A 121,896-nucleotide genomic window follows, 5' to 3' on the forward strand; every position below is an offset into this window, starting at 1 on the left:
ATTAATTTAGGCACCTTTAAGATGTCAAAAACATCTACGTTTATATACAGCATTGTAAAAAAATGTTTTTCTACTTGTGCAACATGTGAGTCTTTCATAAGTAATAGGTTCACGACTGTTTACTTACGGGGAACCAAGAACCACATTTTAGCAGTTGACTCTTTCAGGGTAGCGAAGCAGAGCGGTCCAAGGTCTACTCCAGGAGGGTGATGTAGGCTAGTCATCTTCATAAGCTACCATTTAACAACAACACTCAAAAAATTATTGTCCAGTCAGTGCTTTTTTTTTTAAGTAAAAAAATTACATTTATTACAAACACACTCTACAAAATACTACACGTTTTAGTTTCATTACAAATATATACCTCAGGTAGATTAAAATACCTTTGGTTGCTCCTTCAAATATATTTGACCGCAAGTGGGACATGAACCCCATAGCCACAATAACCTCCTCACCAATACCAAATATTTTATGGTTCTCGAGTCTCAGCTAAATGGGCTGGGGTAGCATGAGCAGGCTAATCCTGTGTATCCCTGCTGGCTTCCCATAATGTCCTGCTCCTGCCTGTGCATCAAGCGTCAGGCAGAGGTAGGACTTAGGGTTTCTCCGGTGGGGCGATCTAGAGAGGGATGTCCTCCTCTCTTCCTCTGGATCTGGGCTGGGGTCCTGCTGCTCTGCCTTCTTGCTTGTTTTAGGAGTTTGGGTTCTCAGGACATTGTGTTGTGTCAGGCCCTAGGGGATGGGGTCCCATGGGCTAAGGTGTGGCTAGGGGAGGGGGCCCTAAGCACTCCCCTTCTCCAGGATAAGGTAATAAATAAAGATGTGCTGACCCCCAGGGGTTAGGCCATCTCTGGGAGAATTGGTATGGCAGAGCGCCTCATGCATGGTGGCTTAATGTTTCTGGAGTTCAAAGGTTAAATCTTTAAGGTTGCACATTCTCAGCCCTGTAGAGACGATTTCCAGTGTTGTTTCCTCCTGGTAGCGAGCTCCAGTACTATCATTTACAATAAGCCTCCTAGCCTCTCAAGGGCACCCTTTGAGGGGAGCTAGTTTTCCTGGTTTCCTGTGTCATTCTTCTCCTCTCCTGGAAAGAGATATGTCTCTCCTCTTGGTGATGGTATCTTACAGAGACCCTCTTCTACCAGCCAGCAGATCATCCTTCTGCCCACAATCCAAATACCTAGAGCTTCCTGGTTATTTTTCTGGACACTTGGAGTGGCAGTGGAGTACATATCTTCCTCCAACTGGTCCTCAGGGAGCGTAAGGAGCCAGCACCACTGGCTCTGGAGAGACCTATCAGGTTCTGGGGGTCAACTGCAGGCAGAGTCATTAGCAGGGCATCAGGTGGCTTCTCTTTCCAGATGTACATTGTTCTGCTGTCACCGTCTTTCAGGTTCAGATTCTTGCTCTCTTTCTCTCCCTTGTGTAGGAGTTTGAAAGCGTAAGTGGAAAGTCCTATACAACAGGCACACCCAGCCAATACGAGGATGCAACATCAACCTCCACCCCTGGGACAATCCAAAATGGCAGGACCTTTCTTCCCCTGGAAGGAGCAGCACCACCTATGTTGTCACGCTACACCATTTTTCAGGGCACCTTTTTCCCACTAGACCTGGTGTTTGGCTGGCTAGGGGGAAAGAGAAGGGGGCAGGCCCTGGTGTTGCTAAATCTGGTTGCACAGGAGAGACCTTTTGAAGGTAATAAACATACTGGCTACACTGGGACAGCACCTCCCTATACCCAAGGCCCTATGTCCCTGTACTGGGAGTAACCCACACCTCAATCCAAGGGGGCCATCCAGCTGCCAGGTGACAGTTGAATGCTTAAAAAAAGGCTGCTAGAGGCTTTAGCAGACAAACTTTAACTTTTTCAAAGTGCGTTTTGCCTTATAGTTAGAGAAAAGTAGATTTTTCGATTAAAGCAGATTTTAAATAACTATTAAAAAGAGTGAACTATTTTCTAGCTGCTACCAATTCATACTTGTCACCTATGAAATGTTGCAATGTAGCCCAAGGTTCGAAAACTGGGTGATCAAAAATAAAGAAATTCTATTGGACTAAATGGACAGAACCATCTGCAGCTAGCAGTCCATGAAAAGTAATCAACATTGAGCTAAATTTTCATTATTTCACTTTGAAAGTGACTGCCCCTCTTTGATTCCAAAGACGTTGTATTATACCTGACCCTTTGCAAAGGTTTATCCCAAAACCTTTTGCCTCCTATATTTCTGACTCTCTTTTTGTTGGCTGTAGGATTCTGGGCACCTTCACACTGCAGATCAGTGTTAAAGTACATAAGCTCTATGTGTAAATTATAATTGGTTATCTGTGATTGGCATGTTTGATTTACTGGTTTATTTCCAGTAAAGTACACAGTGTGCTAGGGCCTGTAAATCAAATGCTACTAGTGCGCTTGCAGCACTGATTGTGCCACCCACATGAGTAGCCCTGTAAATGTATCTCAGACCTGCCACTGTTGTGTCTGCGCACTCAGTTTTAAACTGCCATGTCTACCTGGCAAGTGCGCCCACTTGCCAGGCCCTACCTTCCCCTTTCTTACATGTAAGGCACCCCTAAGGTAGTCCCAAGGTACTCTGATGGGCAGGGTGAAGTGCATGTGAAAGGTAGGACATGTTCGGGTGTGTTTTACATGTCCTGACAGAAAAATACTGCATATTTCATTTTTCACTGTTGAAAGGGTGTATGTCTTATAGGCTATTATTTGGGCTGCACTGTAACATTTTATATGTGTAACTTTCAATTGGGACAAAGTGAAAAATGAAGTTTAGGCTCTTTGAACTCAGAATTTATTGACACACCCTTTGGTAAATGTGGTTTTCAAATTGTGTGTTTGAAAATGCTACTTTTAGAAAGTGGGCATTTTCTTGCTTTACCATTCTGTGTGCCTCTGACTGTTTGAGTATTAAGCGTCTGGTTTTGGAGTGATAGGAGCTGGGAATGTGCATTCACTCTGGACAGTCACAAGGGCGGTTGAGGTGTGCCCTGCCTTACCTGGGTGACTCATCACTGTGCTGAATGGACCTGGTCTACATTTAGTGTGGTTGGAGATGTTTTGCTAGCACCTGAATAGGCTGTGTCTCCTTTGCACAATGCTGTCTCTACCCCCTGTGGGCATGCTGGACCAAGGAGGTCAGAACGGGTTTAGAGTGAGATCAGAGACTCTGAAGCAAAGAGAACAATGAGAAATTGGGGCATAAGTATGAGACCTTAAACCCCAGGACTTTAGATTTCTTCAGGAAACAAGATAACCCTGCCAAGAAGAAGAGCTGAAGAGCTGTGTGAGGAGCGCTGCCTTTTCCAAGTGAGTGGTGGGTAGCTGTTGCTGCTTCAGTTTTTGGTGGAAGAAAAGGGCTGACTCTTTTTGCCCTGCTGTGGTATCCTGCTTGTAAAGAATCTCAAAGGGCTTGTGTGTGCTGACCTCCTGTTTTGCAAGACTCAGGGATATCAAAGTCTTCTTCACTTGTGCTATTAATTTACTGGTAAGTTCCTGGTGAATATTGGAAATTCCCGGTGCTTTTACCTTACTGGAAGTTCCTGGTGCTCATTGGGACTTCCTTGTGCTTCACATACTCCTTGGTAACTTACTAGTGCTGTTCCCGTGTTCTATGCTTGACTAAGAGCTCCGTGTCATTTTTACCATTGGGAAGTCTCTCTTGCGTTCCCTTGATTGCATCGCAGGAGGCTCGAGTTCTGGGCTAAGCCCCACCCACTTTCCAAGACCCCCAGAAATCGTAGAGAAGTCAAGCACGGCCACTCATCAGCAAATCGAGCATCACAGGAGTGCCCAGCGATGCCCAGCAACCAATGCAAGCCGTCGATGTAGGAGCAGCGGACAGAAGGAGCCGCGGTTCACCGAGGTCCCGCCCCACCAAGTTGCCACAAATCAGCAGCGAGAGATGGCTGTCCAGGAAAAGCGGGGAGGATCTCAGAAGAGGAGAGAGCTGTCCCACATTGGATTGATGTGCGACTGCCCAGACAGAGGGGGAAACCCTCTGCCTCTCGTCACAGTGCAGCTGGAGAGGCTGCACTACAAGTGTCCCGTGGGACCTGCCCAGGGACTGAGTGAATGCCCTCCTCTCCTGTTTTATAGTCACTCACCGCGGTGCCACCTGAGTGTGAGCAGCCACCATTTTCATCTGGTGAATGAGGGCATTTCAGAACGGTTACCACATGGCTGGTGGTAGCATGCAGGCGTTTCTACAGCCTAGGCTCCAAAACAAAGTAGCTTGGTTTATCATCAAGACCTGCATTTCGAGGTTGGCCCATTTTCTGAAGGGTCCATGACATGTCTAAGTTAAAAGTATCAATACGTTGCCTATTTCCTAATGGTCCATGATATGTCTAAGTTACAAGTATCAAAGCAATGCCTGTTTCCTAATATTCCATGACATATCTAAGTAATAAGTATCAATGCAATGCCTATTTCCTAATGGTCCATGACATGTATGGGTTATGAGTATCAAGGCTATATCTATTTGCTAAAGCCTATTTCCTAATGGTCTATGACATGTATAATACCTAGGCATTTATGCTATTGAACTTTTCATGCTTATGACAATAGTCTAGATGGCAAACTGTTTCTGATTTATGTGATTGTGGTCTAATGTGTTTTACCTATAATACAAAGTGTTATTTTTATATAACTGTGTGGAGTCTCTTTTGTGGTGTGCCTGGTGTGCCACTAGTGTGTGTGTTGCACAAACGCTTTATACATTGCCTCTGGGATAAGAATAACTGCTCTGCCAAGCTACCAAGGGGGTGAGCAGGGGTTATCTTGGGTGGGTAACTCCCTTACCCTGACTAGAGTAGTGGGTTCTGCATGGCTGTGGTGCATACCCTAGCCAACCAGAAATCCCTTTTCCAACACATTAACAAACCAAATTTAGAGATCAACTTCCACAATGAGAGCCTTACTACAGTTTGAACTATCATACCTTCTAGTTGGATAGGCTTCAACCCACCCTATCCATGACAGAGGCATCTCAATTAAATCAATGTGCAAAATTGTGAAAGGATCTCCTGAATGCCCAATATGATTAAAAGTCGCAGGTGTCTTTTTGCCAAGATTTAACAGCTGACTGACAAATAGCATAAACTTTTAGCTTCAGCTGCAAAATGAAGATTAAACCAAAAAAGCTTAAAAAACGTCAACATCCCCTTACGTCCAACACATGTAGGTCCCCACATATATCTTGCCATTTCATTTAAAGTAGAACTTGGCACAACATTTCTTTCATCAGTTGATTTTCACAATTCGTTATTATCTTTGGTAAAACCTGCTGTAACCTACTTTTTATTTTCATCCTCAGGCAGATTGATCTACAGATTGTTCATTTTCACTGTCTGTACTGATGTAGACCGACAACAATTTATGTTTTCCTTTTAAGAATTACAATCTTCATTTAATACTAATGTACCACTCAAATGAGCACAGTATTTGACAACTTCATCCATATATCAGAATGTTGCACAGCTGTGGCCACTAAGGGGTTTTATGACATCTTTGGCACATCCATAAAAAATGGGCCAAGAGTTCCGTACTTTTTTCATGCATTGCAGCTACCAAGAGAGATTGTGTTGTGAAATGTGCTGCACACAAGAGTGGAGATGACATGGTTACACTGTGCAACCGATATATGGATGAATTTACTTTTGTAGTCTCTCAGTCGAGAGCCATCCATAAATAAATAAAAACCAGCTAATCTAAATTCAAGTAATGCACTGTGGAAGTCTGGTCCTTGTTTGGTACACAATTCTGCCACATTAATACAGTCTTGGTCACAATTATTATCCCCATCATCTGTGTCTTCCTCATCCGTCCGACATTGGAAAAAGTGTTGTAGGGTTCATGGTATTGCAACTAAGCCATGAGAATAATTTGCTTTGCTTGTACTTGGTTAGGTGACTACTTGTCAACTGGTGATTTTGAGAATGAGTCAAAAACTCAACTGAATGAGTGGCTATCACAATAATTGTGCAACCCGTCACAATTACTTCACTTTACTTCACTTTGAAGAATGGCAAGATAGGTTGCAGCAGTACTCCTAAGGCAGCCTGTAAGTGTGGTGGCTAATGGATCTAATGTAGTAAGGAAATAAGCTATTGGTCACTTTGCTTCTCCGTTTTGCTGAATAAGTAGTGAAAGTAAGCACCCTTCTCCTTCATGACAAAGACAAACCTTTTTTGCAATTAGGCCTTCCAACGGGGGGGGGTACAGCACAGAGACTATGGGCCTGATTCACAATGGAAAAGGTACACCTCTGTGTAATATTTAAAAAATAATCCTATTGACAAAGGTATTTTATGAGTAGTATCTTATTGACTGCAGAGTCTACACACTTGGGGTGGAGACTCCAAACATAACAAAATAGGAGGCATATTATCAAGAAACAGAGTTAAAATTATCGCCGCTTTAGCGGCAGACAACCGCCGCTAAAGCGGCGATAATGGGCTTGATAATATGCCCTGGAGAATTCCAATAGAAGTCCATGTTTTGGTGACAATATGGGCTTGTATTGGAATTCTTCAGGGCGTATTATCAAGCCCATTATCGCCGCTTTAGCGGCAGTTTTCTGCTTCTAAAGCAGCGATAATTTTAACTCCATGCTTGACAATATGCCCCTAGGTCCTGCAGAATTTTCCCATGGACACAACCCTCCTGCTCTTGCATGCTTGGTTTTTCATTATATGGAGGTGGACTCTAATTTAACAAATCATCTAAAAATCCACTCTTTTAAGTTTGTGCATCTTGATATTGTCCTAATGTTCTGTCCAGGTCTGGGCGTAGTTTGCGTAGTTTTGCTACACGGAACTCCGCAAAGTGACAAAAAAACTCTGCGGAGTTCTGCAAATGGCGGAGTACAGTGCGAACTGCCATTTGCGCTGGTCTTCCTGCCGCTCAGATAGAAATTCTATCCAAGCAGCAGCTCCTGCTCGTGAACTTACCATTTGCGAGCGGGGAAAAAACTCCGCTGTACTACACGAAGCAGTTTTCTGCACTCCACGAGTTCCGCGGAGTGCAGAAAACTTTGCAAACTCTGCGAATGGAGTGGAATTCACCTCCCAGGTCTCGTTCTGTCAGTATTTTCATTGCTGGTTAATTTGAATTGGTTAATCTGCTCTATAGGTGTTGCTTTCTTCAAAAATGTCCTTCACCTCCGTTATTTGATATAACAATGAGTCATGATCCTCCCAAGTGTATTTAATAAGTTGTTTCATAATTCCTTTGGGACAAACTGCAGTGTAGTGTGCTCACCCCTCTAACATCTTTGAACGTGGGTTCTCTTGAAATGGGATTATGTGGAATGTAAGTCCCCTGGGCATATGTACCACATGCAAATATTTTTGTAGGGTTTCTGCCTCCCACAATTTGATTATTTCCTCCTTTTGTGTCCATTCAGTTTTTATATTAGTTGTTGTACTGACATCGATTCAACCTTCTCTTTTCCTTTTCCTCTAATGTGTGTCTGTGTATCAATATATTACCTAGGCACTTCTTCAAAAAGAGCAGCCAATAGAGATCCCTGTCCACCACACTTATCCACTGCCATTATGCTTGGTCTTTCGAATTGAGACTCACTTACTCAAAAGTATAAGGTTGTTCTCCTTCTCTTTAGAACTATTCGTGGCAGATCTTGTAGTAAATTGCATTCTGCCAGATCCGGTGATTCCTCTGCCAGTGGTCCTCCAATATTGACGATATGTCACTGTTAGAAATTGAGTTACTGGTGGAGCGGAGTGAAACCCTATTCAAGCTGCAATCACAATCCTTGTCAGGATGAAATAGCAACCAAACCCCAAATAAATTCATGCTGAGCCCTCTGGTAGCATTGCATAGAGCAGTCAGGCTTAACTCAGAGGCAATATGTAAAGTATTTAGTAACACTTCAAACAGAAATAATGTGAAAATATAAGAAGAATCCCGCATCAGACTAGAAAAATAGGATAATTTTAATGAATGAATCAAAGCCAAAATACCAAAACTTGCACCAAAAAGCACAATGCACCAACTGTGGCTATCTGGCTGACATGACAGAGCGTGGGCCTGCTACCGGGACCCAATTATGCCCGTGAAACAAGAGTAGTTTAAATCCTGATTGCAGAACATTGGAGATCCCGCTTTGAGAATGCACTGCACAGTGAGGCAATTTGAGGTCTGGGTCGGAGATGCATCGTGCAGTGTTGGTTTCAGGGAGCTGTTAGGGGAGGTCCTAGTTTCGTTTCTACTAAAAGATATATCTATATGTATCACAGGACTGCCTGTACGCACCCTTACTGATATGGATGCTGCTCACTCTGTGAAAGATGAAGTGTTTTCAGAGATCTGGGTAATGCAGCTTAATAATATAAGAGAACAGGCAAGTATTTAGAATGTTTACTGCTGATGGGGAACCTTGACACTGTTGACAGATGATGGCTGTTCCTTATTAGCCAACTCTATGGTTTTACTGTTGGCAACCTCAGAAGATAAAAGGTTGTGTGGTTTGGAACCTATAATTAAAGAGTCATACACAGAAGTCAGCAATAGGGGCATTAGTCCATTGAGCCGAAAGCTCAGCTCATGAGCGCTGCGAGTCACCTTTCCTGTGTACTCACACTGGAGGTTCTCCACTCCTGCATGTAGAGTACTTCCTCGCATCTTTCCTTATTCCAGCTACTTATATCTCAAGGACTTTTTATACTTTCTCCTAGGAGAATGATACCAACACTCTAGCCATTGCAAACCTATTGTCAAACTCCTACTCAAGGGACAGCTTTAAGACAAAGATATTTCCGTTTTTTCTCTCAATAATTTCAAGGAACAGTCAGTCGGAATGATAGAAACCTAACAAAAAACCCTAAACAAACATGTATACTTCAATAACATGCCCCAAGGCTTCCTCTCAATACACTCAGCTAGTTCATACTTAGGGGTCCATTAGGATGTAGGGCAGATCGCCACCGCCCGCATGGTGGTGGTGATCCGCCCTAGATCCTTCCTCGCCCGCCACCCATTTCCCCCCGCCATATTAGTATGGCGGGGGTACCGCGGCGGACGGGAAGACCGTCCACTGCTTTTCCGCTTGGTCGACAGGTCGACCGGGTGGAAAAGGGTTTAATATGGTGGCGGTGTCTGCTAGACACCGCCATCCATATCAGGATGCAGGTGGGAGGCAGCCTTTCCGTGGCGGCAACGCCGCCATGGAAAGGCATGTGGATTTTCAAGTTGGGGGCCCGTTGAGGGCCCCCAGGATGTTGTGGGGTGGGGGGGCACATGGGGGGGGGTACCTACGGTACCCTCCTGCATGTGCATGCACAACATGGTGCCTGCCACGTTGTCCATGCATATGCACGACCAGCATTTTTGGCGTTGCGGCGGGTGATGCTGAAAGCACCGCCTGCCGCAATGTTAAAAATGCAGGATGCGCCCGCCAGTGTGGGGGGTGCATCCTAATCAGCCCCACGGGACCGCCGCACTTATGGCCGGCGGTCCTTTTTACGACAGGATGGCGAGTGGACATATCCTATTGATGTCTTATCCTAATGATGCCCTTAATGTTCACATGTTGGAAATTATTTAGAACTAAGAAAGCTAAAATGAAGATTAAAGTACGCTTTTGAGTGACAAGGTGTGATTATGCCAATACATGTATGAAGGGTGCTATCTTGTTCATGTGACCAAGAGAGAAAATTTGTTGCTGAGAATCTACAGGCATGTCTATGCAAATACATTTCGCTATAATTAATTGGAGCTAGTGAAAGAGTGCTCAAAGAGAAATGCCATCGAATTAGTTCCAATGGCATTGCTTTTTCTACATGGGGAGTATCATTCTTTTCCAATACTCGCGCCAGTTTTGTTCTTGTTACCTCACACACCTGATCCTGGAAATGGGTTTACTCTGGCTCTTTCCAGAAATGAATCTTTGAGTGTTCTAGGGTGAGATTAGATTGCAAAATAATTGTGAATGCTCACTAATTCTTCAAGTTGTGGGTGATCCAAAACCTTTGATTTTATTTTCACCCTGAAACTTCCAACCTACAAAGTGGGATTTTATCATGAGAATTATTATTCTTGCTCTTATCAGAAATGAATCATTGACTTTTTGAGGTTTTAGGTGGCCCAGAGAAAACTTTGTGAATGTCCACAAACTCTCTAAAGTTGTGCTGCAAAACATTGAAGTTAATTTTCGACATGAATTGTTCACTTCAAACACATGAAGTAGGATTTAAGTGTGTTGAGTATTGCATCAGTAACAAATGTAATTGAGCATAAGAAAATCAATTTAGAAGTTGAAGGTCAACCTTTGTAAATACCTTACACAGTTAACTTGAGCCATTTGAGTGTATGCAAATGGCTCTGTAAACGGGGCCCAGGAGTCTAAAGCATTCAATGATGCATAAGATTGGAAGTGTGATAGTTATAAGAATAGACAATATAATGCATGGGTTCTTTTCAGTGTTATGGTATTAATTTTAGAGCATAAGCTGATAGGAAAAAATTATACCCAACATTGTGATAAATACACACTTGTTAGTGGGTACTGGAGAAATCCATGTAATAGATACTATGATGAAATTAAGATTGGCAGCTTAGTTCAGCTGCACAGTATTACAAACACAGTATTCAATGCCAACCACAAACATGCATTGACTGAATTGTGTTTAAATAGTATGCTCCACGACTTTTTTTTCACAATCCTAATCACTGTATGATTGTTTACTAACTGGTAGAAATAACTGAAGAGTTAATTGATAATTAATTTTAGAAATGCCTGATCTGTTTATTTTTAAGAATATATTAATTACATTTAATATCAATGGCATAACTGAGCAGATACAGGTGGGTGAAATTGTAATTAATTATATAATACGTTTAGTTGGATAACTCTACATGAAGAAGAAACAATATTGAGATGCAAACATATTGCGTAAATAACATTGATAATCAAAATATTTTGACCCTGTACTTAAACGACAAAAAACACATGTATTGACAACAAAAATATCATTTAAATAATATCTAAAATACAACAGAGAAACAAAGCAAAAATGTAATGACTATATTAAAACTCCTAAAATATAACTATGGCCAAATATTCAAACTTCTCTCCAAACAACATTGGAAATTGAAGTTCAAATAGTTAACGGATAAAATATTTTCAGAATTTAAAAAATGATTAAAAAGGACACAGAACATAAAAGAAAATCATCCTAAAAACCTACCACAGCAGGAAAGTGTCACTCTGGTGGATAGAATTTTCACATAAGAATAGTGCTGCCCTTAAAAATAATACTAAATTCAACTCACAAGGCAAGCTCAACATGCATACTACCCCAACCTAACTGAATACATAATAAAAGAAGTAAAGCAAATACCTAAATATATGCAACAGAAATATAACAAAAATCAAGCAACATATATTTGAAAATTAAGAGTCAAAGAAAGGTAAACTCAAAAGTAAGCATTATGACTGAAAGGCAAAATGAATGTTAAAACTAAAAATAATGTATAGACATAATTTAAAACTAAACTAAAACTTAAAACTAAACTAAAAAAAAAGGACATACATAATAAATTGACACAACTAATATATCTCTTTGTCTCTACACACTTCAACATACACCAACTGTGATCAAAATCAGAAGCAAATAGCCCTTCAAAAGTGAAGTGTACAGATGAATGGAAGTAAAGAAAATTCCTAAACGTAATTAAAAATGTACAGTAATAACAATAAAATGTTTAAACAAATGTAAAAATACATAATACATAAACATATTTAATTTTTATATTCTAAAATCAACAGATGGAATTTTGGAAACAGCAACATAGATCAAATCCTAAAAAATTAAGCCTTTATTTACATTTACAGATTTTTTTTTTAATAAGAAAAACACCACCAGCGGAAACAATCCACTAGCAATGCACCTAACATTACTCAAATGCATTGTGTGGAAGGGTTACCACAAAAATGGCATTGTACAAAATGTTAGGGAACATAATCATCCCCCTTATTATTGAAAAATAGAAGTGAGGAATGTTCTACAGGCCCTGAAAGAGGTCAGTGCAAGCTCACAAGAGACAACAGGAATAATACTAAAACATATTATTACACACATTCCTGAAGAGGCAATAGTTGAATTACTAGATCATCCTTCTGGGCAAAACCTAAAAAGATGATTTGCCAGACACATAGAACATCTGGCAAAACAGCAGTAGCTTCTAAAAAATATGAAGAGATAGACATACCCCAAAATTTACTTTTTACATTTTTAAACTTAAGTTGTGTAATTAGATTTGGTCACTTACACTAATACATATTATCCTAACATTCAAGTACAACAGATTTAAAATAAGCAATTGCAAGGTGGCAAGAGTACTTGACAATGCGCAGGGTAAACACATAAAAGGAAAAAAAAACAACAGTGCAACAGAGTCTAAAATCAGCTTGAGAATACTTTCGCCCATATATAATTAAGACGTGTATGCTCCTTTTAACCTCAAAGTAGCTGCATCGGTTTCATATATCTGGCAAAAAAGTGCCCAACCTTTCACATGACGTGGGAGGAGTCTGACTTAACATTCACTAGCAATACACAGATGAGACACTGTGCTAGAACTTTGGTTACTAGTTGACTGGAGTATGAACCCTGGTCAAGCAGCAACCACAATCTTAGTCAGGGAAAGGCATAGCAAACTCCAAATTAACCTCTGGTCACCCCCTGGTAGATTTGCACAGAGCAGTCAGGCTTAACTTGAAGGCAATGCGTAAAGTATTTATATAACACTTAAAACAGTCAATCCAGTGAAAATACCACACAAAAAGATCCCACACCAGGTTTAGAGAAATAGAATATATTTTACCAAATAAAACAAGACCAAACTGACAAAAATCTAATCAGTAAAACTAGAGCTATATAATTTTATAGTTTTAATTGAAAAAGCACAAATCGCCAAGAAGGGATATTTGGTTAAGCTGCATCGGGACAATGTCACTAGTTAAGGCCGACCAAGATGAAGCACTGGGAGGCTACAGTGACCCATTTAGGCCTGCTGAACAGAGTACCTTAACTTAAATCCTGGTTGCAGAGCGTTGCATGGGTCCAGGCCAAAGAAGTGCCACGCAGCCAAAGTGATGCATCGTTTTTGAGATGTGATGAGGCTCCGATGAGAGGTCCTGTTGTGCCATTGTCGAGGATTGCATCCACAGGGCTTACAATGCGAAGACCATGTATCGGGAATGAGGCATGCAGCTGGTTATGCGTCGGTTCCGAAGAGTTGCAAGGCTGTGATGCAGAGTCCGACATCGTTGACGAGGCTGCCGTTGAAGAGAGCTGTGAGGACCGAGGTCAGAGATGCTCCATTCCTTAAGTGATTTGTCTGTCATGATAACTGTGAGGGTGATGCAGGACTTCTGGGCCAGTTCCAATCCATGCAGAGAGCCGATGCATTGATTCTGCTTGAGGATGCACTGCCCAGCAGAGGAGATGTGTCTATTTGGCTTGGGGTTGCCTGGCTCATCAGAGAAGATGGAGTGGTTCGCTGGTAAGCAACTTAGGCTCACTTCCATGGGTTTGGGACTGGGGTGGCACCACTTGGCAGGGTAGACTCACAGATGGCAGTGTCTAGGTGCAGTCGTAAGGTTTTCAGAAGTCTGGTATGTCTCTGAAGCTTCAGATCAGTCAGCCAGCCCAGTTGCCCTCGGAGTCACTCTGGGATCTGGGTTAAGGAGATGCATGTCTAGTCCTTCTCAAACAAGCAAGAGGGCAGCAGGCAGTGGATACAGCAGGATGGCAGTTCTGCAGCATTCCACCAGAGTGGCAGTCCATCAGCAGCACAGCAGTCCTTTTTCCTGGCAGAGTATGTACAGGTCCAGAAGTGTACTGAAGTGGTGGTGTCTGAGGTCTCCAGTACTTATACGCAGTAGTGTCTTTGAAATGGAGGAGGCTTCAAAAGCAAGCCTTTGGAAAGTGCACAGATGTTCTGCCGTCAACCCTCACTTTAGTGTGACTGCAGTGGGCAGACAGCCCTTTGTGTGGGGATAGGACACAGTCAATTTTGGTGTAAGTGAGGTTGGATCCAGCTCCTGCTTCCCATCCTGCCAGGATTGCCCATCAAGTCACACCTAAGCTCCCATTGTGTGAGGCGGATACAAGCCCCAGCTGCCAACTACACCCATTCATGTGACCAGAGACAGGTTTCAGTCACCAAATGCTTAAAAGGCAAGAAAATGCCAACTTTTTAAAAGTGGCATTTTTAGAATTGTAATTTAAAATATGACTACACCATAAACTAGGATTTCAAGTTAGGATTCCAGAGGCACCAAGGATGAACCAGTTATATCTTACAATTTGAAAATTACGCTTATAAAATGTAATAAGTTAATCACAATGTTATCCTAAGGGAATATAGGCCTTGCAGTAGTAAGAAAAGAATTTAAGAGTATTTCCTATCAGGACATGTGAAACATAAAAAGTGCATATCTTTCTTTAGGACTCTGTATACTTTACCACTGCTAACCAATGCTAAAGTGCTTCTGCTCTCACCTTAAAACATGATAGAATTGGCTTACCAACAATTGGCATATGTGATTTAATTATAAGACCCTAGTAAAGTCGACCTTGCAATTTAAACCTCTTGCCAGGCCCAAACCTTCCTTTTTAATACATATGCCACCCCTAGGGAAGGCCCTGGACAGCCCAGTCCCAAAGCCAACAAAAATAATTCAGCAAAAAGGAGAAAAGGAAGGGAAAAAGCCTAGAGTGCCCCGCAGACGGGGCCATTTACAACACACTGAATTGCAATGGAAATGATTACAGACAATCTGGGGCTAACATCCTTATTAATTGCCAGCATAATATCATTTGTGGATAGCTGAATGTCACATCCTAACAGTTGGGAAAACAACATAACAATATGAGACCATTAGTATGAGACCATTAGCCGTTTAAATGTAGACATCTAGCAAACATGTGAACAAGATCCGCAGTTTGTAGCCCACACTTTGGATAACTTCGCTTATTATTAGTATTCTTGATAGCCCACTTATTAATCTTCTCAGTTTTATAGTACAGCATACAAAGGTTTTCATATTGCTGGTGCTTAAAACTAACTCAGTCCACAGACATTTTATTATATCAAAAGCATTAGAGTTGTCCTCTGAATTGATCTTTAGGCTCCACTTTTCCTCTAAACTAGCTAGGTCTTCCTCTATTGTTTAGAGCAATGTTGTAATTATGATTCTGTAGCAAATAAACACAAATTTGAAGTTACTTGAAAAATGACTGCTATGGGAGATCACATAATCTTTGCAATCTAGCAAACGCAGATAAGCCATGATTACGGTGTAGCTGCCCAACTGTTTTCACTCGCTGGTCATACTGTGATCTAGCTACTGCATCAGGAAATATAGAAGGAACATTTGGATTACCCCAGAGTGGCGTAAAGAATAAACAATAGGTATACAATGTACAGTACATATTTTGCCCCAAAACTTCCAAAGTTACTAAACACACATTTTTACTATATGTCAACCACAAGAATGACAGGAACATTATAATGTGTGCCATAACAACAATATAATATTCTTAATACAATGCAAACCATGGATGATGATGGCACATTAATGTAATTCCTACCACCATTCATTCAAATATACAGAATACATGGTCACTATAAAAACACAACCATCTCACTGGTGTATCAGCTGTTACCTTATAGCCAAAGTGCAACTTACAATGAAATACTAATACCTATGCAACAACAAACTAACAACTATTACCCTAAAAAAATCATGGTAGATTTTGAACACACTATGATTCCCACTATACTGAAAATGTACCCACACAGTGCAATTCAGGGTTACTATTATCATTGGAACCAGAGCATATGGAGGCACCTAAAAGAAATCCACTGAGTTTAGAGTATGCAACTAACCTATAATTCACAATTAAGATTAAGAAACGTATAGCTTTAACATGTGTCCCTGCATCAGAAGACACCAGACATTATAACATTTTAATTGAATACCCTTGTCATCAAAAACATGAAAAAACTGGCCCCCATTATTGGATTACTTTGAAGGCACTTGGGTTTGTTGCCTGCACCAATCAGGGGGCAGACGCCAACCGAAGTATCATATTCCATGGTGGAATGTCCATGATGGTACCATATCTCAAGAAGCATTGGAAGGGTGGCACAATTCCAGTGCTTCATTAGAACTGGTGGTTTCCGGTGCTCTGCTCCGGCACTTAATTGTCAACACTGGAACTTATGACTGTCTGCCACATGGTGGTGCTGTTTTTATAGATTACAGATGAACACAATAACAATTGTTTATCAATTCAATACATTAAAAATGACTGATACCTACAGCTCAAGCCATTTCTTATAGTTTTGGAGGCCTTGGAATAGTCTGAATTGTCACACTCGTAGGGTGTAATGGTTAACAGTTCTGTTGGTTCTGTCATTGGCGGCACTGGCAAGGGCAATAGTTGGTGCAAGCAGCAGTGGCCTTCTGACGAGGGCCCTGACAAATATAATTTTATAACTTGAGCAGTGCGCAGTTCCTTTCAAGAAACACTTGCAAGGATACACTCAACATTATACACATTTTTGGAAATATTCAAAAAAGAGAAAAACTATTAGGAACGAATTCCTCGTCAAAATCAGGGCTACAAAAACCTAGACAAGATAATGAAATACATCAAATCTTAGCTTCAATGTATTGTTAGTAAACAACCAAGACCTACAATATCCAGATTCAATAGCAAGAATACTATATAACAACCTCAACTGATGAAGGAATGAATCCTGAAACACGTGTCTAGAGGCACACAGCACAAGCTGCACCCAGAAGGGTGACAAATTAAAGACTGTTACTGAAGTAAGTGTTATCATACACTGCATTTACCATGATGCATTGGGGTAAATTGAGTGTTGAGGTGTGGGGCCTTGTGCTCCGACCCTTCTTTAACACTAAATAACAACACATTTTAAAATGTTCCAAATAATAAAAGACACATATTTTATAAATAATGATTGATGAATAATAAAACAGTTTTTAAATATTAATCTGATAACATCAAATAAAATGTGCGGTACCCAGTTATTCAGAATGATAAGAATGATAAGAAAAAAGTTATATGTACATATATAAATGTATTCACTGGAAAAAAACAAAGGTTAAAGTAATGTTATACTTAGGTGAATATGCCTGTGACAACATTAACATTTTGAACAAACAAATCACAGAAATTCACCAGTTACAGTTAGCAGAGCTAACTCTAACTTGAGCTTCCTCCATGCACTGCTCATGACCTCACATATTACATCGCTCATGACATGTTCTATGACCTAATTTATTACATCACTGATGACTTAATTCAAGCTTCTTTTGTAGACATTACTCTATAAACAATGAAATCCTTTATTTATCAATCTTCCAATTTAAAAAGCACAATCCAGCCAACGCTTTTCGTTCCAAAACACTTCCAGTGTCGAACCCAGACCGCAGGACATATTTGGGACATACTCATTACAGTAATAGACATGGGGCTTGAAGATGCCCAAGGGAATTTGTAACAGCCGGCAAAACGATGCTGGAGCACTGGCACATTTTAAGTATTATTGGCCTTAATGCAAATCAAAGCCCTGATGAAGTTCCAGAAGTGTTTTGGAACCTAACGCGTTGGCTGGATTGTGCTTTTTAAATTGGAATATTGATAAATTAAGGATTTCATTGCAAAATGTATGAGATTGGCCTTGTCTTCCTGGTGCACCTTCATACGTACTGCAAGCCTGGGATCTGTTGGACAGTGGCACTAAACGGCGGCAAGTGCCAGAGGATTTGTGCACAGGAGAATTTACTTTTAGCTGATTTAAACATGAGTTGCAGCCTAGATAGTCCGTTGACAGGCTTGGTTTTTTGTTCTATTAATCTATAAACAAAATGGCATTAGAGGCCTGAAAGTAAGTACAAAATAGCTCAGAATAATATAGAGCATCAATAATTCCATCACAGATACAACTCCCTTAGATGTAGTAAACATGTGTTATGTGCAACATTGACCCTATATCATACATACACTTCATGGGTAGCCAAGTTCACATTTATAATCAACCACAGATAGATGGGTGTTCAAAATGTATACAACTTTTTAGAGAAAACCAAGTTCCTCAAGATACTTAACGTCTGTTCCAAAATGAATGCCCCACTATGGACAGCTTTTATCTGTATCAAACCCCTAGCAGTCACCGAACCTCTGTTGAGAATATTTTTGAAACTTTGATCGTGATTAGTAAAACGGTATCAAAGTTACCGACCTAACTATAACTACCCAGTGGTGACTGCCACCAGGTCAAATATATATATGTATACTCGTTAATAGTATCCCATACGGAGAAATGTTGCGGCTGCGACGTATACACAGTGAGGACAGTGGCTGCTCAGATTGAATGTAAGGAGAGGTTTTTGGATAGGGGTTATTCATACAAGATTATTGACAATGCTATCATGAAATCCATGAAACATCCACGCATGCAACTATTAGATAGCAAGTATAACCCCAGTGCACAATCGACAACCACTGAAGATGAAGTATCAAATAGAGGTTTCAGGATAATAACAGAATATAATAGGCAACACAAACAAATCCAGTCTATCATTAATCAGAACTGGCCACTCTTAATTAGTGACAAAGTTATTGGACCAACTCTTCCTCTGAAGCCATCTATAACATATAACAGGGGACCCTCTATGCGGGATGAATTGGTCAAGACTAGTCCTGAACTGATACAAGTAACCTCTTGGTTACAATCACATAAAGGGTTTTACAAATGTAAGAGCTGTAAAGCCTGTCAACTAGGGGTTAATACCTTAACTTATACAACACCATTTAGTTCTAGAAAACATACAATGTCTAAACTCCTCAACTGCAAAACGGAATACGCTGTGTACATATTGTCCTGTCCTTGCGGGCTCTGGTACGTTGGTAGTATGAAATTATCTGTTCATAAAAGGATACTCCAACATATGAGGGCTATTACAAACCAGGACAACACTTATCCTGTGGCCGGCCATTTCAAGGACAAATATGGTGCCAATTCACAACATCTACGGTACTATGTAATTGACTTTGTACCAGCCAGCAGAAGAGGGGGTGATTGAGAATCTAAATTAAGGAAACTAGAAACAAAGTATATACTGGAACTAGACTCTAAGCATCCCAGAGGCCTCAATATTACGGAGGATCTCCATACTTGCCTTTATTAGATGCATTCAATTATATATTGAGTTTAGGTGCTAGCATTATTTGCACATGGTGTACATCCCTTCTGTGTTCTCTCTTATTTTTATACAACTATTGATCCAATATCTAATTTTTTAGTATTTATGAATAAGTTATATGTACGCACTTTTTGGCTTGTATACTTATATTTATATGGGTATTTACTGTGACAATTTTTTACATACATATTTATTTACTTATTTATGATATGGTAGAATACGGATTCGGACATGTGCGTATTTATTTATTCATTCATCTGTCTATTTATCTATTTATGTATTTATTGGATCAATGTATATTTATAACATCTTTCGAGCTCCCAACTCATGTTAGATCAGCTACATTAGGCGCATACTGGTATTTAAACTGTGATTACAGTGATTATATACAGGGATTTAGGGCTCTAAATCCTGTTATTTTGTATATAAACTATTTCGTAAAAGCTACCTATTCTCTTTGGGGTTATCGAGCTGCTAATCTGCATTATGCACTTTAAACTGAGAAAATTCTATCAGTACTTCATTTGCACCTTTACTTATTGCACTCACACAAAAGCATGGGCACTTTATTGGCCATAGAGGAGTACTCAACGACTCAGAACATATAATTGCACTGTTACTGTTATCCACATATAACAGAATGACACCAGACACCATACGCACAAATATATGGTGTCTTCCGTTTAACTGTCTGTATATTAATACAGTAGAGTCTGGGAACGTCATTTGTTGTATTGCAAATAACTTGGTTTTTAACATGAAAAGATTTTCTCTTAAATTGTTCTTTAACCTTTAACTTTTAAATAATATTTACATTTTAACTGATATTTACCAGACCCTCAATACATATTGTCATTTCATAAGTAACAGAGCAAATGCAATGATCCTGAGTGTTGGATGAAGAAGCTGCTATGTTCTGAAAAATGACATTACAAATTAAATGTTTCTTTCATGTCTATTGCTTTGTTTGCTCATGTGATTCTTATTCTGAGCACTTATCACTTTAAAAGTATGGCGGTAACGTGTACCTATTGTCATGTGATCAGGGCCTGTGGTGGGCTGAAACGCGTTGTGGCGAGACTTGCACCTTTGAAATAAACATCGGAGAAAGCAAATTTCTGTGGTCCGTTCCGTTTGTTCGAGGATTGGATGAGTAACGGAATCCAGGGATATATATATATATATATATATATATATATATATATATATATATATATATATATATATTCTCCACAGCGACCATCCACTCCAATCCGATAATCAAACCGCACTTTCCCCCGCTTCCAACAAAAAGACATTGTTGCACCAAGTCCAAGTTCTCAATGAATTTTTATTATATTTTAAAGTGCCTCCACAACACCCCACATGGAAGGCCTACGCGTTTCGGCTCACGCCTTCAACCAGGCCATCCCATCTACCCACACTTAGTTTTTAAAAAGAATCAAGGGACTCGTTCGTCCACATCATGCACTTCCCATTGGCAACGTCTAGAATGTGCATTAAATTCTGTTGTCGAGTGGTTTCGGATACATTGAAATTCCACAAAGGGTAATTACAGAACAACAACAATGATCAAAATTTCAAATACTGAATCTATCAGAGAGGGAAAGGAACACTTAATTTACTATGACACTGGAATAATTGATCATGCCATGAATATCCAGAGGAAACATTTAAAACCAATTTGGAGATAAAGGGTTGTTGCACATATTATAAGGAATATTTGTGGAGATGTCCCATCAAATGATAACATAATTACTTTTCTGATCAAGCATTTTACCAATAATGTTCATATGTTGATACAGGCACTGTATAATAGTGCAAAGCCTTGATTGTGAAAATGTACTTGTCATGAATATAAAGTGCTAATGCTTCTTATCATTATCATACTGCACAAATCCCATAAAGTGCACTGACTCATATATATATATATACACACACACACACACAGAATACCAGCGTCTCAAGAGACTGATTTCATGCATACTCAGGACTCAGTTCCCAGGGTTTTTATTTGATAATGGACACAAGCAAAGTGCATAACAGTTCAGTGCTCACACAGCACTACAGTATAAGTGCATACAATGATAGACATGGAAAAGGGACATCGATATTCACACAGGTTAGAACATCAGTAAACATGACGGATATTTTGTAACATTTCCAAACATTCAGGGTTTCAATATTTCATGTCTTAAAATGAATACACACTGTTACCTTGGTCCTTACTCTATCAATGCAGTTCTAACACCGTATATACACTGAGTGATTAACTATATATAGTTAAATACAGTCGGGTCCCCATAGTGAAATAAGAAAATGCAATGACAGTAAAGCCACAACAGTAAACATAACATAAGGACATCTTAGAATGCAGATAATGTTGCAAATGACATTTCAAAATCAAATTGAGATAAAAAAAAATGCTAAAAACTTCTGGAGAATACCCACTGGGTTACAGGTTGTCATGTTGCCTATGCAGGTCATCTGAGTAAGCTGCATAAACAAATTGTGAATACTAATCACTGCAATAGCGTTATGTGGTATGTGGGAAAGACAAAACCAATTTGTGGAGAAATTGTCACCTCTATGGACTAAAACACATGAGTACATGACTGTTGGTCTCCTAGGTATCACAATTCACTACTCAGTGTAAAGCTAGTGAAGAGTTGTAATCGCTCTGTCTGTAGAAATTGATTCCTGAGTGCGTGTGAAATCGTTCTCCTCCCAATAAGCAAGAGCCACCCCCGATAGGAATTTAGTCGTTCAGCTGACTTTTTTGAAGGACGTATTTAAATATATATGCCATCATGACTCTACAAAAAAGATAATAAAGTAACAGAGCTTAATCCACCCTGGAGTACCCATCTTTTTCTATGAATCATCTGAAGTATCTGACATATATATGTAAACCAGAGAAATTCAGCAGTTATAGTTTCCGAAGCTAACTGTAACTAACACCCCAGCGATACAATGTTGAAAGACTCACATATGACACCGCTCATGACATACTCAGTGACATCACTGATGACTTCTCAAATGAGATCACTGATGACATCATCCAGTGAGTGTTAGTGTTTCATAAAATCTTTTGAGACTTAAAGATAATGCTAAGCTACTGCATAACTTAAATTACTATTGTTTCTGTACTAGTAATTAATCATACTATTTCTAATAAATGTCATCTGGTGGTTGTGTGTCTCTCTGTATCAGTGTGTGAGTGGGTGTCTAAGTGGCTGCATGGGTGTGTGAGTGACTGTATGGGCGAGTCAGTGGCTGTATGAGTGGCTTTATGGGTGAGAGAGTGGCTGTTTGAATGACTGCATGGGTGAGTGACTGGGTGTGTGAGTGGCTGTATAGGAAAGGGACTGGTGTGTAAGTAGCTGTATGGGTGAGTGAGTAGCTTTTTGAGTGTATGTATAAGTAGGTGAGTGTATGTGCGACTGGCTGTATTGGAGAGTGGGTGTCAGTGAGTGGCTGTATGGGTGAGTGAGTGGGTGTGTGCATGGTTGTATGGATGTGGGAATGTAAGTGATTGTGTAGGCGTGTGAGTAACTATATGAGTGACTATATAGGCATGTGAGTGGCTGCATCACTGTCTGTATGGGTGAGTGAGTGAGTGAGTGGTTATATGGGTGAGTGAGTGGCTATGGAAGTGACTGTGTGGGTGAATGGCTGTATGGGTGACTGAGTGGGTGTGTGAGTGGCTGTAAAGGTGAGTGACTGGCTGTGTGAGTGGTTGCATGGGTCTGTGAATGGGTATGTGAGTTTCAGTGAGGGTGTGTGAATGGTTGTATGGGTGTGTGAGTGGTATTGTGGATGATCTTATCAGGGATGTTATCAGTGATGCCATTTGAGATGTCACCAGTGATGTCACTGACCATGTCATGAGTGATGTAATATGTGAGGTCATAAGCAGTGCATTGCAGGGACGTACGTTATACTTAGCTCAGGTAACGATTTGTACAAGTGAAATCTGAGCCTAACTATAATGTCCCTGTAACCTTTGGCTTTTTTCAGTGAATGACTAAGGTTTTTTAATTCTATTTCCTAACTCTAACTTCCCTATAACCTTTGTTTTTTCAGTTAATTTCAAAGATTTTTCAAATTGTATTTTCTAACTATAAGGTCCCTGTAACCTTTGGGTTTTTCAGTGAATTTCTAAGGTTTTTAAATGTTATTACCTAACTGTAACATCCTTTTATCCTTTTGTTTTGTGAGTGGGTGCATAAGTGTCTGAGTGAGTCTGTGACTGGGTGCATGAGTATCTGAGTGAATCTGTGAGTGGGTGCATGAATGTCTGATTGGGTCTCTGACTGGGTGCATGAGTGTTTGAGTGGGCCTGTGAGTGAGTATGCAAATGTCTGAGTGGTGCTATGAGTGGGTGCGTGAGTGTCGGAGTAGGTCTCTGACTAAGTGCATGAGTGTCTGAATGGGTCTGTGAGTAGGTGCATGAGTATCTGAGTTGGTCTCTCCGTGGGTGCATGAGTGTCTGAGTGGGTCTGTGAGTAGGTGCATGGGTGTCTGAGTATGTCTATGAGTGGGAGCATAAAAGTCTAAATCGGTGTGTGAGTGTCTGAGTGAGTCTGTGAGTGGATGTGTGTCTGAGTGGGTCTCTGAATGAGTGCATTGGTGTCTGACTGGGTCTGTGAGTGTGTGAGTGAGTGTCTGAGTGGGGCCCTCATTTGGTGCATTAGTGTCTGAGTGGGTCTATGAGCGGGTACATGAGTGTCTGAGTGGGTCTGTGAGTGGGTGCATTAGTATCTGAATGGGTCTGTGAGTGGATGCATGAGTACCTGAGTGGGTCTGTGAGTAGGTGTGTGAGTATCTGAGTGGATCTGTGTTAATGTTTCAGTGGGTCTCTGAGTGGGTGCATGAGTCTGTGAGTAGCTCTGTGAGTGGGAACATAAGTGTTTAAGTGGGTCTGTGAGTGGGTGTGTGAGTCCGTGAGTAGATACATGAGTCTCTGAGTGGGTTTCTGAATGGGTGCATGGGATGTATAGTCTCTCAAAAACACCATGGCCGTCAGTCCAATTCAGTGATTAGGGGGTACATATGAAGGATTTGTCACGGACAGTATGATTTAGCAGCAAGCACTATTTTCATTGTAAATGTACAGACATCCTGTTTGTTGTCTTTGTGTAACATGCAGATTCTTTTTCAAGTAGGGCTAACTTGGCCTTACATTATTTCAAGAACGTCAGAACAGGTACCACTAAGTTGGTCGAGAAAGCTGGCCGTTATTTGAACACAACTACACTTTTAGTATTGTCTGTGCTTTATACAATGGTATACTATGGTCAACATTAAACTGTCATATTTGTTTTTCTGTATGCTAACAAAAAAGAACTCTGAATTCTGCTCCTGCTGTGCAACTGTTTAGCTGCTCCCCAAAGGCTCCGCTTTTCTGCCAGGATCCAAACGTGGCTGTCTTTCTGTGTACCTGTGGACATGTATTTGACCTCTTCAGCCTGGCAGAAGAGCAAACAGCGCTTCAGTACCAATACAGGCTGCCCCACTCGCAGCAAAAAGATGATTCCAACACTCCTATTACTATGCAAGAAATAAATTGGAACCCCGGGAGAAAGGGTTTCCTATCCATGCTGAAAACGATATATGATATGAGAAAATTACAACTTTCAATGCATGACTTCAAAGTGGAGCTTGCAAATATAGCCTATTTGTGTTTTACTTCAGGAATTGTTTTTATCAGGCTGAAACAATGCATGTGCTTTAGCAACAGTCAGATGCAGTCACTGTTGTACCTGTTCACACATGCAGAGAGCTTCTGAGAGGTACAGTGTCATGGGTAACTCAAGGATGTCCTGGTGACACTTGGCATACAGTGTGAGAACTAAGGGGTCTATTACGATGGTGGGCGGATCACCCCCACTGGGCAGGCGGTAGCCACCGTTTGCCCAGTGGGGGCAATCCGCCCACCTCCACGCATTAATAACCCCCTGCCATATTAGGATGGCTGGGGGGTCCGCAGCAGATGGGAAGACCGTCTGCCGCATTTCCACCCGTCGACGAGTCGACCGGGTGGAAAAGGGGTCTAACATGATGACGGTGTCTGCAAGACACCACCATCCATATTAGCATGCAGGCGGATATGTGCCTTTCCATGGCGGCGTTGCCGCCATGGAAAGGCGTGCGGTCTTTGCCTAGGGGGCCCGTAGCGGGCCCCCAGGAAGTTGCAGGGGAGAGGAGTGCACATACCTATGATACCCCCCTGCATTGGCATGGACAAAGTGGCAGGCACCGCACGGTGCCTGGCACCTTGTGCATGCCAATGCACAACGTGCATTCCCAGCATTGTGGCAGGCGGTGCTGTGAGGCCGCCCGCCACAATGCTGGGAATAAGGGATGCCACCGCCACGGTGGCATCCTAATTGCAGGTGCTGGACCATTGCACCCTTTGCGGACGGTCCCGCATTCCGTGATGGTGGCGATCGGACTTTGTCCGCTCGCCATCGTAATAGACCCCTAATTGTTAGGTTCAGCCAACAGTCTTGCCTACCCCCTCACTTCCCAGTGGCCCTCGCACACACAGTGCTAACAGTTGGTAACATCAGGCTACCTCTAATCTCGCCTTCTCTTTTCACGCTTCAGTAACCCTTGGCACATGTGTTATGTCTAAGTGTCAGCTACCTTTTACTAGACTCGGTTGCCTCTCTGGGCTCCGGTGACCATTGGCACACATAGCTTGCTTCCAGTAGTCTTGGCTGCCCCTTTCATGCCCTGGTATACCTCTGCAAATGTTAATGCCTAGGTGCAACTTGCTTGTAGTAGTGTCAGCTGCCCCTCTGGGCTCTGGTGATCCTCGGCACACAACCCTTCTCACTCATCAGTGGTAGCCTCGGGTCATTGATGTCCCAAGTCAGCTCCATCCAGTAAGAACAGATACAGTCCTGGTCATCGAAGGGATGTTCGGGGGCCCGGACATGGTGGGGGCAGGGGGACCTGCACCCCATGGGATGTGAGGAGGGTTCAGACAGGAGCTGTGACCACTGGAGGAAGTGGCAGGGGAGCCTTTGGTGTTAAGAGACTAGGGTGAGGTTGTTGGGGGGTATTGGCTGAAACCCTATGCATGAGGAGCTTTCAGCAGTAACCTGACCCCTTCCTCTGTTGCTGACAATGTGTGTGTGTGTGTGCACCCAGAGCGGAAAACCTGCAATGTCTTTAATGTTTCCTCTTCCTTCCCTCCCCTCCCTCCCCTCCCAACTCATGACATCACTTGTCTGTGCCAAAGGAGGAGCTTTTGGAGTCACCTTGCAGGTCCCGTCCTCCACCATCCCGAAGAGAGGCAGATGAAAGGAGCCTTGGTACTCCTACCAACCCTGGACACCAAACCTCATGGAGAATGTGCTCTATGCCTGTGATCCTTCATGTATGATGTAAATACACAGGTATTTACTCACCGTCTAACATCAAATACAGCCCAGTTCTAAGTCGGCCTGTCAAACTGATACACTGGGAGACAGAGCGATGTGCCTGAGATCACACAACACAGACATGCACAGAAGCCAGGATTGTAACCAATGGCTCTGGAGTCTGGACAGCAGTTAGCTGTCAGACCTGCCTGGAGTGGCAGGGCGATGAGTATAAATACATTTGTGCAGGCTCTGCAGCCTCACCTGGGGATGGGGAAACAGACAACCTTAAAAACGTATGTGTCCTGATGCACTGCATTATCAATGTAAAAGATGCCATCGCTTGCTATTGGGGTTGCATATCTGGCATTTGATGCCAAGGAAGTGCATCCATGAGGATATTTTCAAAATCAGCATCTTTGGGGACATAAGAAATAGTCAACAAGCGTCGACTATTCTCTCCAAAGTTAAAGAAACTAAGCCCAAAAAATACGGGCATTATCTGTTTGATCAGCTTTTGGTGCATGCAAAGGTAAATGCACCATTTGGCGAAGGAGATCTAGTATGACCTCTTCTTGTTCTTTACATGTAGCAAGCCTGGGTGAGAAGAGAGTTCAGCTCTGAAGTCAGGCAGCCACCTTCATGCCACCCTGCAGACTATACTCAACAATCCCACTGGCGAATGCTGCCCTGTGGACCACTGCATCATCTGCAATGATAATGTGGATTTAACTTAGCGTTTCTGCTGGTGTTAGGCGCTGTAATGCCAGATATCACTGTTACATGATTTAATCCTGCTCAGGGGGCCGACCAGGGCTGCAGTGTGCTTGGATTTGATCCTGTGGACAGAAGGTAACAAGAGAGAACAGTGGCGTTGATTCCACACACACATCCATCTTTCCTTACATCCTCAGAGCGGTTCTGACCTCTGTCCACTGCCTCCCCATGTCCCACTAGTGCACGCCTCTTCATACAGAAGAGGGCACCACAAACACACACACTATGGACAAAGCTCAATCTGAGAGTAGGTCTGGAGCTGGGGGGAGGGCTCACTTATTACAAAGGATGACACAAGAAATACAATTGTGATTAAGCAACTATGACGTGTATATAAATAAGACCCCGGGACTTGGTCCACCCGGGCTCAAATCTTCAAACAAGCGCAGAAGACCGTGCTTGTTTTTTTCTAAAATTTTGCCGCAAATTCACTAATTTTTGCGATTTCCATGCCAAATGTTTTTTTTTTTTTAAATGCTTTTTGGCCTTGGCGGGGTCCCTGGTCCCTAGAGGGCCCCAGCACCAGGGCTAGAGGGTCAGGGTATTTCTTTCCTGTCCCCTTCTCTTTATTTTACCTTTTTTTTTTTTTTTAGACTCTGCTGAAGCCGAGTCCCAGAATGGCTGCCAACACTTCCTGTTTGAAGTGCTGGCAGCCAATCAGATCTCTGCACAAGATCATCATTATTAGCAAAGTCTTCGCACATCAAGATATTCAAATTTGTTTATCCTCTAATATCTCAAAAAACCACTAAATGAAGGGCGTGGCCAAGATGGCAGATGAGTAAGACTCTTCTTTGCCTCTCTCCAGCCCTCCGCTGGCCTAAAGCTTAATACAGTACCGACAGCCCTCCAAAAATGACTAGGGGGCATATGTATCAAAGGATTTTGTATTCGCAAACGCTGCGAATCGCAAAAAAACAGCTTTTGCAAATACAAAATCGCAAAAGGAAATGTATGAGGCATTTCAGCCTCGCAATCTTAAGGAATCGCTAAATTAGCGATTTCTTAAGTTTGCGTAAGCATTTAAGAAATCGCAAATTGCGATTTCTTAAATGCAATGTAACACGCACCCAGGTTGTGCGATTTCTCCTTAAGAAATCGCAAATTACCACCAACATCAAGTTGGTGGTAAGTTGCGATTTCTTTGAAATGTGCACTTTTTTGCATATTTCAAAGTGTCATGCGGTGCACATACATGACCTTAGGGCATGTATGTGCGCCATATGTGCACACATGCTGATTTCAGGGGTGCATCAGGGTGTCATCATGACACCCTTGCACCTTTGAAAATATTCTCAATTTGTGATTAGCAAATAGCGATTCGCAAATTGAGAAGGACTTCCCATTCATTGCTATGGGCCTCCTGGCACATAGGAATGAATGGGAAGGTATTCCTTAATTGCGATTTCGCAATTTGCTAATCGCAATTAAGGAATTTTAAGAAATCGCAAAATTTGTGCGATTTTTTAAACACATCCCGTTTTGCAATTCTCAAATAGCGATTCTCAAAAAATCGCTATTTGAGAATCGCAAATGGAGATGATGATACATATGACCCTGGGACCATTAGCCCATGCCCTAAAAACTAAGAGGCACGGACCTGAGCTGGCCGGAGAAGCGAAGCCGGTCTCCCGGGGACTGTGGCCCTTGATCGGAGCAGGGAGCTCAAGGAGCGCAGCTAGCATCCGGGATCTGCTGCAGGGGCCACGCTGGTGGCAAGCCAACAGGAGAGAGACCAGGAGCTGATTGCTGTCATTGGGTAGTGAAGAACAGACCCGCCAACCCAGCACTGAGGTGAGGCTGCGGCGGTCTAGCGGAGCGAGGGCCGGGCGCACCCATGATCCACGTCCTTGTGAGTGGAGAGAGCGACTGGCCCACGCGTTGGCAGGACTCATGACTGGCACGTATTTGGGGGACTCAATTTGTTTTGGTTCACTCACTGGCTGATTTTACAACTACAGCCGCTCGTGTGATTAACGGTCGAGATTCACACGACCTCTTGAACTGTGTTCATTCATTATCTTTGAGTCTTCCAGAAACTGCATTGATTCATTATCTTTGAGTCTTCCTGAAACCACCAGACTACTGGAAGCCTTCACTCACCGAGGACACTCCAAGGGTTTTCACCCCCATGATGGGCTGTCATCCTTCTCCATAGTCCTGAAAAAAGACCCGCTTTGTCATTTTGTTTAATAACGCTGTTGTCAGGGTCGAAACGTCGACGATAGTGTATGGCTCAGCTTTATCAAGTCTTTCGGTCTCAAAAATATAAGCAATTGTGCTATTTACCGGAGACATTGTTATTTTTCTGTTGTTCTGACCACTTTTTCAGCTTATTTCTTTTGATAACTTGTACAGAATCTACTTTCACCCTTGTATATATGACACTCACGGCACCACAGTTACTGAGCACTTCTTTTCACTATATTCTATTTCACTACGATTTTGCACTGAATATTGACAGCCTTATAAATGCATATGAAGATTGCGCTATTTAACAATGAGTAAAATCGTTTTTTGAGAGCGCACACTTGCCTGTGTTTCTGTGTTCCAACCGTATTGAATAGACGTGATAATTTATGATTTTTCTGCCATTTGTGAAAAAATTGTTCTTTCCCAACAGAACCATTGTATCTTTCCATATAGACACCCAGGTTCTGAGGGACACAAGGTTACCCCATTGTTACTATAGAGAATAAATTGAAGGCACAACAACAGGCCAATACAGTAGAAACTTTGATCGCAGAAATGGGGGAAGGGATAGTGGGGTATGAGGCAATAGCGGCCCGGTTTGGGGAATTCTATAAAGTCCTATATACGGCACAGGTGCTTTTCTCCAAGCCCATCTTGGAATACCTACAGGGAGATCAGGTCTCTAGGGTGATGGCAGACAAGGTGGCAGAATTAGATGCTCCTATCAGAATTGAGGAGGTTATATCCGCGATAGTTAGGTTAAAATCTGATAGGTCTCCGGGCCCAGCTGGCATCTCTGCCCTTTTCTATAAAACATACTACAGTCTGCTGGCCCCTCTTCTCACAAAGGTGCTTAATGCAATCACAGGACCATCGTGACTTCCCCTGTCTTTGTTAGAGGCCTCTATCACGGTAATCGCGAAACCGGGCAAGGATGAGAAACTATGTGGGTCTTACAAACCGATTTCGCTCTTAAATGTCAATGCAAAATTGTTCACCTGGATACTAGTGGCGAGGCTGAACCCTCTGATGACAGGGCTAATTTGGCCGGACCAGTCCGGCTTTATACCCAACAGACAATGCCCCGATAACACTAAGCGGCTACTCCATCCTATTGATAAAGCGTCCTGTTTCCAACAAGAGATCACCCATCCATGTGCTTAAAGGCACACGTCAAGTCAGCTGCTGATATGGGACTGATTTCTGTGGACTACAACATGAATGCTCACTACAAAATAGCATGACAACTCCCTTCATTGTTTCATGGTTTGGGAAAGCATAAAACTATGAAAGTAAAGTTCCATATTAATGAGGGCGTCTGTCCTATTTCTCAAAGACATAGGAAAATTGCTTTTCATTTACCAGATGCTGTCAAAAAAGAACTTGAATCATTACTTAAGCATGATATCATTAAGCCTTCTACTGATCCAATGCCCTGGGTTTCTCCCATAGTGGTAGTGCCCAAAAAGGCCAGTGAATGAGCTGTATGCATATGTATTGACATGCACCAGGCACACAAGGCAATTGAACTAGAACGACATCCAGGTCCACACAATGCTGACATGATAACACAATTAAATGGTGCAAAGTTCTTATCCCGCTTTAATTTCAATAAAGTTTATCATCAGTTGGAACTCGGAAGAAATTGCAGGTACATTACAACCTTTTCTACACATGTTGGTTTGTTGTGATACAAAATACTACATATTGGTGTGTCATCTTCGGCAGAACTTTTTTAAGATGCCATTCAACGTATCATACAGCCTGTTATGAATGCATTCAATTATAGCTATGACATTGGTTTTAAGACCTTCACAATAAAGCTCTAGCACAAATATGTCATTTACTTGCTGATGCAGGTTTGATTTTGAATGCAGACGTGTGAGCTCCATAAGACAAAGCTAAACAAAATTGCCCATTACCTTTCTGAATGGAGTATGATGCCCGATCCTGTTAAAGTACAAGTGCTGTCAAATACTAATCCCCCACAAGATGTTTCCATAGTGCATCATTTCTTGGCATGGCCAGTTACTGTTCCAGATACATACAAGACCTTGCCACTGTCAGTGCTCCATTAAAAGATTTTTTTTTTAAAATAATTCTTTTTATTGAAAAAAACGAAGAGACAGTGGCATAGCAATAGAGAGATACAATGCTTTAATCATCTGCAATACACATATAGCAAATTTCAGTATTGCATTGCCAGACAGTTCCATAGTTTGGATTTAAGGAGATAGGTCCTCGTCATCTGCTGGTACCAAAGGTGCCTCACATATGTCTCCTCTGTAAGCATTCCAGGCACCCCAAATTGAGGACCACTTTTTTGGACAGCCCCTTGCAGTGTATGCAGTCTTTTCTCTAAACATACTGTAAGACCCAAAGTAACCCAGGTTTTCTCGGAGGTGTTAAGGTCAGTAGGCTCCCATATGTTAAGTATGCAACGCTTCGCTTCAGGTGCACGGTTTTGTTCAGGACCATCCTAAAGGTCTGATGTATTGCTTGCCAAAACCGCTGAATATGGTCGCATTACCAAAGGATGTGCATAAACGTGCCTATCTGCCCGCACCCTCTACGACATTCATTCCCGCCCTCTCTCCCCATATGCAGCAACTGTGGTCCTGTGATATAAATCCTATGTAGGATCTTGAGTTGGATCAGTCGCAATCGGGCAGAAATACCCACCTCCCAGGGGGATGCCACCGCCTCCCGCCACTCATCATCTATTTCAAGGCCGTCTGCCACCCAGTGTTCCCTAAGTTTCTCAAGGGGGTCAGGGGTATTGTGTAACAATTGCTTATATGTAAGGGAGACAGCTTTTTCCGGCAAGTAGCCATCCAGGAGTCTGTCCTCCAGCGGGGAGGAATCAGGGAGCGAAGTGCCCTTTGGTATATTCGCGTAGAGGGCATGGCGGATCTGTAAGTACCGGAAGAATTCTGTGCCCGCCATTTCATATTGCTGTTGTAATGTCGAAAATGGTACTACCTCTCCCCTGGACCAGAGATCACCTATACGAGATATGCCAATTAGATCCCATCTGTCAAAACCTTTGGAGGCCCTCAATTGGCCTAGTTGCTCCGAGTCCCACAGAGGGGTGGCAAGAGTTAGTCTATCCCTCCAACCCAGACTTTTCTGGATGTCAAGCCAAATCCTTACCGCATGTTTGGTTGGGCCAGTGAGCGACAATTTTTTGCGGGGGGAGTACAGTGCTACATTAAAGTTCCCGCCCGGCAGGAGCCATCTATCCATGGCGTATCCTGGTTCATGGGGGCCACGGTAAGTGGCTTGGTTAATGGCTGCAAGTAGGGCAGCCCAGTAGTATTTTTTAATATCTGGGAGGCTTATGCCACCATCATACCAGTTGAGGACCAATTTTTTATGTGCTATGCGGGGTCTACCGTTCCAGATCAGGTCCCTCTGAAGACCCTCAATTTCCCTAAAATAACTGGCTGGCACTGGATTGGGCGCATTTTACAATGCATATAGGAAATGGGGTAGGGACATCATTATAAATAAAGCTGCCCTTCCAAGAAGTGAGAGAGGCAGCGTCCTCCAGGTGGCAATGTCTCGCCGCAGCCTCTGGAGAGGCGGGTGCAGGTTTCTCGCATAGTATAATTTAGGGGCAGGAGTAACAAATATTCCTAGATAACGAAATCCACCGTCCGTGGTCTGAATGGGGCAATCGTCAAATAAACGGGGGGGGCGCCCTTAAGCACATACATTATTGATTTATCCCAATTAATCGAAAAACCGGAGTGTCGCCCAAATGCTACAAAAATGTCCAGGATACTCCTGAGTGACCTACGGGGGGAAATTAAAAAAAGAAGTATATCATCTGCAAATAGTGAGAAGCAATCCTCCCAATCCATTGACCATGTTAGTCCTCGAATAAGGGATCCTGTCGGATCCAGGCCGCCAGAGGCTCCAGGGATAATGCAAATAATAATGGCGATAGTGAACACCCCTGACGGGTGCCTCGGCTCAATTCGAAGGCCTCAGAGCACTTGTTGTTCACTACTACTTGTGCCTGCGGTGTCGTATACAGCAGTCTGATCCAGGATATAAAGGTAGGCCCAAAGCCCAGCTTCTCTAGCACCGCAATGAGATATGGCCATTCTATGGTATCGAAGGTCATCGAGGCATCTAGGGACAGTATAATGGCGTCTTCCTGGATTGTGTCAACCCTACCCAATACACCATGTACTCGCCGTAGGTTAAGGGCCGTATTCCGCTGAGGCATGAAGCTCGATTGATCAGCATGTACTAAACTAGTTATGACCTTAACTAGCCTGGTTGCAAGTAGCTTGGCGAGGATTTTGGGTTCCACATTGAGAAGGGAGATGGGTCTGTACGCAGAGCACAGATCCCTAGGTTTGCCTTCCTTATGGATAACTACCAGAGAGGCCAGACGCTGGTCCGGTGGGAGGGTGCTTATACTTCTACTTTCTTCATACATTGCCTTCAGGTGCGAGGAGAGTAAGTCTGGGCATAACTTATATAATTCGATGGGGAGCCCGTTGGGACCCATGGCATTCCCTGGTTTAAGACTCCGAATGGCCTGCACTATCTCTTCAGTTGTTATAGTGCTGTCTAGGTATGACTTGTCATCAGGGGAGAGTGTAGGTAGTCTAATATCTTGCAGGAGGGCTCTAGAGTCCTCCTCCCCCAGGGGAGATGTGGATTTGTATATTGTACTAAAGTGTTCTGCAAATGCTTTCCTTAATGCCATGGGGTCACTAATTACGCTACCGCCATCGACCGTCAACTCGGAAACTCGTCTGCTGGCTCTTTCTTTCTTATCAAGCCAGGCGATCAATTTGCCGGCCTTATCTCCTCATTCATAGATCCCACCATCTCTTTCTGCACCCCATTCCTTGGCTTTATCTGTTGCTATGTGTTTGTATTCTTCCCTTTTTAGGTGCAGGAGGTGTAGTGTGTCCGGAGATGGATCCCCATCCGAAAGCCTCTCAAGGTCTAAAATGTCAGATTCAATTTTCTCCAATTCTTTGTGTTTCTCTTTCTTGGTCCCAGCTATGAGAGATATGGCGCTACCCCGAACAACTGATTTAAATGCCTCCCATAGTGTCTGTGGGGATTCAACCGAGCCCTGGTTTTCCCGAAAGTACCACCTAATAGACTTTAAGAGTTCTTTCTTGACCTGCGGATTTCACAGATACCATGGATTGATTGGTGTGATTCCACCTGTCTGTGTTTCTCCCAACCCCATTTGCACCCACAGGGGGGAATGGTCTGAGATGCCCCTAGCTAGAAGTTTGACCTCCCGGATATAAGCCGTTTGTGTAGAGGGGGTAAGTACATAGTCAATACGAGCGAAGCTCTTGTGAGCTCCAGAGAAAAATGTGTGTTGTATACTGGTGGGGTGGAATGCCCTCCACGTGTCTGTTAGTCCCAGGGAATCAAGAAAATCAGGCAGCCAGCGGCTCGATGAATTCAAGTCTCTCGGGGGGTGCCGGTCCATAGAGCCTGAAACTACTGCATTAAAATCCCACCTACCAGGAGGAGACCCTCGGGGAGTCCCAAGAGCAGCAACCCCAGGTCAGTGAATGTTGTGTGTTGGAGGCCGGGGGTGACGTAGACTGAGATTAGATTGAGGGTGTGTCCCTCCCACCTTCCCGTGACAGCCACGTATCTACCTCCTTCATCAGTTCGTGTATGCTGCAGAGTAAAGGGACACTTGGTTTTCAGGAGGATACCCACCCCTCGTGAGCTGGTGGTAAAGCCAGCATGAGCGATCATCTTATAGCCCCATCGGTTGAGGGCTTTACAGGTGATTCCCTTCAGGTGGGTCTCTTGAAGAAGCACCACATCCAGGGAGTGACGCTTGAGGTACTGGAGGACCAATGTACGCTTTAGCCTATCTCCGAGTCCATTAACATTCCAGCTAAGTAGTTTTAACTGTGCGGGCATGTGTGTGAATATTATGCATGTGTATAGAGTGCAAAATATCTAGCTGCCTTATCTCGATTAACAACCAGTTAAACTGTACAAGAAAAAGCCTTCGAACTTTTCCCACTCCCCAACCCCAAATCCCCCCTCCCTGCTACCCTGCATTGTAAGCTCCGAACTGCTCAAATACAATAACTGTGCAGATTGCCTGTCACCCAACCTGCAAACCATAAAAGAAGGTAACTATGGGGAACAATCGCCCCCGCAGCCCGCCCAAACCGCAAAGTTGAAGGTCTAAGTTGTGTCCTCAGCTAGGCCACCCTAGAGTCCAAATGTTCCTCTGTGTAAGCACTTCCCGACCAGGGTGTAGGGGAAGAAGCCAGCCTTCAGCGTCCCATCAGTGTCTCTCTTCTCCAACCTGTGTGAGGGTCAGAAAAGCATCTTACCCAGTCAGTGCGTGCAGCCTCTCCTTAATCAGTCTGTTCTGGAACCTCACTTGGCATTATGGTCTCTCGCATCCTACCAGCACTCCAGCCAGTCTATCGCTTCCTCAGGGTGTTCGAAGAACCAGGCCCTCCCGTTGGATTCCACACGTAGGCGAGTCGGAAAGAGCATTGAGTACTTTATTCCTTTGTCTCGGAGCTGCTTCTTAACTGCAAGGAAGGAACGTCTGAGTTTCTGTACATATTGGGTGAAATCTGGAAAAAAGGAAATCGTGGCATTATTGTACTTGAGTGGCGGGGCTACTCTGGCGCTCTGCAAGATTACATCACGGTCCCTGAAATTCAGCAGACGAGCCAAGATTGGCTGTGGAGGCACCCCCGGTTTTGGTCTTCCACCTGGTACTCTGTGGGCCCTCTCGACCACAAATAAACGTGACAGGCCTTTGGGGCATAGGTGTTTCGTGATGAGGTCTTCAACAAACAGGTCCACCGCCAGTCCCTCTGCCTTTTCAGGTACCCCAATAATTTGCACATTATTTCTTCTGGCGCGCCCTTCAAAATCGTCTAGCTTGTCTTCCGCTTGCTTCTTGAAGGCCTGAAGATCTCGGAGTTCGTTTTGCAGCTGCGATACATCATCCACGAGACAAGACGAAGTGACCTCAAGTTGTTTTACTTTGTCGCCCATCTTAGAGAGGTCTGCCCTGATGAGGGTGATTTCCACCGTTATGGCGTCAGTGCTCTGTTCCATTGAAGCTCGTACTCCCGCAATGGCGTCCATTACGTCCTTCAGGGTGTGCTCAGGAGGTGTACTCCCTGCCTCAGTGCTCGGCTTCTCTTTGGTCGCTGATTCAGGGAGGGGTGGGCGGAATTTACAAAATTCACTTTTGCAAATTATCGCGAAAATGTTAAAAATCTCCGCAAACACGCGGAAATATCGCGAAGATGTGGAAGTTTCTTTCCCGCCCGGCCGCGGTATTTTCTGCGTAGTCGCGGCTCGCCAACTTACCCATGCGGTTGCTCACGGGCGCGGCCATGTTGTTTTCACTTGTCTCGCGGTGCATGATCGCGAGAAGAAAGACGTGATCGCGCGACGAATGACGTTACTGCGGGCGCGAACTGTCGTGAGACAGCGCAAATGGCTACCAACAATCCAACATCTCGTGGAGAACGCGACCGGATCGGGAAAACTTGTCGGCGAACGCGGGGATTCAGGTAAGGAGATCGCGCGCACGCGAGAATCTATTATTTTACAGCGCGAGCAAGCAAAACATTTCCGGTAAAATGCGGATTGCGGAAATTTTTACATTTTCGCGCTCTCCACGGAACGCGAAAATGTCAAATTATCACAATTTCCGTGAGCGGAACGGAATTTTAGCCCAGGCCTAGATTCAGGGGAGTTCGCTTTTTGATAGGTAAAGTGGTCCAGTCTGCTCACCAAGAGCACCTTGGTACCTTTGGCGTTGGACATCGTGCTAGGTTTACGGCGCCACCCACTGTGCTGGGCGTCCCCCTCTGACCACACTGCAATGCCCAGGCCACCAGTGGCGTTCAGCGTAAATCGCCGCAGAGAGGTTTATCTGGTATTCAGAGATCACTCAATATTTAGAGTTGGTTTGGTTATTGCAGGTGAGGCCCCCAAATTGGTAGTTGCTCCAGTGCCAAGCGCCTTATTGGTCAGCTACACTCTGGCACTGTAGGAGTTCTGAGTTTTGTGGGAAGTACTAAATCTCTAACAGCGGCGATCAGGTTTCATCGGTATGTGGAGCACTTCATAGAGGCAAACCGGCAGTACCCATTGTGCTTGGCGCACGCCCCTGCCAGGGCGTCCTCGGCGATAATGGCAGCCGCGCTTGGTGAAATTAGGGAGAGGATCGGCGTAGATCTGTCTTGGGGTTAAGCGAGAGAAGGCAGCAGGGGAGGGGAGGGCGATTCCGTTCCACTCACCGCTTGCCGCCGGATAAAAGGAGTCTCCCGCCGGCCGTTTGAACAGCCGTGTGCGCACCCTGGTCTCCCTCACCAGCACAGCTCCGGCATTCACTACAGTCCCCGGCTTGCAATATCGCTCAGGCCCCTCCTCTGGTGAGCCGTGTCAGAGCCGCGAACGAGTGCTTTAGGCAGCCCTTCGTGTCTGTAAAGTCCAGAGGCTTCTCTTTGCGGGTGTCCCAGTTCCGAGGAATGGTTATTTGAGTCAGGATATGAAAGAATTTGGGTGAAGCTGCGGGAGCCGATCCACTACGCGGCTATCACGTTCAAGCACGTAGCCATGCCCCCTCCATTAAGAGATTTGATGAAAAAAATGTTTCATTTCATTGGTCACATGAATGTGAGAAAAGTTTTAAGAAAATCAAACAAGCCATTAAACATTCTGCTGATACGGCATATTTTAATCAGAAGTGTCATACAGAGGTTGTTGTAGACACCAGCACAGTTGGGTTAGGTTCAATTCTTGCACAGCACAGAGGACACCCAAATGCACGAAGGCATATTGTGGCATATGCAAGTAGGCCTTTGTCCCAAACAGTGCATGCATATTCACAACCTAAAAAAGAAAATTTAGCTGTGGTATGGGCTTGTGAACATTTCCATGTATTCCTGTATGGAAAAACTTTTATGCTGGTAACTGATCCTCAAGCTTTACTGACTATATTTGGCAATCCAAATGTCAAGATGCCTTCTCTCATTGAACAATGGGGACTAGGATTTCAAGACTACAATTTCATCGTCTAGGGAAGGATCAGAACCCTGCTGACTTATTTTCAAGAGCCCCCATACAAGGTCACAGTACTCCATCCAAGTCGACAGAAGCCTATATCAATTTCATTGTAAAACCAAAAACACCAGCTGTGATTTTGTTAGCCCAGATTATCACTGCCACAAGCCATGATAGTGACATGCTAAAGTTGAAAGATATATCTACACATCAGTCATGGAATCAACACCCTCAACCTCTCTCCAGTGATGGTGAATAGCAAAAATACAAAAATGTCTTGGATGAACTGTCCATAACTCAGGAAGGACTTATACTGCAATGGTTAAGAATCCCGATTTTGGATAGTCTGGGACAGAAGATGATTGAGGTGGCCCAAGAAGGACATTGTGGAATCGTTGCCACAAAGTTAGCTCTTCGAGAGACCGAGGTGGCTTCCGTATTTCTATGAGTGGGTTGAAAAGGAATTAAAGGCCTGTCATCTATGCAACTGCCTTTCTACAAAAGTTACTTACCAAACACACCTTAAACATGTCAGAACTCCCGAAGCATGCATGGGGGAGAGTGGCCAATGACTTTTTCGGTCCACTTGACAATGGACATCACCTGCTGGTGATTGTGGATGAATATTCATGATTTCCCTTATTGAAGAGCTCTCATCAACCACTCAAGACCAAGCCATTGAGGGACTAGATGGCATCTTTGCGACATGGGATGTTCCAGCTATATTGAAATCTGACAATGGCCTGCCTTTTAACAGTTGAGAGTTCAAAGATTTCTAAGAGATCCTGAATATAAAGCATCAAAAGGGCACAGCTTTGTGGCCGCAGGCCAATGGACTTGTTGAGCACTTTATGAGTACGCTAAAGAAAGCAGTGCAGCATGCTACTCTTGAGAAGTTCAATTAAAAAACTGTATTAAACTCTACCCTGAGAGCTCATGGTTCATCACCTCACTTGACCACAGATGAAAGTCCTGTGACATTGATGTTCGAGAAAGCAATGGCAACCAAGATACCTCATGGGACCAATCAGAGAGAGAACAACGAAAACGTAACTTGTGAGAAGGATTTCTTTCATAAACAAAAGATGAAAGTGTATGCTGACAAAAGATGACATGCAAAGAAAATTGTTTTTAAGAAACGAGAGTGAGTACTTGCTCGCCAGATGCAGAAAAGAAAATCTGATGCTCCATTTGATGCAAAACCTTTTCAATTGGTGTTTTCAAGGGGACACATAGTGACTGCCCAGTGCCCTGGCAAGTCGATTACCAGAGACCTTTCTCATTTTTGGCATCTAATTCATCATTCATCAGATATACATTTTGAAAGAAGGATTGGGTCTGAAACATCAGTGACTGCTGTTGCCACTCCTTCGTCAACGCAGACCTTAGACATTGATTGTGATCGTTCCCAACTTCTAATGACAAGATCAGGTTGAACAATTCAAGCACCAAAAAGACTGATTGAAGATATTTAATTGTACATGAGTATATACTTAGTAAATTTTTAAACAAAATATTAAGCAGAGGGGGAGATGTAGTATCTTGCGAGTTAGCAATCACAGGGCCTTTTGGCTCCTGATGGACTCTGTAGAGCTGTGATGTAAGTGTTGGAGCGGAATGCAATGAAGGCTGATTTAGAATGCAGAGTAGGCAGTTACACTCACAGAAATAAAGACGTGTAATACTAAGCTCTGTGTGTGGCATAGTCATTGGTGGGTACCCAGGCAGGGGAAGGCACTAATCATATCGATCATTTTAATAAAAAAATAGATACTTGCATTATTACTGGTAGTTGACCTAGTATGATGAAATCCTTTAAAAGACTCAAAAGCAGCTAGGCCCTGAGATTGGGAACTTGGTTGGAAAAGATTTGATGAAATATTAACAAAAGCACTGGGACACTGTTATCAGCAGCTGACGTATTGCATTAAAGTGACCTGTGGCACATGACTTTGACTAAACATCACCCATCAATCATTTACTTAAAACTGTGCTGGTGCAGCTGTGGTTAACGTCAAGGCTGCATTCAACTCTGAATAATGTGTTTGTATAAAAACATGTCAATCTGAGCTGCATTTATTCACTTTAAGGGTTAGCCCTCAAGGTAGCTAGTTCAACAGCTGAGAGTGAAAAGAACCCTCCTTCAGACTTTGAAGAACATGAAGCAGTTTGTCCCTCTTCTATGTCTCACACTGCTCTTCCTGAGCGGTGCCCTCAGCTCTGTGCCCCCCGTCCCCCCCATGCCTCTGATTCCCGAAGACTGCAACGCTACAGTATTTCAAGCAGGTCTGGCCCTGGAAGAGATCAATAAAGACAGAGATGAAGGCTATGTTTTCGGCCTTTACCGTGTAGCCGATGTCCACCGTCAACCCGTGGTAAGAAAATTATTTCATTTGTATTACTAATTCTCACCTTCTGGAAGATGAAAAGCCAAGAAAATACATTTAGGGTCTCTGCACAGTATTTAATTTGTAAAATGATGAGTGCTGGTGTCTAATGCACTGATGCCCATGGTGGCCTGCTGAATACAAAGGGAGCATTGTCCTGAATTTACCTCAGGACTAAGGAGATCAGGCGTCCCAGATTTGCCAGGACAATCCCGTTTTTTCACCATCTGTCCCGGCAGATTTCAGGAATATTAGCTCATGTCCTGGTTTTTAGAGAGGGCCAACTGAAAAGGGCAGGAGGTGCTTTTTTATGTTTTACAAAGCAGGGATAGTTAGCAGTTGTGTCAAGAAAGCAATTTAATTGACAGGCAAGCTACTAGGTTTAAAAAGTGCATTGTATGTATGTTCTTACTGCCTGTTCTGTAATTCTCTGCTTTGAAGCACTGTCATCCTGTGCGCTCTCTTGAAGTAAAATTGTTGTCCTTCTTCTCTTTTTGTGAAATGTCCTGGTTTTGGCTTTAAAATTCTAGTCCCCACACGCAGGACTCTTTAATCCACTACCAGACACTCCCTGCCCTTTTATCTTACTCCTGCAGGCTACTGCTTTCTCCCTTCCTGATGTGTTTTTCCCTCTCTCACTCTCGGGAAATGTCCGAGAGCAGGGCTTTAAGTGAGATGAAAAACCTGGAAGGTCCCTCAAAGGGGCGTGGCAGATCTAATTAAGGTAATGACTTAAAACAGGTAAGCTAAAAATCTGTGCTTAGCATAGTGTGCCAACCGACTGGTATTTTGCTACTTCTGTCACTGTACTGCATCCAGGTATATAATACAAGTAACATTACACCTTCAAGCCAAAACTATTGGCTTTGTCAATGGGTGTTAGTTGCAAAAGACAAATAAACAACAACTATGTCTTTGTTGTATATAATATTGAAAATGCTTTCGTTCTGAAATGTTGAGACTGTGAAAGTATTATAACGAGTCTCTGGAAGTTAATTCAAAGGCAGGGAAGCGAGGTACTGCTGCAGATTTAAGATATTTTTCTCGCTCTGATGCTGAGGGTAAAAATGGAGAGCCCGGTAGAAACCTGTCTCAGCACCTGCTTTTTAGAACTGCCTATGCTGAGCACCGGCAGGACTCGGCCCACTTAAAGCCCTGCTGACGAGAAAACCTAAGTGCCTGTCCCCAAGAATGAGTGCGGTGCCCCCAACCGGCAACCATTGGCTCAAAATAAGTACTGTCTCTGCATCAGACATGCTCACTAACTGAATAAATAATAACTTTGACTAAATAGCTTGAATACCGCTCATTTAAGAGTACTCATTTTAACAACCTCAGAAATATGATTTGGCATTGCCTGGTTTCAAAAGAGTGTTTTACAGCGTTTCACTCACTGAGCCATCTTACTGGCAGTAAGCAAGTTAACGAAGCCACCTTATCAGATAATGGCTTGCATTTTTTTTTTTTCCTCGTAAGTGGGCGAAATGAAAGAGGGTGCCATTTTGTGCCTTGAATTAGTAATATGTGTTTCTATAAACTCATTTTAGAAGTTCTTTCTTCGCAAACCCTTTGATTGGTAGCTGGAAACGTAACTATTTCCAATGCAAAATTCACTTCATTCACCTTTCGATTGTTGGAAGCACTAAATGTTTCATTGTTTTCCAACTTCACTGTTAGACTTGGGGGTCTCTAGTTGGCACAGGTATGCACTTGTGACAAATAGGGACCCTCGCCTCTAGTCAGGGTAAAGGGGTACACTCCTAAAATAACCCCTGCTCACCCCCTAGGTAGCTTGGCACGAGCAGACAGGCTTATCTCAGAGGCAGTGTGTAAAGCATTTGTGAACACATACAGTAATCAAATGACAACACTACAGATGGACACCACACAAGTTTTATATCAAAAATAAGTATTCTTTATATAGATTTATCACAAGACCATTAAATGACAAAAATCCACAATACTGTTACTTTAAGATGGTAGAATTTAGCTTAGTTCTCTTAAGTTCCTAAATGCGACACTTTAAGTCAATGTACCTTTTAGATGCGACACCCAGGGCAGCGAAAGTGTTGCAACGATGTTGATGCGTTGAAGATTTTGGTGCAAAGAAATAAAGACGTGAAGATCTTCCAGATGCGAAGTACTTCAGAAAGAGAACAAAACCGGTTCAGAGAATCTATACTGTGGCCTAATAAATAGGTCCTTGATAAAGAACAAGACAAAACTGGGACAAAGGTACTCAAGAAGAGTTAAAGGTATAAGGATAGACCTTTCATGTTTATTTTACTTTTTTATGTGGTAAAGTTCATTTTTCAATTTATACAAATATATTCATCATACAAAAAACATATATGGATATAATCCAAACAATCACAATACATCAATAAATATACATTAATCCAGTAGCAAAATAGGTACCCCACTAGAACCTAAACTCAACCATACATACATACAATCAAAACCACATTCATAACATCAAAACACATTGTGGGTGAGCACACATGATCCTATGGTGTTCAAATGGATGAATTGCTTGTATCTCATCCAAAGGAAGCCAGATGGAACTTCAGAGAAGAGAAGGTCATCGAATCAAGCGCCAACGCGCGTTTCGGTATTGGGCCCACAAAGGAGCCCCACCTTCATCAGGGCGTAGACCAAGGGTAATAGGGGGCACACACAAGATCTAAAAATGTAAACAAATAAATATAATGAAGTAACAAAAACTGATGCAGACATCTATTAGCAACATTTGATTAATCAATCCAAAATCTAGTGAGTACAAAAAACACATATCCAGTAATGTCATAAATAGCTTGCCAATAAACTGCTTAATATATATGGCCCAATGGGTCCAACAGTAGCATGGAGAAACAAATCACCACTAATAGATGGTGTGACATGGAGAAACAAATCATCACTAATAGACAATGTGACATAGTAAGAAAAGTGTGAATCCAACCACCAAAAGGAGTCGAGAATAAGAATCAAGTTAGGTAGGTGTTGAAAAGAAAAAGGACAATAAAGAATAAGTGAGTTTTAAATAATAACCATAATAATCGGAAAGAAGATGATTGAAAAAAGGGGGGGGTTTGGGGTTACCCAACCAGGAACATGCTGGGATCCTTGACAGACCTAAAAACCTATATCATGAGCCACAAATCAAAGAAAGAGATACATACTAAAACAGACGTTTTTAGGAGGCCATGGATAATTCGCCTCCGAGCTGCGATGGTAACACAAAACAGTGTCCTTTAGGAGCGTCAGGTAAGGCTCACTGTTAACAAAGGTTTTCTATTTTCCTAATGGGGAAAGGCATAGTGGTGGCGCTTAAGTCGAGAGCGCCCAAGATCTGAAAAAAATAAACGAGCAAAGAATAATAAGTACTGAGTCTGAACCGATATTTCTAAATACACACTGATAGAACAAGAAAGCTGTGTGAAGGAGAGTAAGTCAGAAAGGACTTCGTAACCAACCTACTAGCATTCGAAGTGAATCCAACGTATGCGCAAGCCCGGAATGTCCCAGTGGAGATCTTTGGAAGATAAAGGTATGTGGGACTTCAAAGGTTTGAAAATAACAGAGGAACAACTAGTGGTCCATGTCCAGCGTTATATTGACATACATCAATAAAGTATCTGTAACACAAAAGAAAAAATGGGAGGAAAATTTTTTTTGCAATTGCAGCGTGTAAGCGATCTCAAAGGCTGGGCTAAGAAACACTCCGGAATAGTGAATATCCATGTCACACATATGGGTATCGATGGACAGTGAAGCTAATGACGCAATGACCAGATAGTAACGGGACTATAAACGAGCGAGGACCATGGTCAGAACATGGCCCACCTAAATGGTACCAGAGGGGGAGCGAAAGGGAAGAATGGAGACACTTAGTAAGTTAATGCAAAAGAGTAAAAGCCTGGGGAACGCTGCTATGCGGCAATAAGCGGATAAGTAAACAAACAGAATAATCCTAACGAAAACGGACTCCGGGTGCAGGAGCAATCAACAAAACCTCCAAGCGTAGCCTTAGTATAGGGTACTTACTGGTTCACAAAGGGTAGGGATCCCCAAAATAGTCCGTGTCAAAGGTTCGGCGAAGGGACGGCGTCTCTATCTCCTTCACGGTGAATTTGAAATACAGCCCGCCCTCATGAAATACCTCTCGCTCACGGGCTATGCACCAATAGGAGCAGAGATAGAGAGGAACAAGTACAAAATAGAAACAGGACTCTTGGTAAAGTCGATCAGTGTATAGTTAGAAACGGTAGCACCATTTTAGGATCGTCAATGCAGAATAGGTAATGTTGGGCCATGAGAGTAGGAAAGAGTATCCGCAAGGACCACTTAGTGAAAAACGATCAAAAACGATTCAAAACGGACAGCAAAAGAAAAAGTGTCCATATTTGTTCAGGTGACAGAGCATGGTCTCCGCAGTTCAGATAGACATCGCAACGCCACGAAAACACCCCACCAGAGGGGGAATCAGGTTGGGGGTAGGCCAGCCATGGGAAATATGGAATAAGTTATTCCCAACATCGTTGAAACCCAGGATGGACAAGAATAAACTCACAAAGATGAATAAAAATAATAAAGATGAAAAAGAAAAAATAGAATTAAATATAAGTAATAAGGAATAAGGAAATGATACAGCTAAGGTAAAAATTAGGGCAGACAGTACAGGACTGGGAGACACTGAAGCCCAGATCGTCAGGCGGCTAAATGGACGAACCATGTCTAAATATCCCAATGGAGAATAAGTGCCTTTGCTTAGAGTACTATAAGATGGCATTTTCCCATAAGATAATTTCGTTAAGCCCCTGCTGCACTGAATCTAGATAAAAAATCCAAAATGTTTCCCTTTTCTTCCTGATGGAGGTGGGATTTCTTCCAGGGGGGGAGTATATTTTTTCCAAAATAGTCCATTTTAAGTCAGAGTCCTTGTGATTCATGTTTAACCAGTGATTAACTAGAGGGGCAGATGTTTTTTTGATGCGAATATTCGACCTGTGTTCACAGATTCGCAATCTAATTTCCCGACTCGTTTCACCGATGTAATGAAGGTCACAGGGGCAAAAGATGATGTATATCACATTGGAAGATCTACAGTTCGTCATTCCATGAAGCGTGATCGTCCGGTTGTTGGCCAGAATGGTATTGCCAACCATTGCATGTGGACATGCTTGGCAAGTGCCACAACGATGGTTGCCCTCCACTGGTTTCAATCCAACAATGGCTGTTTGGATGGGTGCTGTATTAGCCGTGATTTTGCCTCTAATCAAGCAGTTTTTTAAATTCTTGTTACGCTTGAACGCAAAAAGAGGTTTAGGAATACTGCTTCCATCATTACCGATATTTAACAGGTACCAAAGGGAGTTGATGGTCTGTCTCACCTTATGGTTGATGTTGGAATGCTTGGTGACATATACCAACTTATCAGCCGGGTCAGGTTCCCTTCTTTCAAACATGGCTTCCCTGTTAAAATATCGAGCTCTTTTAAAAGAGTCTTTGATGAGTTTGTGGGGGTAACCTCGTTTCAAAAATTTGGTTTTTAGAATATCAGCTTCAGCAAGGAAGTCTTTCAAATGTGAGCAATTTCTACGAAGCCGTAGAAATTGACTGAATGGAATACTGTCCCTCTGGCTCCTCGGATGATAACTGCCGTATAAGAGGAGAGTGTTCCGGGCAGTCGGCTTAGTGTATAAAGATACACTGATTTTATTATCCTGGTGTTCAACCCACACATCTAGGAATTCAACCTTTAAGTCGCTCGAGTGAACCGTAAACTTAAGGTTGCTGTCGGCAGCGTTTAGCCAGGCTACAAATTCTTCCAGGGATCTGTCGTCTCCACTCCAGACGAAGAATATATCGTCTATGAATCGTGACCAAGCTCGCACATTCTCATAGAATGGAGCCATGTTGTTGTAGATGTTAAACTGCTCAAATTTGCCCATATAGAGGCTTGCTATGCTGGGCGCACAGGACGCCCCCATACTGACGCCCTGTACTTGATGGAAAAATTCACCATTGAATTCAAAATAATTGTCATTTAGGACAATTTCAAGACACTGAATGATAAAAGAAGAGTTGGTAATTCGATTATCATTGTTGAGGATTTCTTGAACAACCGCTAACGCCCCCTCCTGCGGTATGTTGGTGTATAGGGCTTCAAGGTCTAATGTGACCAACAATTCCCTATCAGGGTCAAATGGGATGTCTTCGATCTTGGAGATAAAGTGGCCCGTATCTCTCACATACGATTCCAGTTCACCCACCAAGGGTTTCAAAAAACAATCCACATATTTGGCTAGGGGTTCAAGGGCTGAACCAATCGTGGACACAATGGGTCGTAGTGGCGGGTCCAAAACGTTTTTGTGTGTCTTGGGTACCCCATAGATAATGGGTATTCGGGTGTAGCTGGGTGTTAAATATTCTGCCTCCTTGGTACAGATAAAATTATGATCAATAGCATTATTGACCAAGGACAAGATGCGAGCTTTAAGATGGGTCTCAGGATTACTTCTAATCCTTTTGTAGTGTGTAGTAGACGACAGTAAAACATTCATTTTCTCGATGTAGTTAGTGGTATTGAACAAAACAATACCACCGCCCTTATCACATGGCTTGATAGTAAGCGATTTGTTGTTTTGAAGCGATGTGAGGGCCTTTAGTTCAGCAGGAGGTAAATTGTTGGCTGGTTTGGGCACATATTTGATGATTTTCAAAATTTTGGAGGTGACTGCTTTCTCGAAGATCCCCACTTCAGGACCCACTAAATCAAGTCCAGGAGTGAAATCTGAGGGGGGTTGTAATCCCGACAGATTATTCTCAGTGTCAGGTGATGGTCTATTAGAAAAGAATTTTTTTAATCTAATTTTCCTGAAAAAGGAATGTAGGTCCTTTAAGAACTCAAATTTATTGAAGGGGGTGGTAGGCACAAAAGTGAGGCCCCTAGATAGAAGGCTCAGAGATTCTTGGTCAACCTCAGAAGTAGACAGATTGAACACAGGGATATCTACTGTGTTTTCCAGTACTGGTTGTGCCTGGTTTGTATATACATCTGGGGTTGACCTCGAGCTTGATGGTAATTCCTTGTCCGGGATGCCCGAGTTCTGGGGCGGAAGTTCCCCCGGCGATTGCCTAAAAAATGGTCCGGGGTCATTGGTCTATCGAATTGTTCATTACGGGGTTGATAGCTGGTGTTATAATTCGACTCATAGTCAACAGACCCTTCCCCTTCTGAGTCTGTAGTGTCTGAAAATGTGACCACTTTCTTATTGTTGCCCCATCTCATGTTACTAGAGCCCGGGCCAGTGCCTTCAACCATGGTGTAGAAGTTTGACGTGAGATAGGGGTAAGTGCGCTCCTGCGAGAATAGTCTAATATCTTTCTTTAACTTATCTGTTTTTCTTTTAAGGAGGTAAGTAGAGAAAGAATCAAGCTCTTGGGAAATTTCATCTAGTTTTTTAGTTGCCAGTTCAATAGAGTTGTCTTTCTTCAGTTTTTCCTCAAGGGCTTCTATTTCTTTAGACAGGATGGTTAATACCTCTCTCGCTGTCTCGATGATTAACATCATCCAGTCGCGAGAGCATCTATTAGAAATAAGGGCCCATTTCTCCAAAAATAATCTTATTTCCACAAATAGACCGGGTACATTACGGACACGAAGCCCGAAGGGTATGGTTCCAGCCCTAAGGTACTCAAGCATAAAGTTGGCATGAGCTTCAGTACGTTTAGATTTTTTCTTAAGGTTCAATAGTTTTGTCCATTCACCTTCCAGGCCCTTAGACAGTGAGAACTGGCCATCACTGCCGGCCGCCAGGCGGCCCGCTTCTCCGATGTTTACGAGAAGACTCTGCTCGATGCGTCAGCTACAGCGGCGACATCCCTTTACGCGATGCGACGACAGCGGCTTTGGCGGCGACACTATTCTCCGACGTTGCGAGACGCTTCCGCTCGATGCGATACTGCAGCGGTGACACCCCTTTACGCGATGCGACAACAGCTCCGATGGCGGCACGCTTCTCTTTTCCTTGATGCGGTGCAATGCGACAGCTACAGCAGCCTCATCCAAGATGTGACGGCAGCGGCTGCGACTGCGACACGCTTCTTCCTCGATGCAAGACTCTTCTCTTGATGCGGTGCAATGCGTCAGCTATGAGGGCTGCGATGGCAACACGCTTGTTCGGCGTTGCGAGACACCTCTGTGATGATGCGAGACGCTTCCGCTCGATGCGACAACTGCTGCGGCGACACCCCTTTACGCGTTGCGACGACAACAGCTCTGACGGCGGCACGCTTCTCCTTCTTGAGTCGCGCTTCCAGCTCCTTGCGACACGCAGTCCCTCAGAAGGACCAAAACAGCAGCAGCCACTTCCAAAGTACTCTGGGGAGCTGGGGGTTGAAGTCTGTTGTTCCTGAGACTTCAGCAGGAGGCAAGCTCTTTTCCAAGCCCTTGGAGATCCTTCGCAAGTTGAGCAAAAGTACACACACAGTTCCTTTTTCCTCCCTTTGGCAGTAAGCAACCACTGCAGGCCAATCCCCCAGTTTCAGGGATAGTTTCTCCTCAGCTTCTTCTTGGATCCTCTCCTCAGCAGAGTTTCTTCTTGTTTCCCAAAGTGATCTAAATTCTTGGGATCAGGGTCCCAATACTTATACTACAAAATCCTTTGTCTTCTGACGGCAGAGGGGCCTTTGCCTTGTTCAAACCAGTTCTGGTCAGTCCTGGAGCACTTTGTTTACCTGACTCCTTCTTTCCTTTCAGAGTGCAGGGCAGAAACATCAGACGCCCCACATGAGGTGGAGCCAGCATTGTGGAGGGAAAGCCCAGCCCTGGAGCACTTTTTTGATATGATTCCTTCTCTCCTTTCACAGTGCAGGGCAGAGACATCAGACACACCACAGGGGGTGGAGCCAGCACTGTGGGGGGCAGGCACAGTCCTATTCAGGTCCCAGGTGAAACTCCTCCCTCCCATCTATATGCAGATCTCTCTATTCACCACTGGGCGGACTCACCCTGTCTCCTGGAATCCCCCAGCCCTGTCACTCAAATTCCAGACAAGGAATACACAACCTAGCAGAGGCAGGTTTGAATGGTTAGACAAGAAAATACCTACTTTCTAAAAGTGGTATTTTCAAACACAGAATGTTAAAACCAACTTCACTAAAAGATGTAATTTATCATTCTGAGTTCAGGCATACTAAATTTGAATTTCTACCATGTTCCCTGAGTCAGTTAGGACTATAAGATGTAATAATCAAACTGCCCATTCTGGCCTATGGAGAACAAGTAGCCTTGCAATAGTGAAAAATAAAAATGGCTGTAATTCACTATTAGAACATGCCACACACAACAGGGCATGTCCTACCTTATCCTTACAATGCACCCTGCCCTTCGGCCTACCATAGGGGTGTCTGATGTGAAGAAAAGGGAAGGTTTAGGGACTGGCAAGTGGGTGCACTTGCCCAGTCAGCATGGCAGTACCAGACTGCACACAGGCTCTGCAATGGAAGACCTGAGACACACTTTTACAGCTGCTTCTGTGGGTGGCACAACCAGTGCTGCAAGCCCACCAGCAGCATTCGATTTACAAGCCCTTGGCACACACAGTGCACTGTACTAGGGTCTGACAAGTAAACCAAATAAGCCAATCATGGAGTCACTAATCCACATATCAATTTACAATAGGGAGAGCATATGCACTTTAGCACTGGTCAGCAGTGGTAAAGTGCCCAGAGTCATAAAACAGCCAACAATAGGTCAGAAAAAATATAGGAGTAAGGCAAAAAGTTCAGGGATGACCCTGCAAAAAGGTCCAAGTCAACATTCACCAATCTCGATGTTAATGAATACAATAGGCGTGTAACACACATTTTGGTTATTTATTCTGTTGTGCATTACAAGACATTTCATAATTATTTCAGGAACAATAAAAGAGGTAGAAAACGGGGTACAATTATTCAGGAACAAAAAGCACGTGATAAAATACCACCAAAACTTGTCAGAAGGATAAAAACTAAATAGGAACAAATAATAACTAGCTCCAGTTCCAATGGGTAATATGTCGATTACATGGTGCTTATTACACAGACTGTCTTATACCAAAACAAAAGTAATTAATTACAGGACATAAAGGATATTAATTACCATCAGTAGACATCAGTTCAATGCATAGATGGATGAATGCTATGCTATATTTTATCTGTTTTTGTGAAGTGCCCTGGCTCCTGTGAGGGTATCCTGGCACTGTTCGGTGTGTGAGGCTATCCCCGGGAGCATGAAGAACTGAGTCTTCAACTTCTTGAAGAATTCAAAAAGAGAGGAGGCTCTAATGTGTAGCTCATGGTTGTACCTTTTTTAGGAGGAATGTAAGAGAAAGCTTGACCCCCATTTCTGCTTTTGCTAATAGGAGGGACTCGTGCTAGTAAGAATCTGGCTGACCGGATTAGCATGGAAGGTGGAAGAAAGTGAATGTGGTTGTTTAGGTAGGCTGGGTCTGTGTGGTGTAGTGCTTGGTATGGGTGGGTGAGGAGTTTAAACTGTGCATTCTTGTGTATTGGAAGACAGTGGAGCTCCCTCAAGTGTGGTGTGATGTGAGATAGGCATGGGTGAGTGAGGACGTGTTAGGCTGCTGTGTTCTGGGTGGTCTACAGTCTCTTCATCAGATGGTTGGTGATCCCTACGTAAAAAGAGCTCCCATAGGCCACCCTGCTGGTAATGAGGGCCTAGGTAATGGTCTTTTTGGTGTTGTTCGATAGCCAATTGTAGATCTTTCTTAGCAGAGTGTGGAAGCAGGACGCAGTGATAGATTTGTTCTGGCCGGACATGTCTAGGTTGTTGTGGTTGATGATTCCAAGGTTTCATGCATGTAGGCTGGGGGTGGGGGTGGGGGCCTAGGCTGAAGCATCGTTTCTTAAAAAGGATGGATGGACTGATGGATTCCAAACTAGTTCAGTATTGGTGGAAATGAGGTGACAAATTTTGTAAGGGCGAGGCCCACACTGGCTTTGTAGGCAAACTGGAGTAAATGTAAATGAAAAGGTCTGTAGTGGTGCAAAGGGTCAAGTAGGTAAGTGGAAGATTGAATAAATCGTGTCTTTGAGCAATTAAGCCATCTTGACCCTTTTTCTGGCCATCATTAGTAGAGGCAAAAGCCCACAGAGCCTCTCCCAAGGCCCATATGTAATCCTGGGTTGGAAGCAGTGATAGGATCCTTCCAGGTCTTTCCTGGAAGGTTCCTGATCAGACGAGCAGAGTTACTGACCCCACAAGCCAATTTGAGACAGGAGATTTAGCCTCCATTCCATTTCCTTGCAATATTCATTGATGGGTCCTCACAAGTCAATGGCGTAGTGATCAGTAGTGTAGCAGAAGTAGAGGCACCAGGGACCAGGGTGTGAAGGGACCCTCACCACAAGCAGTGGAAGTGTTTTACTACCAAATGCAAGGATAGGGAACCAATTCTATTTCTTGTGTTAGAGCCCATGGCACGCTTCCCAAGCCTCTGACATCAGTCAGAAAATGTGCTCAGGGAACAACCCTGTAAATGGAGGGTTTGGACTTAGAGAGAAGCTAGAGAGTGTTGCTCATTCTCCTCTGTAACATAAGGCTACAAAGCCATGCACTCCTCACAGCACTGCCAAAAGCTTGGAAGCACAGAAACCTATTGCCTGATGTACGTTATCTACCCCAGACCCGCTGGCCTGCCCAAAGTCAGTATGCAATGGCAAAAAAGAATGAAGTGGCAAAAAGATAGTCCACTGATGGTCCAACAGTATTGATTAGGGCAGACACCATATTTCCAAAGGACTTATTGACTTCCAGAACTTATTTGCTCATTTCATTACTCTCTTGTTTTTACACTCGGATACTTGTAGTCTCCTGTCTTCTTCAATGTGCTTTATGGTTGGGCCCAGATGTAATAAGATTTTTCATTGGAGTTGATTGTAATAAACTGGAGAATTAGCTCAGGGGAATGAGAACTCACCTCAAATACTAATGATCGTACTTGTCCGGCTGAACCACAAAAGTCACTAAATAAACCAGTGCTTAATCCTCTGGTTGCTTGGCAAAAAGCAGTTAGGCTTAACTTAAAGTCAATTTGTAAAGTAATTATGCAGCACACAAACAATAATAAAGTGAAAATCCCAAATTCCAAATTTAGAGTAATAGAGTATATTTTTTAAAATAAAATTACACCAAAAATGGGTAAAATCAAACTATTAGAACCAGCATGGGTGCCCGCAGAAATGTTTCGGGTGGGGTGGGGGGCGGAGGGGAGGGGAATTTTAACATCAGCCATCCTCTGACATTATGTGTGCCAGGTGGGGCACAAGAAACACTGGGGCACAGGGGGAGCCATGGGACGCAGGAAACAGGCCGCATATGTTCCCTTACACCATAGATTTGTTATTCCACAGCCATCTCTTTCTTTTGTGGCCTTTGGTAGATATCACACCTTCTAGCAGTTGGCAAAGTAAAAAGCAGAGCTGCAGGCAGGAGCGGATCCTGGACAAAGGTGAAAAAAGTCAGGCATGCCAAGGGTTGACAAACCTGATGCAAAAGCTTAATAGAAGGATCAAGCTGCCATTGTCTGATTAGCAATTTCTAATCTGTTTTTATGTCCCCACTATTCAGTGCACCACATTATTCATACACACACGATCAAGGTGCTATAACTGAATTATAGGAAAAACATGTAGAATCTGTATTTAGGGGTCGATTTCGATCTCGATCGGAAGGGCTCCAAATTGGATACGGCTTTGCCTAAACCGATCCGGAGCCCTTGTTTCCGACTGACTCGTTCCTAATCCGGAATGACCAAGTACGATGCCTGGAAAACCCTTAGTGCTGATGGAATCGATTCCGAAAGGCATCCGGAGAGCTAGAGCCTTTCCGGAGCTGATTCGTACTAATTTATGGACTTGGTTTCCGATCGAGCAAGTACAGCCTTTCCGATTCAGTTTGCCTGGAACAAAAAGGCTGCTGGAATCGGTCTTTGAGGGCCTTCCAAATCGGGCCTGTGGGGGTAGCCATAGGTTCCCCCTTTCAGACTACACACAGTGTAGCAGGCACCAAGGGGTGCCCGCCACAGTGTGAACGATTTTCCCCAACCACCCCTTTTGTCAATGGGAGCCTGTGTTCTCTTTCGGAACACAGGCTCTATTGAAGCCAATTAGAGCCTGACCGAATCGTATCCAGATGCATACAAATACATCGCACTCGTTTGGCCGGACTCCCCCGATCCGAGCCGTACGGAAAGCATTCCGGAACCAAGTCATTCGGTATGCTTTCCGAACGCGACCGGAATCGACCCCTTAGTGTTAATGTGCACAAATGAATAACATTTAAAATATATGAGAAATGTATTTATTTTGAAGAAAACAAAATGTAATATATTAACTTAAATAAAACAGCAACTGTTCTCATCCAAATTGGAAAATGAAACATATAAACTTAACCTGGATAACTGTTGCAGGTTAGGAATTGCAAACATCTAGACTCTTGCTGAAATTAAACAATCACATTTTTCAATGAGTAGTTTTATACAGTTTTTGTTCACTGGTTAGTGATCTCAAAAAAGGAACTGTAAACATTAGTAGTCTTATGCAAATGTATCAATAACTTTTTCAATCAGCTGTTGTTTGTTTTCATACATTTTTGCTCATCATGCACAAACCTGATAAGCGATCATCTGCCATGGTTGACCTCTACCAGGTTTTCACCCTTCTAATTGTGCTGCGAGACCTTTCCATTGTACAAGTGGTCACTGGTAATGTAAGAGCAATGAGAATTGCTTGCTGGACTGATGGAAATAAATCTGAGTGGTCTAGCAAATCCAGGAATCCATTGTCAAACTGCTCATCCTTTGTTGACCACATCTCAAAGCATGTGACTTCTTCGGCTTCCAGGTTTTCAATGTCGGAAATTTCTCTGATGTTTGCATTAAGGCATTTGTATTGCTGAAGTGTCATTTTTGCCATCTGTTTCGGGTAAAATGAGAACAGGCTCAAATTATTCTTGTTTCATGGCCAAACCGGCTTTCTAATGATGCTATGATAAAGTCCATGTATGGCACATAGATAGACTGGCGCTAGTAATCTTCCACATAAGAGGAATCAAATTTAGAACAAAATACATGCCAGCCACATTGCCTGGGAACACAAAGTTCGATGTTCAATTTTTGCTGCCATTGTTTGAACATTTGAAAAAAATTACTTTCATTGTTCTTCTGATTTTTGTCTGTGGTCATGGAACACAGTCAGGAAGTCTTGCACGTGATGATAACTTGCAGAGCATGGCTTACCGATTCCAATCTTTATGCGTAATCTGAAATTATGGACAAGTAAAAGAGAAAGCCCACTGTTCTTGAGGAACATTTAAATTGATATGCATCCTGATGTGTTTTTCCCAATACTTTTCTAACCAGTAAGAATAATTGCTTAAAAATCTCTTCAAGGTTTGAGCTAAAAATTCTGATGCTCTTGTATTTTGCAGTCCATCCTGTTTCACTCAGCAATAGCACATTGAAATTCAGAGATCTTCTTTTTGGACTCGAACGGAAAAACTTGATGATGGCTTTCACTGTGCCAGCAGAATTCCGTATATCAGGAACAGCATTTAGTTCAGTAACAACCAAATTAATTTGTATGTGCAATACAGTGAGCAAAAGCAGCTTTAGGATATTTTCTCTTTATTATGACTTGAACACCACCTTCATTTCCTGCCATTGTAGAGCATCCATCATATCCTTGGCCATGGAATTTTTCTAAGTTAAATCAAGTTAGAACAGGTATCCATAATCATATTTGCAATTGAGATAGCATCCATTAATTTAAGGTTGCAAATCCAAGGAATTCTTCTCTGGTGACAGCTATGGTTCTACTTGTGTCTACAAAAAATAGTGACAGATGTTCTTTTCTGTATTTTCAGCACTTTCACCAGCAATGATTGAAAATCCATTTGACATATTGACTAAGGATACTTAATCTTCTCTTAATGTTTCTTAGCATAATGTAAGCAATCCATGTTCAACTCGAATTGATGTATAACATGCATTAAGTGGTGCATTTTCCAGATGGTTCCTTAGGATCACATCTCCTGCTTCAATGCGAAATTGGTACAGACTTTGCACTTTTCCGGTTGTACTTTTTTCCCACGTAAAACAATGTAATGTGTGCCACAAAATAAGATTGTGGACAAAATTGGAAATAACTTTTTAAAGATTTTTTTCAACATGCCTTTTCACGGTGCTATCTATTTAGCAAACAATTATTGTGTCGGGTTTCTTTCTGATCGCCAAAAAGTGAATTGTACCCACTTGTGTGTTTTTATATGAAGATAAAACAAGGTTGCGTTCTCTTACATAGAAGTCTTTATATTTGGTGAAAGGCATAGTTATGAATGCCTCTTGCGTCCCATGATGAACTGGTTGTGGAAAAACTGTGCAATACTTGCAAATTGCACCTTTCAGTTGTGGAAAGTAGCTAAGCCATGGTGAATATTGATTAATCCACACATGACGGAAACAGCGTGGTCCACCTGAATCCTTCTTGAAGTCATGCTTTTCTGATGCGGTATACGTATTTGTTGGTAGATTGTATTTAAAATCATCTGTTAGTTTATTTGATTAATTAAGATACAATCTAATATCATTTACAGGAGCATCAACATCATGGCTACATTCTATTGGAGCTGATACTGGACCTGCAGAACTGCTTGTGCTTGGTTCTTCTGCCTCCTATTCATCATGTCTAGATTCTTTACATGCTTCCTTAATATCAGATTCTAAATCATCCAATTGTTTTGAGAAAACATTTGTGGATGTCCATATCTAAAAAGAAATGAGGATCATTCCATACTCTGCTTATCACCAGGCTGTCTGTGTTGAATAAACTGTGAGTTGTAGATGAGTTTTAGGAAGTTGAAAAATCCCTTTAAATTTCTCTGGCAAGGAGTGCCAAGCTTTCCTTGCATAATGCTTAGTTATATTGGAAAGGTGTATGCGTGTGGGTATATATACACACACACACACACGCACACACACATGCACGCACAACACACACACACACACACACACACACACACACACACACACACACACACATATGTACTGTAATACCAGATTTCACTTCCCACATCACCAGATTTCACCCAAAACACTTGCCACAGCACCAGCTTTAAACCCTGGCACTGGATGGCATCCACATCATTCACCAGATATAATCCCACATCAACAGGTATAACCCACCATACCAGATAATCATATAACCCCCCCCCATGGTGGCACAAAATATAAACCCAATGCTTTTGCCTCGTTTTTCACTGCTTTCTCCTTCCTCTCCCCCACTTTACTGGGTGCTTTCTCATGATTTTGCCTAATTTTTTTCTGCTCTCTCCTTGCACTACCCATTTTTTCTGAGTGCTTTCTCATGTTTTTGCCTCATTTTTTTCTTTCTCCTGTTTTTCTAAATGCTTGCTTTCCCTTGCTTTCGCTGCTTCTTGTTTTTTACAGCCCTGCACAGGGTATATAAACTGCCTAACAAATGCCTGAGTCAGCAAACTATGACATACAGGCTACAGCTGCCAGGATTGGATCCAGGCTGGTCGGGGCCAAAAAGCGCTATGAGCCAGAGTAGGTGAGCCAGTAAGTGAAGGGCCTGTTAGTGCTTCAGTGCATGACACACACACTGCTAGTCTCTGGAAGTTCTCCGTCTTTCTGATATGCAAGCATGCGCGGAGTGCACTGTGCTGGGGGCAGTGACGGAGCAGGTCGGACTATGATTGGTTCAACTCCGAGTCGGGACACAATGAGGCATCTCTCATTGGTGGTGCTCTGCTACTAATGACAGTGATGCCTGTGGACTGAGGTGGGACTAACAAAGGTAGCTGAGCGCTACGCTACTACCAATGAGAGACTCATTTGGTAGCATATTAGTGCTCAGCTATCAATGACAGTAGGCTACGGGCAGCTGTCTGCCGCCAGGAGAACGGACCACATCCACCCACCATGAGTCGACCCGGGCCGGAGTCCGGACTGTTTTTGGCACAATGGTGCCACCCGTCAAACTAGTGCTAGTGCATGGGCAGCGTAATACTATGGCAGGCGGTAGCCCTTGTGTTACTCTGCACTGCACTGTGAAATCCACAGGCCTCTGAGTGATCCGGGGAGGGCAAGTGCCCCCCCTTTTCTCCCTCCTGTGGATGCCAATGAGAACCGAAGATATGAATTTTTACATTTCGAATAAAAAAAAGGCAAAAAGAACACAGCACCAAACGCGGTTATGTAGTTGCATGAGGTCAAAATCATTATTTAAGTCCAACCACAATGGATCACGAGTCAGATACAAGGACCATGGTGGGCCCAGTCAAAGAGTTAACTTAGGACTTAAACAATATTCTGAGACGGTAAAGTCTTCATCAGGGCAAGGCATTTGGCTGTATCTGAAGACTAGGTCATTGACATTGAGGAGATCTTGGTGAAGCTGTCGATAAAGGTGAGAAAAGCTCATAGAGGGAAAAGTCAAGATTTTGCACAGGGGAGTTAATTGTCGTTGTTTATGGAGTTCTGTTTGACATTGGGTCCAGTGAAGATTTCTACATTTGGACTTAAAACATTTTCTGGAGCTTTGATTTCCTTTGCGGAGCCAGGCTACAGGCTGTAGCCAAAGAGGGCTCTACAAGGTCAAATATTGTCTTGGACAGGTCCAGCTGCACCGGATCTGCTGCTGCCCAGATGCACCCTAAGGACCCTTGGTGGATCAGCTTGCATGTGGGCCCCTGTCCCACACTGGCTCTCAGAGCAGAAATTTATAGCAAAGCTTCCAGTCCCTGGGCCTCATTTACATAAAAAATTATGCAGTGCGACGCCGCAAACCACTTTGCTGTTCCAATCTGCATCTTTTTGAAAGCACACGTACACCTATTATTAGCAACAATATGATGCATCCGTGTGCTTTCACCTGCGCAGGCACACAATCGACTGCCATGCACTAGTGCAGGAACACTTGCATCATGTTGTTAGGGCGCTTGAGTTGCATGGATGATTGTTTTTGTTCAGGAAAGGAGACCTTCCTGCACAAAAACAATCACTGATGGCATTTTCCTCCTTCTATTCGTGCTGCAGAATGCAGCACACAAGGAAAGCTAAAAAACAAGGAGAAATAAAAGTATTTCTCCTCATTGCATCACCCCTTTGCCTCCCCTGGGGAGGCGTATGATTCTGACTCATCTTTCCAAGCTTTACAAAACCTTGTAAATCTGGGAATGTGTCAGGTACCATGGATGTTGCATGGAAACACTACAACCAACACCCATGGAAAACCCCTCTCATTGAAAGTAATGCATGAAAGGGGCCCATATTTACAAGGTCATGAAAGCCCATGCAGGGTGATTTTACGTGGCCTTGTAAATATGATCAGTATAGGAGAACAAGGGTGATGAGTACAGGCCCCAGCTAGGCCCGCAGGACACAAGGGTTCGCTCTCCTGTAATGGAATCTATAAGGAAGTTGGCACGGAAACTGCAAAGTACAAAGACAGCATTTATTAACCCTTAAGGGTGGTCCTACAATCCACACAACACTCTTCAGTATTGCATAGAGTAGCACAAAGAACTTGCGTACATGGTCCCCTTTTATACACAATAGAGGGGCTCATAAGTGGGTGGATACAACATGAGGCCGAAGAACATTACCATTTATGGTCATTTTCAATACTGAATCAATATGTGGGCGGAGCTAACACACTCCTTGAGCCCGCGAAAACATGGTCAAGCAAGACTAACTGATAACAGATGTGGTCAAGTCTGGGCATGTGCCAGATGGACAAAAGAGCTATTTATAGACTGTTACTAGGCAGATTACAAGAGCAACTAACACAGAGGTTGGACTCTTCTCGCGGAGAACACGTGGAAGCATGACGATACAAAATGGAGTCCGAACTTCGGTCAACATAACAGAGAAAACATGATCTAGAGGAAGGGGATTAATGTCTTTAGTAAATGCTTAATCACATCGTTGTTTCAATTTACAACGGACGACCCTTTCAGCATTTACTGAAGACATCCGGTTTGTTAGAATAATCATCATATATGTCAATTGTCATCATTTCTTCAACTTCTTTAGCTAGACGTTTCTGGTGAGCAACATCGGCAATAGCTTTCTTGTCAGGGATACAGAAAGATACGCATAGGGAGCAGAGCAAGGGACCACATTGAACACAGATACAGCACGAAAAGAGAACTGCTACAATAATGCAGAGACCAGTTAAAACCTTCCATCCCCAGGCAGTAATTAAGGCCCAAAACCATCCAGAAAAGGACCAAGTGCCGTTTTCTGTATGGATTTCAGCTGCAATTTTATGCAGCTTGTTGATGGCATTATAAACTGATGGCGTATGATCAGGGATAAACACACAACAGCTACTTCCGATAATTTTACATGCTCCTCCTCTGTCAGCTAGCATAACGTCTAATACCATACGATTCTGCAATGCAACAATTCTAGTAATTTGCAATTCCTCCGTAAGATTCCCAAGAGCAGCAGCAGTCTGATTTGTCACAGCCTCTACCACTCTTGTTAATCTTCGGATCTTCCTACTGTTCAGGGCAGCTCCAACAAAGAAAAACAATCCCAAGTTAAAATCAATATACTGTTGCAGACTAGTATCAGTCTGATCTACATCATCAGTTGATAAAGTACGTTTATACCTATTTACAGTCACATTATTCAATAATTTCAGATCCTTATGATAAGATGCGGGTGCTAGGAATACAGGAGGTAATAGAAATGATACATAACATACCCCAGACCACCCAGCCGGTAGACGGTAATAACCTTTATTTCCACACACAAAGTACGTATTATGGGAGGCTAAAAAGGTACTATTGTTCAACCCATCAATGTTCAGAACAGTAATACAATCACTAACACCAACCGGAATAAAACCCACACTCTGGACACACAGGTCCGCTTGGGCTTGTGCTACTTGAATCACAAATTTGTCCTTTCCCACAGTGTCCCTTGTGTTCGTGAAGATGTAGGGAATGGATTCATTGTCTGGTCGGTACTCTTCCCACTCCCAAATTGTCCCATTCGCTTGCGGATACCCATTCTTATCTTGGTGACATTCTTTATTGAGTCTGAAGAGCAATCGTCCCACTGTCGGTTTCCGAGTGGCAAAAAGCAAAGTATACCATGCTCTACAAGAGCCATTATGAGAGAAAGGGAGTGGTATAAATGGCGTTCCTCCTTTCTTCTGATGGGCTGGCATCATCCCACATATCCAACAGTTCGTAGCGTTCGTAGCAACGTGGGTATGATGCAGCATCTGGATGAAAGTGTTATTCAAATAAGACTGTCGATGCTTCAACTCTTGATACGGTAATGTATAAAAGTAGTGCTCCTCAGGCACCGGAGTTGTCAACACAATTATTTTCCGAGCGGGAGTTACATCCTCCACAAACCATGTGGTTATCCCAACAATAGCTACTGTCAACATGAACCCTAATGCACAAAAGATTTTCTTTTTCTCCATGTCAAAAATAAAAACCCAAGATCTTCCTGAAACTAAAAGTCTGTCAGAACTCTTCCCCTTGGGCAGCGGTCGATTTCTTCACCAGCGGGCCAAGACGGGTGTCGCTACACTAATGCAGGGCTGATCCCCCCCCCTTGCCTCATCGGCTCTCCGTTTCACTAACCCAAGGGCCGTCCTGACAGTATGTCCCGGTACTGGAGAACTCACTTCCTTGGCCGAAGATGATATCGCCTTCCTCCAGAAGTCGCGTGGTCCGGAAAGAGCTCCTCAGTGGCGTTTGGCTCCGCAGCACGGCCTGTCTCTGCAGCCAAGATGTCTCGTTGATCGGTCAGCACAGCAGGTTCCACCAATCCGGGCGGCACCTTCCTACAGTGCAGGGAATGGATCCAATTCTTCCTGTTGGAGACTCGCACAGCCGTCCTCGTTGCGAGGAGGACCTGCTCAGGACCCACCCATCTCGGTTCCAAGCTGTTTGTTCTGTCAAATATTTTCACCATCACATGGTCACCAGGTCGAAGACCATGTCCTTCACCGGTGGACCGATCAGGGAGCGCCTCTCGGACCTGTTGATGAATAGAAACCAAGTTATCCGTTAACTGTGCCAGATAATCGTTCATCATTACACAAGGTACATCATACACAGCTTTAGGTTTTGGTGGACCCCAAATATTCATTGGGCGTCCAAAAACAATCTCATACGGCGTAAGGCCAGTTCGAGAGTGTGGTACCGATCTAATTGACAATAACGCCAGTGGTAGAGCATCTGGCCAAGTCAAAGACGTCGAAGCTTGAATTTTAGCGATCTTGAGCTTCAGTGTACCATTATACTTCTCGACCAGTCCCGCAGACTGAGGGTGGAATACCGCGTGAAACTTCTGGGTGATGCCCAGGCCCTTCAAGACATACTTTATAACATCCGCTACAAAGTGAGGCCCATTATCACTCCACAGAAGTCTACAGACGCCATATCGAGGGAAGAACTCTTTCAACAGCAGCTTCGCAGTAGTCATTGCAGTATTGTCTTTCGTAGGGTACGCTTCAACCCATTTACTGAAGGCGCAAACCACTACTAGAACATACTTCAAATTGTTACAGCGCTCAAGCTGGATGTAATCCATCTGCAAAACCTCGAAGGGTGCAGTGGGTGTCACGAATCCTCCTGCTGGAGTTCGAGTACCCTTTCCTGGGTTATACCTCAAGCAGATCATACAAGTCTGCACCACCCTCTTTGCCGTGCTAGCAATCTCTGGATGCTCCCAGACTTGGGTAAGCAATTTTACAATTGCGGAAGCTCCAACATGTGCTAGCCCATGTGCCATCTGAACCATAGGTTGTACAAAAGCCGTGGGTAATTTCCATCTATCCATCTGCTTATTTCTCCAGCAGCCCTCATCATCCAGTTCTCCCTCACTAGCCCATTGTTCCCGCTCTTTGTCAGAAGCGGCTCTTTGCATTTCCCGCACTTCCTCCTTCGCATCATGCCATCTTTCCACCTGTGACTTTACTACATACATGGCAGTAGCACCGGGCTGCATCGCAGTTTCCCGTGCTACTCGATCTGCCAACGCATTCCCTTCTCCAACTTTGTCAACTACTTTCCTATGGGCGCTACACTTAACGATGGCAATTTTCTTTGGGTATGTCAATGCAGTTAAAAGATTGTGAACTAACTCTCCATGCATTATCTGTACTCCATGTGACGTTAAAAACCCTCTCTCCTTCCAGAGTAGGCCGAAGTCATGCGCTACTCCGAAGGCATAGCGGCTATCTGTATAAACATTCACACACAATCCTGTACTGAGCTCACATGCTCGTGTTAATGCTATCAGTTCCGCTGCTTGCGCTGATTTCTGTGGTATGCGTGCTGTCTCCACTATTGTTTGCAGTGTGGTAATTGCATACGCTGCTGAAGTCGTACCATCTGGTAGCTTCAGACATGATCCGTCCACCCACAGTTCTCCATCTACATCTGGAAAGGGCGTATCCTGGAGATCAATACGACCCTTTGTTTGTTCCTCAGTCACGAGAATACAATCATGTGCTCTCCGCGCCTCAGGCTGGGTTTCGGGGTATGGCAACAATGTTGCCGGGTTTAACGTTACGCACCTTTTCAACGTAATATGAGGAGCCAAAAGCGTCAACTCATATCCCGTTAAACGGGCACTGGTCAAATGCTGCGTCTTCGTTTGATTAAGCAGGGCATCGACAGCATGGGGGACTAATACCAACAGCTTATGGGATAACACAATTCCCTCACTTTGGCGTATTGACACAGCTGTCGCCGCAACCGAGCGAAAACACCCTGGTAATGCTCGGGCGACAGGATCAAGTACAGCCGAAAAGTATGCACAAGGGCGCTGCTTATCGCCGTGCATCTGCACTAAAACTGACAATGCACATCCATCTTTCTCATGCACATACAATGAAAAGGGTTTTGCATAATCAGGGGTCCCTAACACTGGTGCTGAACAAAGGGCCTGTCGTAGGTGCTGAAAAGCAGTATCACACTCATCTGACCAAGGGATTGGGATAGGCGTGTCCTTTGTCAAGAGGGCTAACAATGGCTTAGCTATATGTGAAAACCCCAATATCCACTGTCTACAAAAAGAAACAAGACCCAAAAATGCACGCACGTCCTTCTGCGTGGACGGTCTCGGTGTGTCCAAAATTACTTGGATACGATCCGGTGTGAGTGCACGTCCCTCCTTAGACAAAAGGTGACCCAAATAAGTCACCTTTGGTCTACAGAATTGCAACTTCTTCCTAGATACCTTATGATTGTGGGATGCTAAAAAGGAAAGTAAGGATAACGTACTTTTTTCACACAACTCCAGGGTGTCAGCCGCCAGCAAGATGTCATCGACATATTGAATGAGGGCGACCCCCTCGAGCAGAACAAAGGAATCCAATTGTCTTTTCAAAGCCTGACTGTAAATACTAGGGCTTTCTGTGTAGCCCTGGGGGATCCTACAAAAACGATAAGATCTATTATTTAATGTAAACCCAAAAAGATATCGGCTATCCGGGTGAATGGGAATGGAAAAGAAGGCATTCTTCAAATCGATCACTGAAAACATAGTCGCCGTAGGCGGGACCAAAGTAAGCAACGTCGTGATATCGGAAACCACTGGGTACTGAGGTATCACGATCTTATTTACTTCTCTCAAATCAATTATAAACCGATAAACTCTGGCATCCGTGTCCTTTTTCAATATGGGAAGAATTGGACTGTTACAAATGTTGTAGGGGACTTCCTCCACTACCCCTACCGCCATCAAATCCTGCACTATCTGTATGAGAGCCTCCTCGCCCTCCTGGGAAATACGGTACTGTGGGAGGCGTGGTAACACCGCCCCCTCCTGGACACTAATGTGGACCGGTGGAATCACCATTCGTCCCACATCAGTATCCGACGTTGCCCACAAAGCACGAGGGAGGGTAGCTAACAGCGCATCCTCTGACATCGTACACATCCGTTCAGACCGGGGGTAATTGTCATTCAATATTACCCGCACACCAGCAGGGGAACAGCGGATCGTAGCCCTAAAATGCTTTAACATATCAAGGCCCATAATGTTGTCCGGTGTGTACGGGGCAAGCAGAAACGGACAGGGTGCAGAAAAAGAATCAACCTTAAACATGAGGGGCTGCGAAAGAGGGCTTCGGGAGAGTGTACCGTCAAACCCTACCGATGTGACCATTAAGCCGGATGGGGGAGCCCCCGGAACCAATTGCTTAGACAGCGCACTACGTGTCGCTCCTGTATCCACTAGGAACTGATCAGTAGAGCCCAAAACCTCAGCCGATACATAAGGACCCTTCTGATCGACCGGCACCTCAACTGATTCTAACCCCCATCCAACGCATTCCTATGCATGCTGAGAGTCATGGTACCCCGATCGGTCAATCCCCGACACTTGATACTGATGCTGGCGATCGAAAACATTTGATCTATCTCGGTGCTGCCCAGCAGAGTCAAAACGAGCCTGTTCGTTAGAACTACCTCTAAAGTTCGAGAAACCCCCTCTACCTCGCGGGCCACCCTGAGTATGCCCCTGACGCGAAGCATGCAACACCGGGCAGTCCCTAGCCCAATGACCCGATTGCTTACAATACGCACATTGGTTCCTATTCAAATCAGATCGGCCCGAGGGAGGACCATAAAATCCTCCCCTACCTCTATTACTACCCCGTCGGGGCGGGCCATATACTTGTGCCAACATCACCTTTGTTTTTAAATCCTTCGATTTCTTTTCCTCCTGGCCCTTTGCTTCTTGCTCCTGACGCTCATAATACTGGGCAATAGTCAGGAGGGCCGTCGGTGTAGCGGAAGACCAAGAACTTTCACTCGCTTTCAAACGGGTCGCAACTGCCGGCAGCAAATTAGCCACATATTTATCCGCAAAGAGGTGGCGACCCGTATCATCAGTAAGCGACTGGCCACTAAAATCATGAAACGTCTCCTCAAAACGCGTAAAGAAGTCCGCAACCGACTCGTCAACTTTCTGTTTACATGAAGCTAACATATTCCAGTCAATCTTTTTAGGGGGGATAATTGTCTTCAACTTGGTCAGAATAGCAGCAGGGAGGTCTAAGATACTCTGGGGTGGTTTCTGCGCGGGCTTCCGTTCCCTATCCTCATCCTCAAGGTCAGACCACCGAGCCTTAAAGGCAACTACATCATCTACCTTTCGGACAGATCGCCACATATCCGGTGGCAGAATAAGGCCAAAGAACAGGTCTATATCTGCTAAGGTCATAACGCAAGAATTCAAGGCCCCCTCGACTTCTTCGTAGAAGGCCGCTGGATTCTTGCGGGGATCAGGCAATGCATTCTTTAAGGCCATAACATCAGTTCTATGCCAAGGAGTATAAACCCAATTATACACAAAATATCCCTTAGCATCGGCGGAGGTAATGTCCGAGCTAGTCCCCGCTCCTTTAGGAGGAACATACAAAGGCGCCGCCTCTCGCATTGGTTTAACATGCACTATGCCATCCTTATCTGACTGGGAGGTGGATGAGTGGCCTTCTGCTGTACACGGATCCGACTGCTTCACCTCCCCTGCTTGTTGGCGCGCTTTTCCTTTAAGGGCCAGCACCGCGTCCCGCAAAGCGAACAGCCGCCGAGCCGTGTCAGGAGCCTTAGAGGGAGAGAAAACACCATTATGCAATGCTTTAGCATCCAATGTCACATCATCAGGCTCAAAAACACTGGAATATTTCCGGTAAGCAGCAGTCACTTCATCAGCAAAGTGACCCAAAAAATACAATTTCTCTCGCTCCTGCCACGGCCCCCAAGTATGGAACAATTCATCCAGGGACACTTTGCCCTTAAGTGCACGGAAGGAAACTTGCCGAAGCTCAGCCATTTGCTCAGCCGACAGCATGGACCGCGTATCTACCTTACCCGGAACCGGGTCAGAATCTTGTGGCTTCGGAGCAGATGCGCCCACATAAGGGGGCGGAGAGCGATCTAGTAAATAAAAATCATCATCAATATTATTAAGGACAGGATAAAGCGGCTGCCGAACAGCATATTGACCCGAGACTTGCAGCCTACGCTCTTTCTCTTGCCTCTCCGTTTGTTCTTTGTCCTCCCGACGCCTCGTTTCCTGTGCTCGCACTTGATCATTCTTCCGTTGTTCTTTATCAAACAGCGCTTTCTCACGCTTCTCTCGTTCACGCACTTCCTTCACCCACAACCGCACACACTCAAACATATCCTGCCGAGCACGCCGTTTACACATACACTGTTCCACATACTCAATCTTACGTATATCAAACGATCCATACAAAGGCCATCGCAACTCAGGATCTTTTCTAGTATATTTCCTCCATACTGTGCTGTACATTATAGAAGAAAGACCATGCTTCACATACATATCCCGATTAGGAGTCCCCTCTGGGGGAGCTGGAGCAGATTCCTCGAGGTTCAACCGGTTTCTAAAGCAGCAACACCACTTACGGAGTGCGCTAAAAGCAGGCATGCTCAGAAATAATGCAAAATATGCAATATTATAAAGAAAAGGGCACTTAATCGTTGCGCCGTTCAGGGTTACACAGCTCCGGAGAAATCTCTCCACATTACCTGCCTATATGTGTTGCAACGCATATATTTTCACAAAGACAAATACAAAATATGACTAGTCATCACAAATCAAACTCAAATAGCCAGACCAGGCTTCAAAAACTCGGAGCAAGTACCGTACAACGGTTCTTACCAATCAAGAGTCCAGATTCCAACTGCCAAGCTCCAAAATCGCCCAAACGGCTTTCACGGCAGAACCGACAGAAGAGGTCTCAGTCGAGGACCGGCGCCACCCAGACGGTCAGCTCGGAAGGGAAGGAAGAAAAACCCTCGGGATGCCAGGGCTAAGACGCCGCTGGCAGTGATCACGTCCCTGGCCAAATTCCTCACCTTCGTCGCGACCAGTCCTTCGAGCATCCGAGTCGCCGATGAGCCCCACGTGACGGGCGCCAATTGATGAGTACAGGCCCCAGCTAGGCCCGCAGGACACAAGGGTTCGCTCTCCTGTAATGGAATCTATAAGGAAGTTGGCACGGAAACTGCAAAGTACAAAGACAGCATTTATTAACCCTTAAGGGTGGTCCTACAATCCACACAACACTCTTCAGTATTGCATAGAGTAGCACAAAGAACTTGCGTACATGGTCCCCTTTTATACACAATAGAGGGGCTCATGAGTGGGTGGATACAACATGAGGCCGAAGAACATTACCATTTATGGTCATTTTCAATACTGAATCAATATGTGGGCGGAGCTAACACACTCCTTGAGCCCGCGAAAACATGGTCAAGCAAGACTAACTGATAACAGATGTGGTCAAGTCTGGGCATGTGCCAGATGGACAAAAGAGCTATTTATAGACTGTTACTAGGCAGATTACAAGAGCAACTAACACAGAGGTTGGACTCTTCTCGCGGAGAACACGTGGAAGCATGACGATACAAAATGGAGTCCGAACTTCGGTCAACATAACAGAGAAAACATGATCTAGAGGAAGGGGATTAATGTCTTTAGTAAATGCTTAATCACATCGTTGTTTCAATTTACAACAAGGGTACCCCAAAATACGAACCAGGGGTTAACATATGTTTAGGCAAAACAATGGTTCAAAGTTGGCCACAGTGGGTCCAGGGCAAGAAGTGAGATCCCCAAGGGGATGCTGAGAGTTAATTATAAACAAAGCAGTTTGTCATACTGGGAAGGAAGAGTAGGGTAGCATATGTTGACTAAAATGAACAGTTTATTTTACACAAGTAGTTCTTAGTACTGTAAGTAGTTTTCTACCCTTCTCTTTCTACCCAGTATTATAAACTGCTTTGTTTATAATTAACTCTCAGAATCCCCTGATATTCACAGCTCTAAGAATGTTCTGTGAGGTGTTCTAAGGATGCTATCTTTATGTCCAGTGCAAGTCTGTGGGTGAGGAAAACTTGTGGCCACTCCTCAGAAGGGTATCCCTACCCTCTTTTGCAGCACTCCCTGTGGTTTTTACTGTAAACTATCCCACAGTGCCCTTCTCTACCTAAATCTATCAGGGCAGGACCCTTTCCCCTTGTTAGAGTTCCCTATACCCACCCATATGTGTGTCAATGATAGTAGCCAAACCCTCCCTTGTGGTCACTCCAAACCAGATTGTGGACAGCTCATCCCACCCGCTGGGTTAGGAAGACAAAGAGAAGCAGGCTTAGGTGTGAGCTATATCTGCCAATGACAGGGTAGGCATCTTTTGAAGCTCTGTAAGGGGCTGGGCACAACCCCCAGACCAATCTTGCTCAAGGAAGAAAAACACCTCTCTACGCATAAGCCTTTTGTCAACCGTCTGTGAGCAGTATACATAACACCAAAGGAGAGTTATTAACAGGCAGGTGACACTGACAGAAAGACACATTTGGTTTAGGCAGGAAAATAACTTTCTAAAAGTCTCATTTTCAAAACAGTAATATAAAATCCAAGTTGACCATTAAGTTGGGTTTTAAAAGATGATTAAAATGAGTCATTGTATTATATTTCTAGCAGCTCCCAACTGCAATTAAGCACTATAAGTTGTTTTAGAGTATCCCATTGTGTTTTCTTTGGAGGGCTAGTCCTGCCACATTGAAAATTGACTTTGTAGGTTTCTCACTGCCAGGACATGTGAAACTTTAATTATACATGTCCTACCTTTAATATACCATGAACCCTGCCCTATGCTTATTTGGGCCTACCTTAGGTGTGACTTATAAGTATTGAAAATGAAGGTTTAGGCCTGGCAGAAGATTATCAAATAAATGGCAGTTTATGCAACCTACAAAAGCGGCAGGGTTGGGCTTGGAGACAGATTTTATAGTGCTACTTTACTGGGTGGCACAATGAGTACTGCAACATGCTAGCAGAAATTGATTTACAGGCCCTGGATACACGTTGTTCCTTATACTTGGGACGTATATATGTGACTTAGAGGTGCCAATTAGAAATTTGGCAAAATCATCATGTTTAAAGGGAGAGCACAAGCACTTTACTTCTGGGTGGCATGAGCAAACAAAATGGGCAGAGTCCTACGGCCAACAAAAAGTGGTTTATCTAAAGAAGGTAAACATCTGGGCGAATGCCATGCAGAAGATGGTCCTTTCCACCATTCACTTTTTGACACAATCTCATTGCAAAATCTATTTTGGTATTTACTAAGTCACACAAAGCCCAATTTGCGTGGCTATGTGTGGCCTTGCAAAAATAAAGTAACTTTGTAAAACAAAAGTAAGTTGTCTCCTTTGAACAAGTTGGACAAACACGAGTGTAATAAACTTTAATAACAAAACAAAGAGAACCTAGTCTATATTATTGGTTTTTCACTATATCTCGTTTCCTGGTGCATCCACATTTCATATTTTTACACAACATCCTGCTTATCCGAATATCAGTTTTACCACTAAAAAAATGGCGAGTACAAATGGTACCAGATGCTTGGCCGCCTGTCCTCTCTTCAAAAAGATCACACTATTTTAGTGTTTGTACAGTTTATCACCTTACATGGCATTAGCTTGTGTGAGCTGGCTGATGAATATAAGGTCAGTAATGATGTCTTAAAATAATAGAAAGCTTATGCCCTATCATTATTTTCATCCACATCATGGAGTGAAATATTATTTATTTCAAGTTGCTTGCTATTTAATTCGGAAACATCTTGTCTACATATATAACTATGGAGTCTGCAATATAGACCCTACATGTTTGGTAAGCGGTGCACTTGGGTGAGGCTAACTATATTTCATTTTTATTATTTTCGTGAACATCATTTAGGATTGATATTTCTTGTTCTTCATTGCAGATCAGCTACTTGATTTCAATACTGTACCTGGACTACTGTCCATAAGGCTACAAGTTATAAGCAGTAGTTTATTGAGGTGCTATCACTAAGCCCTTGTTGTGATTAATTTTTTGTTCCATTCTCCACTGAGGTCCTTAATTTGCCTGACATGGGCCACTTCTGGAATTAATTTTTCTTTTGCATGAATATCAACTTTGGTTGTTTCTCACATCCCTTTATTTATACATAACACACAAAACAAAGATCATTGAAATGCATTTTGAGACTAATGTCTATTGGGAAGCATAGGACCTTTTACAGCTGTAATAGGTAGCTTACTTTTTCTTTGATGGAAGCACATTTTGGGTTTCTCCACCTCTCAATTTTTGGGAGACTTGTAATCTTTTATTAGAAACGAATGGTTGCTTGCTCTTTCAAAAACATTTATGCTAAATTGAAACATTTACACAATCATGTATAGTACTTGAACTTTACTATTGTAGCATTAAAAAAAGTCTGAACCAGATGAAATACATGTCGTCTGCCAGATATTTGTGTTCATATTGTCCTCTTTTTGGCCTGTTTCAGTAATTGAAATGCTGATAATGATAGTGGATAAACACAAAGAAAAGGGAAGACTGAAGCCTTTTGAAGCTTTTACCAGGAGCTATACACTAAAGGGAGGGAAGACGAATATGAAGAGGGAAAATATTTTCAGGAATGTAGTCCTCCCACATTGACACATGCACAGAGAAAATACCTTGACAGACCCATTGAAATTAAATACATTCTAACAGTGATAAAGACTCTAAAGGGAAGGCAATCAACTGCGCTGGATGGCCACACAGTTGCTTTTTATAAAGCGTTAAGAGGGTTGACTTGGTTGAGAAAATGGACTTACATACTGATAAAGGGCGTTGCAGTGTCATAGAGGTTCTGGTAATAGGTATGAAAGGTGATGGATAGGTTGTACGCCCCAGCTTTGTGTCTATTTCAACCTTTGTTTTCATGATTGTGTGAGGTGTGTTGCTTTGTATGCCTTTCTATGTCTAGCATGCTTTGGAAGCCACAGGATATCACACGTGTCTGCCCATAACAGCTCTGTCCATAAATACTTTGTCAGTTTCCCTTTTAGTCAAGTCTTGAAGGAATCACAGCCTGGCAGCCTGATAGTATTGCCATAAATCAGGGAATGATAATCGACCCCCAGTTCTGGATGCCATTTGTATTTTTCTGGATACTCGTGCCCTCTTTTCATTCTATATATAAGTCTCTATTTGTTTTTGAAGAGAAAATATATCTTCTTTCGATAGGAAACATGCATTGCCTGAAATAAGTAAACAAGTTATGCTAGTATATTCATGTTACCATGGCAATCATTCCTGGCTATGACAGTGGTAAGATGCCCCATCTGCCGAGATCATGTGCTATTTATTTCCTCATCCCGGACCAGTTGGCCTGAATTGGTTTTGATAGGGATAGGTAATGTTTAAATCCAAGTATTTTATGTGGGATGTCAACCATCTAAAAGAGAAGTCACCCTGTAATTTCATGACCTCCTCTTGCTGTAGCAGCAAGCCTCTGACTTCTATTTATTAAATCTAAGCACCACAATGTTTTTAAATGGATCCATTTGTTGGACTACTGCAGAAAATGAGATCTCTGGCAAAATCAGAAGAACATTGTCCTCAAAGAGGCATCATTTATGGAGCTCTCCCTTGAAAACAAGCCTCTGGATCTGCCCTTAATATTGCACATAGTGGTTCTACGGATCAGGCAAATAATGGCAGCAAGAGCGACCACTCCTGTCTGGCCCCCCACTGCAATGTCACTTAGTCAGATTTGTCCTGTTTAACTATTATTCTTGATCTGGGCACTTTATAGTTGACCACTATTGAGCAGTACTTCTTAGTGCCAAACCCGAGTATGTTGAAAGCATGTCCTATAAAACTCAAACTAAGGGGATCAAAGCCTTTCCAGTGTCTGGTGTGAGCAATATCTATGGAATCTTTTTCTTGGTGGTCTTTTATATCAAATGAGCAACCCTCCTAATGCTGTGTGTTTGCAATCCCTTGACAAAACCTGACTGGTCTACATCAACAAAATCAGGAAGATTGTGAAACCCTTTGTGAACATTTTTAGATCAAGTTTTTACAGTGCATAAGCTTATGGGACATACAATCCCTGATATCTTTGCCAAGTTTTGGAATTAAAGTCACATCTGCTTCTCTCATAGATAAGGTAGCAGCCTGATACTTCAAATGAATTGAAATCCTGTGTCAGTTGTGGGGCTGATATCCCTCTTAATTTTTATAAAAAGCAGCTGTGTAGTCGTCTAGCCCAGGTGATTGCCCTCCTTTTAGTGTCTTTATCTCTGCTAGAATTTATTTATTTTCAATGGGTCTGTCAAGGTATTTTCTCTCTGCATTCCTGAAAATATTTTCTTTCTTCATTTTCATCTTCCCTCCCTTTAGTGTATAGCTCTTGGTAAAACCTTCGAAAGGCTTCTGACTTTCCTTTTCATCCATGAGGAGTATTCTATGTACGTCTTTGATTTCTATAATATAAGCCTTATAATTTTTGCCCTTACACTGGAGAGCCAACAACCTCCCTGCTTTATTGCCTGTATAGCAGATTTTTTGTTTGGTCCCTTAACAGGAGTTAACAGGAGATAGGGGATTATTCTCCCCTTAGTCCATTAATCCTTCTAAGTCTTTCAGCAGTGGTTTGCTGTTTATTAAGATGTCCTCCTTTCTTAATTCTCCCAAAAACTTTTCTGTGTCTACTGCCCTTTTCCTTGTGTTGCATGCATCCAGAGCTATGAAAATGACTCTCAGAAATGCTTTCAATGCATCCCATTGGGTCAATAGTGTTAGTCATGCCCATGGACAGACACATAATCGTGTATGCTATCTCATACTTCCTGTAAGTTAGTATGGTTTCACAACAAGTATTCTTTGAGGTGCCATTGTATGTGTCTTTGTCTCATGATGCCTTTCTTCCAACTCAATAAGACCCGGGTGTGATCCGATAGTGTTATGTCCCCAACATTGAGTCCCTATATTCTCCCCAACAGGTAATCCATTCTAGTGCAAATCCTATGTGTGGCTGAAAAGAAAGAGTACTCTCTCTCCTTTCAGTGTATCAACCTCCAGGCATCAACCAACTCTGACTTTTCTATCAATGTTTTTAATTGTTTTGCTGGCTGCCTTGTATGTTTGACCTTGGTGGTTTGAGTGATCCAGATTACCATCCCAAATTAGGTTAAAATCACCTCCTACTACCAGTTCCTAGTTCAAGAGGTGGCTCAGCTCCAGCATCGGAGAGCAAAGAAAACAGTCTGGATTTGAATTTGTGGGATACACATTAGGTATTAAGATTATTGTACCACTGCAATACAGCTGGAACACTGCATATCTACCCACTGTGGGGCCGATTCCGATCCAGGCCGGAAAGCACTCCGACCGAGCCGGATCCGGAGTGTTTTCCAACCGATCCGGAGTCCTGCAGTCCGACCGTGCGGCCGTATGCTGTCGGACTCGGTTTGATCAGACTCCCATAGAAGTCAATGGGAGCCGGTTGTACGACGCATACATGGGCTCCCATTGACTGAATGGGTACGTTGCGGACAAGTGCGCCCCCTACAGTGAGTACGCGTCGGTGCCATCTGCATCATACATGCCTGTGTTGGGGAGACCCATGGGTCTCCCCTTGTGTCCGAGTCGTAGGGCTGTGGGTGACAGGGGGTCCGACGCGGACCCCCAAAGGCAACCACCTGGACGATTTGCGAGCCGGACACACAGGCTGTCCGACGTGTGCATCATAATGGCTCGGTCGTGAATCGCATCCATTGCACGCCGCGGTTAGCTTCCGACCGAGACTTACGGAGTGGTTCAGACCCGGAAACGAGTCGGTCGGGGAATTTCATGTAGCTCGCATCATACTTGCTCGCACGTACAGCTGTACGAGTCGGGCAGAAAACACGCTTACGGCACATAGATTTTCCGGCCGGATCGTATTCGGTGCCCTTCCGACCCGGATTGGAATCGGACCCTCTGTGTCTGTTAGTTAGTACATTTTGAGCGCCAACTGTGTGCATAACTGATATTGCCACCGCTGCCATCTTATTGGATACTGAAGGGTAGAGCTAAGTGGGATTGTGTTTACGCCTCATCCATTTTTGATCAAGTCCCCAAGACGTGAGTCTCTTGAAGCATAAATATATTTGGTTTAACCCTGTTAAGTTACAGCTGGAGTGTCTGCCTCTTAGTGAAGGTCTTAAAGCCACTAACATATCTTGATAGAAGCTGCAATATCCATTTTATTTTAAGTATTCTTCCCTAGGAAAGGCTTCCCAAGCTTTGTTCATCTTTTCACCCATTTGTGCATTCCCATTGTTCTCCTTTACGCCCTCCAAAATACTCAAAACATAAACTCCAACATTAAATAAACAAGTATCAATTCACCTTCCCTCCCCTCCCCGCCACTGTATATTTTTCCTCAAGGTTCCAGTGTTGCAAAGGCCCTCTTAGTGGCTATTCACTGGCTCTTGGCACCCCTTCCATTGTCAGTGTTGTTTCATATCTTTTAATTGTACATCTTCCTTTCATTGACGTCTCATTACCTTGCTCCGACCTTAGCTTGGAATTTACCCCAATATGTATTGGCTACTGATGATTTTCTCCTACTTAGATATTTTAACCATCATGCTGAACTTTTATCTGACATTCACACCAACACACTCATCTTGAGCCTAAATATACTTTGGGCCTCAATCAGCTGGTAGTTGGCCCCACCCACTCAGCAGACCACACACTCGACCTCCTATTTACCAACTCTTCTCACATTAAAGTGGAGTCTCCAATTCCAGTCCTTTGGTCAGATCATCACCTAATAAATTATCCTTACAGAAAGCTTTTACTCAAAGCAACCCATGGAAAGAACCAATATTGAGTAGGCCATGGAATAAAGTCAATTTAGTCACTTTTTCTCACCACTTTACCACTCCCCCAGCTCAACACAGACAACCTCAATTCTGCAGTTGAATCATTTGAGGTAGCAATCAGTCAGGCCCTTGATATCATTGCTCCCGTGATAAAAGTTAAACGTAATCACAAAACGTCACCTTGGTTTACTGCTGACGTAAAATCTGATAAGCTAGCAGCCCGGAAAGCAGTACTTAAGTGGAGTCACTCCCAAAGTGCCGAAGACATACAGGCCTATAAATCTACTCACAGACGCTACCTTGATCATATAGCAGCGGGCAAGAAAATCTATCTAGGCGACAGAATAAATAAGGCCGCTAACTCCCATAAAGAACACTATAAAATATTAAAAGAATTCACCAGTCCCACCTCATGTTAGCCGGAACAACTCTTTTTGCAAGACTGGGCGGACACTCTGTACACCTTTATCGTGGATAACATTCACAGCCTCTTTCCCCACAAGGCTGGCGAAAATCAGTACCATTGGTCCGTCAGTGACCGTGCCTCCAATCCAACCTCCCTGAAGGAATTCACTGAATTCACCCAAGAGGAAGTTAGTACTGCCCTCTGTAAGGTTAAATCAGGCTCCCCTGCCGAACCAGTCTCCCCTCATATTCTGTCCATAATTGGGCCAGCCTTTCTCACGGGCCTTACCAAGCTTTTAAACCAATCCTTACCCCACTCAACGATTCCAACAAAATGGAAAGCGGCTATGGTCAAGCCCATATTAAAGAATTCTACCCTGAACCCCAAGGAGCCAAATAACTTTCAGCCCATCTCCCTTCTCCCTCTTTTTGGGAAGGTCCTGGAGTCGCTAATTAAGAAACAATTTATCACCTTTTTGGAGAGCAATAACCCCTCTCAATCTGGGTTTCGGGCCTTACATAGTACAGAAACTGCTTTGTTGGAGAAAGTTGACAACATAAGACTCTCTCTTGATGCTGATCAATCAGCCATTCTGGTTTTACTTGATCTATCGGCTGCCTTTGACACCATCTCCCACAGCACTCTTGTGAATTGTCAGTGGGAGATGGGTGTCAGGGGCACCGCATTGAACTGGCTCAGGAGTTATCTAACAGAACGAACTTTGAAAGTACACGTGGGTGCTTTTGTCTCCAGTAGCCAACCTATAGACAAGGGTGTCCCCCAGAGCTCTATCTTAAGTCCCACACTCTTCAATCTGTATGTGGCACCCTTAGCCAGTGTGATCAAATCATATGGCTTTGATACAGTATCGTATGCCGACGATACTCACTGTTAATCATGCTAGGCCAGATCCAACTGATGCCAAACTTCGATTCATGAAGTGTATGTCTGACATACACATCTGGATGCAAACCAATCATCTGCAACTCAATACCAGCAAAACGGAAATCATCCTCTTTGGTAAAGCCCAAACCTTGTGGTCGAGTGATTGGTGGCCTTCCAATCTCGCCCATGTCCATCTACCAAGTCGGTAGCTCGTAATCTAGGGGTGCTGATTGACAATCACCTTTCCTTGACCGATCATGTCAATCATGTGGCTAGCATTTGTTATGGATTAATGCGCAGTTACCTTAAGATCTTCCAATGGGTTCCACTGGCATCTCAGATGCTGCTGGTTCAAGAATTAATCATCAGTCGGCTAGACTATGGAAATGCCCTAATGGCTTCCATCAGTGAAGAGCTCCTAACCAAATTACAGGTCCTCCAAAATACCGCAGCCAGACTGGTGTTAAATCTACCCTCCTGATCCCCCTCAACACCAAGTTTGAGAGCTCTTCATTGGCTTCCCATCAGAAAACGCATAATATTTAAGATCAACTGTCTGGTCCATAAAACCATCCTTAGACATGGACCACACTATCTTGCTAAAAAACTGGATCAGGTATAACCCCTCCAGAACCCTCAGATCCACCAATAAACATCTTCTTATCTCGTTCAAGATTCGTACCACCAGAAATGGCGAGAGATCTTTTTCGCATCCTACCCCAACCCTATGGAACTCACTCCCTCTGCATCTACGTATGGAGACCAACCATTGAAAATGTCATAAGGCTTAAAAAACCTGGCTGTTCTGATCTCTCTTCCCTCAGCCTGCTCTCTTCATTCCTTCTCCTCTACTGTTTTTCAGGATAAGCTAGCGCTTTGAGACCCTCGGGTGAAATGTGCGCTTAATAAAATCTTATAACATAACATAACATATGTCGATGCTTCCATATTTACAGTTGATTCAATTTGGTCACATAGGGATAGTTCCACCCAATTGTTAGTTCCACCACTGCATTTCAACATTTAAATATATTTGCTAGATCTAAGATTATGATTTTTAGACCTTAGTTTGGTAGATTCACGCTTTTTATGATCTTTAAGATGCTGTCTGTGGTTGGATTATAGAGTTGTATGATTGTACAACGCATGCCTGTACAACGCTGTCTCTGCCATGAGTGCGTCTTTAGCACGCATGCCTTTACCATGCATGCCTTTACCACACAATTTTGTGGTAAAGACATGATGGGTAAAGGGACATGCGGGCCAAAGATCATACCCCTGCCCTGTAAAATGTCCCTTTGCCCCCTACCCTGCCTCCTAAAAACTAAACCCACACCCTAGAAAATACCCCGACCCCAGCCCCCTCCCCCTGAGTCCTAAACTATCCCCTACATCCCTAAACTACCCTGTAAATTGTCCCTTCTCCTTGTGCCCTGAGCCCCAAAAATTAAGCCTGCGCACCAAAAACGTCCCCGAGCCCAGCCTCCCTTCCCTGAGCCCTAAAAACTATCCCCTACATCCTTAAATTACCCAACCCTGATCACTGCCCTGTAAACTGTCCCTTTTCTGCCTGGCCTGAGCCCTAATAATTAAACCCCATGCCCCCAAACCTACCCCAGCCCTAAGATACTGTTCCCTACCTCTGTGAAGTACCTGGACCCAGCTCCCCACCCGCCCTGAGGCCAAAAAATGTCCCCTGCCCTGAGCCCTGAAAACTATCCCCTACAGCCCTAAACTACCATGACCCTGCCCATTATCCTGTAAACTGTCCCTTCTCCCTCTACCCTGAGCCCTAAAAATTAAGCCCACTCCCCAAAAACTACCCTGACCCTGCTCCCTGCCCTGTAAGCTGGCCCTTTTCCCCCCGGACTTAGCCCTAAAAACTGTCCCTTACCCTAAAAACTACCTGACCCCCTCCTGAGTGATAAAACCTAAACCCACCCCGAAAAACTACCCCTCCATCCCCCAAGACCAAGCCCCAGCCTCATTTACCTCACTGTGTCCTCTCCTGATTCCCGATAGTCCTTCCTCTTCCTGTCTTCCCCTTCCTGTGCCTCCTCTCGGCAACTAGACAGCACATTGCCTTAACCACGCATATGCGTTGTCACAGCATATGTGTGGTTAAGGCAAGCATAGTACGGCTTGCGGAGAAACAGTACGCGTGGCTCAGCCCGCATTGTTAAGGCTGTTTTTCCGATTACAGTGATGCTTCTCCCTCCTTCACAAGAGTTCATATCGTTCATACTTCACACAGGATGCATTTCTTTATCCAACCACTAAAAAGAGTTTATTTGATTAATGTGTTACCCCTAGGGTGACATTGCTGTGCTTTACAAATGACTGATTGATTGATTGATATAAGTACAGCTTCACCATAATGTCATGTGGTCTTGCATTCTCATCCAGATTTTTCTTTCCCACGCTATGCGCTATTTATTCTCCTATGGGAAAGTCATTGCCTTTACGTGGAGTCTTCCTAAAGAGATCCCGGAGAAACCCTTCAATGTCCCCTGCTTTGCTTTCTTTCAAATTTTGAATTCTCAAGTTGTCCCTTCTTGATCTGCTCTCAAGATCCTCGCATTTGTCCATATGCTGCTTAACTTAATGTTCTAGAAAAACAACTGAGGTTGTAGCAATTTGACTGCTCTCTGATAAGGATTTCAAAGATTGATCCACTGAGTCAATTCTGGAGACATCATTCTGTAAATCTTTCATGATGTCTGATATTTCTGCCCCCTAGTCATATTGTAGTTTATTACACCCTTCAGATAGTTTTTTATTACAGTCATTTTTTAGGTTGGTGAGGCAACCTTACAGTGGGTGTGCCATTTTCATCACCTTCTTGACAAGAACTCCGCCTTCACCGTCTTGATTATGAAAAATATCTGTGTTCGGGCAATAAAGGAGTGAAACTTCATCTGTTGAGGTGTCTTCCCATGATTTGATATGGAGAGAATACAATCTCATGCTCATCTATTCAAAGATATGTCACCCAGCTTAGCTTATGACCTATCCATATCAGTCTCCCAAAGAATGTTTTATGATTTGGACAGTCACCCAGAACTTCACCCTTGGGTGTTTATAGTGTCTTTTTGAAGGCTGCACGGTACCATCATGATTCATGTCTTCCTCTTTCACAACTTTGTAAGTAATAAGCTTTATATTCCGTTTTTAGGGTGCTGGAAATATCTATTATTTCACGATTGACGTGCTTGAAACAGACTGCCATCTCGTAAGTCGGAAGAGCTGGAAAAATTGTAACATCAGACCCTTCCATGAAACGGTAAGTGCTGGGAGAGCGAGATTTACAGCACAAAGCATGGGCGGATTTGAAATACAAATAGGGTCCACATTTTGGAATTCCTTGTCTAAATAATAAACTTCTGTTGCTGAAGACAGATGTGAAGCTGCACATAGTGGCCGAAATTAAAAAAGGTAATGGCATGATGCAAAAGTGAGACAAAGTACATTGTAAAACTCTTTTTGTGCATGCCCTTGCCCAAACTTAAAACGTGTATCTATTGCAAACACCATCTATCACATATTGCATCTACCCCAGCATGTTCCCACAAAGCTAACCCTACATGACATGACCCACAGTTACACCTCGCCTTGTATCTTAAAACACTATAAATGCACCTTCCTGCAACCACATACCATCACTTAATACATGCCATTTGTAACCTAATACAAGCCATAACAATAGACCTGTGAAATCAACATCCAAAATACATTGTCCATATCAGTACCCAGTTAACATGTCAACCAACAACCAGGGAGCAAAAATGACACAGATTTCAATGTAAACACTATCATCAACCCCTTCAATGCTCATGACGGAATAGTTCCGTCATGAGCATCGGTGCCCCTGTGCTCATGACGGAACCATTCCGTCATGAGGCCAGGGGCACGAACTCTCTCTGCTGCAGACAGCAAAGGGATTTTTATTATTCCCCTGTGACCTTGGGAGCTAGGGTAGAGCTTCCCCAGCTCCCAAGGCCCCATCCCTGGTTTCTGTGTAATGACGATCAGCGCCCATGTCGCGCTGTCATCATTGCACAGAAACCAAAACTGAAATGAGCCTTTAGGCTCATTTCAGTTTCACTTTCTATCCCCCGGGCATGTAGAAAGACGGAAGAGGTATCATTGGAAAGGGGAGAATCTCCCCTTTCCAATGGTACCCCTCCCCAGTGGATCCCTGCTTGGGGATTGCCCAAGGAGGGCGATCCCCAAGCAGGGATCCACCCACTAGACACCAGGGAGGCGGGAGCGGCCCCTTGGGCAAGGGCTTTTGCTCCCCCCAAATGTAATGGGTGTGATTTAGTCTTTTTGCCCCCCCTGGGGGGGGCAGATGGGGGCAGTAGCCCCCAATTTGCCACCCGGTGGGCAAAAAGCCCACTAGACACCAGGGATATTTACTTTTGGGCACATAATATATTAGGGTGGAGGCTGCCCATTAAGGGCATGTCCATGCCTCCACCCTGCACAATTTACAGCCTTTCTGCCCCCCTGGGGGGCAGTTGGGGGCAGTAGCCCCTAATCTGATGCCCGTGCGGCAGAAAGCCCACCATACGCCAGGGATTTTTTAAAAATGTTTAAATTGTGGTGGGGGCTGCCCAATATAGGCATGCCCATGCCCCCACCTACTCCCGGAAAAATGACAGCCTTTCTGCATTAGCCCCAAATCTGCCCCCCGGGGGGCAAAAAGCCCAGTAGACGCCAGGGATTTTTTAGGCAAATTTTAATTAGGGTGGGGGCATGCCCGTTTTGGGTAGCCCCCACTCTAATTAAAATTTGCCCCATAAACTCCCTGGCATCTTGTGGACTTTCTGCCCCCCGTGAGGGGCAGATGGGGGCATTAGCCCCAAATCTGCTCCGCCGGGGGGTGGGCAAAAAGCCCACAAGACACCAGGGATTTGTTTGAGGCAAATTTGAATTAGGGTGGGGGCTCCCAAAATGGGCATGCCCATGCCCCCACCCCCGACCACATACATAACAGCCTTCCTGCCCCCCTGGGGGGCAGATGGGGCAGTAGCCCCCAATCTTTTCCCCCGGGGGGCAAAAAACCCCCTAGATGCAGGGATTTTTTTTGCAAATTTTAATTAGGGTGGGGGCATTGGCATGCCCGTTTTAGGCAGCCCCCAAAATTCAAATTTGCCCCAAAACTGCTTGGCGTCTAGTGGACTTTCTGCTCCCCTAGGGGGCAGATGGGGGCATTAGCCCCAATCTTCCCTGACCGGGGGGGTAAAAAGCCCACTAGATGCCAGGGATTGTTTTGGGGCAAATTTGAATTAGGGTGGGGGCTTCCAAAACGGGCATGACCATGCCCCCACCCACAAAAATAACAGCCTTCCTGCCCCCCGTGGGGGGCAGTCGGGGCAGTAGCCGACTAGACGCCAGGGATTTTTTTGGCAAATTTTAATTAGGGTGGGGCAATGGCATGCCCATTTTGGGCAGCCCCCACCCTAATTAAAATTTGTCCAAAAAACTCCCTGGCATCTAGTGGACTTTCTGCCCCTCTGGGGGGCAGATGGGGGCATTAGACACCAATCTGCCCCACCGGGGGTGGCAAAAAGCCCACTAGACGCCAGGGATTTTTGGGGGCAAAAATGGGGACAAAAATGTGTGGAAAAAGTGATTTTTTTCAACTAAAATTGAGGTTTGCAGGGGATTCTGGGTAAGGAAACGTTAGGGAATCCACACAAGGCATACCTCCCTGGAAGCCCCCGGGTGTCTAGTTTTCAGAAATGTGTGGGTTTGGTAGGTTTCCCTAGATGGCCGCCGATCACGGGGCCAAAAACCCAGGTGACCCCCCCTTGCAAAACCAGGTGGTTTTGAAATGGGCAATTTTGATGTTGCCGCACTACGTTTGGGGCCCTTGCCTGTCGCGGGTCCTTGGGCCTCCCATACAAGTGAGGCACCATTTTTATCTGGAGATCTGGGGGAACGCTGGGTGGTGGGAAATTTGTGTGAGCCCGATGATGCCACACTTTCCCATACAAAAATGTGTGAAAAAAGTGATTTTGTCAGCTACAATTGAGGTTTGTAGGGAATTCTGGGTAAGGAAACGTTGGGGGATCCATGCAAGCCATAACTCCCTTGAAGTCCCCGGGTGTCTAGTTTTCAGAAAAGTGTGGGTTTGGTAGGTTTCCCAAGGTGCCGGTGGAGCTAGGGTTAAAAAACTACACCTAGGCACTTTGCCAAAAAAGGGTCATTTTTCACTGCGAAATTGAGGTGTCACCACGTTGCGTTTTGTGCCGTTTCCTGTCCTGGGCATTAGGCCGACCCACACAAGTGAGGTACCATTTTTCTCGTAAGACTTTGGGGAACACAGGGTGGGTGGATATTTGTGGATTCACGCAGATTCCAGAACTTTCCACCACAGAAACATGGGCAAATGTGGTTTTTTGACAATTTTTTAGGTTTGCAAGGGATTCTGGGTAACAGAACCTGGTGGGAGGCAGTCAAGTCTCCCCATCCTGGATTTCCCTGGGTGTCTAGTTTTAAACAATGTATAGGTTTGCTAGGTTTCCCTAGGTGCCGGCAGAGAAAAGGTTCAAAAACTACAGCTAGGCACTTTGCCAAAAAATGGTCATTTTTGCCTGCAAAATTGAGGTGTGACCACGTTGCGTTTTGCGCCGTTTCCTGTCGCGGGCACTGGGCCGACCCACACAAGTGAGGTACCATTTTTCTCGTAAGACTTTGGGGAACGCGGGTGGGTGGAAATCTGTGGATCCACGCAGATTCCAGAACTTTCCACCAAAGAAATGTGGGGAAAATATGTTTTTTTTCACCATTTTTTAGGTTTGCAAGGGATTTTGGGTCACAGAATCTGGTGGGAGGCAGCTAAGTCATCCCATCCTGGATTCCCCTGGGTGTCTAGTTTTCAAAAATGTATAGGTTTGCTAGGTTTCCCTAGGTGCCGGCAGAGCTAGGGTTAAAAAACTACAGCTAGGCACTTTGCCAAAAAAGGGTCATTTTTCACTGCAAAATTGAGGTGTTTCCACGTTGCGTTTTGCGCCGTCTCCTGTCGCGGACACTATGCCGACCCACACAAGTGAGGTACCATTTTCTCGTAAGACTTTGGGAAACACGGGTGGGTGGAAATCTGTGGATCCTCGCAGATTCCAGAACTTTCCACCACAGAAATGTGGGGAAAATATGTTTTTTTGACAATGTTTTAGGTTTTTAAGGGATTCTGGGTAACAGAACCTGGTGGGAGGCAGCTAAGTCACCCCATCCTGGATTCCCCTGGGTGTCTAGTCTCCAAAAATGTATAGGTTTGCTAGGTTTCCCTAGGTGCCAGCAGAGCTAGCGTTAAAAAACTACAGCCAGGCACTTTGCCAAAAAAGGGTCATTTTTCACTGCAAAATTGAGGTGTTGCGTTGTGCGCCGTTTCCTGTCGCGGACACTATGCCGACCCACACAAGTGAGGTACCATTTTTCTCGAAAGACTTTGGGTAACGCGGGGTGGGTGGAAATTTGTGTATCCACGCAGATTCCAGAACTTTCCACCACAGAAATGTGGGGAAAATGTGGGTTTATTGACAATATTTTAGGTTTGCAAGGGATTTTGGGTAACAGAACCTGGAGGGAGGCAGTCAAGTCACCCCATCCTGGATTCCCCTGGGTGTCTAGTTTTCAAAAATGTATAGGCTTGCTAGGTTTCCTTCAATGCCGGCAGAGCTAGTGTTAAAAAACTACAGCTAGACACTTCACAAAAAAAGGGCAAATTTTCATTGTGAAAATGTGGTGTGTTCACGTTGGGTTTTGAGTCATTTCCTGTCGTGGGCACTATGCCTACCCACACATGTGAGGTACCATTTTTATCAGGAGACTAGGGGTAATTAAGATTTGTAAAGCAACTGTTATTACCTATTGATTTTTTATGCATTTCTGCCTTCCAAATGAAAGACATTGTGTAAAAAAGAAGTAATTTTGAAAAATGACCGATTATTCTCATGCTAGTATGAGTATTCTCAATTTCGAAAATGTGCAAATATGTACTGTTTCTAAACTCTATAATTTGTTCCCATTTCAGAAATACATAGGTGTCTTTCATACCGATTTTTCCATGTATACATTTTCCCACAATAATTGCTATATACCCGGAACATAATAAAAAACCATTGCAAATTGCTGTTCAGTTTTTGACTCTGGGTTCGTCGGGTTCTTGGTGAACCTACAAGTCCTATATATCCCCACAACCAGGAAGGTCCAACGGATGTAACGGTATATTGCTTTCAAAGAGCTATCATAATTAGAAGAAGTTACAGGTGAAAATGTTTACACAAAAAGGCTGTTTTTTTCAACTAATTTTCAATTTTTCCTAAATCTAACTATTAGTTTCTATAAAGAAACCTTGATGGATCTACACAAATGATCCCTTGCTGAATTCAGAATTGTGTCTACTTTTCTAAAATGTATAGCTTTCCAGGCTCCATTATTACTTTCACACCTATTTCTACCATTAACTAGAAGGAGGTTGAAAGCACAAAGAATAGCAAAAATAGGCTATGTCCCAGAAAAATGCCAAAACTTTAAAAAATGGTGGTTTTCTGACAAAAGTCTGTCCTTCCCTAAAAGCTGGGAAATGGTGATTTCAGCCCCACAAACCCTTTTTCGATAACATTTGCAGGGAAAAACCCAGACGTTTTCATTTGCAGCCAGTTTTTCCCATTTTTCCCCCCAAAAACCATATTTAGCTGTGTTTTGGCAAATTTCTGGGTCCCCTCCAGGGGAATCCACAAACCCTGGATACCTTTTGAGTCCCCATGATGTTGGGAGAAAAGGACGCAAATTTGGCGTGGATACCTCATGCGGTCAAAAAGTTACAGGTGCCTAAGCCCGCACTACCCCAAATAGCCTAAAAAAAGGCTTAGCATGGGGGGGGGGGGGGAAGGTCTAGCAGCGAAGGGGTTAACCTAGCATTACAAGTAAACACTAAACTAATACATTATATGTCACCTAAACTAAGAAACACAATACTTCAAATATCACAGTACTCGCCACAATTCATCTAGGAGACTGGAAGACACTATTCAACAAAAGGAATACATGGCATCAGCCAACAAACATTATAAATACAACACTCCAGCTAACATGGTAATTTCTGTCAACCAGTTAACACTGTAGATCAAAAACTATCCATGCCCCCATGCTTTTACAACTGTGTATGATTCACGTCAGTTATTCAAGATATTTCTTTGGAAAGTTGTAAAAAAAATCCATACATTCAGAACACCATTTAATCAATTCAAAAGCACACTGCATGTTTACAATAAAAATGCATAGTGCCACATGTTTCAAAGCGGTGTTCACCTGAGGCGCAAGTAATGATTTACAGACTCAATGAAACTTCCTCTTCCTGATTCGGTATTGAACCAACACATGGCCTAATAGGTAACATTTAGAAGGTTCTCTCAGCATAAGAAAAGGCAGAGCTAGGCGATATGATAGGTTTTAAATATCTACTTGTCAGCATGCCTTATAGCAGTGATTCTTAATCTTTTGACTTCTGTGGACTCCCACTTAAACGTTCATGGAAACCAGGGACCCCAAATGAATCATTATTGGAATCCGGGGACCCCCACTGAGTCATTACTGAAAGTCTGGGACCCTGGCCTAAGCATTTTCAATTAGTTGAACCACAGAAAAATACAACAAAAAACAGAAAGAAGCATTTATAAAACAAATAAACAAATTATGAAATATTTTCTTTCATTCCCAAGCAAATATAAAACAAAAAACATCTAAATGTTAATTTTAATAGGAAGGTTGGAGCCTTTCTAAATTCAATTGAGGCCACAAATTAATGTGATGGTACTAACTTAAGTTGTAGTCTCCAATGTTAAATTCCTGCACATTTATAGAACATTTTATATTTTTCAATAATGTATTAATCTGTTAATATTATTTAGTTTCCTGAGCAGTCAGGAGCCCTCTGAGTGGGCTCTGGAGACCCCCTGGGGTCCCTGTAACACAGGTTAAGAACCACTTCCCTATAGGATGCAAGAGTACACTAAGCACTTGTTTCTTTCTTGAGTTATCCATCACCTGAGCATACACATGTCAGGTGGCACCTTTCCAATTAGCTCTAATGGAGGGCAAAAACGGGATGCAAGCAAACTTGAATCAGCAAGTTGCTTATATTAACCCATTCATTGCGCCCGTCGGCCAATGGCCGTCGCGAGCACTACCTTGGTAGTGCTGCGCATGTCCGTTGGCCGACGCGGCCATGCCTACTTAATGGAACGCCCTGCACTGTGGTGAAATTATTGCCTTGGTAAACGGGTTAAACATGTCCATTCACTAAATTACTAATTGCAGAATTACTTCAAAATCTTAAAAATTCTATTACAAATTGAGGGCCAGTTGTATGTACCTAGCATTTTGTGATTCTAAAAAAGTGATCTTTACCGAATCGCTATTTGGGGATCACACAATGCTTTGTATGTAGGAATCGCAAAATATTTTGTGATTCCTTTATATTACCGAATAGCGATCCGGTAAATAGCGAATCTCTATTAGGTAATGTGACTCCATTCGTTCCTAAGGGCCTACAGGACCATAGGTGTGGATGGCTTTGCATTAGCTAATTTGCAATTATCTAATTGTTAATCACAAATTAGCGAATGCAAAGCCAAGGGTGCCCAGGGGCGAAAGGCTCCCCAGAATCACCCCCAAAAAATAAAGTGTGCACCAGTAAAGCACACACATGTCCTATGAGCATGTGTGCGAAACATGGCACTTTGAAAAATGCCATTTTGTGCATTTTTCAAAGTATACACACGGTTACCATCAACTTAAAGTTGATGGTAATTAGCGTTTACTAAATCCACAGTTCGCATTTAGGAAAGGCTTATTACATGTGCAATAGGGATTCCCAAATTGTGATTTCCTATTTGCATTCTTCAATTTAGGTAATCCCTAAAAATTGTGATTACCTAAATTGCAAATGCCAAATCCTTTCATACATAGAGAAAGGTCATTTTGCGTTCGCAAATGCTTGAATTATGCAATTCACACCGTTTGCGAACGTAAAATGGTTTCATACATCTGGCCCTGAATCTTTAAAAAACAATCCTTTACAGCATTTAAACATAAAATAAAGCCATAGTAAATCTGACCCACATAATTAGATCTCTACAGACTGATCTCGCAAAATACTACGGGCCCAATTCACAGAACTAACCTAAACTGAGAAAAATCCTAACTTTAAGATTTTCGGTATTCACAGAAGGCATTTAGGAGTCCTAAAGTTAGGAGTCCTAACTTTACTACTCCTAAACTGAGAAAAAAACTAACTTCAAGAATTTCGGTATTCACAGAAGGCATTTAGGAGTCCTAAAGTTAGGACTATTAACTTCTGTGAATACCAAAATGAGTAAGTGACTTCTGTGAATACCAAAATGAGTAAGTGCCTTCTGTGAATACCAAAATGGTAGTAAGTTTAGGATTTTGTCTTAAGTTAGTTCTGTGAATCGGGCCCTACCATAATACATTGTTTTGTATTGTAGTGCATACTAAAAAATGTTTTTAAAAAGCTACTACTCTATGTCTAACTTGTCTTACCTTCATTTCAGATTTTTGGTCAGTGTAAAGCTATCTTCTACTTGAGTTTACCTTGGAGGAGAGTCAAACTGTACAGTTATAACTGCATCCTCGGCCCAGGTACGGTGTTCTCCATTTCGAGAATTCACCGGCATGTATGCGTTTGACCATCAACGCCCTTTTGAGGAGGAAAAGGCTGAAAAATTCCTGCCATATCAGTAAACAATAAATATGATGTTTAGTAATTTAGCATGTGATCTGAAATCTGACTCAGGTGACTGCAATATATTTACATTTATATCATTGTGGCATGATCCATACATGAGAAAGGTATGTAGTGTAAAGCCAACGATATAAGTTGGAAGAGTGTAGTATGTGAACTGCAGCTCAAAAAGAACATAATTTTTTTTTTCGCCTTCACAGTTCCTAAACGTTTAATTCACTCCATGTGCCCAGATTGCCCCACTTTGGGCCACGATGCTCCTTTCTACGAACCAATAGCTGATACGATGATTGCAAAATACAACAGAGAAAGTAATCACACCCACTACTACAAGGTTTATATGGTAGAAAACTCAAAAATGCAGGTAACTACAAAATGTTTTCTGACTAGTCCTCAAAGTCTGATAAATGTTTCAGAACCGGTATCCTGTTTTAAGTTACATGATTCATTATTTATTTTTCACTTATTTTTTGTTATTATTCTGTTACTCATAACGATATACCTATACCTGCGAAAGTCTTGCAGTACTTTAGGATAAAGACAGGATATATGAGATCCATAACAACTGCAGAGGGGCGATTAAGGGTTATCACACAAGATTGTCAAAACCCTACAGACAAACAAATGGTCTTTCTTGCCTATCAACAATAAATGTAGCTGCTGCTTGGATGCAAAAATCTCCATCATATCCAGACTGAAAACATGGATGTTAGATAAGCGATGAGAGGAAGACCTCAAGCTGCAAAAGGTAAATATTTGAAGAAGATGTCCTTCAGATGTACTCTATCCACTGCCACAGAAGATCCTTGGCGCAAAGTGGAGGGACTTAAACCACAGTAGGCCAATGAAGTTGAACCAGAGCTTGTGTAATTTGGTCATACACATTAAAGCCTATTGTCTTCAATAAATGATTGTGCAGCCTGATACGGCTTGTTAATCCAGCTATTAATATCACGTAAGATTATCAAGTGGTTAAAACAGTGATGTGGTGTTCAAAGACTCTTGTAAGGTAATCCCATATACAGCATGCAGGGCAATGTGGGGGAGGTACAACGTGATAACAGACACCATATTTCAATGTAAAAATTGTTCTGCATGAACCCACCAAAAATTTGCCATATGTAGTAAAAGTCTGTTATGAGGCAAAACAAGGCCACCAGTTTTAGGATTACATAGAGGCATGAGCCAGGATTTACAGATCCCTAGCAATCCATGATTGTGTACTAGAAGTAGATTACAGATGTGAAATGATTTAGTGTTTTAATAGCTGTGTGGGCATTGAAAAGAAAGGCTTTAAACCTCCCAGTCTCTTTTATGTCATTGAGTTAAGTATCAGAGACACTTTTTAACCACTTATTAACGTTGTCCTTTCTGGGGTCAACAATATCGTAATCATTAAGGACCTTATTGCGAGTGACCTCTTAATTCCTATGGGTCTGGTGGCAGCAGTTACCAGCCCCATCAGAATTGTAGGAATGCTGTGAATCTGAGGAACTTTCATCCAGAGATATCGGCCTCTGAAGGTAGCCAAAATGTGGGTCAAAATGAGCACAAAAAGAGAATTTAGTGTGGCAAGCAAACCTAGAAATACCAAATTGTCTAATAATTTCTGATTCCTTTGTGGATCCAACTTGCAAAGGGTTGGATTTTTCACACTCCGTGAATCACCAGTATCCCTGGTATCAGTAACTTGTGTAAGGGGAAAATCTCTAATATTTCACAATTATTATGAGATCCTAAGAGTGAGTTAATTGTTAAAAGGGGACAACACAACTGAATTTTCTGTCTCTTTTATGAAGGGTATATTAAGGCTGAAAGTTACAATTACATTATTTTTAGATAGAAAGCCGGCATGATTAGTCTGCCAAGAACAAAAAAACACCTTTTTATGAAACACTTGACACATTAACATTAAGGGGCCGATTACAATTTTGATGGTGTGGTGGCAGGACCACCCAGTCGCCGCATCACCAAACCTGTGTGAGAATCCCTCACCGCATTATGACTTTTTTAGTCATTGGTGGGGGATTCCTTTTGCGTTTCCACGGCTGTGTATATAAAATAGGCACTACAATAGGAACGTCAAAAATAGTTCCAGCACTTTTCAGTCCATGCCGTGCTGAAACTTCTCTGCATGCACACAGGAGGGCACATGATGTGCCCCCCTGTGCGCATCCTACGGGCGTGAGGCACAACTGGGTCATGTAGGGTCCCCTTTGTTTCCTCTCCACCAGGATCTTTATGGAGGAAACCCCTGGCAGAGAGGAAACTCCTAATATGCTTGGCAGGACCACGGCGGTCCCGCCAAGCATATGGATGCCTCTGAACCGCTGCACCTCCGCCAGGGAACAACGGTTCCCTGGTGGTGTCAGCGGTTCCAGGACGGCACGACCATTAGGGTAGTAATGCCACCCCACCACGAGTCTGGCGGTCCGAGGACTGCCAGACTCATAATTGGCCCCTCTGCGATCTGCACTTACCTCTTTGAATTATCCTGCGGGCTCTACATATTTTGATACACAATGGAGGATTTGTGATTTAGTTGCAGTAAACTTAAATGTGGGGGTTAACTTTTTTGAGGGAAATTTGCCTTTCACTCCAGCAGCTCTACTGGTCATTCTCATAATGTATGTTGAATAGGTGCCATAATTTCACATTGAAATAAGGGACATTTCTTTTCTCATTTTCTCACTAATGCAGAAAGTATAATGTGGTTACATGCACTTTCATAAATTGTACGTAATATGCATTGATACAAATTTTAATTTCGGTTACTGCATCAGATATCTGTCTTCATGTGGATATCACTGACAGATGCATTTGTTCTTTTTCAGTGGGTGTTTGGTCCATCATATTTTGTGGAAATCGTTATTAAGGAAACAAACTGCTCTAAATCAGAAACTCATGTTACTGACTGTCACTTCCTGGAGGATGAACAAGCAGTAAGTGCAGAATTCAAAATACAGTCCTTATAAATGATAGCTAATTTACACAAGAGGTATCATTTATCTCATTCTATTATAATATATGTTACCCTTTTAGGATAGCTGGCAACATTTGTAAGAGTTTTCACTAAAAAAGTGCTAAAATTGTAGTTATTTTTCTGCTAAATCTTCGTGACAAATTGTTATATCTCTCAGGTGCCAAATATATAATCTGATCACCCAACAGTACCTAATAAAATAATTTTGAAGACTAATTTGGAATCAGAGAGTCTTATAATGTTGATAGCGCATACGTTGTTGTTTAGTCAGTGTGAGAAATTGGGTTCTTTTTAAGAGGAGTTAGAAACTCTTCTCAAGCAACAGCCAACAACCCCCAACAGGTTGAACTACTAATGCCACTAAATTAACTTGTGCTTAATCCTCTGGTATCTTGGCACAAGAGCAGTCAGGCTTAACTGAGGGGCAATGTGTAAAGTATTTATGCAGCACACAATCAGCAATACAGTGAAAACTCAACAGAAAAGAACCCACACCAATTTAGAAAAATAGAATACATTTTAATAAATGATGTGAAACTAAAACAACAAAACTCCAACCAGTAGAACCGGAGCTATGAAGTTCTAAAGTTTATGGCAAAAACTAGTGCCTAAAAGATCAAAGCACCATCTGTGTATCTGTATCATGTGAGACCGGGCAAAGTTGAAAGTTTTTGCCGACCGCAATGGAGCACATTTTGGATACACAAAGTGGGTTGGGCCTCGTCGCGACTTACCTGTCGACTAGGAAGAAATTTTGTAGAAATATTTCTGAGAAGATAAAGTTCAGATGGCAGTGTCTAAGGAGGAGGCGCTGTCGTTGGGCAGCTCCTGGCCAAAGTCTCCCATGTGGATACCCCTTCTGCGAGGGGCCGCTGAAGAGGATTTTCAGCAGAGAGAAATGTAGCGGCAGCTGCCTCAAAATCAGACTGATGGGCAATGCACCGTGGGAGGATAGAAGAGCAGGTTGGTCCCACTCTCCTATTGGTTCTTGGAGCACTTTTTAGCCAAAAACTTTCCAAGTCCCAAGGTGTGGGTTTTGACTATCTGGGTACTTTTAGCAGCACCTCCAATGGTCCAGGACTGGCGAGCCACCACATGGAGGGTCAGGACTCACTCATGTAGGGTCAAGGTGCGCATTCCAGATGCTTGGAGCGTTTTCTGTCCCTGAATCTGATTTTACCATTAAAGAGGATTTTAAATTAAAATTTCTCAGACACTAAATATTGCTTTCCTACCTGCACCCAATCACAAGTTATCACTTATTAAATATAATAACATATCTCAATGTTATCCAATGGGAGAGGCAGGCCTCACAGTAGTGGAAAACAAATTTAGGATTTTCACTACAACAACATAAAACTTAAAAGTACATGTCAACATTTTAATTACAGTGCACCCTTCCATATGGCTGTTTAGTAGTATACAAAAATTAACGGCTGGAACACTTGAATTAATCTCAGCCAGCATCTCACACCATTGTTATTTTGCTCACCATGCCACCTCAGTTTGGGCCCAGCTACATGCAAATCAGTCTAAACCTTGCTCCAATTAGAACAGTCCAGCCCAAATAGTCAAGCCTATGGCCTCCCTAAACCAGAACCCAAGCAATCCAGGACCAGTTTTGCCCTTGTTATGGGCTCATCAGCTGGGTATAGCTTGGTTTCGACGACACAGCGTGCATGGGACCCATGTCTGGGCATGCTCGTTCCGCATAGGGTGACATACTAAAGTACACAAAAAGTGATGGATGGAATTCGTGAATTAATTTCAGCGACTGATAATTACTTGGGCCACATCCCAATCCATTGTTATTTTGCACACCATGCCACCTCAGTTTGGACCCAGCTATATTCAAATTAGCCTCAACCCTGCCCTAATTAGAACAGTTCAGCCCGAACTGCCAAGCCAGGCCCTCCCTGAACCGGATCACTAACAACCCAGGACCAGTTTAGCCCTTGTTCTGGGCTCATCAGCAGGGTGTAGCTTGGTTCCAGCAACAGTGGGCATGGGACCCATGTCTGGGCACACCAGTCCCACTTAGGGTGACATACTAAAGTTTACAAAAAGTGATGCATGGAATGCTTGAATTAATCTCAGCCACTGTTAATTAGTCGGGCCACATTCCAGTCCATCATTATTTTGCACACCATGCCACCTCTGTTTAGACCCAGTTATTTGCAAAACAGTCTTGCCCCTGCTCCAATGGGAACAACCCAGCTTGAACTGCCAAACCAGATCCTCGCTGAACCGGAAAACAAGAAACCCAGGACCAATTTCCCCCCTGTTATGTGCTCATCAGCTGGGTATAGCCTGGCACAAGTTTTATGTTCTTTAGTATGTCATCCTTAGTGGACTCCTGATGTAACAATATACCAAAAGGGTATTAAACAACTTAAACAATCAAAATAAATTGGATCAGATTATGGCATGTAGATCCTGCAAAATACTATGAAATCCTAAATTAGTACTTTCAGTAATTTAACTGGCACCCAATACAGAATGGTACTAGCCGGCCTGAACTATATACTTTGCATTTATTGACTTCTCGTTTCATTCAGTGATTAGTGAATAATCATGAAATTCTTAGTACATTAACTTGAGTTACACAATTTGCATGGGAAGACTGCACCACACTGTTTATTAATCAATAAAGGAACCTGTGATATCTCAGGGAGGCCGGAGGGGGGGGGGGTTATGGGGAAGCAACCTCATGGTTGGTGATGAGTTCAGACAAAGAAAGGTTGAAACAGATGTGGGACTTTTTGAAAGAAGTCACTGCTTCCTTTATTATCGTTTTGCCTTCTCCCCTTGATTCAGAAGAGACAATATGCAAACGTATGTGAGTTAACGCAAGGGATCTTTCAGTCTGTTTGAGCAGGTTGTCGTCTATCCTTGAGGGAGCCGGAAGATCATCTGGGAGCCCCAGTCGCGGTGTTTCCTCTTCCGGCTGTTCGTAACAGGACTCCGGCCCCGGAAAAATAAACAGACAACAGAGAAGCCGGGATTAATAGCCTTGCCCTTGCGTTCTATATGTAGTGCTACCGCCACCAGGCGCATACGTCAATCGTGGTTTGAAAGGAAAAATAAACCTAACTCAATAGCGGACTGGATAACAGGGGGGGTCACGTGTGGGGCAGCGGCTAATAGTGGTGATAAGGAGAAAGAAGACCACATATCCAAAACCGCCGAGTGTCCTGGTTATAGCCCCATGCAACCCCGACCAGCCCACCACCAAAACGATCCCCTTTGAGGCACTTGCCTTGGGCCACGACCCAGGGGCTGGGCCGTGGCGTTCGGACCCGGGGCATCCTCTGCTGTTGTTGTGCCTCCGGGCTTTCCCTCTTTCCACTCTGCAGTACTCCTCTGGTCCTCGGTACAGCTGGGCTCTGCAGCGATACTCCGGTCCTCGATACAGCTGGGCTCTGCAGCGATACTCCGGTCCTCAGTACAGCTGGGCTCCTCTCGGTTCTCCTCCCGCTCTGCTGGCACTCCACTCCATCTCGATCCTCCTTCCGCTCTGCTCCCGTCATTCACCTCGTCCTCTCCAGCTGCTTCCTGTCGGGCGCGCCTCTCCGCTCCCATCTCCGCCTCTTTACCCTCTGGGACAGCCCCTGACTCCACCTCCTTTCCTTCGTTCCACCAGTCCCGCATCGGAGTCTCGTATGACGTTGGCTGATTCGTGAGATGGGTCCACGCCACTAGACCGCTCCGTCCTTCCTCCGTAGAGTCGTGGTCCACCTCGGTAGAGTTCCGGTTCTCCGGCTTCTCGGGTATCTCACAGAACCTTAGCCTGAGATTTCTTTGAGCTTGAATTAATAATTTTAGCAAGTTCTTCTCAGATTTCCTCTATCTCCCCTCATTGGTATACTATTCCCTGGGGAAAACCCTTTTATAACATTGATTTTCTCTTGGGTTCACCTCCTGAAATAGAAAAGGAAACTGTACCGAGACTTCCTCTGAGGTCATCCACAGCTTCTCCTCCTCAGAAAATAAAAATAATTTACCACACCTGATAAGGACTTCACCTGATGTTATTGATATTTACTGGGGGCAATAAATACCTCATCACCATCCTGCCCACTTGGAGTCATGGCCAAGGTATGAATGTAAATGTCAAGGTACTTATAGAGTGCACTGTCACCAGACGACCTTGAGGTGTCGCCTTTGCGGTTTCCTTGCACTGATACTCATACCGCTGTGGAACCCCTCCTGGCTTTACCTGTGAAGTGTCCACTCCTGGGCACCCCCAGGGTGAAGCCAGGCATCCTTAGCGCTGTTGGGGCTGGTGTGGAGGCTAAGCAAGCTATTGCCCAGAGTTGCAGCGTGGGGCCCATGATTAGAATAGGCACCGAGGCGAGAATAGACAGGTCCGAGGAAATTGAGCCCAAGCCCCACCGAGGCGGGAATCAAACCCTGGTCCCTGGCCAGAACTCTGCTTCAGGGTCTGCCGCTCTAACCATTGAGCTACACTCCTCCACAGGGAAAGGGAAAAGAGTGGACCAATGTGCACTCCATATTTCAAGATAATAACCGGAGAAGTGCACATTGCTTTCCTGCTGCACTAGTTATTTTTCTGATATTTTAGTCAGGAAAGAAGCAGATATACCTTAATTCTGATCCTTACCAAATCCTGTATGAAGATGGATCAAGAAATCAATGATATGCAGCTAATACTACCTCCCAACAAATGTTGGAAGGTTAAACCTCCCAAAAATATATCGAGAAAAATTTCCCAGAAAATATCAATAGATGTGGAAATTCAGTCAGTAAGCAAAAAAACAAATTTGTATGTTGATATTTATGACTTTCACATTCTGGTATACAAGTTTCCAACACATATTGAACAAGTGCAGGCCAATATTTGCATTCTTAGCCACAGATCACAGTTTAGCCCTTTATATACCTGTGGCCCAGAGCCTCAGTAAGGCTACATATGATCATAAGTAAATGCAGATGCTCAGAGCAGCTTCACGTACCGAGTGCAGTCTCATATTTATTGATCTAACTTTATGTACTCAGTACAGCTGCTTGTGGGTGATACAGACAGATATGCTAAATTCCATTAAATTGGTGCAGTGCCTTAAATTAAAAAGTAAGAAACCTTGCCCAAAGGCCAGGCAATCAGCGCAAGGCAGACAATTAAACTGGTTTAATGGGGAGTGCATAACTGAGAAAAGAATAATAAGAAGAGAAGAAAGAATTCTAAGGCATAAAATCTAGTCAAATTGAGGAAGGAATATAAAATGCTAGTTAGGAACTTAAAGAGGGTCTATAAAGAGAAATGTTGGATAAATCTGCTGGAAATAATTGAATCAAAAAATATTCGTAAGTTTTGGAATTTGATAAAGGAAGCATCAGGACAGGCTAATAGGGCTATGCCCTGCGTAGTGGAAGAATCAGCATGGGAAGAATACCTAGGAGAGTTATACAGGACAGATGTCGAGGTGTTTGGTGGGTATACTCATCCCTGGAGGGAGGCCGTGGAAGTTCTAAAATCCCTTTTTTCAGCAGAAAAGGTGAAAGATATTATAAGAAGCCTAAACTTAACCTGTGCTGCGGGACCAGATAATCTACCAGCTATTATAATAAAATCACAACAAAATTGGTGGGTGGACTTTTTGTCCTGTATGTTTTTGGCCATATTGGACTCGGGCCATATCCCTGAAAAGTGGAGGGACAGTAATCAGACCTATCCACTAGAAGGGAGATAGGAAAGTCCCAAAGAACTACAGACTGATTAATTTACTGGATGTTGGGGTAAAGGTCTTTGTTAAAATAATTCTGGGCAGCCTGAAAGATTGGGTGGAACAGTGGTCGATTGTGCCAGTGGAACAAGGGGGCTTTAAGGGGGTGCACTCCACGGTTGACCACTGTTTTGCACTCTGGGCAGTGGCGCGGAAGTCTATGGAAAAGCAGGGGAAGTTGTGCTGTTTCTTCGTTGACTTCTGTGTGGCATTCGATCTAGTTTATAGGAGATGCCTCTGGGAGACCTTAAGGACATACAATATCCCAGAGGGGCTCCTGGTAGTTATTCAGGAGCTAAATAGACTTAACTGGGTGCAAGTCATCGAGGATACAGCCGGGGCCTTGACTCCGAAAATATTGATCAAGAATGGTATAATGCAGGGATGTGTATTAGCCCCCTTGCTTTTTCTATATACCTGGCTGATCTCCCATCTGCTTTGGAGGTGAATAGAGGTGCAAGCCCTCAAATGAATGGAAAACAACTTTCCTGCATTTTGTATGCCGATGACCTGGTAATCTTTGATCAGACTCAGATGGGATTGAAGAGGAAGTTAACTGCTTTTAATGAATACTGCATGGCTAAATTTCTGACTGTAAATATGGATAAAACTAAAATCTTATGCTTTGGGAAAAAAGCCCAGAGTTTTTACTGGTATCTGGGCCCTACCAAATTGGAAAAGGTGAACGAATATAGATATCTCGGCATCGGGTTTGAAAAGTCTCTAAAATGAGACATCCATTTGGCAGCCCAGAATGCCAAAGCCCATACATCAGGGTGTGGATTAAGAAAATGTAACAGTATTTATGGGGATTTGTCCCTCAGACCATTAGTGAAAGCTTATAAGGCAATGATACCCCCACAAGTGCAGTACAGAGCTGAAGACTTGTGCCTAAGTGGGAAGACTAGTTGGGACATAGAGGAAGGGAAATGTCTAAAACCATTGATGTCATTACCAGGCTCCTCTATGATCCAGGCATTCAGATTGGAACTATAATTGACATCATGGAACATACAGGTGCAAGTGGCCCTTCTAAGATTTTGGAAGAGATTGGGATCTGGGGAAGTCACGAAAGTATCACAATGGTGCAAGGAGGAGGCCTTGCATAGTGACTTAAAATGGGCCAATGAGGTCAGAATGTAATTGTTTGCAGTTTGTAAAAACCTAAAAGTGAAATTCGACCAGTCTTCACTCTTGGAAGAAGCTACGAATGGGGAGCTTAGAACAGTAGGGAATGAAGTATCCAGGCTAGAAGATCTGATGTACCAGAGAAAGAAAGAATCAGTTCATTATATGATGAATAAATGGGAGAATGAAATCTGGTACCCCTACCTGTATACACTACCCAACCCAGGCCTTAGAGCCAAAGTGCTCAGATGGAGAATAGGCATCAATCATTGTGTAAAGCAGTAATGGTACATTCTGATGGCAAATGTCGCTAGGGATTGGGTACAAAGTGTGAAAATTTACATATCATATTGGACTATCGAAATTTCTTGCCTCAGCGGAAATTGTTTTTACGACCCATCTTTCTAAAATACGGTGCAATGAAACTTCTTACTGACATGCCAAATCTCGATATAGCAATTGCTATGGCAAAATCTATGAAGGTGATCAAAAGGTCCTTGCTGGAATCAGAAACGGTTGGATAAAAATTAGCCCGGAAGAAAAGCCGGGCATTGTTCTAAATAAACTTTTTATGTTGTAGCATTAGTTTTAAGATATATTTTTAGACAGATTTCTTTAGCATTAGGAATAATAAGGGTTCTTTTTATATATGGGACATTTGTAAGCTATTGGAGGGAGGCAGGAATTGCCCTATCAAGGCGTCATTGAAATTTGTATCGTATGTTTTAAATATTTATTGTAATATGTTTTTATATTGTTTAAAGACCCACTGTCTAAATAAACGTATTTCTAAACTGATAACATTAAACAGGTATTGTTCACATGCCCCTCCCCTTCTCTTCTGTCCATATTATAAGAGGGAATAGGGAGTCCTCTAGGGATGCTGTTCAATCATGGGATGTAGTTGTAAACCGCCCCACCCAGCATCATCCCCAACTACAGCATAGTGCCACCACTTGTTCAGAAGCAACGAAGATCACAACAAAAGGGTTCTAATTAATCCTGATTCTGTTGAACCATGGTGGTGGGACCTGCTGTGCCACACAGTTTCCTCATAGCCACATGAAGGGGTAATTAGCAGATTATGCATCAATCTCTTATGTTCTTGTGTAGCGGGGAATTGAAAAGGTAATTTATGTTTCCCGAGAGCACATACGAGTCTACTGATGGACTAGGCTACGACATGGTGTGGTAGTTCCTTCCTTTTTTCTCACCCATAGCTGTTCAAGATTATCTGATATGCCTGTAATATGCTAGTGGAAGGTAAAGTATTGCAAGAAAAGATAATTCACTGTGGCTATGTAAGAGTTTAATTTACTTTTTTTTTGGTGCTACCTCACGACCTCTAGACAGGAAATGCCATGCCTGGGTCACAGTTTTGAGATATGGTGACTTGTAAGTGATGTGGCTCGCCTCGAACAAACCAAGAACATCACTAAATTGATCACAGGCGAATGTACATTTTCAGGAAAACATGAATTTCAATGAGAGCATAAGCTTCCAAATGGAATAATGAGCACAAACTTCTCTTCAGTATTTAAGTATCAATATTATTATGAACATTCTTTAGTCAAACATTCATCCCACAAACATACGCTAATAGTTTCCTGTAGAGCGTCTTAGACATACACATTTAGCTAGAGGGCCAACAAAGCAGACAGAAATGCAAATGTAATGTAGGGTAACTAGACAAGGCTGCCCTTTTTCTCACTAATTGTTTATCCTCATCTTGGAACTATTTTTAGAAAGGCTTAAAAGATCTATTGACTTTTTGGCTCCTCAGTGATCAAAGTATTACATTCACTGTGTATGCAGATTACATTCTGGTTTTTATCTCTTAACTTGAATAATTATAGTCAGTATTTTTAATGAAATTCTCTCCTGTTCTGATAATTTGGGATATAAATAAATGTTGAGACATCCGAAGCATTACTTCTAAACAGATTTTGCATAAAGGGGTCTTTTCAGAACTGTGATTTATCATGGATCTCCCCCAAAATTAAATACCTGGGAATTTGATATTGCAATTCAGTGAGGGATTCCTTAAATATCATAAGTATCAACATTAATGAGCTGCAACTAAAAGTTAGAACTTATGGAAAAATAAAACCCTTAATACATCTCTTGATGAGAGCATTCAGACGCAATCAAAATGTAGATCTTACTTGTAATACACTTCCTTTTTATGATGTTACCAGTTAAAATACAAAAAGCAATTTATTCTAAAATTGATTGCATGCTTTCTAGATTTTAAAGAAATAATAAGGAAGTCAAAATATCTCCAAATAACCTCATAAAACCTGAATCAAATGGGAGGGTTCTTTTTCCAGATTTTGCTAAGTATCACACAGCTTTCAGTTTAAAACAAACAATCTCCCATATTATTGATTCAGATGTAATTAATACTAAATTTTGTGATTTTGCCTAGAACACTGTTTTACAACCCCACTTTCTCTCACACACATGCACACACACACACCATCTTCATGTCCCAGGTTTCCAAACTTTAGATACCACCAACATTTATGTATTCACATTCCCTACTTAAACCTTTTCTTGTTGTTAATATTTACTCCCTAGAACAATACAAAGGTAGTTCTATTCGGTATAAAAAATATATTAGACTTTTTGTCTTTCACCTTATGGAAGAGGAAAAGATAATCTCTTTTGTAGATCCATATACAAATATAAAATTATTTTATTCACTATACGAAACCCATTTGCCCCTCAAACAAAATCTACCAGAACGCAATTTAAAATTTTCAAAAATTAAGTCCAGTCAGAATGTTTCAATCCACAAACGTAATCCTTCTCAGGCCTTAGTCATATACATATATTTCAACCACCTAACTTGAATAGAGACAAAACTGTGATTGTCTCTTCATCCACATCAACTTGGGATTAAATATGGATTAAAATTCATTCTACTTCAAGGTCTGCTAGTATAACTAAGTCCCTTTTCTTCTTTAACAAGTCATACTATACTCCAGTGTTTATGAATAGATGAAACTTTTACATTGTGCGCCATGAATTTGTGTTGATGTTCGCCGATTCATAAGGAGCAAACGCCAGGGGACCGCACTTGTCTTAGCAGGGCTGCCATTTTGGGGGTATTGTTGTCAGCGGGCTAGTTGTTTTTCCCCTGACACTATAATTTGACAGGCTGGCGCGAGCGTGCCAAAGGCAAGCCCTCCTGCACCCGTCCGCGCTCGGCCCGTGCTCAGCACCAGCACCCCTGCCCATTTGAAACCAGGTATGCCCTCAATTTTAAAATATTACAAATCACAATATTTAGGGCTGAACCTGAACGGCAGGGCTATTGGTTGCATGTGTCTCACCTTTACCTCAAGGCCTTCATCTCCTCTAGCTACCTGCTCCAACTGTAAGATCACCTTGCCTAATCTTCTATATCAGACCATCAAGCCCAATAAAAATGAAACGATAACAACAGTGGAGCATGAAAAACATGTGCTAAAATGCATACTGCGTAATACCAGATCCCTGGTGAAGCACAGTACTGAGTGTATCCATCACTGAAGCATGGACAGATGAAGCTTCGGGCCCAGATGTAGTTAAAGCCACCCCACCCGGGTACCTATGTCACACGCTCAACAGGACAACTAGGAAAGGGGGAGGATTTAAAGTAATTTACCACAATTTGATTAAAGGGGTCTTTCACACAGCCTCGAACCCAGCCTCAAAGGCACTGTCCTTCAGCCTCAGCCTATCTCTCCACCACACTTTTAAGGACATCTTATTATATAGATCACCGGGACCCAGGAGCTCCTTTATAACTTTGATTGGAAACTTGGTGGAAGAGGGGCTCTGCACCGACTCCCTCATTATCATGGGAGATTTTAACTACTATCTGGAAGCACAAACGAAACCAGATACTGTGTCCCTTATAGACATGATGAACAGTGCCGACCTTAGGCAGCATGTAACAGGCCCTACCCATGTGGCAGGGCATACTCTGGATGGTATTTTTTCCAACCACACACATCTCTCATTCACTTTTTTACTGCCGCTCGTATGGACTGACCATGCAGCTGTACAATTTGAGCGTGCCCTTCTAGATTATCGCGCGGTGGGAGGGGGCCCTAAGAGGCAGTTGGAAATTAGAGTCTAGAACAAAATTGAGGGGGAAAAGGAGGTGCTCTCAAGAGCAAGGAGCTAAGGAGCCCGTGTGAGAACACCCACAAACCTCTTCATTAATGGACATTCAAAAACATGTACATGGCGGTGCATTTTCACCCAGGATACAAATGGAGACTTGCTCCTGTCAAGAGCAAGAATAAATCTTAAAGTAGGGAGTGAATGGAGAACAGATATAAACAAATAGCATGCACCAATGCACTTTTACAAAGTATAATTATGTGTAGCACACCATGCACATTTAAGCATATAAGTACGTCTGGGACACCATGACTGATTAATCTTCCAAGGGGTAGCAATAGAATTATTTAAGATTTTACAAAAACTTATAATTCTATTCAAGATACAGATTCCTATGAGTGGCTACCTCCCTTGGGGTGTGAACTCTGTATGCAATGGTTTGTACTAAACATAATTGCATAAACTTGAATCCAACAGGCATAAATTGCTCTTTTAGTTATTATCAATTTTCGAAGTGACTGTAGAAAGAAAATCAAGATTTTTAAAAATGACATCACCAGTTTACACTTCCTCTGAGATGTCCCGGATGTGCGCGGCTGTGAACGGTCTCTTGACCATTAAAGTTGCATGTCTGTCCACGTAGGACCGATATTCCCTAGAGGGCGCGATCACAGAGGCTGAAATACAGAAAGTGATACAAGATGTCCGCTCGGGTACAGCTATGGGTCCCAATGGGCTCCCGATCGAATTCCTGAAGCCACTGGCTTCCAAGCTCTCCCCCAACTGCCAGATGATTGTTGGGCCTATCGCCCAATATCACTCCTTACAGTTGAGGTGAAAATATTAGCTAAACTGCTGGCCAACAGACTTATCCCCTACATTACAGAATTAGTACACCCTGATCAATCCGGGTTTATGCCAGGGAGGAATACAGCTTGAAACCTAAAGTGATTGCATGGGGTCCTGGGTAGACGTGATACGATCAGGGAGGATGCTGCGTTACTATCACTGGATGCCTCCATGGCATTTGATATTATCGAGTGGGACTTTCTGTTTGCAGTCTTGGAGAGGATGGGTTTTGGCACAAACTTTATAAGGTGGATCCGTTTGCTCTATGCCTATCCTACCACGCAGGTGGCAGTCAACAACCACATCTCGATACAATTCCCGCTGGGGTGGGGTACTAGGCAGGGGTGTCCCCTGTCACCCTTGTTATTTGCCTTAGTTCTTGAGCCACTGGCAGTCTGGATCAGGGATGACCCGTGGATTAGGGGACTGAAGTGGATGGAGGACCACGAAGACCGTATCTCCCTATATGCGGATGAAATTCTCCTGTATTTGACCTCGCCCTCGCAGTCTCTCCTCCGGGTCCTCCATATTTTCTATATCTTTGGCGCACACTCAGGGTATAACATCATCTGGACTAAGTCCCAACTCTACGTGTTGTGGGTTGCACCCCTGACACGTCTTCAGTCTGACGCGAACCACTGGCGATCCCTCCCTCTTACACTTCTGGGAAGTGCAGCCCTCTTTAAGATGCTAGCACTGCCGCGTTTTTCTCATGTGTTTTTGCTGGTGTTAGTTGCTCAGGGCACTGTGCCACTGCTGTCCAGTGCCACAGTGCAAGTGCTCCCTATTGTAAATTAATGTATAATTTGTGATTCCATGATTGGTTGGTTTGGTTAACCTATCAGACCCTAGTACAGTGCACCAGGAGTGCCCAGGGCTTGCAAATGCAAATGCTGCTGGTGGGCTTGCAGCACTGGTTGTGCCACCCACAGAAGCAGCCTGTAAAAGTGTGTCTAAGGTCTGCCATTGCAGAGCCTGCATGCAGTCTGGAACTGTCATGCTGACTGGGCAAGTGCACCCACTTGCCAGTCCCTAAACCTTCCCTTTTCTTCATATCAGACACCCCTATAGTAGGCCCAAGGGCTGGGTGCATTGTAAGGATAAGGTAGGACATGCCCTGGTATGTGTGGCATGTTCTAACAGTGAATTACAGCCATTTTCATTTTTCACTATTGCAAGGCTGTCTGTTCTCCATAGGCCAGAATGGGCAGTTTGATTAAGACATCTTATAATCCTAACTGACTCAGGGAACATGGTGGAAATTCGAATTTAGTATGCCTGAACTCAGAATGATAACATACATCTTTTAGTGAAGTTGGTTTTAACATTCTGTGTTTGAAAATACCACTTTTAGAAAGTAGGTATTTTCTTGTCTAACCATTCAAACCTGCCTTTGCTAGGTTGTGTATTCCTTGTCTGAAGTTTGAGTGACTGGGCTGGGGAATTCCAGGAGAAAGGGTGAGGTGTCCCAGTGGTGAATAAAGAGATCTGCATCTAGAGGAGTGGGAGGAGTTGCACCTCGGACCTGAATAGGGCTTTGCCGTCCCTCCACAATGCTGGCTCCACCTCCTGTGGTGTGTCTGATGTCTCTGCCCTGTACTCTGAAAGGAAAGAAGGAGTCAGGTAAACAAAGTGCTCCAGGACTGACCAGAACTCGTTTGAACAAGGCAAAGGCCCCTCTGCCCTCAGAGGACAAAGGATTTTGGGGTATAAGTATTGGGACCCTGATCCCAAGAATTTAGATCACTTTGGGAAACAAAAAGAAAACTCTGCTGAGGAGAGGAACCAAGAAGAAGCTGAGAAAAACTATCCCTGAAACTGGGGTATTGGCCTGCAGTGGTTGCCTACTGCCAAAGGGAGGAGAAAGGAACATTGTGTGTACTTTTGCTTAACTTGTGAAGGATCTCCAAGGGCTTGGAAAAGAGCTTGCCTCCAGCTGAAGTCTCAGGAACAACAGACTTCAACCCCCAGCTCCCCAGAGTTCTTTGGAAGTGCCTGCTGCTGTTTTGGGACTTCTGAGGGACTGCGTGTCGCAAGGAGCTAGAAGCGCGACTCAAGAAAGAGAAGCGTGCCACCGTCGGGGCTGTTGTCGTCGCATCGCGTAAAGTGTGTCGCTGCTGCAGCTGTCGCATCGAGCGGAAGCGTCTCGCATCATCGAAGGAGTGTCTTGCAACGCCGAAGAAGCGTGTCGCCATCGCAGCCATCGTAGCTGACGCATTGCACCGCATCAAGAAAAGCACCTCGCCGCTGTAAGCTGTTGCATCGAGCGGAAGCGTCTCTCAATGTCGGAGTAGAGTATCGCCGCCAAAGCCGCTGTCGTCGCATCGCGTAGAGTGGTGCCGCCACTGCAGCTGACACATCGAATCGAGTCTTCTCGCAACCTTAGAGAAGCGTGCCGCATCTGGAAGATCTTCACGTCTTTATTTCTTTGCACCAAAATCTTCAACGCATCAGCATCGTTGCAACACTTTCGTTGCCTTTCGTGTCGCATCTAAAAGGTACATTGACTTAAAGTGTCGCATTTAAGAACTAAAGAGAACTAAGCTAAATTCTACCATCTTAAAGTAACAGTATTGTGGATTTTTGTCGTTTATGGTCTTGTGGTAAATCTATTTAAAGTATACTTATTTTTTATATAAAACCTGTGTGGTGTCCATCTGTAGTGTTGTCACTTGATTACTGTATGTGTTCACAAATGCTTTACACACATCCTCTGGGATAAGCCTGTCTGCTCGTGCCAAGATACCAAGGGGGTGAGCAGGGGTTATTTTAGGAGTGTACCCCTTTACCCTGACTAGAGGAGGAGATCCCTATTTGTCACAAGTGCATACCTGTGCCAACTAGAGACCCCCAAGTCTAACAACCCCTTATAAGATTCCTGGCAATTAATTTGCTAGCATCAACGGCGTTGTGCGGGGACTACTGTGGGATGGACGGGCCCCACGCATAGCTATGAAAAAGTCGACGATGGGGTGGTATGATGGGGGTATTGCACTGCCCGACATTAAGACTCTACTACCAAGCGTCCCAACTGGCTCAAATCAACAAATGGGTACATGGGGAGTATTATGACCCAAATTTCCGCATGGACCGGTGGCTCCTGGAACGGGGGGGGGGGTTACGCCAGGGCACTCTACGCAAACCCTCGCAAGCTCAACTCACGGGACCCACAGCACGCACAGTGGACGTTTGGCACGGAGTGAATAGAAAGTGGGGTTGGCACAATAAACTCACAAAGGCCACACCACTCTGGGAGCCTGATTTCTTGTGACTGCTCAGCAAATGTCCTGGCTTCGACAAGTGGGATATGATAGGTATCACAACAGTGGGTGTCATGTGGGTGGGGGGAAAATTGGCCACATTCTCATACCTACAGATCAAATACAAACTAGCACGGACTGAGGCATTCCGATATCTGCAAATTAGCCACGCAGTTAAGGCAGTCTTACCCAAGGACGACCCTCTACCTGAGGCCTTGCCATTGGAGGACCGACTGATACTTGACCCCATGCACAAAAAGGCCATATCTCTCACATACAAGACGCTAGTGAACAATCGCCCAGACCCCTTAATGCGCTTGGGACAATACTGGGAGACTTGAAGGATGACGAATTGCGCAATGCCCTGGCCTACCCCAGAGAAGTGGCTATCCTAATGAGGTTGCGCCTGGTCCAATTGAAGATCCTTCATTGCGTGTACCTCGACTCAGGACTCTTGGTCAAGATAGGAAGGAGGGCTGACCCCATGTGCCTACGGCAATGCCACCAAACGGGAACCTTCTTTCATATCCTTTGGGATTGCTCTATGGTACAACAATATTGGAATAAAGTCTCAAAACAATTGGAAAGGGCAGGCGGTAAGACACTGAAGGCCTCCCCCAATTATGTCTTCTAAATATCTGGGAAGCCACTGACCTAACACAAACAGAGCAAACGTGGGCCTCACTTGGGTATGCCATTGCAAAACATAATATTGCCCAAAAATTGGGGGGCGGTGGGGGGTAGGTCCCGACCCTGCACGATTGGGCAGTTGACATGGATAGGGCAAAGATTGCCAAGAAAGATGCCTTCAAACACAGGGGCTCCCCCAGGAAATGGGGCTCTAAATGGGGGAGGTGGAATAGATATAGGGATCCATTTGCTTATCCCCTACAATAGAGCTGCAATGTGAACGAAATAGACTACTGGATATCCCTGGTCTAGATGACGTGTCCTTACATGGTACTGAATAGGGGAACTGCTTGTACACCAAGTGCAAAATGCAGTACATTTTTGTTTCATTATCTGGTCCTCCTTTGTGTGAATTATTTGATGTATATGACGTAAAGTATTACTATGACTAAGTGGGAGGGTTTGTAATGTGTCTCCCAGATTCCAACTCTATTGCTAAGTGTACATTCCTGCTGTGGACTCCTATGTTGTCTTATTTCTGCTTTATGTTTTTCTTTTTCTTTTATCAATAAAACATTTTTTTGTTAAAAGAAATGACATCACCAAGGCTGCAGTAACAACTAAGAATAATTCTGTGTATTCTTTCCTGAACAGCATGTTGGATTCTGCAAGGGGAGCAAAATAAGCATACCTGGAGAGGATGGTGTAACTGTTTCCTGTGAAATCTATGAACCCACGGTACTTTCAGATCTGCTTACATGCAAAAAATTGTCTCAGTTGTAGTCATTTCAGGCGATGGCTAATGCACAACCGATAACAAATTTATGAGGTTTTATATAGCGCTGCCTAGACCTTCAGGTATTAGAGCGCTTTACATAAAATGAAGAATAAAATAGACTAAAATAACATAGGTATACATAAAATGTGAGACAAATAGGTTCACGTATGAGCAAAAATAGAGAAAAAGAGAGATGTTAGGTATGATAGTAGCCATTCACACCACACCTGGTCACCCATGTAGATGTATTACATTCAGTGTTGGATTGATGTGAGACTATCCTGAAAGTTGGAAACCTAAAGGTGCATGAAGTCATTTTACATGATGGGGTTTGTTGTGAGATGCCGAGGGATCCTAGGGAGTTTAAAAGCTCTTTATAGAGTTATAAGATAGCTGAAGAAGAGTGCACATTCTACTACCTCTCAAATATCTAGGCAAGAAGGAGGGTGACATTTATATGTTTGTAAACCTGGCCTGAGTGGAGAAAAGGTTAACGTAAATTTTCAGGAAAAATGATTGCAATGGAGAGCAGGGCAGGGGAAGAAGCAGCAAACTGACCATGCTAGGCAAGAGGGAAGGGCAGTAGCAGGACAACACACGGCATGCGGAAGGGGCAGTGGCAGAACAACAAACCATGGAGGACGGACAGGCAGAGGAAGAAAACCAACCATGCAGGATAGGTGAGAGAGGCAGTGGCAGCACATCCAACTATGGAGGTCTCTAGGGATGGACAGTGGCAGCACATCTAACTATGGAGGGCAGAAGGGCTGGGGTAGGGGCACAGACATGGACAATAGAGGTAGGTGGCATGGATAGCAAGCTGACCACACAGTGCAGGTGGCAGGGTAGTGGCAGCAGAATAGATCACACATGGCAGGTGGGAGGGCTGTGGTTGTGCAATAGACCATAGAGGGCAAGAAGGAGGGGCCAGGGGCATGCACATGGACTATGAAGGACAGGTGAGGGGGGTATTGTCAGCAAACTGACCACACAGGCAGGTGGGAGGGGAAGTAACAACATAATGGACCATGTAGAGCAGGAAAGAGGGGGCAGGGGTATGCACACAGACAACAGAGGGCAGAATGAGGAACAGCAGCAAGATGAGCACGCAGAGCAGTCAGGAGAGACATTGGCAGCACAACAGACCAGGAAGGGCAGAAGGGAGGGATAGGGGCATGCCAACAGACCGTGGAGGGCTGAAGGGAGGGGCTAGTGGAAGGATTCAGATAATGGAAGGCAGGATGTAAGGAGGCAGGGGCAACATTCTGACCATGCAGGGCGGGTGAATAGGGCAGTGGCAGCAGTATGGACCATGCAGAACAAGTGGGAGGGGAAGGGTCAGTACAGTGAACTACGGAGGCCACGATGGAGGTACAGTGGCAACACAATGGGCCATAAGGATAGGCAGGATGGGGTAAGGGTCCAACATGGACAGTGGGGGTAAAGAGGAAGGGAGGTGACAGGGTCAGCAAGCTGACCACAAAGGGCTGGCTGGAGGAGCAGTGGCAGCACAATGGATGATGGATAGCAGAAGGGAGTGGGAAGAGGCATGGACACAGACAATAGAGGTGAAGGGGGGAGGGAGGCAAGGGAATCAAGTTGATCTCTCTAGGAGGGCTGGTTTGTCAATGGCAGCACAACAGATCATTGAGAGCAGCAAGGAGGAGGAAGAGGAAGCAGAAAGGTGATCTTGCAGGGCAGGCAGGAGGGGCAGTGGGGGGCAGGAGTGAGGAGATAGGAGAGTGCACAAGGACAATGAAGGGAAGGTGGGAGGGTGTCAGAGAAAAGGGGTAGCAAGCTGATCATGTAGGGCAGGTGGAAGTGGCGTTGACAGCACAGCACACCATATATTCCAGAAAGGAAGATCAGTGGCAGCACAACAGACTATAGTGGGCATATGGGAGGGGGCAAGCCATTGCTCAAAGGACCATTGAGGGCAGAAGGGAGGGGATAGGGACTTGTGCCAGACAACACAGGCAAGGGGACATGAGCATGGGCAGCAAGCATACCACTCAAGGTTGACAGAAGAAGCAGTGGCAGGAGAACAAACCATGCAGGTCAGGCGTAAGGGGCAATGAAAACACAGTGGACCATGGAGGGCAGCAGGGATGGGCAGCATAGTGTTCAATGGAGTGTAGGAGGAAGAGGATGGGGCATGGACTCAGCACAATGGAATACTTGCCGGTGGGGGCAACGGCTAAAGTGAAACAACATTTAGGTATAGCATATCTTGAATTAGCAGTTGAAATCTGCTGAAAAAAGGTTAAAGTAACATTATAGTTAGTTGTTGAAATGAGTTTAAAACTGACGCTCAAAAAACAAAAAACAATGAAATTAGCAAGTTATAGTTCAGCGAGCTACCTATAACTTATGCTCCTGCCATACACTTCTTACGACCTCACATATTATAACACACATGACATGTTTAATGCCATGACTGATGTAATCTCAGACGATATCATTAACGCCATCAATGATCATATCACTGACAACATCATACAGCCTACTGTGGTTGAATTTACTCTACAAACAAATACAGCCTTTCAAATATGTAAATAATTGCTACTTGGTGGCGAATCATGAAAAGCATAAATTGCATGAAGACATGTTCTTGTATAAAATAATTAGACTATAAAATGCTCTGTCTACATGCAAGCATCATTACAATGAAAGCACCTAACATGCACATCCATCACTCTGTCCACTGCCCTTTATGAAGTGTCTTCTCTCCCGGCACACTCAAAGGTCATTAGAAGAGCAAAACCCTCTACACATAGCTGTTAACCAATGCATAACTATTCACAGAGAAGTCAGTCCCTCTTTCCAGAGATGTCATTACCTCCACACATGCCCCATTAGGTTCCTAAGCTCCTAATATACACAACCTTTACCCTGTACAGAGCTCTTTATGAAGATCATACTCTCACCAGACACTCAAATCCCATTTAGTGACTAAAACCCCACTATGTACAGCCTCCACCCTGTAAACAGCACTTGATAGAGAAGCCACTCATTCCAGACACTCAAAGACCATTAGATGGCCAAGCCCATACTATGCAAAAATGTTTATCATGTGTGCAAGCCTTCACAGGGAGCGCACTGACTACACACAACCAACCACATTAGGTGGCCAAACCCCAAGTACACAAAGCCTTTGTTCTGTGCAGAGCTCTTAACAGATACTCCATACTAGAAGCACAAAAAATGGACAGTAGACCAAACACAAACACTTGCGGCACCAATCACAAAAAGTCACCAATGAACTCAGAATATTGAACGATCTTGTGTGCAGACTTCCAAAGGTGCTCCCTGTCCGAGAGCAACCCCCTTCCACAAGGGAAATTATACAAACACTAAATCAGAGCTGCACCACTATGAAAAGAACATGTCCATATAGATAATCATTGCTTAGTGAATACGGAATGAGAGATTTTTTTTCTTTATTTTTTCTTTCAAAACTGGCAACAGCCAACTCGTTTCGTCCTATAACATAGGACTTTTTTCAGGGCATTTTATCAGTCTGAGGAGACCAAAAGATAAGTAGATCGGTCCTCACCTGGTGGATAGATTGTTCTGAACAGGAGTAGAAATCTATCATCTGAGCTGTATGTCGAATGAGTGATCCAAATAGAGATCAAGGCTTTATTTGATGTAGTCCAATTTCCAATAGTCATAGGTTGATCAGTCACTACTGTGGTATGAGAGCCACAACTTGATCGAGACTATGCTGGTAAGATTAAAACCTGCATGTCTTTTAGGGGGACTCTTTGCACTAGCTGCCAAACTTCGTGGTGGAAGTATAAACCGGCATGGTTTTTGGCGTCCCTCTCCCGCCCGTGATTTGAACTGCAATGTAAATGTGGCTCATTCCGAGAAACTCCATACTCTTCAACCATCCAAGCCTCTTTAGAAGGCCAAGCATTTTGCAAAAAATTACACTTGTTGGCAGTATAAAAGGTATAGAAAAATATGAGTAGATGAAGCTTACTAAGTTCCTTTCAGTGCGATAAGTGCAAGGCAAGCGCTCAAACTCATTGGATGATGTAATCAGTGATGTCAAAAGTGAGGACATTTATGCCATTTGAGATGTCATCAGTGATATCATCAATGATGTCATTGGACATGTCAAGAGTGGATGTATTATTTGAGGGCATAAGCAATGTATGGCTGTTGGCACAATCAAAATATTTAAATATTGAGACTAGAGTCTGCGTATAGTTCTCCATCTTAATTATTGTAGAGTAGAAATACTTAGTTTTAGCTTATCTATGAGTCGTCCTACAAATGAAAAACTGGGTTTTATAAATACTTTTGCCCTTATCTGACCCCCTTGTCCTTGAAATACAAAATGTTATTAGAGTGCTAAGTACATGGCATCACACTCAATGATGGATCAGAATAGAAAAGCTTCTACGGAATGTTTTGAAGATCATACTGCTTGTAGCATCTGTTGCAAGGACTCCACAATTTACTATCATGACACACATTGATTTTTACAGCACATGTTGTATTGCACTTAAGGTAACTTTACAAAACATTTACCACTTAATGTTTTTAAAACAGAATTCTTATGGAAATACAATTAGCCAATTTGGTAGGTACTGCGCTATTTAAAAGAAAATTTGAGTGAAGAAGGATTGTCTCAATTAAACAGTAGAGGGAAGGTGGAATAGGTACTTTTCCAAGTAACGCAGTATCTTTAGAAACAGTCACCTATATGCCACCAAAAGCATATGGATTGTATCAGGAAATCAAAAGGAGTACAAGAGCACCGGCACTCCTATTAGCAGTAATATAGTAACTCATCTGGGAGGGTCCCAAAGAGACGGGAGTCTTAGTCTAGTTTGATCACCACACCAAAGTGATGGCTCTATGCCGCTTTTGGGGGTCCCCCACAGAGGGTTCCGCGCTACCAGGTAGAGATCGGACAATGACCCCCAAGTTCTGGCAAATCTGGGGCCCTTGGTGGCTGTCCAGACTCACAACAGTTGGAGGAATCTCCACAGAGCTGCCCGAAGGGAGAGCGGGACAGCTTCAGTGACACAGAAAAGGCCTCAGCACAATGGCAGCCAAAGAACAGGGCCGCCCACAGGGGAGCACAGGACTGCTTCCTCTGTGAGTCCGGAGCCCTGGAGAGCAGCGTCCAACAACCAGGGCTGCCAGCTAAGTAGCGCGGGACAGCGTTACTACTCTCCCGTGGCTCCACTCACCTGCAGTATCATTTGTGGGGCTCTGCAGTGAGGCACTCCTTTGAAGTGGAGCTAGCATTGTCAAATCACAGCGTCCCTGGGGTCGGTTTTCACAGAATGCTGAAATCAACAGGAGCCTCCTCATTGCCTTGGCAATGCGTTGGTCGAGGAAGGCATTCCCTGACTCAGCATGCAGTGCTGTGCATCGTAACCTCAAGAGCGGACAAAGCAGCTGGGCACGTGAGAATCACTCTGTAAGACACAAAAGTGCTCAACACGCGCTACCTGTTGGCATGGAGCAGCACTCACCATGTGCTGGTTTGTAGATTATAAAGTGAGGAGGAGTGGATCCCATCTCCTCAATTAGCCCGCTATTGCCAGACTCCCAAAAGGCAGAGTCCCATGGCAGAGGGGCTTAAATAAATCTTTTATGGCCCTGAGATTGCAAGAACAGGGGGGCAAGCCAAAAAGCCCTTGGAGAGCACTTGAGGCAACAAAGGGAACAGCATGCGGGCAGGCAGGCCAGCACATAAAGTCAGGTTTGCAAAGTGGCAGTCCCTCCGGAAGCCCAGCAATTAGCAGGCAGCAGGCCAGCACAACAAAGAAGGTAGTCCAAATGGTGGTTCCTCCTGGAAGCACAGCAGTCCTCCTGGCAATTGGCAAATTGTAGAGCTGGCAGCATCTGGGTACAAGTCCCACGCAGTGCCTGAAAACATGTGATCAGAGCCCCAGTACTTATACTCAAAAAGATCTTTGATGAAGGGGTGACTTCAAAGGAACCCTCAGAAATGTGCAACACCCCCCTTTCAGTCCAGCCCTGGCTCCAGACAATCAGTAGGTGGTAAATCAGCCCTCTACATGAGGGCAGGACACAACCTGTTCAGATGTAAAGTGTGAACCACCTCTCCCTCTACCAACCCAGGAAAACTATCAGTATGCAGATGAATGCAGATGCATCCCCTGCCACACCCTGCCCTTCCTGTGTGTGTGCTGTCTAGAAAATATGCACAATGTGTAGCTGTCATCCAGTCCAGGTGTGTATTGGAATCAAGCTGCAAAGCACAGTCATGAGCACGGAGAAATGCCCACTCTCTAAAAGTGTATTTCTAAAATAGTAATGTAAAATCCAACCACACCAGTAAGTAGGATTTATCACCACTATTCTAAACATACCAAACTTGGCAACACCACTCCTTTCTCATCAGGAATAAACACTTAAAAGCATATAGTGGAATTCCCAATGCTAGCCTATGGGAGTAGTCGGCCTCACAGCTGTAAAAAACGAAATAGGCTGTTTGTCACTACCAGGATATGCCACACATAAAGACACATGACCTACCTTTTTACTTATACAGCACCCTTCCCATAGGGTTACCTAGGGCCTACCTTTGAGGTGACCTATGTGTATTAAAGGGGGAGTTTAAGGCTTGGTAACTAATTTTAAATGGCAAGTTTAAGTGACAGTAAACTGCACACACAGGCCCTGCAGTAGGAGGAATGAGACAGGTTTAAAAGGTTACTTCTGTGGGAGGCACAAGCAGTGCTGCAAGCCCTATTGTAGCATTTAATTCACAGGCCCTGGGTATACGGTATACCACTTTACAAGGGACTTACAAGTAAATCAAATATGTCATTTAGGTGTAAACTAATCATAACGGGCCTCATGTAGGTACCTCAATACCGGTCGGTAAGGGCCGAAAATCGGTAAATATCCCGTTACCGACTGGTATTGAGGCACTTGAGATGTAGGTGGCTGATTTCTGGATTCGGTATTTACCGAATCGGAATTTTAAGAAATCGGTAAAATACCGATTCAGTAAATACCGAATCCAGAAATGCAATGTAGGGGGCACTCAAGTGAGTGCTTTATTGGTGTCTGGATTCGTTATTTACCACCAACTACAAGTTGATGGTAAATGACGAATACCTTACAAAAAGCATTTTTGTGCTATTTGTAAAGTGCCATGTGGCAGACATACATGCCCTTAGGGCATGTATGTGCGCCACATGTGCACACATGCACGAATCAGGGGTGCAACAGGGTGTCAATGTGACAGCCTGCCACCCATGATAATGCCTCCCCTATTACCGATTCGGTATTTACCGAATCGGTAATAGTAACTGGCTTCCCATTCATTCCTATGGGCCTCCAGGCCCTTAGGAATGAATGGGAAGGGATGCATTATTACCGATTCGGTAAATACCGATTCATAATTACCGATATTTACCGAATCGGTAATAATTACCGATTATTTACCTACATACTATTTACCAATTCATAAATACAGAATCGGTAAAATTCGGTATTTATGAATCGGTAAATAGTATGTTACCTACATGAGGCCCAACATGTTTAGAGGAGAGAGCACATGCACTTTAGCACTGATTAGCGTGGGAAAGTGCCCAGAGTTCTAAAGCGAACAAAAAGAAGGTCAGAAAAATAGACAGCAGAAGGCAAAAGGTTTGGGGATAACCCTATAGAAAGGGCCAAGTCCAACAACTTTTAATAATAATAAGCAGGCATGCATGTCATTTGGGTTAAGTGCTTGTATTTTTCATTCAGTTTGTGCAGTATCCAGTAGCCTGGAGGTTTGAAATTATACAAGTGGGGGAGAGGATGTAGCCTAACAGCTTGGGCAGTCGACCTCAAATATGGGGAAACGGGTTTGAGTCTCAGCAACGATGCTCAACATGCTGTGATTCTGGGCAAATCACTTAATCTCCCCATGTCTAACAAAAAAAAATGAATGTGTCTGTCTGTAACGAAACTAGTGCTCATGTAAAGCACTCTGATACCTGATATCTTTGGGTCAAGTTCACGCTATATAAACTTACTGGAAAAAAAAGTGTGTAATAAAGTAAAAAGCAATACTGAGAATCATATAATTATATTTAAATGGATGAGAATAGCATTGCTATGCAAAAAAAAAATTCTCGTTTCTGGTTTTTGTGCTTCCTTTTGTTACAGAAACTCAGTCTTCCACGTTATAGAGACCATGAGCATCATGGTGAAGATCATGGGAATGTTGACATATTTCATAAACATCAATATGACTCTAGTGGAAAAATAGCCCGTCTACCAAAAGGCACCAAGGTCCACCATAAGGAAAAGCATGAGGAAAACCATGGACAAGGATCTCCCTCTGGTGAACCCCAAAATCACCCAACCAAAAAACCTGATGAAGGCTCATTGCCAGAACACACAGGACGAAAGCTGACCCCTCCACCTCCCAGAAGACCTATTGGATCAGTGGAGTACCACCATATGATCAATGAGACTGATGTTTTTCCTTCCCCAAGGAATCCTGTCCCATCTCATCCCATTGTTCCCCCTGGACCTCCTCCAGTTCAAAGGCCTGTTGAGCCAGAACACCCTATTGTCCCAGGTGTTATTGGTCCATTTCAGGATCCAGAACCACAGCCATTTCCCCTTCATCCTTCAGATTCAGCAGGATGTCCCTCAGATCCCAGGCACATGCTGCCCCATATTGCATCCTTATTACCAAAACCTTAAATGAATGTTGAAGCAACAAATGAAATTAGCATATAGTGTGTGCATCAATAAACAATTTCTCTGTTTAATAATGTGACCACAACCCCTTGCTAGCTTTGTCAGTATTGGAAGGTCAAAAGAAATAAAGAGATTAAAAACAGCATCTTTCTCTAATTTAATTTTTTTGTGGTAATAGTATTCCTCTTAATTTCCTATCAGTACTGTACTTAGTTATTGATGACTCATGGTGGAAAATCTCAAATGTATATGCGGTACACATACAAACTATACTATCTTGTTATAAGATGACTTAAAGTCAAGCTATTGCATTTATATATTTAGAAATCAACAGCAGTGTTTTCTTTTTTGTGGTTATTTAAATGTACAACGCACTTCACCTTTTTGGACTAGAGCTCCATCTTAGAGAGTGTTGGTTCTTTGTCACTCCGGCACTGCTTTCTTCCTTGTGCTTTAAGAGTAGGTCTTATCCCCTTCATTTTAGATTGTTATATCGTATTTTTACATCACTGACTATTTTCTTCTTTCTGAAGACATGGTTAACTTTGTCTGCCACTGTGTGCCAAAATTATCTACACACATTTGCACTAGTTTACAGCATTCATTTGCCCAGCAGCTGTTCTTCTTTTAGAGCTACATCTGTAAGGGCCTGAACTTCTTATACAGTTAATTTCTTCTTCTTTAGTCTTTCTGGAGTCATCTTTTGGCTTTAATTTACAGAAACTGTAAGAAATAAGACTACAATACTAATAAGGCCTCTGACTGAAATCTTATGTTGGAATAATGTTATCATTTGGTCTTCTGTAATAAACTGGAATCAAAAAATGAATACTCAGAATGCTCACTTCTTTATTTGTTTTCTATGCATGTTTTTTTTACAATCGGTTTAGCCGGCTGGAAAAAATGGCCTGTATAAAGATCGCCCCAAACAAAACTGTGACAGATAAAATTGTACATGGTAAAATCCTTATCACAGGAACCAGGAAATACCCATAATCAAACACAGTTTCTGGCACCACTGAGAATGTTGCAGACTGGAAATGGTAAAATTGGGTGAAATTTACTGCACTGTATTTACCACTTGACACGTAATCAGGGACGTTGTATAACATGTGTGACTAGTCTATGTCTCTTGTGTTCACACATCCCCATCATGTGTTCCAATGCAGAGCTACACAAAGCTGTTTTATTACTGTCACCAACAAAGGTCCAGCCATTCAGATCGGAGAACTACTGAGAACACCTTACATCCCTTCCATTTCTCAAAGCTATGATGGTGTCGGGGTGCAGTACCGGTAGAAAAGTAGAAATGGGGTGCAGGAGCTTAGAAGAAGAGCCAAGGCATTTCTCCTCCCTCTGATGGTACATGCTTCTCAAGCTGTAGCTAAAGTTCCCTTTTCCATTGATAAAAGATACTCTCATTGGAAATATTTAGCCTTGTAGGAAACCAGTCAAGCCCCTTAGTGTACCATCACTACCCAGGCACAAGAAAGCACAATGAAATGCCAGGGTGAAAGTGCACCAAGTAACTGAGTTGTAGAATGTCCCTCTCCTCCCTAATACAAGAGTGTTATTTCAAAGTTGAACTGCTGGTGCTACACTCCCAGGAGCTCAGGAAAAACAACAAGGTCTCTAGAGGAGGTGGCAGCTAGCACCGCTGCAATTGATGGGTGAATATTAAGGCCTTAATAGAAGATACAGTCATGTATCTTAGTAAACAGATAAACACCTAAGAAAAAAGACATTTCCTTTCTCAACAAGAAAACCTGAGGACCTATAAGATTAGGATAGATGCTTCAGCTCCAAATTGTTTGTCTTACTTAAAGCTAAACATGGCTCAGATGATGGCTGAATGACTAGATGAAGAGTTTCAAACATTGGCTTCTGCTAAGGTGTTGGGCCATCGAAATAGTCAAGGAACCAAGCCACAACAACACACATGTTCATGAGAGGATAAAAACTTTTTTTTCTGACCTGACATCAGTTGTGAGGATACTATTCATCAAAGAGCTAAGGCAAGGACTTCTCCAACATAGTTACCCTCGCCAGGGCAGTTTGATTATAGTAAGATGCCACACTGGAGAATACCCACAGTAGTTACATTATCTGTAGGTGATTATTTAGATATTGTTACCCCAAATCTGTTTACAAGATGCTTGTTTCCGGTCCAAGGTAGATCTGGCTTGGCAGTTTCGGGCAGGACTGTTCCCATGAGTAACAGGGTCAAGATTGATTTGCATATGGCTGTGTCTGAGCTGGGATGGCGTAGTGAGCTAAAGAACGATGATGGATTCAACCCAGATCTTTGACTGGGGGCGAGTGTCAGAAACGTTTCAGAGCTCCCTCCATCATCTCCTTGTGTTTGCTTTGAACGCCCTAATTTGACCGGGTATGCCCAGACATGGGTCTATTTTTCACTTTGTCAATAGATTCAAGCTAGCCATGCTGATGGGGATGTTACCCCGAAAATGATTTCAGGATGCTTGTTTCTGGTCCAGGGAAGACCTGGCTTGGCAGTTCGGGCTGGACGGTTCCAATGAGGGACAGGGTCATAAATGTAAATGTCAAGGTACTTATAGAGCGCACTGTCACCAGACGGCCACCTTGCGGTGTCGCCTTTGCGGTTTGCTGGCGCTGATACTCATACCACTGTGGAACCCCTCCTGGCTTTCCCTGTGAAGTGTCCACTCCTGGGCACCCCTAGGGTGAAGCCAGGCATCCTTAGTACTGTTGGGGCCGGTGTGGAGGCTAAGCAAGTTATTTCCCAGAGTTGCAGCGTGGGGCCCGTGATTAGAATAGGCACCAGGCGAGAATAGACAGGTCCGAGGAAATTGAGCCCGAGCCCCGCCGAGGTGGGAATCGAACCCTGGTCCCTGGCCAGAACTCTGCTTCAGAGTCTGCCGCTCTAACCATTGAGCCACACTCCTCCACAAGGGTCAAGACTGATTTTCATAAGGCTGGGTCTGTACTGGGGTGACTAAGTGAGCTAAAGAACGATGACCCAGTCAACCCGGATCTGTGACTGAGGGGGAGTGTCTGAAAAGTTTCAGTGCTTCGCCAATCATCTCCTTGTGTTTGCCATGTTTGCCTTAAGTTGGCACGGTATGCCCAGACATGGGTCCCATGCTCACTTTGCCACTGGATTCAAGCTAGCCAGGCTGATGAGGAGTAGTACCCTGAATCTAGTTCCAGGATGCTTGTTTCTGGTCCTGGGAAGACCTGGATTGGTAGTTCGGGCTGGACTGTTCCCATGATGAACAGGGTCAAGACCGATTTGCTTATGGCTGGGTCTGAACTGGGGTGGCGAAGTGAGCTAAAGAAGGATGATGGATTCAACCCAGATCTTTGACTGGGGGTGAGTGTCTGAAAAGTTTCAGCACTCTGTCGATCATCTCCTTGTGTATGCTTTGTTTGCCTTAGATTGGCAGGGTATTGCTCACCTTGCCACTGGATTCAAGCTAGCCAGGCTGATGTGGGGTGTTACCCTGAAACTAGTTCCAGGATGCTTGTTTTCGGTCCAGGGAAGACCTAGATTGGCAGTTAGGGCTGGACTGTTCCTATGATGAACAGGGTCAAGATGGGCCAGGTCTTTTGGGTGCTGCAGGACATCAACACAACCCTGTACATGTCTTTTCCACCACCATCTACCTCTTCCTTTGGTCCAACTACATCTGGGTCAGCTACATCTGTAGCAGCCACAGGAAGGGAGGCCCTGTCAGAGGAAGACATTCTTGCAGGCACCCATGTCTCTGCAGCAGGGGATACCCCACAAGGTCACAAGCAGGGGCGTCCATGCAGAAATCCAGGAGGTGCAGATGGCAAGACACCCACCAATGCCAGCAAGAAGCTTCATCCTTAATTTCCTCCAGTGTGTGCAACACATTCATTCTGTGGACTATTTGTGGGCACTTTTCCCTTTCTGATGGAAGTAATTTTTTGGAATTTCGATTTCAGACAATTTGGCATCTACAACTATGGTTTCGTTCGTCATGTCTGACTACTTCGCTTTTTTTGTTATGTTTGTTTTTGCACAATGTATCTCTTCACCTTTACCAAATTAATAAATACACAAGTCTCAAACGCATTCTCTGCTGTAGTAAATCTCACATCTAGCAATGTATTTATATACTCCCATTTGAACTTTACTATGCCAGTAGGACATTAACATCTCTCCCCAATTACAATAGGAGCCATAGCTGCCATTACATTCCATTCAAAATTAGATAAATGGGAGATATCATCAATATTGGGCCCATAAAAAACAGCTCAGACTAGCTCTGCCCCTCCGCAGTCCAAGGTGGTTATCAACCATCTCCCAGATTTATCAAATTTGGAGGGCTTAATAACACAACCTAGTCCTCATTTGATTAAAATGGCAACACCCCTACAGTGTGCAGACTGTTCTGAGACTAGAAAGCAATCTATCAAAGGATATTCTTAAAATGCGGCTTTCCCTTCTATGGTGTCTAAGTGGATCTCCTGGATCAGACACATCTGCACTCTGCTTTCCTCTAGATACTTCATCACCAGTCCCTGCCTACAGTTACACCTGAGCCCATTAACGTTCCAAGACAGAACTATTAGCTCATTAACCCTCCTCATCTAAGAAATCCGGACTTAATGCTGCCATAAACTGACGTAGTGATGGGATTAAGAACAGTCTAGTAAGATAGAGGAAACATTATTCTTTTTATTTTTACCCACTGCTCCTCACCTCGTGCCCCCACCTATTCTCCCACCCACCCCCTGTGCCCACCTCCACCCCTGGGGAACCCCC

The 121,896-nt window shown here is 43.6% G+C and overlaps 1 protein-coding gene across 1 annotated transcript; it reads left to right on the forward strand.

Annotated features, from left to right (window-relative positions):
* Nucleotides 1–40,714: 40,714 nt before the first annotated feature.
* LOC146785922 (fetuin-B-like) lies at nt 40,715–117,261 on the forward strand. Its single transcript, XM_085635320.1, has 7 exons — nt 40,715–41,060; nt 80,331–80,438; nt 88,741–88,828; nt 89,132–89,295; nt 91,766–91,873; nt 108,296–108,379; nt 116,577–117,261. The coding sequence occupies exons 1-7, from the start codon at nt 40,845–40,847 to the stop codon at nt 117,120–117,122; spliced, it is 1,314 nt and encodes a 437-aa protein (XP_085491446.1). The 5' UTR covers nt 40,715–40,844; the 3' UTR covers nt 117,123–117,261.
* The last annotated feature ends 4,635 nt before the right edge of the window (nt 117,262–121,896 follow it).

The sequence above is a fragment of the Triturus cristatus genome, chromosome 11 (assembly GCF_964204655.1).
Source record: "Triturus cristatus chromosome 11, aTriCri1.1, whole genome shotgun sequence".
Classification (NCBI taxonomy): Eukaryota; Metazoa; Chordata; class Amphibia; order Caudata; family Salamandridae; genus Triturus; species Triturus cristatus.

Bases quoted from the DNA above. Each gene is read 5' to 3' on its own strand.
- LOC146785922 (XM_085635320.1), top strand. From the start codon at position 40,845: ATGAAGCAGTTTGTCCCTCTTCTATGTCTCACACTGCTCTTCCTGAGC. The intron at 80,439-88,740 runs GTAAGTGCTGGG...CCTTCATTTCAG, and splicing joins TCAGACCCTTCCATGAAACG to ATTTTTGGTCAGTGTAAAGC. The intron at 89,296-91,765 runs GTAACTACAAAA...GTTCTTTTTCAG, and splicing joins TAGAAAACTCAAAAATGCAG to TGGGTGTTTGGTCCATCATA.